This window comes from Homo sapiens, chromosome 12 (genome assembly GCF_000001405.40).
Source record: "Homo sapiens chromosome 12, GRCh38.p14 Primary Assembly".
Classification (NCBI taxonomy): Eukaryota; Metazoa; Chordata; class Mammalia; order Primates; family Hominidae; genus Homo; species Homo sapiens.
Genome location: NC_000012.12, coordinates 60,761,175 through 60,905,353, shown reverse-complemented (window position 1 = coordinate 60,905,353; position 144,179 = coordinate 60,761,175).

Below are 144,179 nucleotides of genomic sequence, written 5' to 3'. Positions count from 1 at the left end.
CACCAAGCTGACTTGAGAATACAAATATCTGCCTGTCAGTACGAAAGTAATTTCACAAAAATACAGGAACCAGTAAAAGAATTCAAGCCCTGAAGATTAAATATAGTTGGAAATGAAGATGCATACTCTTCATAGTAAAATGCAAGTTTCTATGTCATCTATCCCCATGGTATTAAAAAATCACAAGACTTGTTTGGGTTCCTTAAATTTTGAAGGTAACATATGTCTCAATTGGATGTTGCACTCCATTGATCCAAAAGATTTTGAGTTTTGAACTAAAACTAAAAAATTATCTTTAAGGTAATCCCAAACTGTAATTCAAGCTGTCTTGTCCCTTGACTTCTATACCAGTAAATTAAATTGTTGGATAATCTTAGGTACTTGCAGTCAACAGTATATTTGACTAATAAAAATATTGTTCAAGGATAAATTGATGGACCTCTTAGAATCGGTCCAGAATGTGATAGTATTGTGCCTCATGTGAGTATACACAAAAGTGCCTCCACTTTGAGGAGGCTCTCAATAATTGGGTGTTACTCGCTGTTACTATCAATTCATTTCTATTCTCTGAGTGTTGCTTCATGTACTAATGAATAATAATTGTCAACCATCACTCAAATGGAATTTATGCACAGGCTCAATATATTACTTCTCAAAAAAAGATCACATTCTGAGCCAGAAATTTTCTTCCAGATTACTACAGAGAAATAATTTTTCTTTTACCAAGTGGGGCAAGGAGTTACAGAAATGAAAACCACAGGATCTCCCAAGTTACTGCCTGATAATGTTGCCATATCCAATAACCAAAGTGAATGGAAAACTATTATCATTTCATAAAGTAAGGAAAAAAAAAACAAGAGAAGTCTACCTCTTAAGAATAAAGTTTCATTTATTCTCTTCATATGTAAAGTAATGATATCACTGATATATTGGCTGAAGAGAATTCTTTAAAAAGTAGTAGAAAAAGAAAGTTTCAAATACCTGTGAATGCCATAGAAAGAGCCTTAGAAACAAGAAATGTTCAACATATTTATCTTGTCATTTTTTATTCCTTGCTGTGCTAGAATCATATGATTTTATAATTAATATATCTTCTCCATTTGGTTTAAACTTTCTCCTCTACACCCATTTAATAGAGGGTGACTTGACTACACATAACATTTATTTAGTCAAGGGTGACTTGACTACACATAACTTTAACATTTAGTTTATAAACTGTTAATCTTTAATGTAATTGTAAGAGTTCCAGATGAGGCAATGATTTGACCCAGATTTCATGAACTCAAACCTGAATATGGTAACTAATAATATTTCAAACTGACCTTTTTGTGGAGAGGAATGAGCTTATTTAGTTGTAAGAGAGACAAGTCTTTATGATACAAAGCTTTTTGTTAGAAGTACAGGAGTATTTTGTCAAGAACTGTGAAGATGCTATGACGTCACCCAGACTTGCTGTTATGTACTCTCTCTCTCTCTCTCTCTCTCTCTCTCTCTCTCTCTATATATATATATATATATGAATACTACAGAAATATGAGTCACCTTGATTCTTTCTTTTTTTCTGATAAATTCAGATCAACAGCAAGAGTAACAAGAGTAGCATGGCAGCATTGATCTCCACTCCTAGATCCCCACGAGTGACAGGAGAAGGTAAATGGGAAATTTTTGTAAACAGGAAGTTTTGCCTTGCAGAGACAGGAGGAATAATAATGGATTTTCTCTGTTTTTACAAGAGAACTTGGAAAAAGTTTGTGGAAAATGGAATTAAAAGCTAAAAATTCAAATACAAACTATTTATCTACATGAGTTCCATTGAATTCAAGACATTTTTATAGGCAACGATATCAGCCATTTAGTCCACCCCTAAAGAACTGAGGATCCTGGAAGTTTAACCATGTCAATGTGCTCTTTTTTACATTATTAAGTGAAGAAAAATGTTTTTTTTTTTCAGAAGAGAAAACAAAAAGAGCCAGAGCAAGTCAAATCAGGATTGTAATTTAAATATATAATGATTTCCCATCAAAACTCTGGCAAAATTGCCCTCGTTTGATGACAGAATTGAGCAGGACTCTCTGGTAAAGGTTTCCTGAGTGCTTTTCTTCTAAGGCTTTGGCTGATTTTCTCAAAACACTTTCATAGTAAGCTCATGTTATTGCCTTTGACCCCCTAGAAAGCCAACAAGCAAAATGCCTTGAATATCCAGTAAAACTTTTGCCATGACCTTTGCTCATGACCTGTTTGTTTTTATTTAATTGGACCACATGTGTGTCCGGCTTGCCATTACTTTGATTATGCTTTTTCTTCAGGATTGTAGTGGTAAAGTCATGTTTCATCTCCTGTTCATTCCTTGAAGAAACGCTTCAGATCATTTTTTTGTAATTTTTATTTTTTGTGAGTACATAGTAAGTGTATATATTTATCAGGTACATGAGAGGCTTTGATACAGGCATTCAATGTAGAAGAATCACATCATGGAGAACAGCGTATCCATTCTCTCAAACATTTATCCTTTGTGTTACAAACAATCCAACTACACCCTTTACTTACTTTAAAATGTACAATTAAGCCATTATTAATTATAGTCACCCTGTGTGCTATTAAATAATGGGTCTTATTCATTATTTCCAGCTAATTTTTTGTACCCATTAACCACACCCACCTCCTTGTAGCTCCTGGTAACTATCCTTTACATTAGGCTCTGGTAACCATTCTTCTACACTGTCAATGAGTTCAACGGCTTTGATTTTTAGATCCCATAAATAAGTGAGAACACGTGATGTCTGTCTTTCTGTGCCTGGCTTATTTCACTTAACATAATAATCTCCAGTTCCATCCATGTGTTGCAAATGACAGGATTTCATCCTTTTTTATGGCTGAATAGTGCTTCATTGTGTATATGTACCATATTTTCTTTATTCTGTTGATAAACACTTAGGCTGCTTTCAAATCATCACTGTTGTGAACAGTAGTGCTGCAACAAACATAGGAGTGCAGGTATCTCTTTGATATACTGATTTCCTTTCTTTTGTGTATATACCCAGCAATAGGATTGCTGGATCATATGGTAGCTCTAATTTTATTTTTTTCAGGAACCACCAAACTTTTCTCCATAGTGATTGTATTAATTTACATCCTCACCAATGGTGTATAAGGATTTCCTTTTCTCCACATCCTTGCTAGCATTTGTTATTGCCTGTATTTTGGATAGAAGCTATATTAACTGGAGTAAGTTGATATCTCATTATAGTTTTGATTTGCACTTTACTGTTGATCAATAATGTTCAACACCTTTTCATATACCTGTTAGGTATTTGTATGTATTCTTTTGAGAAATGTCTAATTAAATCTTTTGTCCATTATTTAAAAACTTTTAGGTTCAGGGGTACATGCACAGATTTGCTATATATGTAAACCCACGTCACAGGGGTTTACTGTAGATTTTTTCATCACCTAGATACTAAGTCTAGTACCCTATAGTTATTTTGTTTTTCTGATTTTCTTCCTCTTTCCACCTTCTGCCCTCAAGTAGGCCCCAGTATCTGTTGTTGCCTGCTTTGTGGCCATGAGTTCTCATCATTTAGCTCCCACTTATAATTGAGAATATGCAGTAGTTTTCTGTTCCTGTGTTAATTTGCTAAGTATAATGTCCTCTAGCTTCAACCAAGTTTCTGCAAAAGATAGGATCTTGTTCTTTTTTATGGCTGTGTAGTGTTCCATTCATATATATGTACTACAATTTCTTTATTCAATCTGTCATTGATGAACATTTAGGTTGATTCCATGTCATTGCTAATGTGAACAGTGCAACAATGAACACTTATGTGCCTGTACCTTTATGGTAGAATGATTTATATTCCTCTGGGTATATAGCCCATAATGGGATTGCTGGATCAAATGGTAGTTCTGTTTTTAGCTCTTTGAGGAATGACCATACTGCTTTCCACAATGGTTGAACTAATTTATACTACAACCAATAGTGTATAAGCATTTTTTTTTACCCCGCAACCTTGCTAGCATCTACTTTGACTTTTCAATAATAGCCATTCTGACTGGCGTGAGATGATATCTCATTGTGAGTTTGATTTATATTACCCCAATAATCAGTGATATTGAGGTTTTCTTCATCTGTTTGTTGCCCACATGTATGTCTTCTGAAAATTACCTATTCATCATTTACCCACTTTTTAATAGGGTTGTTTTTCTCTTGTAAATTTGTTTAAGTTCCTTATAGAAGATAAATATGAGACCTTTGTCAGATGCATAGTTTGCAAATATTTTCCCCCATTCTCTAGGTTGTCTGTTTATTCTGTCGATAATTTCTTTTGCTGTGCAGAAGCTCTTAACTTTAATTATATCCCATCGTCATTTTTTGCTTTTGTTGCAATTGCTTTTGTCATTTTCATCACAAAATCTTTGCCTGTTTCTATGTCCAGAATGATATTGCCTTGGTTGCCTTCCAGAGTCTTTATTGTTTTAGGTTTTACATTTAAGTCTGTAATTTAACTTGAGTTGATTTTTGTATATGGTCTAAAGAAGGTGTTCAGTTTCAATCATCTGCATATGGCTAGCTAGTTATCCCAGCACTATTTATTGACTAAGGAGTTGCTATGGTTTGTCTTTGTGTCTCCACCCAATTCGCATCTAAAATTGTAATCCTCAAGTGTCAAGGGAGAGATCTGGTGGGAAGGGATTGGATCATGGGAGCAGTTTTCCCCATGGTGTTCTCAGGATAGTGAGTGAGTTCTCACGAGATCTGATGGTTTTATAAGGGGCTCTCCCCACTTCCATCACCACTCTCTTTCCTGCCTCCATGTAAGATATGCCCTTCCACAGCCCTGCAAAACTGTGTGTCAGTTAAACTCCTTTTCTTTATAAATTACCCAATCCCTGGTATGTCTTTATAGCTGTGTCAAAATGGACTGAAACAAGACTCCTCTTCGCATTGCTTGATTCTGTCAGCTTTGTCAAAGATCAGGTGATTGTAGGTATGCAGTATTATTTCTGGGCTTTCTATTCTGTTCTAATGGTCTACGTGTCTGTATTTGTTGCAGTACTATGATGTTTTGGTTACCATAGCCCTGTAATATGGTTTGGAATCAGATAACGTGATGTCTTCAGCTTTGTGTTTATTTGTTTGTTTTACTTAGGATTGCCTTGGGTATTTGGGATTGTTTTTGGTTTTATATGAATTTTAAAATAGCTTTTTCTAGCTCTGTGAAAAATGCTTTAGATAGTTTAATAGGAATACCACTGAATCTATAATTTGCTTTGAGCAGTATGGCCATTTTGATGATATTAATTCTTCCTATCCATGAGCACCTGATGCTTTTCCATTTGTTAGTGTCATCCATAATTTTTTTGAGCAGTGTTTTGTAATTCCCACTGTAGAGATATTTCACCTCCCTGGTTAGCTGCGTTCCTAAGCATTTTATTCTTTTTGTGGCAATTGTGAATGGAATTGTGTTCCTGATTCAGCTCTTCTTTGGCTGTTGGTGGTGTGTAGTAGTTGCTATGAAGAAATACCCAAGACTTGGTAATATAGAAAGGAAAGAGGATTAATCGACTCACAGTTCCACAGAGCTGGGATGGCCGCAGGAAACTTACAATCATGAAGGAAGGGGAAGCAAACATGTCCTTCTTCACATGAAGGCAGCAAAGAGAAGTGCCAAGCAAAATGGGGAAAAGCCTTATGAAAGCATCAGATCTTGTGAGAACTCACTATCACGAGAACAGCACAGAGGTAACTTCCCCCATGATTCAATTACTTCCCACCCAGTCTCTCCCACGACACATGGGGATGATGGGAACTACAATTCAAGATAAGTTTTGGGTGGGAACACAGCCAAACCATATCATGGTGTATAGGAATGCTAGTGATTTTTGTATGTTAATTTTGCATCTGAAACTTTAATAAAGTTGTTTATTAGCATATAATGCTTTGGGGCTGATACTATGGTGTTTTCCAGATATAGGATCATGTCATCTGCAAACAGGGATAGTTTGACTTCCTTTCCTCCTATGTGGATGCCCTTTATTTCTTTCTCTTTTCTGATTGCTGGGCCAAGGAGTCCAATACTGTGTTGAAAAGGAGTGGTGAAAGAAGCCATCCTTGTCTTGGACCAGGTTTCAAGGGAAATGCTTCCAGCTTTTACCCATTCAGTCTGATATTGCCTGTGCATTTGTCATAGGTGGCTCTTATTATTTTGAAGTATGTTCCTTCACTACTTAACTTATTGAGAATTTTTAACATGAAAGAATGTGGAATTTTAACAAAAGCCTTTTCTGCATCTATTGAAATGATCATGTGGTTTTTGTCTTTATTTCTGTATATGTGATGAATCACATTTATTGATTTGCATAAGTTGCACTAACCTTGCAACCTGGGGATGAAGCCTACTGGATCATGGTTGATTAGCTTTTTGTTGTGCTGCTGGATTGAGTCTGAAAGTATTTTGTTGATGATTTTTGAATCAATGTTCCTGAAGGATATTGGCCTGCAGTTTCCTTTTTTTATTGTCTCTGCCAGGTTTTAGTATCAGGACGACGGTGGTCTCATAGAGTGAGTTGGGGAGAAATCCCTCTCCTTAATTTTTGGAATAGTTTCAGTAGGAATGGCACCAGCTCTTCTTTGTGCATCTGGTAGAATTTAGCTATGAATCTATCTGATTCTGGGCTCTTTTTTGTTGGTAAGCTACTTATTACTAGTTTAATTTTGGAAATCATTATTGGTCATTATTGGTCTGTTCAGGATATCAATTTCTTCTTGGTTCAATCTTGGGAGGGTGTGTGTGTCCAAAGGAAATATAGCCATCCTACTTATTCATATATATCCAAAGGAAGTACAATCAGTGTCTAAAAGAAATACTTGCACTTACTTGTTCATTGCAGCATTTTTCATATTAGTCAAGATATGGAAACACCCCAAGTGTCCATTGATAGATGAATAAAGAAAATGCGGTATTCAAAATGGAAAACTATTCAGCCTTATAAAAGAAGGAATTCTGACATCTGTGACCACATGGATGAAACTGAAGAACATTATACTAATTGAAATGGAAAACTATTCAGCCTTACAAAAGAAGGAATTCTGACATCTGTGACCACATGGATGAAACTGAAGAACATTATACTAATTGAAATGGAAAACTATTCAGCCTTACAAAAGAAGGAATTCTGACATCTGTGACCACATGGATGAACTGAAGAACATTATGCTAATTGAAATAAATCAAGTACAGTAATACAGTAAAACAAATACTACATATTACTTATATAGAGAATATTTAAAAAGTCAAACTCATAGAAATAGAGAGTAGAGTTTGATTCCCATGGGACAAGGGGCAAAAAATAGAAGAGAAGTTGGGAAAATTTTCTCCCATTTTGTAGGTTGCCTGTTCACTCTGATGGTAGTTTCTTTTGCTGTGCAGAAGCTCTTCAGTTTAATGAAATCCCATTTGTCAATTTTGGCTTTTGTTGCCATTGCTTTTGGTGTGTTAGACATGAAGTCCTTGCCTATGCCTATGTCCTGAATGGTAATGCCTAGGTTTTCTTCTAGGGTTATTATGGTTTTAGGTCTAACGTTTAAGTCTTTAATCCATCTTGAATTAATTTTTGTATAAGGTATAAGGAAGGGATCCAGTTTCAGCTTTCTTCATATGGCTAGCCAGTTTTCCCAGCACCATTTATTAAATAGGGAATCCTTTCCCCATTGCTTGTTTTTCTCAGGTTTGTCAAAGATCAGATAGTTGTAGATATGTGGCGTTATTTCTGAGGGCTCTGTTCTGTTCTATTGATCTATATCTCTGTTTTGGTACCAGTACCATGCTGTTTTGGTTACTGTAGCCTTGTAGTATAGTTTGAAGTCAGGTAGTGTGATGCCTCCAGGTTTGTTCTTTTGGCTTAGGATTGACTTGGTGATGCGGGCTCTTTTTTGGTTCCGTATGAACTTTAAAGTAGTTTTTTCCAATTCTGTGAAGAAAGTCATTGGTAGCTTGATGGGGATAATATCCAGAATCTACAATGAACTCAAACACATTTACAAGAAAAAAACAAACAACCCCATCAAAAAGTGGGCGAAGGTCATGAATAGACACTTCTCAAAAGAAGACATTTATGCAGCCAAAAAACACATGAAAAAATGCTCACCATCACTGGCCATCAGAGAAATGCAAATCAAAACCACAATGAGATACCATCTCACACCAGTTAGAATGGCAATCATTAAAAAGTCAGGAAACAACAGGTGATGGAGAGGATGTGGAGAAACAGGAACACTTTTACACTATTGGTGGGACTGTAAACTAGTTCAACCATTGTGGAAGTCAGTGTGGCAATTCCTCAGGGATCTAGAACTAGAAATACCATTTGACCCAGCCATCCCATTACTGGGTATATACCCAAAGGACTATAAATCATGCTGCTCTAAAGACACATGCACAAGTATGTTTACTGCAGCACTATTCACAATAGCAAAGACTTGGAATCAACCCAAATGTCCAACAATGATAGACTGGATTAAGAAAATGTGGCACATACACACCATGGAATACTATGCAGCCACAAAAAATGATGAGTTTATGTCCTTTGTAGGGACATGGATGAAATTGGAAATCATCATTCTCAGTAAACTATCACAAGAACAAAAAACCAAACACCTCATATTCTCACTTAGGTGGAATTGAACAATGCGAACACATGGACACAGGAAGGGGAATATCACACTCTGGGGACTGTTGTGGGGTGGGAGGAAGGGGGAGGGATAGCATTAGGAGATATACCTAATGCTAAATGACGAGTTAATGGGTGCAGCACACCAACATGGAACATGTATACATATGTAACTAACCTGCACATTGTGCACATGTACCCTAAAACTTAAAGCATAATAATAAAAAAAAAGAGAAGTTGGTCAAAGGGTACAGATTTGCGTTTATAAGATGAATATGTTCTGAAGACCTAAGGTGCAGCATGGCGACTATAGTTAACAATAATTTATTTTACAATTGAAGTTTGCTAACACTGTAGATCTTACGTATTCTCACCTGTTCCCTCTCCAAAAAAGGTAACTATGTGAGTAACATACATGCTAATTAGCTCAATTGTGGTACACATTTCCACAATGTATACATATATAAAACATCACATTGTAGTTTTAAATATGTCATTATATATCTTAATTTTACTAAAATAAAGGAGTACCTAATACATTGTGGAAGGAAAAAAAGAAGAGCACACAATTATTTAAACAAATCATAAATCAGATAACACAAAAAACATATTGGCTAATTTTACTTAAGATAACACCATGCAGTTTCCCCCATGTCAATAGCAAGATTTTCTCATGTGTGTGTGTGTGTGTTTGTGTTTTAGGCTTAATAATATTCAATTGTATGAATATAGCAACTTTTATTTATCCATTCTTCCATGAATGGGCACTTGAGTTGTTTTCTTTTCTTGGCTATCGTGAATAATGCTGATATAAACATGGAATTTTGACTTCCATCCAATTAAACATACCAAGAAATGAGACCTACTGAATCACATGGTAGTTCTATTTTTAATTTTTTGAGAAATCTTTATACTGTTTTCCACAGCAGCTGCACCTTTTTCCATTCCTACCAACAGTACATAAGATTCCAGTTTGTACATAACCTTGCCAACACTTATCTATTTTTAAATTGATAATAGCTGTCTGAATAGGTTTGAGATTATGTCTCGTTTTATTATTGATCTGTATTTCCCTGTTACTAATGAAGTTGAGCATCTTTTCATATACCTGTGGGCCACTTGTACGTCTTGTTTGGAGAAATATCTGCTAAGTGAAGTTAGCCAGTTATAGAAGAACAAATACATATTATTCCATCTATATGAAGTATGAATAATTTTCAGACTAATAGAACCAGAGAGTACAATAGTGGTTGTCTGAGATGGAAGAGTGGATGAATTGGGAGGTTGCTGTTTAATAGGTATAAAGCTTCAGTAATCCATAATGAATAGGTTCTAGAGATCTGTACAACATAGTACCTATTTTAAAAATACAATATTGTGCACTTCAGAATTTTTTAAGAGGATATGTTTTGTGTTAACAGTTCTCAACACCAAAACAAAGAAATAAAAAACAGAAGAATACAAAGAAGCTTTTGGAGGTGTTGGATGTACTACATGTTTGATTGTAGTGATGGTATCATAGGTATTTGCATATATCCAAACATCAAATTGTACACATTAAAAATGTGAAGCTCTTCATACATTGATTATATCTCAATAGACCTGTTTAAAAAAAACACACGTTGAAATATGTTTCTAGCTTAGAGACATAAAACCCTGATTATGTAGCTGAATTAATGTAATGTCTTTCCTAATTACTTACTGTTCTCTTGAAAAGAAATAAATAAGAAGAAAATAAGTGACTAAAATTCCTTTCACTGAGGAGGATTATTAGATGAGCTTCTTTTTTTTTTTTTTTTTTTTTTTTTTTTTTTTTTTGAGGCAGAGTTTTGCTCTTTTTGCCCAGGCTGGAGTGCAATGGCACGATCTCAGCTCATTGCAACCTCTGCCTCCCAGGTTCAAGCAATTCTCCTGCCTCAGCCTCCCAAGTAGCTGGGATAACAGGCACCTGCCACCATATCCATATCCAGCTAATTTTTATATTTTTAGTAGAGATGGGGTCTGTCCACGTTGGCCAGGCTGGTCTTGAACTCCTGACCTCAGGTGATCTGCCCACCTTGGCCTCCCAAAGTGCTGGGATTACAGGCATGAGCCACCATGCCCAGCCTTTTATTTTGTGTTATAGTGTGAATGGAGTGAAAAGAGAAAAGGGGTTCTTCTTTCCTACCTTCAGATAGTGGAACTAAAAGTCACCCCCAAATACCAAGCAAATGTAACTATAGTGTGTTTGCATATATTTTATTTGTGTATTATCTTTAGTTTTCATAGAGTTTCTTCAGATACTGTGAAACAGAAGACAGTAATTCACCAAGACTATGAATATTCACAGATATATTTTATGTATTCTATATATTCCATTTTTAACTGGGTGTCACCAATAACTGTCTTTTAATTTAGGGAATCTCAAAATTATTTGGGTATTTTCCTAAGTGGCTTCTCTACTTATTCAACTGGTATTTGTGGACTATCATTTTTCTCTGAGGGAGAGGAGAATGGGAGGATGGCTTATGAACATTCCCAGTCATCATATAGGTAGTTCTCCAAATAAAACTACAACCAGAAAAGGTTTGCAGTATAGATAAGAGTTATTCTTCCCAGAAAACTGGAGGTGGTAGTTGATGAATGATGAATGTCCTTTTCATATACCACTGGGTGGCTGGATTGGTTTAGTCCTGGATACAGATCATGTAGTGTTTATATCCATGGCAGCTAGGCAGTCAGTGGCAATTTCATAGCTTTGTTCATAGTCAGTGATAATGTCTTCTGTTTTTCACAGAAACTTTAAGCTTCTGGTTTTTACATTTTTCTTACAGTGGTCTTTTGGCAAAACCATTTATCTAGCTAATCCTAGGTCACTAGCTGCCTCACTTCTCCCCAGAGTTGGCACAAAATTCCAATAATAGATAAATTTATTACGTACAACTGAAAAACTAGAGATTGTGGAAGCCTTAATTTTCCAAATCTCCTAGGAGTATGGAGAAAATTTTGCATTCGATTTTAACAATGCAAGGAGAAGAAAGAAATATACTTGTTAAATTTTCATATTAGGACATTCATATTCTGTTACACGTCCATATCATTAACTTTAAATCCTCCTAAAGTATCTCTTCTCAAAGTACAACATAACCATAGATGTTAATTTTTACATGTATGTATTACTTTCTCTAAGCCATAAGAAGCAAAGAAACAAAAGTTAATCTCCATGTTTTCAGCCAATATGAAGCAGTGAAACTTTTTAATTTTTCCTTGACAGTTTTGAAGCTCAGAGATTATTTCTGTGTAAAGAACAAAAAATGGAAATGCATGTTTATTCTATTACACTGTAAGGAATGACTCTGTTTAAAAACTTTTTCCTGTGATTAGACATACAAAAATGCATATCTACTACTAATGAATTAAAGTCTCCTAATTATAAAAATATTTTATGAGGTTATAATGGATATTAAAAATTATCATACATTGTTTCCACATGCAAATACAGAAAAACAAAACAAAATAACAAAGTTACCTAGTAAATCTAAATTGTTAAAACATATTATCATTTTTTCCTTTTTTATTTTTTTGAGACAGTCTCGGTCTGTCGCCCAGGCTGGAGTGCAGTGGCACCATCTCGCAATCTCAGCTCACTGCAACCTCTGCCTCCTGAGTTCAAGCGATTCTCCTGTCTCAGCCTCCTGAGTAGCTGAGATTACAGGCATGTGCCACCACACCCAGCTAATATATATATATGTATGTATTTTTTAATAGAGAAGGGGTTTCACCGTGTTAGCCAGGATGGTCTTGATCTCCTGACCTCGTGATCCGCCCACCTTGGCCTCCCAAAGTGCTGGGATTACAGGCGTGAGCCACTTTGCCCAGCCATTAAAACATATTTTAATGCCTATTTGTGAAATAAGGAAATACAATAAACTCAGTTATAAATTGTGCATAATTTAGTCTTACATAGGGAAAGTAGCTACCAGGTCAGTGGTTCTGACTTCATTAACCATTTTTATAGTCTTTTACATGAATGTTTACTTCTCCATTGAAAAGAATTAGTAGAGGCTAAAGGAGGTTATCAATAATTTAAAAGAGAATTTGCCTTGTTTATATGTTTGTGGATAGACTGAAGCTAATAAAGTCAATTTGAGTTCTTCTTTTCTGTTATGCCTTGCATATTGATTTTGAACAAGAACACCTATAGGAATTGAGAGCAGCCTTTCTAGTAAATATAAGTAAATTAGTTTCAGGCATAAAGTCAGTGAATTTTTATTTAGGCATGTCACATCATAACTGAAAGTCAGGCAGCTAGCAGTGGGATGCATATCAACAATTGAAGACCGTATTCTCACCCAAAATACAAAGAGAACGATCTTTATTTTTTTGAAAATCTGTTCTCCATTGTTTTAATTATTAAAGTTACAAGCAAAAATATCTAAAATATTTTTAGATTTGATTTTTTAGATTTTTTAGATAAAGTAAGTGTCTAATAATAACTGTGTCTTGCCTGAGGTCCATCAGACACAATTGCTTTTAAAGTATTTTGTAGAATGTATGTAAGTCATATAAGCCATACCTGAAATATGAAGTATTTATGTGTGTGTAAACTATTACATTCACAAAGCAAATCGACATATATGTGACATGTCATCATGTGATTAGTACTTTTCTGAACCTTCAATTTTTTTTTAAATGAAGGAGAAACCAAATAATGTTTATTATAGTAACTGATCTGACTTTTGTAAAGACAAATGCTTGAATACTGCTAAAGATAAAAATGGCAAAATGCTAAAAAAAAAGAGTAATAACAACGTACAATAAACACTGTAAAATATATTATTTAACTCATTATGGAGGCAATCCATATGCTATTATATATTACAACTGGCCAAAGGAAAATTAAAATATCACACGTATGTTGGCAGAAAAGAAATATTTACATGAACATGTACATAGGTACAAACATGTTCACAGGGCAATAAGTATTAGATTGGACACAACTAATTTGCTTTTCTGTAGACGTAACATTATTTTCAATTTTTCACAAAGTTACAGGGTTGTAAAGTAGATCAAAGACAATGAAAGGTGCACATAACCCAGACTGTTTCTAGGTACCCTTGAAAGCAGTTAGTTTTCAAACAAAATGCACCAAATACTTCTTTGAACGATTCCAAAATCTGTAAAAATTTTTTCTGACAGTAAACAAAAAATATGACTTCTTTACAAAAGTCCAAAATTTTATATACTTATTTTGCACTAAACAGCATCTTTTGTTTCCAAATAAATTTTTTTTCTTTTTAAAAAATGATTATTATGTGTACTTCATAGTTGTACATATAGCATATAATCTGGATTTGAATATCCACTCATTGGTCTTAGTTTTTGATATTTTTCAGTGTATTTTGAATTATCAGATCCTGTTGACAAATAAAACTATCATAAAGACAACTTCATAATAGATACCTAAAATTATAAGCACAAAACAACTTTCTCCTGAATACATCTCACTTGAAAATACTGCTTCAATAACCAGGCTTGCTGTCCAATGACAGTGTGAGATATTGGACATTGGAAACCAATGAGAACCAGAACAAATCATAGCTTTGCCTCAGAATGAAGATAAAATTTTGATTGGTAAACATCTGCAGAAAGATACAGTGGACCTTCTATGAGATTTCAGAACTTTGGCATTCATTAATCCTGAAGTTGCAGATTAACTCAATAGTAGTTCTGTAGTTCTGTTCTCTGCTGTCTCTGGATTCTTTTGTAATCCCTCTACCCAAGCAAGTCTTCTTCCAAACCCCTTGATTTCTGCTTCTGTATATCTCTTAAAGAAGCTGGTTTTAAAATTTAGCATGAGATTATTTTGTGGATTTCAAGATTATGCTGTCAAACTTATGGTACTCCTATACAGAATGCCTAGATTTAGACTTCACCAGAATAGCTTGAGGGGTTTGAGTCTCAAAAACATTTTACATATTATCTAAACCAATGACTTTATGTAACAGAACAAAAGCCAAGGCCAGTATAATATGAGTTGTTCCTCAAGTTTTATGTTTTACCTTAAGTCTTCTAAATTTCAGTTTAATTTCCACTATACAAATTCAAATTGGAAGAATTCTTATTTGATTAATCATAGAATATTCTACAAGCCATGTGTAAAAAGAATATCCAGATGCTGTACTAAGTTTGTCCAGTTTAAACATAATTTCAATCTTATACTTCTCTTCATGCAATTGAAAAATATTTATTTTGAGCTCAATAATTAAGATATGTAGTCTAGGATATAAAGTGAATCAGAGCATATGGGTGAAACAAAAATAATGTTATTGAATTAACGGAGAAGTCTGTATTTTCTGCTATAATTTTATAGAGTGATCAATCTCTTATTGAAATAGGGTTATAGAAAATGTATCTAAAGTGCAAGAACATCATTCGCTCTTATTAAATTTAAAGTGTGGATATCAATAATTGTATTGATTCCATGGGTCATGGTTTTCACCATTAATTTTTCTGTGTAACTTATTTATTTGAGCATGTTTGGTTAATAATTTTGAAGACTCAAAATAAAAGAATAATTAATTTTTTGGAGGAAAGTCAATAAACAGAGAACTCTAGAAATAATGAAATCAAATGAATTATTTATTTATTTTTTCTGTTCATTTAGAATCTACAATCCATTTAAGGTAGAGAATTTTGTCAAGGTATTTAACCATTTTTCCCACACTTAGAAAATTGCCTAGCACATAATAGGTGCTTGATAAAATTTTGTTGAGTTAATAACAGGATTTTAAAATAATTATTTAATAATAAAATAATTATTAAATAATTTAATTATTTAATTGTTTTTACTAATAGAGGACTCAATTAACTTATCTCAACTTAAGTTTCTTTACCTGTCTACTGTAGTATTTAAAAATCTCAAACAATTTTGAGAAATCTGAAAATATAAAACATCTTGATTTCCTCAAAATAAAAGCAATATTGGAATCTCAGGTATTATAAATAAAATCTTTATTATTGGGGAAAATGGCGGATAGGAGGCAGGGCTAACTTGCAGCTCCCACTCGGATACACAGAGCAGCCTGTGGAAACTCACATCGTGAACTTTTGCTGCAAGAACTACCACAGGAACATATCAGGAAAGCTGAGAGCATACGCAGACCCTTTGGAGGAGGTGGATTGCCACTGCGGGCTTCGTGGGATAGCCCAGGAACTGTGAGACAGCTTGCTTTCTCAGGTGGGAGGCTTGTAGTTTGAAGCAAGTTCTCAGCCCTGCTCACTGGCTGCCTGGAAATAAACTAGGTGTTGTTGGTGGAAGGCACAGTGGAAGTGAGACTGGCCTTGCCGGCTGCAGGCTGCATGGGAGCTGGGTGAGGCCTGTGGCTGCTGGCTTTCCCCTACTTCACTATTGACCTAAGTGATGCAGCAGAGGCAGCAATAATCCCCCTGGAAACAGCTCCATGTGTCTGAAAACCACACCTCCATCCCCCATGGCAGTTTCAGCAAGCCCTGCCCAAGAAGAGTCTGAACTCAGACATGCCTAACCCTCTCCCCACCTGATGATCTTTTTCTACCTGCCCTGGTAGCTAAAGACAAAGGACATAATCCCTTGGGAGCTCTATGGCCCCGCCCATTGCCTGAACCTAGGGCAAGCTTGAATCCTCTCCATACAACCGCAGCTATTACGCTCTTGAAAGAGCCACCTTTTGGCTGGAGGCCAACCAGCACACAACCAAATTACATCCAAGGACCCTCAAAGACTCCACTTCGCTCCCCTGCTACCTGCACTGGAGCAGGTGCTGGTATCCATGGCTGAAAGACCTGAAGATGAATTACATCACAGGACTCTTGGCAGACACTCCTCAGTACCAGCCTGGAGCCTAGTAGCTCTGCTGCATGGCTAGATCCAGAAAAGAAATAAACATCATTGCAGTTCAGCTTTTAGGAAGCCCCGTCCCTAGGGGAAAGGGGACATCAGCACATCAAGGGAGCACCCCATGGGACAAAAGAATCTGAACAGCAGCTGTTAAGTCCCAGGTCTTCCCTCTGACTTAGTCTACCCAAATGAGAAGTAACCAGAAAAACAATTCTGTTAATATGACAAAACAAGGTTCTTTAACAGCTCCCCAAAATCACACTAGCTTAGAAGCAATGGATCCAAACCAAGATGAAATCTCTGAATTGCCAGAAAAAGAATTCAGAAGGTCAACTATTAGCCAATCAAGGAGGCACCACAAAAGGTAAAGTCCAGCTTAAAGAAATAAAAATTTTAAAAAAAGAGAGATACAGGAAATGAATGGAAAAATCTCCAGTGAAATAAATAGCATAAATAAAAAACAACCACAACTTCTGGAAATGAAGGACACACTTAGGGAAATGCAAAGTGCATTGGAAAGTCTCAGCCATAGAACTGAACAAGTACAAGAAAGAACTTCAGAGGTCAAAGACAAGGCTTTAAGATTAACCAAATCCAACAAAGACAAAGAAAAGGAATTTTTTAAAAATTGACAAAGCCTCCAAGAAGTTTGGGATTATGTTAAACGATGAAACCTAAGAATAATTGGTGTCCCCAAGGAAGATGATAAATCTAAAAGTTTGGACAACATAATTGAGGGAATAATCAAATAATACCTCGCTGGCCTTGCTAGAGATCTATACATTCAAATACAAGATGCTCAAAGAACACATGGGAAATTCATAGCAAAAAGATCATCGCCTAGGAATGTAGTCATCAGGTTATCTAAGTCAAGATGAAGGAAAGAATCTTAAGAGCTGTGAGGCAAAAGCAACAGGTAACCTATAAAGAAAAATCTATCAGATTAACAGAATTTTTCTCAGCAGAAACCCTACAAGCTAGAAGGGATGGCAGTCCTATCTTCACGCTCTTCAAACAAAATAATAAAGAGCCAAGAATTTTGTATCTAGCAAAACTAAGCTTCATAAATGAAGAAAAGGTACAGTCTTTTTCAGACAAACAAATGCTGAGAGAATTTACCACTACCAAGCCACTACTACAAAAACTGCTAAAAGGACCTCTAAATCTTGAAACAAATTATTGAAATACACCAAAAGAGAATCTCCTTAAAGCACAAATCTCACAGGACCTAAAAAATCGCACAATGAAAAAAAAAAACACACACCAAAGTATTCAGAGAACAAATACCATGATGAATACTACCTCACATCTAAATACTAACATTTAATATAAATGGTCTAAATGCTCCACTTAAAAGATACAGAATAGCAACATGGATAATAATTCACCAACCAAGTATCAGCTGTCTTCAAGAGACTCACCTGACCCATAAGGTATCACATAAACTTAAGGTAAAGGGATGAAAAAAAAAAATACAATCCATGCTAATGGACATCAAAAGCAAGAAGGATTAGCTATTCTTATATTAGACAAAACAAACCTTAAAGCAACAGCTGTTAAAAAATACGAAGAGGGATATTATATAATAATAAAAGGACTAGTCAAACAGAAATATATCATAATCCTAAATACATATGCACCTAACACTGGAGCTCCCAAATTAATAAAACAATTACTACTAGACCTAATAAATGAGATAGATAGCAACAAAATAATGGTTGGGGACTTCAGTACTTCACTGACAGCACTACACAGGTAATCAAGACAGAAAGTCAACAAATAAACAATGGACTTAAACTATACCCCAGAACAAATGGACTTAACAGATATTTACATAACTTTCTACTCAACAGCTGCAGAATATACATTATATTCATCAACACGTAAAACAGTCTCCAAGATAGACCATATGACAGTCCACAAAACAAGTCTCAACAAATTTAAGAAAATTGAAATCATAGCAAGTACTCTCTCAGACCACAGTGAGATAAAATTGGAAATCAGTTTCAAAAGAAACCTTCTAAACTATGCAAATACATGGAAATTAAATAACCTGCTCCTGAATGATTATTGAGTCAACAATAAAATCAATAGGGAAATTTAAAAATTCTTTGAACTGTATGATAATAGTGACAAAACCTATCAACACCTCTGGGATACAGCCAGGGTTGTGCTAAGAGGAAAGTTAATAGCCTTAAACACCTGCATTAAAAAGTCTGAAAGAGCACAAATAGACAATCTAAGGTCTCACCTCAAGGAGTTATAGAAACAAGAATAAACCAAACCCAAACACAACAGAAGAAAGGAAACAACCAAGATCAGAGAAGAACTAAAGTTGAAACAAATAAAAATACAAAAGATAAATGAAACATAAAGCTGTTTCTTTGAAAAGATAAATAAAATGTATAGACCATTACCGAGATTAACCAAGAAAAGAAGAGAGAAGATCCAAAAAAGCTCAACTAGAAATGAAATGGGAGATATTACAACTGATATCACAGAAATACAAAAGAACTTTCAAGACAGCTATGAACACCTTTATGCGTATAAACTAGAAAACCTGAAGGAGATGGTTAAATTGATGTAAATACACAAACCTCATAGATTAAACCAGAAAGAAATAGAAACTCTGAACAGACCAATAACAAGCAGTGAGATTGAAATGGTAATTAAAAAGTTACCCCCAAAAAAGTCCAGGGCCAGAGGATTCACAGCTGAATTTTATGAGACATTGAAAGAAGAATTGGTATCAATCCTATTGAAACTATTCAAAAAGAGAAAGAAGAAGGAAGTCCTCCCTAAAACATTCTGTGAAGCTGGCATTACCCTAATACTAAAAACCATGAAAGGACATAACAAAAAAAGCAAACTAGGCCGGGTGTGGTGACTCAAGCCTGTAATCCCAGCACTTTGGGAGGCTGAAGCGGGTGGATCACCTGAGGTCAGGAGTTTGAGACCAGTCTGGTCAACATGGTGAAACGCTGTCTCTATTGAAAATACAAAATTTAGCTGGGCATGGTGGCAGGCATCTGTAATTCCAGTTACTCAGGAGGTTGACGCAGGAAAATCGCCTGAATCCAAGAGGCAGAGGTTGCAGTGAGCCGAGATCGCACCACTGCATTCCAGCCTGGGTGGCAAAGGCAAAACTCCATCTCAAAAAAAATAAAAAATAAAAAAAAAGAGCAAACTACAGAACAATAACCCTGATGAACATAATAAAAATAAAAATTAAAAATCCTCAACAAAATACTAGGTAACTGATCCCAACAGCATATCAAAAAAGTAATCCACCATGATCAAATGAGTTTCATACTAAAGATGCAGAGATGGCTTAACATCCACAAGTCAATAAATACGATACACCACATAAACAGAATTAAAAACAAAAATCACATGATCATCTCAATTGATGCAGAGAAAGCATTTGACAAAATCCACCATCCCTTTATGATTATAACTGTCAGCAAAATTGGCATAGAGGAGACATCACCTTAATGTAATAAAAGTCATCTATTACAAACCCACAGCCTACAATATACTGAACAGGGAAAAACTAAAAGCATTCCTTCTGAGAACTGGAACAAGACAAGGAAGCCCACTCCTACAACTTCTATTCAACATAGTACTGGAAGTCCAAGCCAGAGAAATCAGACAAGATAAAGAAGTAAAGGGCATCCAAATTTGCAGAGAGGAAGTCAAACTGTCTTTTTCTGCTGAGGACATTATTGTATACATAGAAAACCATAAAGAATTATTCAAATGTAGAACTGGTACATGTACTCAGTAAAGTTTCAGAATACAAAATTAATGTACACAAGTTAGTAGCCTGGCTCTACACTGACAGCAAGCAAACTGAGGATCAAATCAAGAACTCAACCCCTTTTACCACAGCTGCAAAAAATAAAATATTTAGGAATATACTTCACCAAGGGGGTGAAAGACCTCTACAAGGAAAACTACAAAACGCAGCTGAAATAAATCATAGATGATTTATTTCAAACAAACAAATGGAAATATATCCCATGCTCATGAATGGGTAGAATCAATATTGTGAAAATGACTGTACTGCCAAAAGCAATCTAAAAATTCAACCTAATTCCCATCAAAATACCACCATCATTCTCCACAAAACTGGAAAAAAAATCCTAAAATTCATACAAAACCAACAAAGAGCCCGCATAGCCAAACCCAGCCTAGCAAAAAGAACAAACCTGGAGGCATTACATTACCCACTTCAAACTATAATGTAAGACCATAGACACCAAAACATCATGGTACTGTTATAAAATCAGACATATAGACCAATGGAACAGAATAGATAATCCAGCAGTAAAGCCAAACACTTACAATCAACCGATCTTTGAAAAAGCAAACAAAAACATAAAGCGGGGAAAGGCCACCCTATTCAACAAATGGTGCTGGCATAATTGGCAAGCCACATGTAGAAGAATGAAACTGGATCCTCATCTCTCACTTTATACAACAATCAAATCAAGAGGGATTAAAGACTTAAATCTAAGACCTGAAACCATAAAATTTCTAGAAGATAACACTGGAAAAATCCTTCTAGACATTGGCTTAGGCAAGGACTTCATGACCAAGAACCCAAAAGCAAATGCAAAACAAACAAACAAACAAAACAGATAAATAGATGAGAATTAAACTAAAAAGCTTCTGCACAACAAAAGAAATAATCAGCAGAGTAAACAGACAACCCACAGAATGGGAGAAAATCTTCACAGTCTATACATCTGACAAATATCTAATATCCAGAATTTTCAAGAAACTCAAGCAAATCAGCAAGAAAAAATCAATCCCATTAAAAAAGTGGGCTAAGGACATGAATAGACAATTCTCAAAAGAAGATATACAAATGGTCAACAAATATATGAAAAATGCCCCAAATTTCTAATTATCAGGGAAATGCAAATCACAATGTGATACCACCTTACTCCTGTAAGAATGGCCATAATTTAAAAAAATGGATTTTGGTGTGAATATGGTAAAAAGGAAACACTTTGACACTGTTGTGGGACTGTTAACTAGTACAATCACTATGGAAAATAGTGTGGAGCTTCCTTAAAGAACTAAAAGTAGATCTACCATTTGACCCAGCAATCCCACTCCCGGGTGTCTACTCAGAGGAAAAGAAGTCATTATAAGAAAAAGATACCTGCACATTCATGTTTATAGCAGCACAATTCACAATTGCAAAAATATGGAACCAGCCCAAATGCCCATCAATCAATGAGTGGATAAAGAAATACACACACACACACACACACACCACGGAATACTATTCAGCCATAAAAATGAACAAAATAATAGCATTTGCAGCAATCTGGATGGTATTGGAGACCATTATTCTAAGTGAAGTAACTCAGAAATGGAAAATCAAACATCATATATTCTCACTCATAAGTGGGATCTATGCTATGAGGATCCAAAGGCATAAAAATAATATAATTGGCTTTGGGGACTCAGGGGAAAGGTTGGGAGGAGGGTGAGAGATAAAAGACTATATACTGGGCATAGTGTACATGTACACTGCTCACGTGATGGGCGCATCAAAATATCAGAAATCACCACTAAAGAACTTATTCTTGTAACCCAACACCACCTGTTCCCTTGAAAACCTACTGAAATCAAAATATTAATAAAATAAATGAAATTTTACAGTGTCAGTTACACTCTGCCAACTAAATTTATTTAAATTAATCTCAAATTGAGGTAACCAGATGCAGCGCACAAACTATGTCACAATAGCTCAACCTGTTTTCTTCAAATAAAATAGTGAATACCTTTTCATGCCAGTGTTTTTCCTGGAGACATAGTGAATATTTGTAAAACACACCAAACATTCAGTTCAAATGTGGCTAGCACCAGCCTCATAACACGATGTGTGATAAGAATGTTTCCCATTGTGCCCAAAGAAAGCAGCCTTATGAAAGAAAGCAGAATGCCTATGGCTATAGACTAAGGATTTTCTGGAAGAAGGCTAAACTACAAAGGGATTGTTGTGAAGTTTACTGGCCACTAATATACATGAATGTTTTGAACAAAGACACAAGAGAGAAAGAGCATCATCCAGTTTCAGGGTCATCTTTTATTTAAATGAAAACAATGAAATTATGAGATTTTGTTTAAAAGATATGGTATATAAAGTATATTCAGTAACTATTTGAAGGCTCATTTTCTATGAAAGAAAAAATATTCTTAGAATTAAAAGTATAACCAATTATTGTTCTATAACCAGAAAAAAAATAGATTAAATGAATAACTTTAATAGCTATTAGAGTCTGGTTTAGGTGATGTAAAATTACATACATGTATATTTTCCTTTAAAATTTTTAGGTTTAAATTTTCACCTTTTGTGGGTAGATAGTAAGTGTGTATATTTATGGGGTCCACGAGATATTTTGATATAGGTATGCAATGTGAAATAAGCACAATATGAAGAACGAGTTATCCATCCACTCAAGCAATTATCCATTAAGTTGCTAACAATCCAACTATATTCTTTAAGTTATTTTAAAATGTACAGTTATTATTGACTATAGTCACCCTGTTGTGCTATCAAATAGTAGGTCTTATTCATTCTTTCTAATGAATTTTTTGTATTCATTAACCATGCCCACCTTTCCCCAGCAATACACTACACTTCCCAGGCTCTGATAACCATTCTTCTACTCTCTATGTCAATGAGTTCAGTTGTTTTAATTTTTAGATGCCAGAAAAAAGTGAGAACATGTGACGTTAGTCTTTCTGTGCCTGGCTTATTTCACAAACATAATGATCTCTAGTTCCAACCGTGTTGTTGCAAACGACTGGATATCATTCTTATTTTTATGGCTGAGTAGTACTCCACTGTGTATATATACCACATTTTCTTTATCCATTCATCTAGTTATGGACACTTAAGTGACTTTCAAATCTTAGTTATTATGAACAGTGTTGCAACAAACATGAAAGTATAGATTTATCTTTGATACACTGATTTTCTTCCTTTTGGGTGTATTCCAAGCTATAGGATTGCTAGATCATATGGTAGCTCTATTTTTAGTATTTTCAGGTACCCCCAAACTGTTCTGAATAGTGATTGTACTAATTTACATTCCCACCAACAGTGTATGATGGTTCCCTTTTCTCCACATCTTCTCCAGCATTTTCTATTGCCTGTCTTTTGGATATAGGCCATTTTAAGGGTCAGTTAATATGTCAATTTAACATGTATTTGAATTTCTCTGTTCATCAATGATGTTAAGCACCTTTTCATATGCCTGTTTTCCATTTTTATGTCTTCTTTTAATGTCTATTCAAATCTTTTGCCTATCTTTTGATTGGATTATTAGACTTTTTTTCCCTATGGGGTTGTTTGAGCTTCTTATATATTCTGATTATTAATCCCTTGCCAAATGCATAGCTTGCAAGTATTTTCTTCCATTCTGTGAGTTGTCTCTTGGCTTTGTTGATTGTTTCCTTTGCCATGAAGAAGTTTTTTACCTGATGTGTTCTCATTTGTCCATTTTTGCCTTGGTTGCCTGTGCCTGTGAAGTATTGCTCAATAATTTTTGCCTTGATTAATGTCCTGGAGATTTTCCCCAAGGCTTTATTGAAGTAATTTAATGGATTGAGGTCTTAGACTTATGTCTTTAATCCATTTTGATTTGATTTTGGTATATGGCAAGAGATTAGGATCTAATTTCATTCTTCTGCATATGGATATTCAGTTTTCCCAGCACCATTTATTGAAGAGATTGTTTTCTTCCCAGTGTATGTTCTTGGCACCTTTGTCAACAATGAGTTCACTCTAGGTGTGTGGATTCATTTCTGGGTTCTTGATTTTGTTCTGTTGGTCTACGTTTCTGTTTTCATGCCAATACCATGTTGTTTTGGTTACCATGGCTCTATAGTATAAGTCAGGTCATGTGATTCCTCCAGTTTTGTTCTTTTTGCTCAGAATAGCTTTGGCTACTCTGGGTCTCTTGTGATTCCATATAAATTTTAGGATCTTTTTTTCTATTTCTGTAAAAACTATCATTGGCACTTTGATAAGGATTGCATCAAATCTATAGATTTCTTTGGGTAATATAAATATTTTAACAATATCGATTCTTCCAATACATGAACATAAAATATTTTTCCATTTTTGTGTCCTCTTCAATTTCTTTCCTCAGTGTTTCATAGTTTTCATTATAGAGATGTTTCACTTCTTTGGTTAGGTTGATTCCTAGTCATTTAATTTTATGTATTGCTATTGTAAATGAGGTTTTATTTTCACATTGTTCACATTTGCCATATAGAAACGCTATTGAGTTTTATATGTTGATTTTGTAATCTGCAACTCTACTGAATTTATCAGTTATAATAGTTTTCTTGTGGTGTCTTTAGGTTTCTCCAAATATAAGATCATATCATCTGCAAACAGGGATAATTTTACTTTTTCCTTTCTAATTTGGATGCCCTTTATATCTTCCTCTTGTCTGATTGCTCTAGCTATGACTTCCAGTACTATGTTGAATAACAGTGGTGACAGTGGACATCCTTGTCATTTTCCAGATTTTAATGTAAAGGCTTTCAGGTTTTCCCCATTCAGTATGATATGAGCTGTGGGTCTGTAATACATGGCTTTTATTATGTTGAGGTATGCTTCTTCTACCCTCAGTTTTTTTAGGGTTTTTATCATGAAGGGATGTTGAATATTATAGAATACTTTCACAGCATTAATGGAAATGGTCATGTGACTTATATTTTTCATTCCATTGATTTGATGTATTACATTGATTGATTTGCATATGTTGAGCCATCCTTGCATTTCAGGGATAAATCTCACTTGGTCATGATTAGTAATCTTTCTAATGTATTGTTGAATTTGGTTTGCTAGTATTTTGTTGAAGATTTTTGCATTAATATTCATCAGAGATATTGGCCTGTCATTTTATTTTATTTTATTTTTTGATATGTCTTTTTCTGGTTTGGGTATCAGGGTAATACCGGCCTTGTAGAATGAGTTTTGAAGTATTTCCTCCTCTGCTATTTTTTGTAATAGTTTGAGTGGGATTGGTGTTAGTTATTCTTCTAATGTTTGGTAGAATTAAGTAGTGAGGCCATCAGGCCCAGGGTTTATTTATTTTTTCTTTTTCCTTTTTTCCTGGGAGACTTTTTATTATGGCTTTTATCATTACATGTTATTGGTCCATTCAAGTAAGGATTTTTTTCTGGTTCAATCTTGCCAGGTTGTAGGTATCTAGGAATTTGTCCATTTCTTCTATATTTTCCAATTTATTGGCAGATAGTTTCTGATAGTAGCTACTAAAGGTCCTTAGAATTTCTGCTACATCAACTTTAGGGTTTCCTTTTTCATTTCTTATTTTATTTATGTGGATTATCTCTTTTTTCTTAGTGAGTCTGACTAAAGGTTTGTCAATTTAAATATTTTTTAAAGAAACACCTTTTGGTTTATTAATATTTTGCATTTTAAATTTCAATTTTATTTATTTTTGCTCTGAGGTTTATTATAACTTTTCTTCTACTAATTTTGGGTTTTGTTTGCTCTTGCTCTGTTAGTTTTTTTAAGATGCATTGTTAGATTGTACATTTGAAGTTTTTATTCTTTTCTGATGTAGACACTTATACCTGTAAACTTCCCTCTTAGAACTGCTTTTGCAATATCCCATAGGTTTGGGTATGTTGTGTTTTCATTATCATTTGTTTCAAGAAATCTTTTAATTTTATTCTAAATGTCTTCATTGACCAGCTGGTCATTCAGGAGCATATTGTTTACTTTCTATGCATTTGTAGTGTTTCCAAAATTTCTCTTGTTATTAATTTATAGTTTTATTCCATTGTGGTCAGAGAAGTTCAAATATACAGACATAGAGAATGAAACAGTAATTGTGGGTGGCAAAATGGGTGGCAAAATGGGAAGGAGAAAATGAGAAGATGAAGCTCAAAGGTTACAAAGTGGTACATATGCAGGATGAACAGGCCTAGAGATCTAATGTACAACATGAAAACTAAAGTTATTAATATGGTATGGTATGTTATTCAGGATTATTGCTAAATAAAATTTTAGCTGCTTCTGCCACATACACAAAAAACGAGTTAACTATGTAAGAGAATGGCTATATTAATTTGCTTTGATATAGTTAACATTTTACTATCTATACGTACTCCATAACATCATGTCGTATACTTAAAATATATACAACAACATTTATTTTTAAAAAGGAGGGCAAAAAGTTTCAGTTTTATTAAGTTTAATTAAACAAAGAGTTTCCATTAATAATAAAAATACATTTTTTCTTTATGTATTGATATTCTGAATTTCTGCCTTATGATGAATAAAGACAGAGATGACTATAAAACATAAAAGGAACAGAGAAATTATTATAAAGGACATGACAATTGAATGATAAAGGTAATCAACCAAGAAAATAAGAGAATTGAAAGAGGTAAATACAGTAGCTAAATTATTATACTAAACGCAAGTATTTAGCTAAAATATCATAAAAGTTACTCTCTGTTATATAACAATAGAGGAATGCAAAGTTAAAAAATGAAAAGAATCAAAGATATTTTATCACCCTATAATTCAAGTAAATGAAAATTCAAAACATTGGCTTTACATGCTATTCCACCACAAAATTACGTACATGAATTTGCCTATGCATAAAAGAATATGCAAGCACATAATAACTTATGTTATATTGTTTTAATTTAATTTTTTAACCTGTAGCTTTCCTCTCACTAAACAGGAAAGCTTTCTGCCATTATTAGAAACACTAACTATGCAGATGCAAACTTTGTCTTCATTATTTAAGAACATTATATTAAAACCCGTCTCACTTAAAGCAAAGAAAATAAGAGCAAGTTAGAATACTAGTGATAACCTGATATTTAAGAAAAGAGATGATGCACTTATGACTTCATAAATTAAAGAAAAAAAGTCAGAAGAAGGGTAATAAATGTCAAAAGGTGCTATTAAACAAAGGCTGCCCTTTATGGGTCTCATAAGATTAAAAAAAAATACCAAGTGGTGTGTCTACTATCATCCCTGGAATGATAATTGCAATGTAATATCTATCTACAGACTTCATTTTTTTTTGATACCTACATTTACTTCTAAAATGCAATTTTCAGTAAAATAATACAAGCATACCTCATAAATTTTGCAGGTTTAGTTCATAACCACTGCAATAAAGTGAGCCACACGAAGTTTTTGGTTTACCAATGTATATGAAAGTTGTTTGCACTATACTGTAGTGTGTGACAGCATTATGTTTAAAAAATAGTATACATATCTTAATTTTAAATAACACCTCATTGCTAAAAAATGCTAAAAATCATGTGAACCTTCAGTAAGTTATAATCTTTTCGCTGGCCATGCCTCGATGTGTGTGGCTCTAATTGATCAGGGTGGTGATTGCTGAAGCTTGGAGAGGCTGTGACAATTTCTTCAAGTAATAACAACAGTGATGTTTGCCACATCAACTGATTCTTCCTTTCACAAGAGATTTTTCTGTAGCATGCAATGCTGTTTGCATTTTACTTACAGTAGATGTTTCAAAATTGGAGTCAAATCTCTCAAACTGTCTTTGCTTCATCAATTAAATCCTTTGTTGTAATTTTGAAAACGTTCACAGTATCTTCATCAGGAGTAGATTCTACCTCAAGAAATGACTTCATTTGTTTATCTATTAGAAGCAACTCCTCATTTGCTGAAGTTTGATAGTGAGATGGCAGCAATTCAGTCACATCTTCAGGCTCTACTTATAATTCTAGTTTTGTTACTTTTTTCCACCACATTTACAGTTATTTCCTCAGCTAAAATCTTGAATCACACAAAGTCATCCATGAAAGTTAGAATCAACTTACTTCTAACTCCTATTAATGTTGATATTTTGATCACCCCCCATGATATCACAAATGTGCTAAATGGCATCTAAAATGGTAAACCCTTTCCAGAAGGTTTCCATTTGCCTTTGCCCGATCCATCCGAGGAATCATGATCTCTGGCAGCTATAGCCTTAATAAATGGATTTCTGAAATAAGGAAATTTAAAAGTAGAAATTACACCTTGATCCAAAAAACTGCAGAATAGATGTTGTGGTAGAAGAAATGAAAACATTAATCTCCTTGCACAGCTCCATCACAGCTCTTGGGTGACCAGATAAATTGTCAATGAACAGTACTATTTTGAAAGGAATCTTTTTTCTGAGCAATATGTCCCAATATACTTAGAATATTCTATAAAATATGATGTAAACAGATGTGTAGACACTCAGGTTTCATTTTTCTATGTATAGAGCACAGGAAGATAGAGTAAGCACAACTCTTAAGGGCCCAAGCCTTTTTGAAGTAAGTTAGCAACAGCTTTAACTTAAAGTCACCAGCTTTAAGAGTTTTCATTAATATTTAAAATACTTTTATTTTAAATGTTATCCCTAACAAGAGAGTCAGCTTGTCCTTTGAAGGTTTCTTAGGTTTTTTTTTTTTTTTTTTTTTTTTTGACAGAGTCTTGCTCTGTTGCCCAGGCTGGATGAAGTGCAGTTGTGCAATCTCAGCTCACTGCCACCTCCACTTCCTGGGTTCAAGCAATTCTCCTGACTCAGCCTCCTGAGTAGCTGGGACTACAGGTGTGTACCACCACGCCCACCGAATTTTTTTTTTTTTTTTTTTTTAGTAGTAACGGGGTTTATTTGAAAGAAAGTCACTGTGTACAGCCCACATTTAAGGAATAAAGAGTTATGCTCCTCCTCCTTGAGGGCAGAGTATTAACATAATTTATTTGGAGTCCTTCTGCAAGAAAGATTTGTCTATTCTCCACATTTACTTACTTATTCAATTTTACGTTGAATAAGTAACACATGGATTCGTTTATATCTATTTTAAACTTTGGGCTATAGTCCAATGCTACTTTATTTATTTTGTTTCTTAACTTGTTCCACCTTTGGCTTTTGGGAGCCCTTTCTTTGAATTCTTTTGATATATCACCACCAAGATTATGGATCATTTCTTTTTTTTTTTTTTTTTTTTTTTGACACTTCTTTATTTTATGGAGATAAAATGTGCTCCAAGCTCAATCTTGTATGTTTCTTATCCCAACCAGTCCAAGAATCAGCCATTTCTCCAAGGAGCCCTTGTTCCTTTTAACAGAAGTTTAGATCCAGCCCGAACTGCAAACCGTGTGACTAAGAATATTTTAAACATTTTATCTATCCTGACACTCCAGTAGATACCTAGTGAACTTGGTCACACCACAGTCTGAGAAGTGAAGAATTGGTGCTGTTTTGAGCCAGTAAATTTTTGATAATATATTATACAGCAGTAGAAAATTAAAATAGTATACTCCATTGAGATTTATTTTTATTCTCACTCCTATTATTAATATCTTTCATTATTTAGATAGTGTACGGTACAGAAAATATTAACAATATACCTAAGAAATGTCTCAATGTTTACTTCACTTTAGATTATACTTTAAAAAATACATATTGACTTTGAGGGCAAGCATTGCACAAATTGCTAAAAGCATTTTCTACAAACAAAAATACACTGACTCTAAGAATGAGCATTGTTCAATTTCCTATGCTATTAGAAATAGTTTACTTTTAAGCCTCTGGCAATAATAAATGTTCTTAAATTGGAAAAACTATTTGTTATGGATTAGTGTTTGGACTACGAAAAGATGCAAACATTTACTAGAGAAAGCTCCCTTGATGTTTAATGTCTTTTGAGACATCAAAAATAAACTCTAAAAACTCTCATGTTCTTTATTCATGTAACTTACGTAGAGCTGTATTATAGAATAGGGATTACATGCATATTGCCTTGAACTACAATTCTTGGTTTCAATCTTGGCTCTTCATGTCTTATTTGTCTCATCCATAAAGTGGTAATAAGAGTTGTGCCTATTACATAGGATTACTAGGAAGACAAAAGGTATTAACATGGGTAAACTGTTTACAACATTAAGCATATAATATGTGCAATATATTTGTTATTTTTGCACATATTAATATTATACATATTTCAAAGTTCTACTTGTAAAATATATGCACACATTTGATTATTATTATTTAGGATCATATGCTGAAAATCACTTAAAAATCCAGCTGTCCATTCAAAAATTGGAAAAGAAAACTTTCTCAAATACAGAAATATTAATTTAGGGCCTCTAATCAATAATATTAATTTCATATAGTTTTTAAATATAAACAATCTGATTAACCTTCAACCATTTAAATAACTTAATATCTCTTTTAATTATTCAGTAAAAGTTTTTGATTAAAAACATACTGTGGGCTTAGGGTCTATTGCTTAATGTGATTTTGGAGTGAATTATTTGTTTTTAACAAAATTTAATTGGTTAGTATATCCAAGTTACACATGTAATTTGAAATTTTATACCCTCAATGGATCTTGTCTGTGAGTTAATTTCTTTAGATTGTCCTTAACAGGTAATAAGGTATCATCCAAACCAACTGAAATAAAATTGATTACAACATATTGTAAAAATTATATATGATGTCATGTATACTGACAAATATTTCATAATAAAATTACAATTATAATCTGCATATTTCTATAATGATGGAAGAATAACTTGGTTGAGCATTGGGTCAAAGACCATTTATTTAAATCTATAAAACCTGTACACATGAAAGACTATTAAGCATACTTCCCTGTAGAAGAGTTCCTTGAACATTTGGCCTCTTAAGCTTAGAAGAATATTCCCTGAATTATTTCATGTACCTCTCAGGGTTTTGTCCTTTTTCATACATAGAGGAAAGATATTAGGAAACAGCTGAAAACGGTGGAAGCAGAGAAAAAGATAACAGAGATGGAAAAACCCATTAAAGCAAGTGCTTTGATCCCCAAGGGAATATAACTGATCAAGAACAAAACGCGGAAAGAGAAGTAGGATGGGGTAGAAATAATAAACATTTGCACAAAGCCCAGTCAGCTGGTAAAATGTTCAAGATGGCACATTCCAGAGCTAAAATCAATGTTCATACAGGTTGATAGGCATAACAGTTATGGATCTGAATCACCACTTGAGACAAAATCAGAGAACACTTTAGCTTTAGGTTTTAAGACATGTTGTTTTCACTTGCGGGCAGAAATAAGCTCTGTGTAACTGTACTGGAGGAAATGACCAGTGTGTTAATTCATTCGGATATGCTCATGCATTTATTTCTAAGCAACTGCCAAAAGAAGGCAGCTGAAAAAATTTAGTTGTTTAGATATGTTGTTGAAATTGATGAGAGCAGCTGGATTGATACCATCTGGAGTGGCCCCTGCCATGAGGCTGGCTGCAGTAGAGGTGAGGTCACGACTGTGCACTCCAGGAATCCGGTAGGAGCAGGGAACAGGCTGAAGCCCCGTCCCCTTCCACGTTGGAGGGGCGGGAACCCTGCCCTCCTGAGTACAGCTGCAGCTGCCAAGCCACAGCTCTAGACCCGGGCATCTCTGCATTCTCAGGGGCCCGGGAAGCTCCTTTGTCCCGGCAGGCTCAGAAGTTTCTGCTCCCACTGCCTGGCCTCTTCTCAATCCCAGTGCCTACTCCAGTTTTTGAGCAAAGTTGCGGGCGAGCCCGGGTGCTGTCACAACTGGGCTGGGTGTGCATGCCCTCAGGTGGCTTGGCATGGGCCTGCAGGCACCCCTTGGCACAAACAGCCTGGCTGGTTAATGACAACAGGTGGCAGACAGGGTCCTGGTCAGAAAGGGATGGATCTGCAGTGAAACTCCACCTTCAGGCCAGGGATGGCCTGAGGCCTGGGGGCCAGGCAGCCAGTCTGTGGATCAGAGTGAGAACTTCTGGTGCTTTTGCCAGGCAGCTTATGGCTGTCCATGGACCAATCAGCACACACTTCCTCCCCTCTGAAGCCCACAAAAACCTCAGGACTCAGCCAGACTCTGGCAGGATAACCTGCCTGTGGAGAAGAGCTAACCAATGTGGGTCTCCTCTGAGCTGTTTTGTCACTCAATAAATCAACTCTTCACCTTGCTCACTCTCCACTTTCTGTGTACCTCATTCTTCCTAGACGCAGGGCAAGAACTTGGGAACTGCCAAATGGTGGGGTTGAAGGAACTGTAACACAAACAGGGCTGAAACACACCCCTTGCTCGCCACGTTGTAGGTGATGAGAAGGAGAGAAGAGAGAAGGAGAGAAGAGCTGAGGCCCTTCAGGAAGCCCCGACTTAGGAGGTCCCCAAGCCAAGGCTGTGACACCCTCTTTGACCGTCTGCAGTTCCTGACATCTCCAAGCTTCTGGTTGCCACCACAATCCCTGGTGCCAGCTGTGAAAGCTGCTTGCAGTTCACCTGTTCCAGCTACAGCCTTGCAGGAAGCCAGCACCCGTGCCAGCACCTGGAGCTGCCCATCCCGCTGCAGCTGGCATGCCTAGGTATGCACAGTTGGCTGGACCCCACACTCACTCACTCACACACCCCTCCCTGCTCTGTGTCTGGCTCGCCCTTGGCGGGCATAGGATTCAGGCCAGTATCATGAGCAGAGTACAGCCTGCCAGGCCAAGGGGGCAGAACGAGCCCAGTGGGCCCAAGCAAAACCCAGGCAAAGGCCCACTGGCCACGGAAGTTTCTGGACATAAAAGCAACACCTCAAGTATCCTGTGACAAAATGAAAGCATTTTACTAGTTGTTTACATATTTTGTTGAAATCAAGGCATTTTACTAGTAATATACTTTTTCTATTCTTTAACATTATTCAAATTGCAAGCATTTAAAAGAGTAATCGCAGAATTCATTTATACCGTCTAATTATTTTTAACTCTAAGTTCTTCAAAATGTACTAATTTTCTCCCTGCTAACACAAATCTCTATTTGTTGTATAGCCCAATAAGTCCTTTTAAAATATGTATTATGAAGACAGTAATGTATTATGTGGTGTGAGTAAATGATGAATAGGAACTGCATCTACCCACACTGTATTTAAAATGTAGCGGTGAAGAAAATAAAACTAATTATAACAATAAAATTCCATTAATATAACAAAATATAGGTAGTGACAAGACTTTAACTAGAGGTTCCTTGCCTAGTCAAGAGTAGTTTCCATAACTGACTCATTAATCATTATTCAGGCTTATTTTTCATGTTAAATTTGATAATATAAGCAAAATACTTGAAGCATTTCCTGACACAAAGTAAAAGCTCAATATTTGTGAGAATTACCGTTAGCTAAGCTGTGAAGCATTGATAAAGATAGGGATTCGTCCAGAATGGTATTTGTCTTCCAGGGTTTCTATAATTTTGGGTGACATTGAATTACATAATCTCTTCATGTCTTAGTTTTCTCATCCATAAAGTGGTAATAAGTGTTGTACCATTCTGTACATAGGAATGGGCAAAGTTTAATGACTAAGATACAAAAAGCAATTGCAACAACAACAAAAAAATTGACAAATGGACTGTAATTAAACTAAAGAGCTTCAGCATACCAAAAGACATTAAGAACAAAGTAAACAGACAACCTACACAATCTGAGAAAATATTTGCAAACTATTTTTCTGATGAAAGTCTAATATCCAAAATAGATAAGGAACTTAGATTTACAAGCAGAAAACAAACATGAGAAATTGTGATATAAGTGTAGAAGAGGATAGGAGGAGGTTAATTCCTCATCTCCATATTAGGAAGCCTAGAGAAAATGTCTGTAATGGAAACAAATGAGGAAATAATAATATGAGCATGTTTTGTAGCAGTGAGGAGGTAAGTACCAGAAGACAGCTCAAGTGCTCAAAGCATTTCTTTTTGGAGAGTGAGACCCCAAGGTTGGGATGGTGGGATAGAGGACTGCAGTTTTTCATTATAAGCCTTGTGGAACTATTTGTCTCTTATGTACACATATTACTTTATAAAATTTAAATTTAGAAAAAAAAAAGAAAGCAAACAACTCCATTAAGAAGTAGGCAATGGATGTGAACAGACAGTTGTCAAAAGAAAACATACATGCAGCTGACAAGCATATGAAAATATGCCGAATGTCACTAATCATTAGAGAAATGCAAATCAAAACCACAATGAGATACCATGTCACACCAGTCAGAATGGTTATTAAAAAATAAAAATAATAACAGATTCTAGGGAGGTTGCAGAGAAAAGAGAATGCTTATACACTGCTGATGGGAGTGTAAAGTAGTTCAGCCATTGTGGAAAGCAGTGTGGCAATTCCTCAAAGAACTTAAAATAGAATTAACATTCAACCTAGCAAACCCATTACTGGGTGTACACCCACAAGAATATAAATTTTTCTACCGTAAAGACACATTAATGGATATGTTCATCGCAGCACTATTCATAATAGCAAAGGGATGCAGTCAACCTAAATGCCCATTAATGGTAGACTGAATAAAGGAAATATGGTTCATACACACCAAGGAATACTATACAGCAATAAAAAAAGTACATGCAGCAACGTCCTTTGCAGAAACAAGCATGGCGCTGGAGTGCATTATCTTTGACAGACTAACACAGGAACCAGTAAACCAAATACTGTATGTTCTCACTTACAAGTGGAAGCTAAATGATGAGAACACATGGACACATAGTGGGGAACAACAGACATGGGGCCTATTAGAGGGTGAAGGGTGGAAGGAGAGGAAGGATCATGATTAATACCTGGGTGATGAAATAATCTGTACAAAAACCCCATGACAAAATTTTACTCATATAACAAACCTGCACATGTACCTTTGAACTCAAAATACAAGATAAATTAAAAAAAAAAAAAAAAAAAGGGCCGGGCGCAGTGGCTCAAGCCTGTAATCCCAGCACTTTGGGAGGCCGAGGCAGGCCGATCACGAGGTCAGGAGATCCAGATCATCCTGGCTAACACGCTGAAACCCCGCCTCTACTAAAAATACAAAAAAATTAGCCGGGCTTGGTGGCCGGCGCCTGTAGTCCCAGCTACTCAGGAGGCTGAGGCAGGAGAATGGCGTGAACCCGGGAGGCGGAGCTTGCAGTGAGCTGAGATCGCGCCACTGGACTCCAGCCTGGGCTACAGAGCGAGACTCCGTCTCAAAACAAACAAACAAACAAAAAAGAAAGAAAGAAAGAAGGAAAGGAAGGAAGGAAGGAAGGAAGGAAGGAAGGAAGGAAGGAAGGAAGGAAGGAAGGAAGGAAAGAAAATCAATCACTCTATTTTCAGAACCATACCTAGTAGTAAATTTGTATGGTATTATGTTATTTTAAATAGAGTGAGACTTAAGTATCCTCCCTCCGGGGGCTTAGGGAGTGGCGAAAGAAAGAAATGTGGCAGCATTTTTGGCTATTACAGTAAATGTGATGCACTATGGGTATTTTATCCTTAGCCCAGGGTGCTAAAGATTCTGCAATGAACTGAGCAAATGTGCACAACTCATACTTTCAACCAAAAGACAATAAATCAATGTTATAGAATAGTAACTAAATAAAATATTGTAAATCTATAAAAAGATGAGGATTTGGGTGAGGCAAATGAGAATAAATTTAGGAAGGGGAAATGTCTGATATTTTCACTTTGCTTACAGAGGTAGCATTTATGAAAACTTATGATATCTTTATTTAGAAAGTAGGAATGACATATATATTATTTTTATTCCCAAATAGACCACTTTAATATATTCAGGTACACAATATATTCCTTAGCACAAATCTATTGCTGGAGTTCCTGAGTAAAACTTTTTAATGGGATGCTGTCATACATCTTTGATCACTTCTAGTTCTTTTTCAATGTTTACAGATGAAGCATTATCAGTAGGCCATTTCCTGAATCTTTTACTGCTCTTCTTGATGAGTTGACTCCACATTTCATATCAGAGAGCATCACTAAGATCCTCAGTGACACTGAATTTGGCCAGGCAGCTGCTAATAAGGATATTGTCTTAACTCCAGTAATCAGAATACCATACACACAAATCCTAAATTACCAGAGCTTTAGCAGAACCATTATGGCATTTTAGAAATTAAGTTTGGAAATGTCATATGTTTAGAAATCTATAACCTGATTTTATTATTTTAATGTCCATGTGAGGAGAAATTACTCCGCCTTTTTCTTTTTGTTTTTAAAGACTAAAACCCCAGAGACAGACAGAGCTGAATTATCTAGAAATGCCAGAGGCAAAACGTGTATTACATCCTGGATCAGTAATTAAAATTAAGGAGGAGGTCCATTGGGTTTAATCTCAGGGATAAATGGAGACCAGTGCTTAAGTTTCACTGAAATTCTACATCTCATATCTGATTCAAAAAGCTTATTCTGTGAAAATGAGACAACTTTGTTTTTAAAAGAGAAAAGTGATAAGTTAAATAGGCTAGCTCCAATTATGGAAATGAGACAATTAAATCTCATCTTACTAGGGCCCAATCATGTTGGTTATCTAAGACTAATTATAGTAATGAGGCTGTTAAAACATAATTAGAATTATCACAATATACTCTTTGATGATTTAATTGAATTATTATTATTTTATGATTTAATGAAATGCTCAGCAATGAACTATAAAATTACATTGCTCTATACTATAAAAAGAAATACCGTCAACTTGGTACCAAAACATCTGTGTGGAAGGAAATGGTTCAACCCAATCTGCTTGGAATGTTGCATATATTTCATTTAATCACCAAACTATGAAAACAAATTTTTCATATTCATATGCATGTATGATTAAGCATGGGGAATAGGAGGGGTTTTGTTCATTAGATTAAATTATAGATATAGAAAACATTTCAATGAATGAAGTTAGTTGTAAAGTCATAGCTTGCTAGTTATTTTCTCAAACATGTATTTAGATAATTACAAAGCTTAATATGCCTACAAATCCTGCCTTTTATTTATAGTGTTAAGATCATACTTATTTTGGATTTTCTGGATTACAGTTTTGATCAACCAAATGAACTCAACCAATGTCCTTTCTCAATCTCTTGCAAGAGATCCTAGTGACCACATGGTTTAATATAAATAGCTTTTTTTTTTTTTTTTTACTTTATATAGTTCAGCTTCTCAGAAACTTCACTGAAGTTGTTGATTGTTGTGCTTTGGTGGGCTTAATGACCATTGTCTACTATGTGTGCATATTAACTACATAAAAGCATGTTTCTCCTTGTTCCACAAGTTATGTTATCAGGTGATGTCAACAAGAGGTGGTGAATATTTTCTGGTGGTGGATATTCTGTTATGAAACTGTAAATTATTAAGTGGTTTCTAACGAGGGGAAGATTTGAGAAGTGGTAATTTTGTCTACAAGATAATGGTGTTTTTATTTTTGGATTTTGTTTTGTTTTGTTTTTTCAGGTAAAGCAGAGTAAGTAGGAAGTATTTCAAGGTTTTGAAAATCAGGATACTCAGAGTTGCCTAAAACCTCCTGAAGTATTCAAGACAGCATCGTGTTCTACTGATTATTGTTCCTCTTCTTTGACAACTAGCTTTCTTAAATAAAAATTTACATGCTTTTATCTTTATTTCCTCCAGCTGACTTCTTACAAGAGAACACTAGTCCCCTTAAAAAGCTACATTACTATAGGTTCCAGAAATGTATTCCACAATATTCATGTTGGATCTCCTCAAACACGCAGTCTGGAAAGCCTTGTGTGACTTGGTCCTTGCTTGTATGTCTGCTTTACTTCCTATAATTCCCCTTCTTACATTCTACAGTTTACAAATCCTACACAATTTATACCTCATAATTATCCTGGTCTTTCTCATTCATTCTTAACAAATCTTATAACCTATAAGTATAATGTCTTCTAATCCTTGCCCACGTGGCAAAATTCTGACTGATTGTTCAAGAAACTCCTCAATAACTGCCTTTTCTGTGAAGTTCCCTCTGAATTCCCTAGCATTACAAAGCAGTCTTTCTTCTGTGCTCTATGATAGATGCATTATTTAGTTTTCCAAATTTCATTTTTTCATTAGCTGTTCGTTTTCTTTCTTATAACATTCACTTTATTATATTTAAGTTCTTCAACATTAGGGTCAGGAAATAGATTATTATATTTTTATCCTTAGTCTGAGCAAATTATCTGCACTTCAGTACATACCAATAATATTTTCTTGAATAAAGAAATGGATATATAAGAGTAAAAACTTGCCAACATATTTCATCCAAAAAAAGAAGTATAGTTGTCTTTTGTAAGCACATAGCCTTAAGGTCAATCTTAATAATAAATTCATCTTTTTTATAGTTGCTTTATTACCATTACCATTATCATCATAACAACTCATCTCATCATATACTTGGGTATATTACTTTACATATACTCAATAAGGCAATATAAATTATTTCTGCCATTTTAAAATTTTGGGACATTATTAAAAAATTGTTCTATTTTTGAAATGCAAAGAGAAAATAAAAGGGAAAAAATAGTTGACAATATCCAAGAACTGTTGGACAATTTCAGTACATGCAATTGGAATACCATAACTAGAAAAAGGTCAGAATAGAATAAATATTGGAAATAGTAATGGTCAATAATTTTGCAAAATTAGTGACAGACACAAAACTATAGATCCAGGGAGCTCAGAGAACACCAAGCAAGATTTATATGCACACATTTGTATATATAAACTTTGTACTCAGGCATATCATATTCAAACTGTAGAAGACCAAAAACAATAAGGAAAACTTTAAAGCGGCCAGTGACTAGAAGAACAAGGATGAGAATTACATTGAACTCCTAATCAGAAACCTTGCAAGAAAGGAAAGACTAGGGCAAAATTTTGAAAGTATTTGCTTATTTATTATTCTATACCTAACAAAATTATCTATAAAAAGTAAACGATAAATAATTGCTCAGACAAACTAAAACTGAGGAATTCATCAACAGTGGATCTTCCTTGAAAAAAAAATATGAAAAGAAGTTTAAAACCTATATAAAGACAGAAAAAAAACTTTTCATACTAATGTAAATACATAGATGAACATTTTAATGAATGATGGAGAAGACACAAATTGTCAGTGTAGAAGAAGTACAAATAATTTCTGTGGATATTCCTCCCTATATGAGGTATAGCATAACTCCTGCTTCTTAAGTGTGGGCTGTGCTTACTGACTTCCATGTACAGTAGAGTATCACGGTTAGATACCACAACAATTAGTAACTTTTTTTTTTTTTTGAGACAGAGTCTTGCTTGGTCACCCAGGCTGGAGTGCAGTGGCACAATCTGGGCTCACTGAAACCTCCGCCTCACGGGTTCAAGCAATTTTCGTACCTCAGTCTCCACAGTAGCTGGGATTACAGGCATGTGCTACCAGGCCCAGCTAATTTTTTGTATTTTTAGTAGAGACAGGGTTTTGCTCTGTTGGCCAGACTGATCTCAAACTCCTGGCTTCAAGTGATCCACCCACCTTAGCCTCCCAAAGTGCTGGGATTACCGGCATGAGCCACCATGCCTTGCCAACCATCAGTCATTTTAAAAAATCTATTCATGCATAAGACTAGATTATGAGTTACGTATAGGAAGAGGCTATATTTATGGGTAACTTTAAAGTAGAGAAATCTGCAAAATATTACCTCAGCCAGGTGATCAAGGTCATCATCAATAGCCATAAATCATGTTAGTAGTATGTTATCTTGATACGGCATGATGGAAATGCCACTTTACCTTGTTATCCTCCTTCCTAAATTCCAGAAAACCAGTCTGGTAGTGAGAATAACATCCAAAAATTTCAATAAAGGGTGATCCTAAAAAATTCCTGAGCATTATTAATTGCCCAGACTGTCAAAGTCATGAAAAATAGGAAACATTGTTATGAAATGTCACAGTTTAAAGGAACACATAAGGAGACGTAAAAACTTAATGTAATATTGATTCCTGGAATGGAGTCCTGGAATGGAAAAAGGACATTAGGTAAAATACTAAGTATGTCTAAATAAGGTATGGGCTTTTGTTAACAATAATGTATTGGTATTGGTTAATTAATCATAAAAGATATACAGTGGTAATGGACAATGTTGATAATAGGGGAAACTAGGAGTGCGGTAGATGGAAACCATCTATACTACCATCACAATTTTTCTGCAAATATAAAACTATCCTAAAGATAAATTAGTCAAAATTAAAACCCAGTTTTTAATCATGCAATTATCTGTTTAAAAGATTTATTTAAAGTCAAGACTTAGAAGCTATCAAGTACTTGATAAAAATTAACACCAGTTATCACTAACCATGGTGTCATGTACTTCAGTCTGACTCCTATTATAAGGGTTCATTCAAATTTTGGCAGAGATGGTAAATGCCAGTTGATATCTGAAGCAACTTGAGGTCTGCAGATTATTACTGGCCTTTGATGAAATATTGCACTTCCCACTAGCCTAATAGCATGGTAAATGATCTCACTTCCACCCTAATGAAGAAGAATGCATTCATCGTTTTCGGTTTTAAAATCCATTCTCTATGAGCACTTAATTGACAATTAGTAGGCATTAATAAGGAAATTATGTTGTAAACTGGCAATTAGCACTAAACCATAATTTTATAGTGTCAAAAATCACAATATTTACTGCCCTTGTAATTTAAAATACTAAAACGTATACAAGCATTTTTGTGTCCTAACACCAAAACCCAATGTGGTGTTGATCTCATCACAAAAGAGAGATAGACATGTGGGAATGGGAGAAATACTGAGGACATACTGGAAATGAGAAGGTACTGTTATCTAAGTTTCACTCATAACTTCTCAGAGGCTTGGTGAACCATGTTCTTCATCTTAGAATAACTTTTATACAATATATCAGATCTTGAAAGCAGAACTGAATTTCTCATATTCTAAGAACACTTATGATTAGATAGACCAACAATCAGTAATTTTAAAGTTCCTTTTATGCATAAATCGTTTACCATGCTGGACTATAGGTTACATAAAGGAAGAGGTTATGTTTTGGTTCTCTTAGAATTTCTTAAAATGTCTAGGACTACCAAGTAATTAATTTTTTTAAATCATCATACTGCAAAAATTGCTTTTTAAATTTTCTGTCCCTTCATCCCTCATCTTATCCTGATGTTTTTAAGAGATCTTTCTACTTGAAGAATCTAATTATCTCAGTATCTAGGTCCTTCTGCCTATAAATACATTTTCTGAAAGATACATGATTTACCGACACACTCCTTAACTCATAACCTGCCTAGAATATCCATCACCCTACTCTTCCTGCCTGGGCTTGCTCCTATTTGAGTGCCATTTGACAACTACCTAAAAATGTGTGACTAAATATTCCATCATCCTTGCCTCAACCAATGTTTCTGGTTAAGTTGTTTCTCAAAGTTGGCTCAACTAAATACTGAGTTTATGAGGAGATACTATTGTGAAATGGACAAAACTCTATAGAGAAGAAATCTATTTTCCTCACCCATCACAAGGTTCACTGCTGACACCCTTATAGCAAACCACAGGTTAATGGAAGAAAGGCATATAACATTTATTTAGCCAAATTTTTACATGACCCAGGAGCTGTCAGAAATAAAGGTCCAATAACTCAGGGAAAACTATTTTAAGCTTATATTCAATGAAGACTGGAGAATTGTATAGAAATATGATTGGACAAAAGGAGTTATGATCTAATGGTAATAAACAGAGAAACTTAGCAAGGCCTGTCTATTCAAATTCTTCTTGGTATCTCTGTGCTTTCATTTCTTTCCTCTGGATATAGGGCAGGACATCTGTCACATGAGTGTCTTATGATGAACTTTCAGTGGAAGTAGGTCCGAGAATTCTCTATGGCCTGTCTTCACACAGACAGGTGGAAGAAAGTAACAGAATGATCTTTCTGCTTCTGTTGTTTCCTCAATTTCCTTCAGCTTAAAATACCAAATATGTAAAAATGCCATATTTTTGGGTATCATGTTCTGAGTCGTCTAATCTCTGGCTTCAAATTGCCTGCATTTAAATTCTAGTTCTACCTCTAGTGATATGACTAGAATAAGCTGCTTATGTATCTAACCCTCGGTTTTCTCATATGTACAATGGAGGTAATAATAGTTCCTATTTCATAGGATGATGTGATTTAATGGTATGATGCACGAAAAGCACTTAGAATAATTCCTGGAACACAGATCCTATGTTAGTTAAGAACATCATTCTCATTAAATGCCTCATTACTCTAAGAAGTGTGCCTAATTTGCATCCCAAAGTGGTAAATGTCTCTTCTCACCATACTTTTCTTCATACTACCTATAATGCTAAAGGTCTGTTTTTTGGATACTATTTCCCATGTTGCTTATTGCTGAACTAACATTATTCCAGATAATGGTATATGCCTTCATTTTTATTATTTGGTTAGCTTTTGGCTTCTGTCAGTGTTCTATAACACAATATTATCATGTACCAGAGTTGTGGCCTAACTCTGAAGAGAAATATTCTTACGGCATCTGATATGTTCTTTAATAATATCTTTCCTCATAGAAAACTTATGATCACGCATTTTGGCTAATGTTTCAGTTTTAGATGTTAACTCATTTGGGTACTCTAAAAGCGTCATGTTAAAAGCATATTTATTTTTTATTGCTTGCAGGTATGTATTCAGCTATTACTTTAGACTACCATCAGTCTAAAACCTACCTGTACTCATGGCATGTAGCACTGATTTGTTTTCAAATCCTGAGTGGGGGACATCAAAATATAACCCTTTCGGCTGGGCACAGTGGCACACACCTGTAATCCTAGCACTTTGGGATGCCGAGGCAGGTGGATCATGAGGTCAAGAGATCGAGACCATCCTGGCCAACATGGTGAAACCTTGTCTCTACTAAAAATACAAAAATTAGCTGGGAATGGTGGCATGCGCCTGTAATACCAGCTACTCTGGAGGCTGAGGCAGGAGAATTGCTTGAACCCGGGAGGCAGAGGTTGCAGTGAGCCAAGGTCGTGCCACTGGATTCCAGCCTGGCGACAGAGCGAGACGCCATCTCAAAAAAGAAAAAAAAAATATATAACCCTTTCCTTTGAAAATACTTTTATCAGGACATTGAATTATCCAACTGTATTAGTCCTCCAAAATGCACACAATTCAAAATTTGAGTCATCAGTAGTATAGTCATTATTTTTTTGTTTTCTATTCTTATATAGAGGGGTTTTGAATAGATTTTGAGCAATGACCACTATTTTCCTTATTATTATGCCTAAATTATACAATTCCATGAAGATAATATAATGGAAAGGAAGCTTAATGGCCAATTCAATCTTCCAATGAGGCATTAATAACCACTGAAACTTAAAGTCCAATTCTGCAATGAAAGTTTTCTAATATTCTTTTTTTATGTCATTTTGCTGATTTTAGGTAATTTTTAGAGCTTAAAGTGAAATATAGTGTGGAAATGAGAAAGATATAATTTATCCAACATTCAAAAAATAAAAACTAGGATATAAAATCTGTTTAGTATTTAATATGAGTTAGAAGAATAAAAGAAAATGGGGCATAATGAGTGGTAGTTTAAATATTCTCTTACTTTCCTCCGACTTGGTGCCAAAATAGTATCTTAAGGATAAACATAAGTTCTAAAGAAGTTTGTTATTTTACTAATTTCTTTATTGCATTTTTTCCAGCTGTGAAATTCCTCCAAGAAACAAAAACTCTCTTAGAAGGCTAATCAATATAAACCCTGAGTTCTAGAAATAATTCTAAAACCAATACTGCCGATGCATTTGTAACACGCAGGAAGCTAAGTTCATGGGTAGCAAAGACCAAATTGTAAATGAATATATTGCTGCTACAATGCATAATATTTTTGAATACTCAGAAAATTCTGAACAGCAACTTACTCATATCCTATTGGGACCTCAAAATATCTTATATCCAGCATCACATTAATCCCTATAATGAATAAGCTGGTGTAACGAGAAGAGAAAAAAATTAGTATTTCCTGGGAAATAAAGCTAAGTGTCAAGCTGCTTACCAAATAATATATTGTACTAGAAAAGTGGAAAAAGGCTCATGTTTTCATTGTTAATATTGTGCTTCTATGTATAAAACTACATTTCATTCCAGGATAGTTATTACTATGGCTTAGCAAATTTAAAATTATAACTTAAATGTAAATATTTTAGAATTTTGGAAATTGATTAGTCTTAGTGTGTTAGAATATTCTTTAGAATATTTAAAATACATATTTTATTGGTCTGAGTTGGATTACTTTTAAATTTCTCATTGGGAAAACAATCAATATCCATGTACATGTTATTAAATTTCTCTAACATGCATGTTAATTTTAATTAAAATATTTAATACATGATTCCAAAAATAGCTTAATGTTTTAAACATTATATTATGGCTGTGTTTCTGTAAATTAGCAAATAATATATATGCAGAATAATGTGATTAAATTTATATTACATAGCAATTCAATAGAAGATCAAAGAGAATAAGTTGTGCTTGTGATTGTAATCCTTTTTGGTAGCAGTTACTTTAACCTACATGTGAATTGTTTCTATTATTTAATTATTCCAAATTAATACCTAATATGTTAACTTTCAACAGTAATATGACAAGGATAATTATTAATTTCACAATAGTTATTCATATCATTAAAATTTTAGAGACTCTTCATTGGGATTTCCACTTTACAGTAATTTTCAAACTTAACTAAATAATGCAAGCAGGGATAAGTACACCATAGATACCATACCATAATTATTATTGTATTATATGTTATTATTATTTGTTAATTATTATAAACAATTTATTATTTGTTATTGTTATTTTGTTATTTATATATTAAGAAATTTACTGGGGAATTTTTAGCAGGGCCATTTGTTGGCTAACTTAAGTATTTTAATTATTTTGCTCTGAAAATACATTGGTATAATATTAAATACAGTAGCATGTGGATCAGTCCTTTTACGGTGGTTTAAGCGTCATTTTATGTAACAAAAGCTATGGACCAAATTGGAACCTTATTATACTGTGTTTTAACAAGATGGTAATTATCATTGTAATGTGTGTTTTTATTTTTCTTTTGGCACTTTTCAATGCCCTATTTGCTCTGCAAGCTGGTTTGGGAATAGCACAGAAAACTCTGGCTGTCCCATGGTTAGTGAAGAAAAAAGGAAAACGAAACCAGGGTTAAATAACTTCATTTATTTAGAACCTGTATCTTAATTCTTTTTTTTTTTTTTCTCTAAGTATGTCAGACCTGATACTTTATCATTTCATTTGTTACCCAGGTCATCAGTCATAATCTGAATGAGGCGATAGACTAAAAGAACATTAAATAAACAAATATATGCAAACTCATGGTTTCATCCAGTCAAACCTGGACTTTGAAATACAATTTTGGTTTTCAGATAAGGATTAATAAAGATTCATTGAGTTAAGGTTGTGAAACAGCTATTTGATTCTGGTGTAAAACTAATTTATATTGAAAATATAAGTTCACATACCTAGTTAATATTGGCAATGTGTATCAATCAAGAGGAAAATTACTTTTATCTTTACCCCAATTGTTCATGATCTTTTTTTTTATTATTTGGAATAGCATTTCCAAAATCTATGTAAGTAGTCTTATTTTATATTTCTCTAAGGCATAACTGTATTATAATTTTGTGGACTAGGCTAAATAAAGTTTTCTTAGCGTCCTTTTGTCCAGCTAAGTGCTTGTGACTTTAATGGCAACTATTACTTATTACCACTAATTTGCCATTTTTTAAAACTTTGCATTTGTGATACTTGATATGTTTTTCTGTGGCTTTTGATCTTAAAAACAAAAATTAAACAATCCATAAATAAACAGGAGGAAAAAGTATACATAGCTTATATAACCAAATTAAATGTAAATTGTTTATAGCCAGTGTCTGAAGTTTATAATTTCTTATGTATCATTAATGCTATTTATGCCAAAATCCAGAAATATGTATCTGTGTAAAAACTATTTTATTCTAGTTTTATTGTATGTACCCTGAAAATAAAATTGTGATATAAATGTGTCACCAGTTGAAAATGTATAGGTGAAGTTATTTTTTAATCATGTAATTAACTATATTGAGTTATATAAAATAAATTTTCATCATAAAGTTTGATATGTTTTGACAAACATATACTCCCAATGGCTACCATTCCGTTATCAAAAAGTAAAATATTTTCAGAATCCCCAAAATTTCCTTGGGCCACTTAGCAGCCAAGTGGCTTCAGGTCCATTCAGGCTGTTAATTTATCATTGGTTTGTTTCTTTTATTGCTGAGTAGTATTCTATTGCATAGCGGTACCATCACTTGTTAATTTATTCACCTATTGATGAACATTTAGATTGTTTCCAGTTTGGGATTATTATGAATAAAGCTGCTATGAGCAGTCATACAGGATAATTTCTTTCAGTATATGGTTAGTTTATCTTGACAAATACCAGGATGTGATATTGCTGCATTATACCACAATCATGTTGCGGTATGTACTTTGCGGTACCGTATTTTGCAAAACACTAGCAAACTATTTTCTGAGGTAATTGTACCATTTTACATTCACATCAGTGATATGAGTTTTAGTTGATCCATATCCTTTCCAATATTTAATATTGTCAGTCATTTAAATTTAGCTATTATAGTGCTTATGTATCTAGTTGTAGTTTTAATTTGCATTTCCCTAATGACAAATTATATTGAGCACAGCTTAATTTGCTTACTGGCTAGTTATATGTCTTCTCTTGTGAAGTACCTTTTCAAACATTTTGCACATTTGTGACTTGGTTTTTAAATTATGACTGAGTTATAGAAGGCTTTAATATACCCTAGATGCAAGTTCTTTCCCAGACATATGTATTTTGTGTATTTTATCTCATTTTCATATGTCTTTGAATCACAGAGGTATTTTATTTGATTGTTTATCATTTTTTTCCTAAAATTTGCTTGTAATTATATCATTTAAAAAGGCTTTTTCAACTCCAAGACTATGCGGATTTTTTTCTGTCTTATTTTTCCACATACTTTATAGATAGGTCTAAGAAAAATGTTAAGATTGTGTGTGTGTAGTAAGAGTTAAGGTCCATTATTTTTTCTTATAAATAGCTAATTGTTCCACCACTATTTGATGAAAATACTATTCTTTCCCCCATTGGAAAACGTTGGTGTATTTGTAAAAAAGTAAATAAACATATTTATGTGGGTCAGTTTCTCAACTCTCTATTCTGTTCCACTGATCTGTAAGCTATATCTTTATTCCAACATACTGTCTCGATTATGGTAGCATTATAGTATGCTTGGAAATCTGGCAAATATCCTCTAATTTTCTTCCTCTGTTTCAAAATAATATCAGTCATTCTATGTTCTTTGTAATTTCACGTAAATATTAGAATCAGTTGGTTAATTTCAGCAAAAAAATAAAACTCCTAGTATTTTCATTATGATTACATTGAGTTTATAGATCAATTTGAGTGGAACTACAAACCACTGCTCAATGAAATAAAAGAGGATACAAATGGAAGAACATTCCATGCTCATGGGTAGGAAGAATCAATATTGTGAAAATGGCCATACTGCCCAAGGTAATTTATAGATTCAATGCCATCCCCAACAAGCTACCAATGACTTTCTTCACAGAATTGGAAAAAACTACTTTAAAGTTCATATGGAACCAAAACAGAGCCTGCATTGCCAAGTCAATCCTAAGCCAAAAGAACAAAGCTGGGGGCATCATGCTACCTGATGTCAAACTATACTACAAGGCTACAGTAACTAAAACAGCATGGTACTGGTACCAAAACAGAGATATAGACCAATGGAACAGAACAGAGCCCTCAGAAATAATGCCGCATATCTACAACCATCTGATCTTTGACAAACCTGACAAAAACAAGAAATGGGAAAACGATTCCCTGTTTAATAAATGGTGCTGGGAAAACTGGCTAGCCATATGTAGAAAGCTGAAATTGGATCCCTTCCTTACACCTTATACAAAAATTAATTCAAGACGGATTAAAGACTTAAATGTTAGATCTAAAACCATAAAAACTGTAGAAGAAAACCTAGGCAATACCATTCAGGACATAGGCATGGGCAAGGACTTCATGTCTAAAACACCAAAAGCAATGGCAACAGAAGTCTGACAAATGGGATCTAATTAAACTAAGGAGCTTCTGCACAGCAAAAGAAACTACCATCAGAGTGAACAGGCAACCTACAGAATGAGAGAAAATTTTTGCAATCTACTCATCTGACAAAGGGCTAATATCCAGAATCTACAATGAACTCAAACAAGTTTACAAGAAAAAAACAAACAACCCCATTAAAAAGTGGGCAAAGGATATGAACAGACACTTCTCAAAACAAGACATTTATGTAGCCAACAGACACATGAAAAAATGCTCATCATCACTGGCCATCAGAGAAATGCAAATCAAAACCACAATGAGATACCATCTCACACCAGTTAGAATGGCAATCATTAAAAAGTCAGGAAACAACTGATGCTGGAGAGGATGTGGAGAAACAGGAACACTTTTACACTGTTGGTGGGACTGCAAACTAGTTCAACCATTGTGGAAGTCAGTGTGGCGATTCCTCAGGGATCTAGAACTAGAAATACCATTTGACCCAGCCATCCCATTACTGGGTATATACCCAAAGGACTGTAAATCATGCTGCTGTAAAGACACATACACACGTATGTTTATAGTGGCACTATTCACAATAGCAAAGACTTGGAACCAAGCCAAATGTCCATCAATGATAGACTGGATTAAGAAAATGTGGCACGTATACACCATGGAATACTATGCAGCCATAAAAAATGCTGAGTTCATGTCCTTTGTAGGGACATGGATGAAGCTGGAAACCATCATTCTCAGCAAACTGTCGCAAGGACAAAAAACCAAACACCGCATATTCTCACTCATAGGTGGGAATTGAACAATGAGAACACATGGACACAGGAAGGGGAACATCACACACCAGGGCCTGTTGTGGGGTGGGGGGGAGGGGGGAGGGATAGCATTAGGAGATATACCTAATATTAAATGACGAGTTAATGGGTGCAGCACATCAACATGGCACACGTATACATATGTAACTAACCTGCACATTGTGCACATGTACCCTAAAAGTTAAAGTATTAAAAAAATTAAAAAATAAATAAATAAATAAATAAATGTTCAATTTATGAACATAGAACATTTGTTCATATATATAGGTCTTCTTTATTCTGTCAGCAATGTTATAATTTTCAGTGTACATATCTCATACATATTTTTTCAAATGTCTTCCTAAGAATTTTTCCTACATTTCCAATGCTATCAAATTTGATTTTTTCTTACATTATTTTCTCATTATTTGTTGTTTTTTTATGAACATACAGTTAAATTCAGTCATTAACTCTAGGAGTTCTTTTTTAGTTTTCCTGGAATATTCTATGTATATAAATTATGAATAGGTACGGTTCCACTTTTTTCCTCCCAATTTGTTTATCTTATTTCCTTTTCTTGATTCATTGCCCTTTTTATGGACTCTAATACAGTGTTGATGATAATTAGTCAGAATAAATGTCTTGTTTCCAATCTTAGAAAGAAAGCATTTTGTCTTTCACCATTAAGTGTGATTTTCAGTGTACATTATTTTGTATATGCTCTTTGTTAGATTAAGGTAGTTTCTCAAGATAGATGGTAAATCCTATGATTTCTTTCATCTCTATTCCATTAATATAAGCAATTACACTGATTAATTTTGAATATGAAACAACCTTACATTCTCTCTGACTTGGATGATCAAAACTCAGAGGTCTCCTAGGACTTTGTGAGCTCTGGAAATTGTTCATCTTTTAACTCCATGCTACCTGCTCTTTTCCTAGTCTGCTGAAGCCTCAACAGAGCCACATTTGGTTCAGCATCTAATCAAAGACTCGAGGTGTCCCCTACGGAGAGCTCTATCTTATTGTTGCTTCATCCTCTCCTATACTCTACCTGTAAATTCCAGCTTCCTTAGGCCCTCCACGCTCTGATCTCTGGCTCTTCTATTCAGTGAGAGCACCGCACTCAGCGTGGGTTCCCTTTCTTGGAAAGAAAGAAAACCAAATTTGTTTTCTTTTTCTCAGAGATAACAATCCTGTGCCTCCTGTTGATCAATGCTGAAAAGTTTATTTATTTTGTTTATTTTTGAAAAATTAGGATATAATGGGAGGAAAAATCTAGGACTGTTTACTTCATCATGTCCAGGAGTCTAATTTTCATGGTAATACTTAAGGAAGCTATAACACTTAAATAAAAATAATGCATTTCTTTTGGGATACTTTTTCCTCATCCTGTGGAGAAAAGTCCAAACTAACAAATGAATTATTGTTGGAATTTCTTTCTTTTTAACAGTCCAGAAGTTTTTAATATATTTACATAGTTGTGCAACTGTCACCACTATCTAATCTTAGAACATTTTTGTCACCCTCATAAGCCACCCCATATCCATGAGCAGTCACTCTCAATTCCCCTTGAGCCCCCAACCCCTGTCAAATACTAATCTACTTTCTCTATATATGTATTTTCCCATTCTGGACATTTCACATAAATGCAATCATACAGTGTGATATTTTGTGCCTGGTGTCTTTCACGTAGCATGTTTTCAAGGTTCATCATATTATAGCCCATGTCAGTACTTCAGTTCTTTTTAGAGATGAATAATATTCGATTGTCTAGTTACAGACATGCTACATTTTGTTAATTACCATCAGTTGATGAATATTTTGACTAGAATTCAGGCACCATACTTTCATTTTTAACCTTTCATTTTGAATTACTTTCACACTGTTGGAAAATTAGTGCAATTATTTCTTATACACCCTTCTCCCAGATTTCCCAATTATTAACATCTTATATAATCACAGTACAATGATCAAACATTGATACAATACTGTTATCTCATCTAAAGACCTTATTCAAATTTCTCCCTTTGTTGTACTAACATTCTTTTTCTAGCACAGGATCCAACCCAGGATCACATAAGGGGGTAGGGATAACATTAGGAGATATACCTAATGTAAATAACGAGTTAATGGGTACGGCACACCAACATGGCACAAGTATACGTATGTAATAAACCTGCACGTTGTGCACATAAACCCTAGAACTTAAAGTATAATAATAATTAAAAAAAAAGACTATGGAATTTCTATTCTGACCCATCAAGTTGTATTCTGAATAGTGTAGGGAAGAAAATTTACATATGTGAAGTTGGTTTCCAAAATCTTAGATTTTTATTTGGAGAGTGTTCAAACTTTGGTTTTGGCTAAAGCAAGACCAAAATGCGTCATATCAAATGACTACATATCCTCCCCAAACGCTCATAATTACACTTTAACTATAATTTATGGAGTATTAATTGTGTATTTCTTTCACAATCTAAATATTTATGTCAAGATGTCATTAATGTAATACATGTTGAATCTGTCTCTTTTTTTAAGAGTTGCAGACATATCTTGGATTGTGTTTAGTAGTGAGAGATCAAAGTCAGGTTTGCTTTTCACAAAACTAGGCATGTCTATTTTTTGGTAGAAATAACTATAATTTTATTAGTATAAAATAAATTTCTATATATTTACTTTTCCTTTATGGGGAAATTAGACTTAATTTTACCATTTTAATAAACAATAGGATAAAATGAAACTAAATTATTCAAGCAATATCATTTTCAAAATAACGTCACCTAAAAATTAATATATTTTAGTAGAATTGGCCATGATTTAGTGAATAAAGCATTCATCTTTTAATGGAATTGGTAAATATACCAATTATTTGTGATTGCCATTCAGGAAGACTCAATCAGAACTAACATAAAAGCTTCCCTATCTAAATGTGTCCATTTCTAATCTTTAAGAAAAAAGAAAATAAATATTTCATGTTTTTATACAGGAATATAATTTTCTTTTGGGAGACAAAATTAATTTTATTTTAGATAAAATGTCATATAAGTTTATAAGTTAATATGCATAATTATGTTCATTTTGGCATGATTTGGACCTATGAAAAATTATAGACCACCTGAATACTTTGTAGTAGGGAATCATTAAATAAAAGATGGTCACTATATACCAATATACCAGTAAAAATAGATACATATCTGTTAACAAAATTTCAAAAATATTATTAAATGAAAAATAGGGTTTCATAAAGATATTTGTAGCATAATATAATTATATAATTTGTCAGAAATCACAGAAGCATGATATATATTTCATATGAACACATATCCAAGTATTTGTGTGTGTGTGTGTATATAGATATATATATAGATAGATAGATAGATAGATAGATATTCACATGCATACACATATATAGACCTAAGATGCTTATTCACCAAATTCATGATCATGGTTGCTTCTTAGGTAGAATAGAGGTATGTGAATGAAAATAAAAGTAACCACATAGTTATCAGTTACATTTCACTTTTCAAAAAAATTAAAATAAGTTATTAAACATGTATCTTACATTATGATAGTGAATATAAAAATGTTTACTATATAATTCTCTACTTTTCTGATTATGCAAATTGCTTCCATAACAACTAAATATATTTCAATATGCAGATAGTCGTTCAGTAAGTTAACATACTTTTTCAAAAGTGCTTCAAATTAAAATTCGAGATTGTCATTTCACTTTATTAAATATCTTTTAACACATTAATACTGTTGATAATTATTGTCACTATTAAATCTATTAGACTAGTATAAGACAAATTTTTATGATAACGTATGTGAAATTCAATATAATTCATACCAAAGACAGTTAAATTATACTGTTTATTAGTTGAGCTTCTATAATAAATTTTTTGATAGAAAAATACTCTGTGAGCGTACCAGAAGATGTGTAATTTTAGAAAGATTTTAAATTAAAACAGGGAAAAACATGCCATATAAGTTAAAATGTAGTCTCCAAAAGAGATACTTATAATACCTACAAAAATTACCAATAATATCAGCTTAACCTCAAAGAGTTATTTCTTTGTGCCATATTTTAATTATCTATCTATCTATCAATCATTTTATTCTCAAAATAATGTCATGAGTTATTCCCAATTGACAGCCAGGTGAGCAAACTGAGGCCCAAAGGGTTTAAGTAATTTGCTGAAAGCTACAAGCTAGTAAGTAGTGAAAGCAGTTTAAATTAAGTCTATTTAACTTAACCACGCCATGTTTTCAAACACCACACCCTACAGACTGTCAAAATATGTCCAAGCAAAAGCAAACAAAAGAACAACAAAAAACATGTACTTACTACGTGCCCAGCTTAAAGAGAGAAACTATCTGTTCATTTCAAGCCTTCCATATGTCCTCCTCCAATCACATTTCTCTCCTAAACTTCAAAAGAAAATACCTTCGTTACTTTGTGGAACTCATTCCCTTAGTTTGATTTATGGTATTAATCTCATTTGTATCATCTCATAATAGCATGTAAGACAACAACATATATGGCTTAGTTTTATTTGAAATTTTGAATTAATTAAATCATTTCTCATGTATTCCTCTGTGATTTGTTTATTTAGGTTTCAATTTTATGTTCATTGGTGATAATGATGAATCTACAATTCATTTTTACTACACAAATATTTATTTTTGCTTTAAACAGTGTTGATGTTAAAAACATTTTTGTACACATCTTCTGTTCACAACTACAATAGTTTCTGTAATGTATTTACCTAGGTATGAAATTGCTGGTCACAGGATATGGATTATTTCAACTTTTAATGAAAATACTGAACTAGTTTCTGTGGTTGTAGAATTATTTTCACTCACAATACTATTTTTACCCTACAACTGGTATTCATCAAAATCATGAATGTAAGTAAATTCATTTGTGTGTCTCATCTACGGGCCTATTATGTGCTCCTACTTTTCTTGATTCTAGATTCTTCTGTTTAGTTAAATCATACTTTATCATGGTCCTTATGATGTGTGCTTAATTTGCATTCAGATGTATCCTTTAATTACCCGTCTTTCCTGGCTGCCTGTTAACCTGTAATATTCATTCTTTATTTAACTTAATGCATGTATTGAGTAAGTAATTTCCTATATAGAATGAGTTCAGGGACACAAGAAACAGCCTGGCGTTCCTTGGATTCCTCTTATGGCTGAAGCCTAAAATTATACAATTATATAATCATAGTTAATATTTATACCTGAAAGCTTTAATATTATAACAAAAACACCAGGGATGTTGAATAATATATATATAATTAGCTTTAAGAGGACACAGCTGAATATGCATGTCTGGGGAGATGTAAGCAGTAGAAAGTTTGTGCCCATGGAATAGAAATTTACAGCAGTTTAAGGATAAACTTGAGAGCACAATATGGGCTTTATTTTTACGCTTAATATATATGCTGAGATTGAGGGTGCTAGTGATCAATATTTGCCCCTGTATTCTACTATATAACTTGTTTTATTACTAAAATTACTATATTTTTCTGTCTTCTCTCAACTGTTTCTCCAGAAAAAAACAACTGGATACATAATCTCTCAAAATGGCAAAAAATACTGAAAAATATTCTCTGCATTTAATTTTCATAAATTTAACTATTTGATTGAAATATATTTTACCTTAAAATACTTTTGTATTAGAGTTCTCCAGGTAGACAGAACCAATAGGCTATGCATACACATTGTATAGATAGATAGATAGATGATAGTTAGACAGACAGACAGACAGACAGACAGATAGATAGATAGATAGATATAATGGGGCTTTATAAAGGGAATTGGATTATGCAATTATGGAGGCTGAGAAGTCTGACCAAAAGCCATCCAAAAGCTGAAATACCAGTGAAACTTGTAACGTTGCTCAGTCCAACTCTTAAAGTATCAGAATCAGTGAAGCTAATGATGTAACTCGCAGGCTGAGGCCAAAGGCAGGAGAACCTTGGGGAAGAGCTGGTGCAAATTCCAGAGTCCAAAGGCCAGAGAACTTGGAGTTCTGTTGTACAAGATGTAGGAGAAGAAAGGTGTCCCCACTCTGGAAAAGAGAGACAGAGAGTCAATTTACCTTTCCTCTCCCTTTGTGTTCTATCCAGGCCCTCAGCCAACTAGATGGGGTGTGTCCACATTGGGTGAGGACAGATCTTAGTTCACTGATTCGAATGCCAGTCTCTTCCAGAAACACCCTAATAGACATATCCAGAAATAATGCTTTACCAGCTGTTTGAGTATCTCTTAACCCAGTCAAGTTGACACTTGAAAACAATGATCACAAATTTCAACCAAAATAATTTAAACATGAATAGTTTAGGAGCAGAAACTGACAAGGAAAGACATTCTTTTAGGGAGAAAGAGATCTTACATATTTTCTCAAATAATGTGAAGACATTTTAAAAATTGTGTATGCTCACAAAATAAACATAATTATATTTGAATATATTTTATAAATTATCACCATTTGGTTTCTTTTGATAATGCAGTGGTTATTCTTATCATTGTTTCCGGTAACAAATGCAGTATGTCCTTTTTTACACGTTGCCTTTAAGATTTTCTTCATATCATTGAGCATCAGCAATTTGATTGTAATGTGCTTTGGAGCTGTTTTATCTCTTTATTCTGCTTGGGGTTCATTGAACAGCTTGGATATTTTGGCCTATAGTTTTCATAAAAATGTGTAACAATTAATCCTTCCTATTTTTATGCTCCAATTTCCCTATTTTCATATGCTGACACTTCAATTACATGCACATTAGACTGCTTGATGTTGTGCCATGGACCATGTTGTTTATTTTTTCAACCCTTTTTCTCTTTATGTTCAATTTGTATAATTCCTATTGCCCTCTCTTCAAGTTTATTTATCTTTTTATTTGAAGTCTCTAGTCTGCTATTAGGTAGATTCAGTGAATTTGTCATTTTTAGGAGATTATATTTTTCATCTCTAGAATCCCCTGCTGATTCTCTATTATATCTTCTATTTCTCTATTTATATCCCTGTGAGTTTCCTCATTATGTTCAATTTTTCCTTCCAATATATTCCTTTGAATATATTGTTAGTGCCTGTTTTAAAGTCCTTTGATAATTCTAAAATCTCTGACATTTCTAGTTTGTTTCTATTTATTGATTTTTGTCCTGATTATGGATCACATTTTTTTCTTCTTCCATTGTCTATTAATTTTTAAAGACATTATGGATGCTATGGTTTTTATATTTCAAGATTTTGCTTCCTTGCTCAATTAGAATATTAAATTAATTCACTTTCAGATTAGCTTGATCCCGTAAGCTTTGTTTTTTAGCTTTGTTAGAATGAGTTTGAAGTAGTCTTATCTCTAGATCTAGATTAACTCTATTTCTAAAGTATTCCCTGTCTGGGGTATATATACAATACTTGGAATGCTCAAGAAATCTCTCCATGGTCATTATTTAAAACTCAAGTGTCTCACAACCCCAGGTTGTTCAGCTCAAAGTTTCCCAATAATTGCTCTTTTTATGGTAGATGTTGTTTTTATTTTAAATTGTTCTTTGGTCCCTTGGAGCCTTGCTCAATGAATGAGCGGCTTTGTGTATGTGAAACATTCAAGAGATTGCCTATGATATTTCTGGATCTTGTTTTCGAGGTATCTCTTCTCTCTATGGTGCTCTGTTCCACAAATCCCAGAGATCAAATAGCTCCAAACTCTAATACCTCTCTTTCATAATAAAACTACCATGCTCTGAGTTTGCCTTCCTTGTGGGAAGGCGGGACCCCTCCAAGTCTGGAGGGGACCTTGACAGAAAGCTGGAGCAACTGTGACTCATTGTCAAAATCTGTGATGAGTCTGAGATTTACCCTACTTACAAGTTAGCTAGTTAACCTGCCATAGTCTCATGGTTGCTGGTAGAAGACACTATACAGGGTCAGAGACCAAAAGACTTTATATTACTCATGGTACTGCAGCATAATAAACTTTATGTGAGTTTCCCTTGTCCCTGAAGTCCCACAGAAAGGCCAATGTGAATGCTACACATGCAGTGAGTTTGTGTTACAGCTAAAGAATCCAGAGCCTAGTGAATTCCCATCTTTTTTTTTTTTTTGAGACCGAGTCTTGCTCTGTTGCCAGACTGGAGTGCAGTGGCAAGATCTTGCCTCACTGAAATCTCTGACTCCCTGGTTCAAGCAATTCTCCTGCCTCAGCCTCCCAAGTAGCTGGGATTACAGGTGCGTGCCACCATGCCCAGCTCATTTTTGTGTTTTTAGTAGAGATGGGCTTTCACCATGTTGGCCAGGATGGTCTTGATCTCCTGACCTCGTGATCTGCCCACCTCGGCCTCCCAAGGTGCTGGGATTACAGGGAATTCCGATATTTTATACTGGGTTTGCAAGCAAACCTGCCCAACCTTTTCCCAGGAGGAAGGGACTCTCTCTTCCAAGCGTGTTTGTTATATAAGTGTACTTGAAAAGAAGGATTGGGTAAAACAATGTCAGTATTTCTGCTGACATGTACAGAAATGTGAAACACCTGTGGAGGACTGACTCTCAACATTTGCCTCATTTGTTTCCCTTCTATCATGGCTCACCATCCTGTGCAGCCTATCATTCAAAATGTGAAAACAGTTACTTCATAACTTATAATTGACCCACTTTTACAGTTGTTTGAACAGGGAAAATTAGTCAGATGACAGTGACATCAAAGAAGATATTCCAGTTGATATATCTTTGAGGTTATCAATTTAAAATAAAATGCAGCTCAGATAATTAGAAATCGTTTGAAAAATATGACAAGTTGCAAGATGTTTCCAGGTATAGCAAGTATTTCTTGCATGAGTTAAAGAATTTTAAATCTATTTTTAAAATTTATTCTTTTATATATACATATATATGTATGCATATGAATGTATGCATGCATATATTTATACACACATTATACTTTATTAGACATTTGTTAATTATGCTTTATGTATACCTTAGACCTTTAAAATAGAAAATATGTTATAGACTCACTAAAATTATTTTTCCAAATCTTTTTTCTTCTGCAAAATATAGTTTACACCTAGAATGTCCTCCCTTACTTTTTAACCCAGATCACACCTTTTTGTCTTTTAAGACCAAACTTAAAGGACAAATGTGACTTTGTTTATAGAACACATAGTTTTCAGTTCCTATTCTAAGCCAGACTACAAGGATTTTAGGTAAATCTTCTGGATACAAATATTTGAGAATCACTTTCTTTATGATGCGGACTCTCTCTCTGATGTTTGTGAACAATTTTGCAATTTTATTTTTTGGTAATTTTTTCAAATGCACTAACTCTAGAGGCAATATGGAGAATGATATGGAGAGAAAATTATAGGCAGAGAGATAAATTTGAAGGTAAGAGTTGATAGGGAACTGCAGCAATGAGAATTTGATCAGTAGTAGTGGGAATGTAGTTGGCAGTGAGTTGACAACATGAATGGACATTTAAGAAAAGAGAATCAGCTGGACTTTAGGATTGCTTAGCTGTGGGCAATAATAAGAGGAAGTGTTATAGGATTGCTATTTATGAGATTTTATTTAGTTCTCCAGGTAGAAGATTATCCAACACTTTCCCAATATCTTTTACAAAACAATTTTTTAATTTTTTTTTTGAGATGGAGTCTCGCTCTTTTCCCCCAGGCTGGAGTGCAATGGCGCAATTTCGGCTCACTGCCACCTCCGCCTCCCGGGTTCAAGTAACTCTCATGCCTCAGCCTCCCGAGTAGCTAGGATTACAGGTCTCTGCCACCATGCCCGGCTAATTTTTGTATTTTTAGTAGAGAGGGGATTTCACCATGTTGGCTAAGCTAGTCTCAAACTCCTGGCCTCAGATGATCCACCCACCTCAGCTTCCCAAAGTTCTGGAATTACAGGCATGAGCCTCCGCACCCTGCTACAGAACAGTATTTTAATATAATGTATTTTATATTTCCCTTTTTCAATAAAATTTTAGGATGGTGGTAATCCTAGGTACATGCTGATGCAATCTCCAAACGTTGCTGAATGGAATTAAGTAAGCCAGACACAATTTAGTAACACATTAACTCCTTTTTTTTCCCCACTGGGTAATCATGCCAGGTGAAGAAATTTGATATGGACAGGCACCACTGAGTTACTCACAGATATAATGGAACTACGAGCTGTCACATCAAGCCCTCACTTATAACTTTCTAAAACCCAGGTCTATATCCTTTCTTTTTTTCCGTTTGTCTCTCAATGTTCACTTCTCAGCAGTGTCCCCTATTAATATCCACAGAATAATAGACTCAATTAAGTTGCATTAATTCTGCTCTCAACAAATCACGCAACTTATATGCATTCCTTGCACTAGCAGTAGAGACTCTGAATTAATGCTGACCATTGGAAATTTCTACAAACCTTATTTAGTGCATTTGAAATCATGAAAGGCAGGCTGTCAAGCAAACACATAATGCTGGATTGCTGAACATAGCTCCCAGCATATTATTTTCCTACCCATTATATCACTTCTACTCTCCTTAAATTTCCATACTCTTTTGATCTTAAAAAAATTTTGAAAAGCAAAAAAAAAAAAGTTTCTAATTATTGCCCACGCTTCGTTTCAGTGATCAGTTTTGCTTTAAACTTGTATAGAAGGTAAAGACTAAAACAAATACGTTTGTTATTTTCAAACTATTTTAAACCAAAACTACCTATTTGAATCAAGTTAAATATGAAAGTCCGAAATGCAAAATATGAACTAAGTAAAATAGAACAATATTTGGCATGGTATGAAAAATGATATTCTTAATTGTTACTCAGCTCATGCCAACTATGCAAGTTTCATTGTAAAGTAGAATATTCAGGCAGTTGTAGGAAAAGTATTTCCTAAATACACAGAAAAAAGGCTAGAGTACATGTCTCCTGTTGTTTACCTCTAGAATGTGTGTTTTTAAAAAGGCAGCACAAAATCAATACTTGGACAGAGAGGCTTTTCCAAAACCTACAATCAGCAGATGCTTTTGTCACAGGGTCCCAACTTCACTTTTCTAGCAGTCAGATATTCTCTGTGCTTGCTTCTAGTAAAAGTAAGAAATAACTGTAGGATATATTACTAGTAAATAATTACAAAGGTAACGGTATTAGAAATTGCATTATAATTTAAAGTAAACAAAATTGCATGCACACATTATATCTTGCCTTAGGACTAAAACCCTCATTTCCTTAACATTATTATAGCATTAAGAAAGAAAAAAAATGGGTAACTAATAAATTTTAAAACCTCAAAGAAACAAACCACAAAAGCAATACTAAATTTAAGAAAGCTTGAAAGTGTCAACAGTTGTATGACACAAATGGCTCACTTTACTTTTCTAAACTACACTTTTCAATGCTTCAAAGAAGAATTTATTCATATGATCTCTTAGTTTTCTCCCAAAGCTCTAGAATGCTTTGACACTGTATGACTAGATCATTTTCAGCCAGCATATTAATTCAGATTAAGAAACAATTTTAGCTACAACTTTATTTTAACTTCACTTAATAAAATTTTGACAATCTTTTTGAGTTGTTCTAATTGGCACACTTACTCTGAGTTGAAGTACTTTAAGGAAAGTTTGACAGAAAGGACTGAAACAATTAATCAATTTAATTTGGCATATGTTCTTATGTTTGAGCTACAATCTTCTGTTTCTAACAAGAACTCCTTAACTGTCATCTACTTTCTTCTATTGCCACTTTCCTTCATTTTCTAATAATAGAAACTATGCCATGTAACCATATCCATTATTAAAAAAAATTAACTTGGCTTTCAAAATATATTGCTTTGATTCAAACATAAAGCTTGCTTTATATTGTTTGCATATATTGTTTGCATATATTGTTTTGTTTTATGATGAAGTGTTAAATTTAAGGGTTCCCTGGAGAAATGTAAATAAATATTGTTAACGAAGTGATAATTATTATGAATGCATAACATTATCCTTCCTTTTATGTTTACATAGATAACAAAAGTATTTCAAGCAGTTATCATTTTTAACTTGAATAAGCATGTAGTTATAGAAGTCAAGGAATGAAAAGAAAGTCCTATATACCTAAAGCAAGCTATTCAAAAATATACATGAATCACAAAAATATACAAAGTAATTTTATTATTTTCTTTATTAATGACTAGATCGGCTTCTACCTTGGTTTATGTAAAATTCTCTAGAAAAAATTATAATATGGCATAACTTATTCTCAAATAAGAAACATTATTTTGAACATATCAATAATTTTGTATCTTTCCAAATATATTACTGTTAGATAACAGCACAAGCATTATTTAAAAAAACAGAAACAGGTGGCTAATTTTAGAAAATAAGTTACATGTAGAGAATATAACAAAATTAGGGGGTAGAATGCATGGAGCACAGGAAAAAAGGAAACTTCTCAGAAAGAAAGGAAACTCTCACCAAAAAAGTCATTGTAAATAGTAAAGACAAGTGGGATTCAGAGTCTGTATGTTCTAGATGTCCAGACTGTTCATGGTAAAGTTATCCATATGACAGTATGGATAGTACAGTGACTCTATTGAAAAGCTAATCATTTTAGAAATAGTTTATAAGATGTAGCTCTGGACCCACAATGTATATTTACAACCTAATAGGAAGCTAAAACTTTTTACATACAACATAGCAATGACTCTTTTCCCTATCTGTCATTAAAAAGCAAACAAAAAATTCAAACCACCAAATAAATTTATAATAATGTTGAATAAAGGTGCTAACTTCTTAATGATTGTCATAGGACTAGTTTTAGAAAATAGAAGATAGGGAACAAAAGAGAAATAGACATGCACATAGAGTATTTGGATTTTCATGGACAAAATAGAATAACCTGTAATGGTCAACTGCAGAGACACTATTTGTATTGCTGGTTATTAAATGCTGTAAACATTGGTTATTAATTGATAAATGGTACTAATATATGCAAATACATATATATGCAAATACACATGTGTCTACATGTGTATTAGTTTAGACTAGGTAATACCACAGTAACGAATTATCTCCCAAATCCCAGTGGCTTAATCCAACAAAGACTATATCTTACTCACATAACATGTTCATCATGGGTCAATGTGGTCTCTGCTATACACAGTGACTCAAATATCTTGGATAGGAAAGCTCTGTTACCTTGAAATTGCACCATCAGAGGTATATGACTTCTGTGGCTGCTGGAGGCTCTTGTATTAGCCAGTTAAACACTTTGCCTTAGAAAGACACACATTTGCATGCACACATTATATCTTTATTTTTTACACAGATTTCATTGGCTGGAACCAGTCATTTGGTCCTGAATAACTAAAAACAAACAAGAATAATCCTCTCATGTGGCCAGGAGAGACTAATGGATATAGATGGATGTATATTATAGTCTCTACCATGATGCTCACACTGACATTAGTTAACAATGGGGTAAAATAATGTTCAATTCCAACAGCTGTTCTTAGGCTGGTAAATCATGTAGCTAGAAATTCAATTTGTTTTGGATTATAGTTTTTAAGGCAGTGACTTTTAAAATGCAATCAGAAACATATGGAACATATTATTTTTTAAACACATGAGTTTCATCTGCTCTAAGTATAAACCTCAGTATTTTGAGAAACACTGACTCCATCAGGCGTTTGCATGTGGAAACTTTGTAATGCAAGTGTTTCTACAAATGACTAGTGCTTTCTGCTTACATAAAGTTACTCTTATTCTAATAATTTCTAGTATCGCTTTGAATGGAAATAATTTATGATGCTTGGTTGAAACAAAATAAAATTTTCCCATGGTGAATATTTAAGTTAGACATAATATATTAGAAACAACTACTTCAAAAACAAAAAGTGACTTTAATTAAACCAGGCACTTTTGGCAATGGCTCTCAGAACTTAGAAAAAAACTGACTCAGAACATCCAAGAAAATGCTTTTAAGCAAATTAGAGAGTCAGACTTTTAAAATATATCAGATTGTAATACTATTGTCTCTCAATATAACTCAGTATAATCTGGATATTAAAAACATTTTTCAATGTCATAATAACGAAGGAAATAAACCAAATACTTTAATTTTCCATAGGCAAAAACTAATTTAATATATAATAACTTAATTTAATAGGCAAAGTAACATATTTTAAATCTTTTTCTTTCCAACTCACAAACACAAATTTGATGATAAAATACTTAAATGAAGTATGCTATGCCCTGTTGCATTTTATGCAAAAAAGTCTCTGTAAATAAAAAGACAAATAATATTAATGTTTCTGGAAATCATATATTTTTAGATTCAAATTTTATATTTGATAGGTTTATAGGAAATTTGTCTTAATGTGTTTTCTTTCATTTTAACTTCAAGATTAACTTTACTGTCATAAACTCTGCTTCTCAATGTTAAGGGATTTTCTTGGATAAATGCACTTGTTTGAACATATAAATTCTACTATTCTGATCTGATATTTTTGGTATAAGATGAGTTGTGTTCACTTTTTTTTCCCTCCATTTGTCCGTAAGTATCTAAGCAGGAAAAGAGTTGTTGCCATTTGTGGATGGTTGGGGTTTTACAGGGATCTTGCTGTCTATATTCTAATTGGCTAGACAATTTGGAACTCCTGCTGGATGTGAGTCCAAGAGGTTATCATGGTAGGAGGTAGTGATTTAAGTAAGTGTGTGTGTGTGTGTATGTGTGTGTGTATATATATATATATATATATATATATATATATTTCAGGTTGATCCTTGAACAATGCAAAGGTTGGGAATGCTGACTTCAGTGCAGTAGAAAATTTGCATACAATTTTTGACTCCTCCTTCTCCAATAAACTAATGGTTTACTGTTGATTAGAAATACATATTTGTATGTTATATGTATTATATACTGATATAGTTTGGATGTTATTCCCTCCTCATCTCATGTTGAAATGTGATCCCCAATATTGGAGGTGGGGCCTAATGAGAGGTGTTTAGGCCATGAGGGAAGATGCCTCAGGAATGTTTTGGTGCCCTCCCCAGTGGTAATGGTTGGCAGTGAGTTTATGTGGGATATGGTTGTTAAAGGAGCCTGTCCCCTCCTCTTTTCTTTCCTCCCTTCTCTTCTCTCACCTCTTAGCTTTCTTAAAGTGTGACACTCCTGCTATCCCTTCACCTTCTGCCATGAGTAAAAACTTCCTCAGGTCTCTTCAGGAGCCAAGCAGATGCAGGTACCATCCTTGTACATCTTGCAGAATCATGAGCCAAATAGAACTTTTTTCTTTATAAATTATCCAGCCTCAGATATTCTTCACAGCAATGCAAAATGAACATATATATGTGTGTATGTATATATAATATATATATACTGTATTCTTATAACAAAGTAAGCTAGAGAAAAATGTTATTAAAAATCATAAGGAAGTGAAAATATATTTATTATTCATGAAGTAAAAGTGGATCATCATAAAGTTCTTCATACTCATCATCTTCATGTTAAGCAGGCTGAGGAGGAGTAAGAAGGATTGATCTTGTCTCAGGAGTGGCAAAGGCAGAAAAATGTTCATGTGTAAGTGGTTCTGCACAGCTCAATCACATGTTGCTTAAGGGTCAACTGTATGTCTATATTTATTTATAGATATAAAAATATATATTATAAAGTTTGGGATTTTTGGCAGGTGTTTAGGTCATGAGGGTTCTGCCCTCATGAACACATTAATGCTTCTGGAACTGTGAGAAATATCTATATCCATATAGATATATTTAGTAGGATATATCCAATCCTATATCCCATTGGATATATCTAATCTATATATATAGAGAGAGAACCCTGACAAATACAGACTTTGGCATCATGATCAGTTCTAGAGAAACGGAATTTTAAGGAGACATTTTCTCAATTGATTCTAGGGGTTTGAGAATTGGGTACATATCTGATTACATTTAAATATGCCAATGACTCTCTTTCCAGTAGTAAAGAGAGCACTGATAGTTTATGTCATGATCTAGCAGCAGAGATTTACAAAATATTGCAAATATGCTTATATTGGTTGATAATGAGATTGAGTGTTCCCAACGTTACTAGACAAAGTAGGAGAAGAGATTAGTGAGCTCTCTGGGCCTCTTTTGTAAGAGCACTAATCTCATTTATGGGGGAGCTATCCTAAGTACCTAACTACCTCCCATAGGCTCCCACCTCCCAATACCATTATATTGGGGGTTAGGATTTCAACATATAAATTTTGAAGGGACACTCATATTCAATCCTACCAGGTGCTGTTTCTCCCATAGCCAGGTATTGAGGGGTAGAAATGGGAGTGCCATTACACATTGTCACTGCTAGTGACCCACTAGTGAAATTTTTGCTTCTTCTTCCCCAACCTTATCTCATGTTTCCCTTCAGGTTTTGGTTCCAAAGGAAGGAATGCTTCCACCTGGAGACACAACAATGACTACAAGAAACCGGAAGTTAAGACTAAGACAACTTTGGGCACCTCTTGCTTCTGAATTAACAGGTAAAGAGGGAGTTACTGTGCTGGCTGGGGCACATTAATCCTGACTACCAAGAGGAAATCAAACTACTGTTACATGATGGAAGTAAAGAACAATATGTCTGGAATACAGGAGATCCCTTAGGGTGACTTTTAGTATTACCATGCCCTGTGAATGATGTCAATAAGAAACTACAACAATCCAACCTAGGCAAGACTACTGCTTTGGTTGAAATGTGTCCCCCAAAATTCGTGGGCTGGAAACTTAATTCTCAATGCCAGTGTTGAAAGGTGGGACTTTTTGAAGGTGTTTCTATCATGAGGGCTCTGCCCTTATTAGTAGATTAATGTCCTTATAAAAAGGGTTTGTGAAAATAGCTTTGCTATCTCTAGCCCTTCTGCCTTCTGCCATGCAGACACAGTAAGGGAGCCCTTGCAAGATGCTGCTGGCACCTCGATCTTGTACTTTCCTGATTCCAGAATTTTGAGAAATAAGTTTCTGTTCTTTATAAATTACTCAGTCTGTGGTATTCTGCTACAGCAGCCCAAAATGAACTAACACAACTACTAATGACCCAAACCCTTTCAGAATAAAGATTTGGGTCACAACACCAGGTAAAGAACCATGACCAAGTGAGGGGATTGCTGTAGGTAAAAAGAATAAAAAATGGATAGTGGAAGAAGATAGTTATATATACCAGCTGGAACCATATAACCAGTTATGTAAGTTAGAACTGTAATTGTCATGAGTATTTTCTCCTTATTTTGTTATGAATATAGGTGCACATACATATATATATGTACATATATATAGATAGATAAAATATTTTTGTTTTCTCCCTTCTTATTACCTTATATAAAATTATTACTGTCTTTATTTGATGATTAATTATGGTTTAAGGGGATATGTATGGGTGCCAATTTGACAAGTGGTAGACTTGTGATGGTTAAGTATTTTTATTATTATTATACTTTAAGTTCTAGGGTACATGTGCACAACGTGCAGGTTTGTTACATATGTATACACATGTGACTTACATGTTAGATCTAAAACCATAAAAACCCTAGAAGAAAACCTAGGCAATACCATTCAGGACATAGGCATGGGCAAGGACTTCAGGACTAAAACACCAAAAGCAATGGCAACAAAAGCCAAAATTGACAAATGGGATCTAATTAAAGAGCTTCTGCACAGCAAAAGAAACTATCATCAGACTGAACAGGCAACCTACAGAATGGGAGAAAATTTTCACAATCTACCTATCTGACAAAGGGCTAATATCCAGAATCTACAAAGAACTGAAACAAATTTACAAGAAAAAATCAAACAACCCCATCAAAAAGTAGGTGAAGGATATGAACAGACACTTCTCAAAAGAAGAATTTATGCAGCAAACAGACACAGAAAAAAATGCTCATCATCACTGGCCATCAGAGAAATGCGAATCAAAACCACAATGAGATACCATCTCACACCAGTTAGAATGACGATCATTAAAAAGTCAGGAAACAGCAGGTGCTGGAGAGGATGTGGAGAAATAGGAACACTTTAACACTGTTGGTGGGACTGTAAACTAGTTCAACCATTGTGGATGGTTAAGTTTTGTGTCAACTAGACTGAGCCACAGGGTGCCCAGATATTTTAACAAACATTACTATGTGTGTGTCTGTGAGGATGCTACTGGATAAGATTAACATTCAAATTAGTAAACTAAGTAAGGCAGATTGCCCCCCCATAATGTGGTAGGGCCTCATTTAATCAATTAAAGACCTGAATAGAACAAAATGGCTAAGTAAGAAGGAACATCTTCTCCCTGTGACTGAGCTATTTTTATTTTTCTGCCTTTGGATTCAATCTGAAAAATAAGAATTGAGTCTATAGCCTGCTGCTTTTCAGTCTAGCATTTATACCATCAATCCTCCTGGCATCTTAGTCTGTTAAGGATTCTATCAAATACTACCTAAACTGGTTGGATAATAAGTTGTTTTTCATTTGTTTTTCACAGTTATGGAGGCTGGAACATAGAAAATAAAGGCTACAGCAAATTTGGTGTTTGGTGAGATCCTCCATCTTGGTTCATAGATGGCTATCTTCTCTTTGTGTTCTCACATGGTGGAAGGGCAAAGGAGCTCTCTGTGGCCTCTTTTATAAGGACATTAATCCCATTTATAAGGACTCCACACTCATGACCTCATCTAATCCTAATTACCTCCCAAAGGCCACACCTTCTAATACCATCACATTATGGGGTAGAATTTCAATATATAAATTTGACTTGGGCAGGGGGAACATTGTTGAAGTCAAAATAAAATGTAGAGATGAATCTCCAAATTAAATGCTTTATTCAAGAATCACAGAATTTCAATTCACAGCGTAGGGACAGACTGGAGTGGTCTTTGATATGTCCGAAGAACAAAGAGAAAGTTGGAGGTTTTATTAGAAAGAGAAATGTTATGTATAGTTTTAAAATAAAGCTCATTGGCACTAGGAAAGCTTTTAGGAGCAGGCAAGCTCTAATTGGTGATGTCAGTGGGTAAAACTAGTCTTAGAGTCATGGCAGGTTGTTTCAACAGCTACAAGGGAAAATTGGTCCTAGAGCTACAGCAAAACATTTCAGCAGGTGGCCTGGTAGAAAATTCAGTTGTGGAGTTGGTGTTATGTGCCCTGAATGTTTTTTTCTACCTGACCCCTTGACTCTGATTTAGTTGGATATGACAAGAGTGGCCCAATATATATAATCAAGTTTCACAATACAAAGATTTAATCTGCAGCACCTGGGGCTCCAGTTTGCTGATGGCAGGTCCTGTGACTTCGCAGCCTCCCTTACTGCATAAGCCAATTCCTTATAATAAATCTCTCTCTCTCTCTTTCTGTGATACATATATAAAATAATCAAAGATGTGGATAGAATAAAATGGCTAAGACATATAAATATATATAATATATACATATATATGTAATATATATACAAGAAAAAAATGTCTCCTATAAAGTGTAGAGACAAATTCAGCCCCTTTTGATTTTTGACAGTAGGAACATAAACCTGTTATGATAATCTCCAAATCTTAGTTTTTACGCATGGTGTTCTGTTTTTAAAATATTGCTTAAATATTTTTAATAACCTTATGCAAAAATATATTTTACATATTAATGATAGGTTTATGGTCTCCATAATTATTTGTTTCTAACTTTTTTACTCACATTTTTTCTTATGATTCAATATGTATGGGTCCTTGCTGGAAGATCTTCCTAATTGCTTATCCTAAGCGTCAAGCAAAACTTGAAAGATATGCTGTGCTGTAATTATTGGCCACTCCGGCAACATAGAAAGGTCTGATGTAGCAGAGGACCACAGGAATGAAGTGTTAGTACTGATTATAATTTATCACCCATAGGGAACCAGGCACAGCCCTGGATGTGATCATGTATACTGTAGCTAGTATACTGGGGACTTCTTTTTGTACTTGTTCTATATTTATGGTCAGGTTATCAAAGCCAGTCTCCCTAAGGCACAAGTTTCTTCTTTACTCAGTGTCCAAAGTTTCATAAATCAGAATTTTGAAAAATGGTTGGATAAGAGGCTAGTTTTTCAGTGGGTATGTTATAGAAAAATAAAACTAGGATGTCATTTGTGATTAACAAGGAGGGAAGCGTAGTAATATTGAAACACTTTAAAACTTATCTGAGATACTACAGTAAAAGAGAAAAGAAGGGTAGTAGAGAGGAGTAAATCACAGGAAGGAATTTAGTTCATTATTATTCAGATTAAAAAGGTACACTGTCATTCACTTCAATGTGTTTTCCTTTGACCATCTGATCTGACTCAGTGTTGTTAGGCACTGAGGGAGAGAACACTGTTGTGATTTCCGCCTCTTTTTATCTCTCAATAGTTGCAGTTTCTAGCTCCTTTATTGTTGGGCAAAGGAAAAATAGAAAATTAAAGGAAAAGGGCATGGTACATTAATGGAAAGTGCTGTCATCAGAGCTTCCTGTTTGCCACATGCCTAGATATTAGTTCTTTTGTAGGTAATTTAATGATGAAGTTTCATCATTAAAACCTGTCATTTCTTTGCTTCTCCGGCGGGCTATTTATAACTCCTCACTAGGACCTGACATCTTATAGTGCAACTTTCATAGTCTCTTTTAATAGGATCATTCTCAACTTATTGTAAGTTCCCAAACAAGACTAAAGGTCTTGAAGAGTCACCCAATGATATTGCAAGTTTATATATTAGCATGTAATGAATTGCCAAGTGAATGATGAAAATAAGTGTAAATGAAAGGTAATTGATAGATTTTAAAATACAAATGTTATGAATACCTGGCAGATGATATGCCAGCTACATTTTATATTACATATTGACATTTTGTTTGAGGTTCTGTATTGTATACACTTGTTTTTCGGTATAGTATGTTTACACATCTTAAACAACATTTCTAGCTGGGGAAAGACTGCCTCTACTGAGGTTAGTTTACCTGTAGAGATTGGCCCAGCCAGGAGCATGCCTTTGTTATGCAAAGTAGTAGAAGGAGCCATACCTCTTCTATTTGGCCCTTACCCCGGAAAGCAGTATTCCCCTGCTTTAACCATCCCAGGGCCAGGCACCAGGCAAAGAGGAACCATCCTTAGTTTAGAGCCCCGCTGAAATTATTCAAATTAGCCAGTCCTTAACTCATCACTGTACTCTGCCTTGCCTTTCCTACAAAAAACCCAATGAAAGTTTCTTTAACTATCTGAATTAAAACCTATGTGTTAAATAAAATTATGATAAACTCTTGTTATTAGAGGCCTATATGAAATGCTCATAGATCATTTAAAGATCTTCAAATGAAACCTACTTATTTGGATGTGTTCTGTCTGTATACTATCAATCATTTTATGAACAGTCATGTGATATAATACAATATGACTGGTGAAATCTCTCAGGAGCAGATGTAACTGACAGAGCTTAAACTGATGTTTTATGAAAATGTACTGTGGATATGTCTTAAAAGATGCCTTTAAATGGCATCTAGCATTAACATGCTATCTTTATGGCTTATGACTTAAAAGGTTAAAAGGTTCAAATATATCTCTAGAGAAGGCAAGATCTCAAAACAAGAGTGGTTTAATTCTTTTCTGATCCCATCTTGATTCTTCTTTCTCTACATTTTCCTCTCTGATGCCAGTCATCATTTGAATTCATTTATTTCTTGTTAGCAACTATCGCTCCTTTTTCTGCTTCTATTACTTAAATGAAAAGCTAGATACTCTATACCTCACACTTATAAAAGTGAATGTGTCTTAACTGAGCTTTTGCTTTTAGCATACTTCCTCTCTTACATATTCCACATAATAAATATATACATTTACATACTACCTTGATCATAACTTCCAACCCAAAACTACAGAAAGATTTTTCATAAGTTTCCATGAACATGTTAGTTTAATAACAAAATAAAGAATCCTTTTGAGAATACAGGCACATACCCCAGCAGATGGCAGGGCTGGGTGGGATATATCTATGTATAATATATTTAGAAACTGAATTAAGCCATGGTTATACAACATCTAAGCAACTGCTTTTTCAGAAAAGTGGATATTATTGAACAAAGGGATTTTTTTTTCTCTTGAGAATATCCATGGATTTTTGCTAAGACAGTGTGGGCCTGGATATGAGTTTGAGAATTAAAAGCACTGAATTGTTCTATACAATTTAGTGGAAGAAGTCAAAATTCTAGAAACACCTCAGGAAGGGAGGCATAAGAATGAGTCCGAGTACTATGAGAAGAGACCATAATCTGCAGTGCAGAAAAAAGAGATGGGGCTGTGAAATTTAAGAATAGATATATCTCATATTTTATCTGAATTTATTCAATTATTTATGTAAAATGTTTTACTGAGCCCTAATATTGGTGAGGTACTGTTTTAGATTCCGGGAATGCTTTGAAAAAATAATAACAATAAAAATTCTAGACTTTATAGAGCCATACAAAATTAGCCAGGCATGGTGGTGCATGCCTGTAATCTCAGCTGCTTGGGAGGTTGAGGCAGGAGAATCACTTGAACCCCGGAGGTGGAGGTTGTTGTGAGCCGAGATCACACCATTGCACTTCAGCCTGGACAACAAGAGGGAAACTCCGTCTCAAACAAGCAAACAAACAACATCAACAAAAAACCTTTATAGAACTTGCATTCTAGTACAATAGGAAACTGATAAATAAGTAAAATACATAGCATATTAGATGATGACGTGTAAAAAGAGAAAAACAAAGCTTTGAAGAGGGATAGTAAGTGTTTATATACACTAAAAGTTTAAAATTGTAAGTTTGGTGGTAAGCGAAAGCCATGCTGAAAAGCTGATCTGAAGAAAGGCAGGAGTGTGCTGTGTGGATATGGTCAGAGGAAAGGCCGTTCTAGTAGAAGAAAGAGTAATTGTGAATGCTGTGAGTTGGTTAAGTGCATAGAGTAAAAACAATCATGAGGACAGTGTGGCTGTTCCAGAAGGAACAAGAGGAAGAGCGGTAATATGATATACCAAAGAGTTAATGAGTAGAGGGGATTACACGGGGCTGCTAAATTATGAGGACTTGCCTTTTACTCCACATGGAAATTTGAGATAGAAATTTATTGAGACGTTTTGAGCAGAGGAGTGTAGCAATCTTAGTCATATTTTAATAGGAACTCTCTCAGTGTTATGTTGAGAATGCACTGTGATTTTTTAAGAAGTAGAAATAGAAAGACCAGTTAGAAGTATTTTGCAACAATCCAGGCAAAATATAATACTAACTTGAACCATGGTGGTGAGAAAAGAGGTCGTAACAAGCAGTCATATACTATCTATTTTTGAAAGATAATCATCTTGCTTCAGATGCAGAAAATGAAAGAAAAGGGCCAAAAATGATTTCAGAAATTTTGGCTTGAACTACTGGAATGACGAATTTTATATCAACTGAGAGGAAGAATACTAAGAAAGAAGCGGATTGGAGATCAGTTCAGTTCGGGAGGTATAAAATCTCATCTGATGTCTAAAAAATGTTGATTATGCAATTGGACATATGAGCCTAGATTTCAACAGAGAGGTCAGAGCTGTAGATATAAAATCAGCAGTCATCAAGCCATAAGATCTGATGACCAACTGGGAAGTTATTTTAGTGAGAAAATAGTGCAGCACCTAAGCCCTGGGGTACTCATCCATTACATCGGGGAGTGAAATATTGGTAAAAAAAAAAAAAAAGAAAAGAAAAAGACAGAGGAGGAGTAGTCATCAGTAAGATAGGAAGAAACACAAACAAAGCCAAGAAGGTAACAGCCTTCATTTGGTGAGAGTGATAAACTATATGAAATGCTGCTAAAATATTAAGATTGAGAATTGATACTGAATTTTGTAATGTGAAGATCATTGCTAAGCCTGATAAGAAAGTTTGCTTAAGCAGTGGACATGACAGCCTGATTGTGATAGATTTAATAGAAAATTGGAAGAGAAATTAAATTAAAGACAAATATCAGCAAGTATTTTATGGAATTTTGCTATGAAAAGGAAAGACTGAGGCATAAGCTACAGAAGCAGTGGTATCAATAAATTAATTAATTGAGAAGATATACAATATACATAAGGCCACAAGTCTTAAGTATGTAGATTGTTTCATTTTTACCTGTGTACATTTATGTGGTCACGTACCCAGACATCATCAATTAGCCTTGCTTATTTTTGAGTTACACAAAAATAAAGTGCTGTATGATATACATTCTTTAGATTCTTATTTTTTTCCACTCAAAAATATGTCTAAAAATTTAGACATGGTATCATAAAATGGCTCATTTTCACTGGGTAGCATTACAATGTGTAACAGCACATTTTAAGATTATACCACAAATTATTCACCCATTCTACTACTGTTGAATGTTTGGGTGGTTTACAACTTAGAAATTACTGTTAGTGAAACTGTTATGAACATTATTGTACATATCTTTTCATAGATATCATCATGGGTAATTCTATGGATCACCTCACTGGGTTAAAGTGGTGGCTAACACCTATAATCTCGGCACTTTGGGAATTTAAGTTGGGATAATCACTTGAGCTCAGGAGTTTGAGACCAGCCTGGGCAACACAGCAAGATCCCATCACTACAAAAATAAATTATAAATAAATAAATAAATAAATAAGCCAGGTGTGGTGATGCATACCTATAATCCCAGCTACTCAGGAGGCTGAGGAGAGAGGATTGCTTGAGCCCAGGAGGTGGAGGCTGCAGTGAGATATGATCGTGCCACTGCACTCCAGCCTGGGTGACAGAGCAAGACCCTGTCTACAATAATAATAATAGTAATAATTAATAATCATAAAATACCCAGATATCTGGTAAAACATTATTTCTCTGTGTTTGTGAGGGTACTTCTGGAAGAGATTAATGTTGGAATCAGCATGCTGAGTAATGATTCCTCCTCACTAATGTGGCCCGACATCGTTCAATCTGTTGAGAGTCTGGATAGACCAAAAAGGCAGAGGAAGGACTTATTCACTTTCTCTTCTTCTCCTACATTTTGTACATCAGGGCTCCTGGCATGGACTGTTCATATCTTTTCCTAGACTGTAGTTTGCTTTTAATTTAACTCCCTTAATCATGCCTTTTGGACACTTGTTCTTAATTTTCTTAAAGGCTAATATGTTAATTTTAATAAGCTTTTGAGAGAATATACTTTGTTTTATTGGTTTCTCTGTTTTGCTATTTTTGAATTTATTTATTCTTCTATTTATCATTGTTGTTACTGTTACTTCCTGCCTTTAATTTCTTTGGGTTAATTCCTTTTATTTTTATAGATCTTTCGATTAGAAGTTTATTAAATCATTAATTTAAAACGAGTCTTATTTTCTTACATATTCATTTAAAGCTATAAATGTCCTTTAGCACCACTTCAACTGCATGCCATGTGTCTTGACCTGTTGTATTTTCATTATGATTCAGTATTTGTAATCTTCATTTTTGCTTCTTCTTCAAAATATGAGTCATATAGGTTTCTTAATTTTCAAATATTTTCTAGCAAATTTTCTGTTATTGAGCTCCAATTATACTTCACAGTGGTCAGAGAATATCCTCTGTATAAAATCAGTTCTTTGAAAACTGTTAAAGCTAGCCTTATGGCTAGGATATGACCTAGTTTCATAAACATACCATGTGCACGTGAAGAGGTTATCTCTACTATAGATGCACATGAACTTTAATATTTCTTCTGTTTTGTACAACCTCTGAAATCTCTGGTAGGTAATCCAGTCTTATAGTGGCTGTTCTCTGATAAGCCTCTTAGAATTTTGCCCTGTGCATACATGGAATAGGGGCCAGCCAAGGAACTGATGAGAATTCTTACACAGATTTATCAGGCTGTGTTTCTGCAAATCCTTACTCTGTGGATCTTCACCTAAGAGAAAGTTCAAAACTTTAAGGCAGCTCTGATCTTCAGTCTCTCTTTCCTCCACTCAGAAAGACAATTATGATTTGAAAAGCCTACCCTTGCTTTTATTTTCTGTTCCATGATTGTTTAGAAAATGCTCTCCTGAAGAAAGCCTGGATTAATACTTCCTTTTAAACCCTTTCCTGGTTAAAAATCACTTCCTTTATCTTCTTCATTTCCCTAATTTTATGTAATTATTTCCAATTTCTGTAAGAAGTGTTTCTATAGGATGCTAAGATGTATAATTATTAACAATAAGAAAATAAGTATGATTTTATCTACTCGTTAATGGTCATATTGGAAGGGCTTACCATGTTTTTATGTATATAGGAATACTCCAGTGATGCCATAAATAATAATAATGCAGGAGAAAGTGAAACTTTTTCAGAGCAAACTCTTTGAATAAGTGAGAAATATTGAGATGTACTTTATAGGCAAGGGGGTTGTTTCCCCCACAAAAAAAGTAAAAGGACCCAAATTAGAAAAATGTAATCATGGGAGATTTCTTCAGTAAAATAAGAAGTAATGTCATTAGTTTGATGTGATAATGGGAAAAGAAGTGCTGGATTTTGATGAAATTAAGAAATTAGGAAATAACCAACTGGGAACTTGAAAATGGGAAAGCCCCAATTCAGTGCAATCCAACTGTCAACAACGTAAAGCCCCAATTGAAGTTACTGATCATGAATTTCATACGAAAGAAGGCCACTTATTTTTCTCATTTGTGTTCAGCTGTATAAGTACATAGGAGGCGAGGGTAGATTTTTAGGTTTAACAAGGATTGCAATTTAACCCAGTGAGTACTATGAAGCCAGAAAGGATTTGAGGGCTTTATGTGAGGGAGTGACTATGATGATTTTCCTTGTGATGTTAGAAGGGCGAGGGATGTATGAAGTAGGTCATGGACAGTGAAAACCAGATAGGACCTAGGGACTAAGACACTTGCAGATTTGTTTTGAGGGTTGTATTGGGTTGTTAGAGGAAACGAGCCAGAAGACGGGAGGTAATGATCAGCAGGTACAATATTTCAAATGGAGGTAATGTAAACCTCTGCATTTTTCATTGTACTTTCACTAGAGTACACTGTACACACAATTGACTTAAAAATGGTGGTGTGAATATGTTTGTGTGTATGTGTGTGTGTGTGTGTGTGTGTGTAAAAATTAAAACAAAGGGCAAAGTTTTACAATTGGGCAAATGTGGTAGAGAATGAGAATAGCCCAAAAGTAATGGCATATGATTGCTAAATTGAACGAGTTTAGCAGAAGCAGAATTTATGAGCCATATATGATTATAAGAACATATGCCTCTTGCGAATATTCAGAAATCCTGTGGAGGGCAATGCATGTTTCAATATCACTGTAATGAAAGTTTAAGGACATTTTATTTCTAGCTAAAAGAGAATCAATCTAGCTGGTGTCTGGGATATATTTGGAATTTCCCGCTGATCTATCTCAGTGAGTCACAGTATTTTTGAACAATAAAGCCCAAGTGACAAAACACAGCTTTCATTAAAATAGTACCTTACAATAGTACTTGTATCATCTGTCAAATGGTATTTTCTAAAAATTCAAAAAGAAGTTAACTTAGCTTTGTCTACTAGTCTATACCTTTACTTATCTAAAACATAAGTCAGCATTGAATAATATTAGTGGAAGTTGTTATTCTGGACATTGTTGCCAGACGTTGTTGAATATGTTTTCCAAATTTACCATTTAATAAGATACATTCATGGTGGCTTTTAATTAATTTTCTTTATTATAATGAATAATTTAGGTTATTATTTGCATAGCATTGGATGACGGCAAACTATAGACATCTTGGCTACATGAAATATAAAAAAGCTCAATCACATTGGACACCTCAATTGGAAGATTTAAATATAAAATTAAAATATTCCTATGGGCCAGGCAGAGTGGCTCATGTCTGTAATCCCAGTACTTTGGGAGGCCAAAGCAGGAGGATTGCTTGAGTCCAGGGTTCAAGACCAGCCTCAAAACTCAAGACTCTGTCAATAAAGAAAAAAAAAAAAACTTAAAAAATTATGTGGCCATGGTGGCATATACTTGTAGTCTCAGATACTTTGGAGGCTGAGGTGAGAGGATTGCTTGAGGCAAGGAGATAGAGGCTGCAGTGAGCAGTGTTCACACCATTGCACTCCAGCCTGGGCAACAGAGGAGACGCTCGCTCAAAAAGTGAAAAAGGCCAGGCATGGTGGTTCACAAAGTACTGTAATCTCAGCACTTTGGAAGGCTGAGTTGGGTGGATTACCTGAGGCCAGGAGTTTGAGACCAGCCTGGCCAACGTGATGAAACCCTATCTCTACTAAAAGTACAAAAATTAGCTTGGTGTGGTGGTGCACGCCTATAATCCCAGCTATTCGGGAGGCGGAGGCACGAGAATTGCTTGAGCCTGTGTTGCAGAGGTTGCAGTGAACAGAGATTAGCCACTGCACTCCAGCCTGGGCGACTGAGCAAGATGCTGCTCAAAAAAATAAATAAATAAAAAATAAAATAAAATATTTATATGGAATAAGATACAATACAAAGACTAAGACAAATAATACAATGGAAATTATGTATAACACATATAGCAGGCAAAAACAGCATCACTAATAAATAGTTTCTACAAATTGATTGGATACATACCATATTACAAAATGAGCATGTTAATGATTGTAGAATTTGTGTATGTGTGTTACTTTGTTATTTTGATTCAATTTTCGTGAGTCACATGATGCTTAGCATTGCTTCATTTGTTTTTCCCTTTTGGAAAAATGCATAATCATGCTCGTGTCCAGGGACTTCTGAGTTGTTTGTGCTCTTCTTTCTAACTTTGAGGAATGTATTTTTGTATACGTTGATAATAATATGTTTTCAACTGTGTATCATGAGAATCTACTTCCAGTTATAACTCGACTTTCATTTTCATTAATACATTTTCCTTAAAGTGAAAAGTAGAAACGAACATCATTTTTCTTCATATGAAATATAATTTCTTCTACTTCCAATTATTGAAAAGTCCTTATATTTCCAATTTACCCAGCATGTCATTAATGTACGACACATGCATGGGCTTTATATTTTATTCCGTGGATCAGTTGATCTATCTCTGTGCTTACCAAACTGTCTTAATCAGATTAGCTTCATAACAGGTCTTGACATGTTGTAGGACAAGGCCTAACTTCCTAGTCTTCATTTTTCCTTTTGTTTATTTTCAATTTGTATTTTGTTTTTAATTTTTATGGGTACACAAGTATATATACTTATGGGGTATATGTGATGTTTTGATACAGGCATACAATGTATAATTATCACATCAGGCCCCGTCTTTATTTTTAGAAGTGTGCTAGTTAGCCAAGAAAACTTAACACTTATTGTCAACCAAGTTATCTATAATTCAAGGGTTCAGGGCCTAACTGGCAATACACACACACACACACACACACACACACAAACACACTATATATATATATATATTTTTATATATTTATATATATTTATGCATATTTATATCTATGTATATATATATTTATGTATATATATATATGGTGATGGTTAATTTAATGTTTCAAGTTGGTTAGGCTATGATGCTTTGATCAAACACTATTCTAGATGTTAGTATGATGGTGTCTTGCAGATATGATTAACACTTATAATCAGTTTACTATAATTAAAGCAGATGACCCTACATAATGTAGGTGTGCCTAATTTAATCAGATAAAGTCCTTAAGAGCAAAAACTAAGGTTTCTCTGGGAAGAAGGAATTCTGCCCTAATACTGTAATATCAAAAACCTGCCTGAGTTTCCAGCCAGCTGGCCTGCCCTGCAGATTTTAGACTAAAGACAGCAACATGAACTCTTATTTCAATTTTCATTCTTCTGGCCTCCCTAAACTTACAGATTCAGATTTGCCTGCCCCCACCAATCACATGAACAAATCCCTTAAAATAAATTTCTCTTTCTCCAGTATCTCCTATGTTTCTTTCTCTTGAGAACCCTGAATATAATGAATGTTAGAAATATAGATAAGAGGAAAAGGAATCTGAGGATTTACAAAGGAAGAAATGCAAATTATCAATAAATTTGGTGATAGATATCTAACTAGTGAATAAAAAAGGGAAAATAAATCCACCAAAAAGGAATATAATTTTTATGCATTCAGTGGACAAAACCAAAACCAAATCAAACTAAAACATGATGATCAATCCTAGCTAATACTGTTAGGATATGAGAAAAATTGGAAAAATAAACATTTTCCCATATTACTAGGAAAAGTGTAAATTCTTATAGTTTTATTATACATGAGCTATTGTGCCTATTTACATTTTACTTTGGCAGGGTCTATCATATCAAAAGATAAGTTGGATAGTTGGCTACTCAACTCCTGAAAAATATGTGAAGTTACAAAGTCAATAATAGTTGAATAAAGTACATCTATATATGCTATATTATGCAGATAGTGAACCTATTTAAAAAGTGTTGGTTAGGGTTTTAAGGAACATGGTAGTGAGAGTATTTATGTTTGTACTAATACATTTGCATATTTTGGACAAGTAACATTAATAATTAATTTGAAATTTAAAAGTAATAAGAATTACATACAGAATTATAAACATATAAATTCAGTATTTAAAGAGAATTAGTTTAGTTATTAATTTATTATTTAAAAAGTTGTTAAAAACATTCTGGTTACATTTTCTGTCAATAAAACCACTAAAAAATATTGTCATCTTGTGTCTGTATTTATCTTTCCTATTTCTTTCTTCTTACACTATCTTTGAAAATTCCATTTTTTGGTGGGGAGCAGTGGCTCATGCCTGTAATCCCAGCACTTTGGGAGGCTGATGTGGGAGGATTACCCTGGAGTTCGAGCTTTACCAACATGGCAAAACACTGTCTCTACTAAAAACACAAAAATTAGCCAGGCATGGTGGTGAGTTCCAGTATTCCCATCTACCTGGGAGGCTGAGGGGAAGGAGAATCACTTGAAACCATGAGGTGGAGGTTGCAGTGAGCTGAGATTGTGCCACTGCACTCCAGCCTAGGCAACAGAGTGAGACTCTGTATCAAGAGAAAAAAAAAAAAAACACACCAGAAAATTTCATTTTTTATTGCCATTTTTAGAATATAAAAATCTGTGAACTAAGGAATAAGAAGCAGAAATAAGATAACAAAAAATATGGGTTTCTCACACTGGGTAACATAGCTGCAAATAGGAACCTTATGATTTACATGTGTTTTATCTTCTCTAAGTCAAGATGGAGTATTTTAAGCTTTACGGACATGGCGAGTCCAGTGTCCATCCATCTAAAAATGTAGAGTCCTTTGGCTAAAGCTATGTAAATAACATTTCAAGAAATATTTGTTTATAAATCTTTAGGCAGAATCTTGACCAGAAAATACATACTTCATTTTTTAAAAAGTTATTCTAATTTTCTTTTACAAACCTCCCTTGTTGGATTTCTTATGTTTCAATTTACAAATCCAGTCATGTGCTACATAAAGATGATTTAGGCCACATATACAGCAGTGATCCCATAAGGGTATAATGAAGCTGTCCTATACAATATACCATTTTTATCTTTTATGCTATTATTTTGCTATACCTTTTCTGTTTAGATTTGTATAGATACACAAATACTGTGTTACAATTGCCTACAGCCTACAGTATTCAGTATCGTAACATTCTGAATAGGTTTGTAGTCTAGGTAGCCTAGGTGTGCAGGAGTCTGAATGATCTAGGTTTGTGTAAGAACTCTCTATGATGCTTGCACAATGGTGAAATCACTTAATATATTTCTCTCATCATTAAGAGACACATGATTGTATTTAATTTAATTTCCGTTATTGGGAAAATAATTTTCTTGTTTATGTTGAAACCATGTTAGCATTTGTCTTCATTTCTAATGACTAAAAGAATGTCAAAAACATAATTTTTTAAATAGAAAAGCCTGTTTGAAAATGGAAAACATGGCCGGGCCTGGTGGCTCACGCCTGTAACCACAGCACTTTGGAGGCTGAGGCAAGCAGATCACTTAAGGTCAGGAGATCCAGACCAGCCTGTCAAACATGGTGAAACCCCGTCTCTACTAAAAATACAAAAATTAGCCAGGCATGGTGGCACATACCTGTAATCCCAGCTGCTCAGGAGGCTGAGGCAGGAGAATCCCTTGAACCTGGGAGACAGAGGTTGCAGAGAGCCGAGATCGTGCCACTACACTCCAGCCTGGGCAACAGAGTGAGACTCTTTCTCAAAAAAGGAAAAAAAAAAAAAAAAGGAAAATATGAACGAGATTATTACAGTTGTTTAAGCCCTGAAAGTTACAAAAACATATTGTCTATGGTAAGATAGGCAAGGTTATACATACATACTTCAATCTTAAACAGCTTTAGCAAAACTGTGACATAATATTGTAAAACAAAATGCCCCAGTAACTAATTGTAACACATTAAATATTTTTAATATCTACCTATACTACTGTTTTGTATAAACGCGTTCTTCAGTATAAAAAGTTTTATCACTCACAGTAATATTGGTAAGTAAATATTTCAAATAAAGATATACAAATTTTAATATTTTGATGAGAAAACCATTTAGCTTTCAACAATATAAATGACCAAACTTCTAAAAGGTTACAAATGAGAAACACATAATAGGAATCTTTTGTATAAAGCTGAAACATTGCTGCTTCTGATTGATAGAGATAAGATTGATCTAGTAATAGGTATGTCCCTACACTAGAATTTATGGGAATTGTCTCTTTTTTCTTTTTCTTTCAATTATCTTATGGACAGTGTGCTACAGATAATTCTGCTACACTACCCCCAGATCTTTAGATTGTTCTTTACCACTGCAGAATCACGCTTACATGGATCTGTGTGTGCACATGCACAAAATGAGAAGACTTTTGAGGTAAGGACTATAAAAATGCAAAGCAATATGAACAATTGCACACCTGATGTTCTTTTCATCTCATGTTTTTTTTTTCCTCTGGAGATAGTCAATTTTAGAAGATCAAACAATTATTTTTATATTGACAAATAGATGGCTAATTTTGCTTTACAGAATAAACAAAAAGCTGATGTCTGCTGAGGGTTTAAGAACCTGTGCTTTGTTTCAATTTGATAATCCAGAGTCAGACATGAAATACTATGAAATTTTATCCTGAAGGTCACAGACCACCCTTTTATGAAATTAAACAAACCTTTTACATGGTGAAAAGCGGGTTTGCTAACAAATAGCTTTGTCTTCCTGCAAACCTCATGAGAATTTATTCACGCTGACTCCTTATCTTAACATGTAACACAATCGCCAATTAGTGTCAAAGTTACTGGAGCCATCACACTCCCAACTGCATTAACCTTATGTACTGGTTCAAGGAAAATGCAATTATTCTTCTTCTGAACTAATCACTAATTTCGAAGTTATTATTAACTAATTTAATCTTTAAATTGGCATAACCTATCACACTACATATCAAATTTATTGCTCAAAGGAAAGGAAGAGTATTCGGATGTATATTAAAACCAAAGCAAGTGGAAAATAGGATTTTCTTAAATTCAGTTGCAGAGAAACCATGCTTTTAACCTTGTCCAGGTCAGAACCATTGGAAAAAAAAAAAAAAAAAGACATTATTCATGTCACTGAAGACTAAGAGTGATTTTTCTAATTCCCTGGCATATTAATGACCAACAATGAGTGGACCCCTTAAGTACCTCATTTATTGTCTTAAATATGAAAATGTTTTAGAGATTAGAGAGGAAATTGTTTGAATTAATTAACTGAGCTGGTGCTCAAGGGATCTAGTACAAGATTTTTAGACAAAAGCTGGGAATTTACAATAATGACATTTATTTCATGGTTAGAAAATATAGCACCAGTGGGATTTGGAGGCACTCTTAACATTTTAGCTGATGTCTGTTGAGGACTTAAGAACCCTCTGAAACCATTTATTTTATTCATTGGAGACTTCTCTCAATTACAGTATAAAAGGCATTACATTAAAATAGCCATGAGGCCCACAAATTTCATCATATAAGTGGAATTGGATAACTGGCACAATGAAAATTTAGAATGCAGATGGAAGCTATTAAAGTAATAGCATCATTTTAAAATATTCTTTTTGCAGGAAAGGTAATGTGAAGAAAGATAAAAACAGAAGTGTTGTACATGGTTAGCTTAATCACATTTTCATTTCTCTTGTGGGTTATCAGTTGCAAATGAGACGCCTCTGTGCTTAAGAATCCATCCATATGGTTGTTCTTCCTATAAGCATGGCAGAACAATTTGAAAAACATTTTGGTTTAAGCTGGATTATGTAAATACTCAAAAATATCAACCTCAAGGTTGGCCTAACACATTTGTTTATTGATTTATTTATCTAGGTATTTATAATTTATTTCCCCATTTCTACATCATCAATAATCAGTCAATCAATTATCTATCTACCTACTATACTTTCGATGTGCCTTGTCCTTTGGTTTGTGGAGGTGGATTCCTCAAGAACAGATTAATGTCCTCTCACCATGGGTAAGTGAGTTCTCATTCTTAAGACACTGGATTAGTTCAATGGAGAACTGCCTATTAAAAAGAGCCTGGCTTCTTCAGTTCCTCTCTTTTGTTTCCTTGCTTGCCATGTCACCTCTGCAAATGCCTGCTCTCCTTCTGCTTTCCACCATTAGTTGAAGCAGCATGAGACTCTCACCAGATGCAGCTACCCAATCTTGAATTTTCCAGCCAACAGAATTGTGAGCCAATTAAATCTCTATTCTTTATAATTTCCCAACCTGAAGTATTCTGTTATAGTAACATTAAATTGACTAACACACTCTCCATCTATCATCCATCCATTCATCTGTCCATTCATCAAAATTTATTCCTATCTAGATTGATCAATCTATGTTATACAAAGCTAGACCTGATTTACTACAGATAGATTATTTGGAAGTGCTAGGTGTTAACACAGAATTTGCCTCATTGGACCAACTTTCATAGCAACACTCAAGCGTGTTACATGTGTCATTATCCTTCCCATAAAAATAACTGTATTATATTTCTTTACATATAAAAATGTAAAGTTCAAAGCCTTTTATGCCCCAAACATCAATTTTATTTCAGTTTTAACAGTTTTACTGAGGTATAATCAACATAAATTACACATATTAAAAGTATAAAATTTGGTAAGTATTGACCTATTTACATACCCATGAAAATATCACCACAAGATAATGAAGATATGTCATCCAAAAGATTTCTCATAAACCTTTGCGACCTCTCTGTGTTTCCTTTCCCATAATCTTACACCACAGGCAACTTCTGATTTGTTTTCTGTCAATATGGATTATTTTACATTTCCTAGAAATCTATTTTATTTAAATAGAATCATACAGTATGTACCCTCTTGCCTAATTTCTTTCAATCAGCATAATCACCCTGTGATTGATCCATTTTGTAGGTTGTATCAATAGTTTATTATTTTTATTACTGACTACCATTATTTTGTGTACTTATACAAGAGTCTATCCATTCATCTGTTGATTGATAGATGGGTATCGGGTTAAGAGTTTTGGGCTATGAAGATGCATATAACACCTTTATATAAATGAATGTTTATACTTTTTCTTATAAACTGAGGTTTCTATTTAGGTTAAAAAATGAATTTGAGTTATATTTGATATATGTTGTCAGGCATAGATCAAATGTCTTTCTTTTCTTCATATCTAATTACATAAACCTATTATTTTAGCAATATTTTTAAAAAGACTATTTATTATGTAACTAATTGCCTCTGTACTTTAAAAGTAGCTGACAACACACATATGGTCTGATTCTGTTCATTCATTCATTTCTCTTAGTATCAATATCACATCATTCTTAAATATTGTAGCTTTATAATAAATCTTGAATAAAGGTAATCCTAATCTACTTTGTTGTTTCTTTTCAAAGTTGTTTTCACTATTCTGTATTCTTTACCATATTAATTTTAGAATCTGTTTAAGAAATTTTATAAAAACTTTTGTGAAATGTCATTGTATCCACAGATCAACCTCAGGAGAATTTAGATAATCAAATTAGAGTCCTCCAATTCATGAATATGTATACGTCAGCATTTATTTAGGTCTTTATTACTTATAGCAGTGTTTTGTAATTTTTATTATTTAGATATTTCACATCTTTTGTAAAAATGGAGTCCTCCTAGGTGAGCAGATCACTTGAGTTCAGGAGTTCAAGACTAGCCTGGCCAACATGGGGAAAACCCTGTCTCTACTTAAAAATACAAACAAAAAATAAAATTAAAAAAATAAAAGAAAATTTAGCCAGGCATGGTGGTTCATGCCTGTAGTTCTAGGTACTTGGAGGGCTGAGGCAGAAGAATTACTTGAACCTCAGAGGGAGAGGTTGCAGTGAGCTGAGATCGCACCACTGCACTCCACCCTGGGTGACAGAGTGAGACTCTATTAAAAAAAAAAAAAATAGAGTCTTAAATATTTTACATTTTGTGTTACTCTTGTAAATGTAATTACTTTTAATATGAGTTATTGTCTGTTGCTATTACTATATAGAAACAGAATTGATTTTATATTGTGCTCTTGCAGCTCTGCTAAATTCTCCAATTCTAGTAACATTTTGTAGAGTCCACAGATTTTTTTTTAATATAATGGTCATGTCTGTACATGAAAACAGGCTCATTTCTTTTTTTTCAAATGTATATACTTAAAAAATTTTTCTTGTGTGATAGCACTGACAAGATTAGCCAGCACAATGCTGAATATAAGTGGTACAAAAGGAATCCTTGGCTTATTTATGACATTAGAGAAGAAACATTCATTGTTTCACCATTAAGTATGATGTTAGCTTCGGTGTTTTTCAAAGAAGCTCTCTGGCAGGTTGATAAAGTAACCCTCTGCTCTTACTTTGCTGATGGTTTTTATCAGGAATGGATGTTAAATGTTTTCACAAGCTTTTTCTGGATAAATTGGCATGACCGTATGATTTTCCTTTTGTAATTGTGTCAATATGTTGAATTACATAATTGTTTTATTATTAAGTTAAATTTGAATTTCTAAGATAAACAACACTTGATCATGTTATATTATCTTTTTTACATGATGTTGAGTTTGATTTTCTAAAGTTTTTTTAGGATTTTATTATCAATATTTTCTTGTAGTGTATTTATTTATTTATTTTTTGGCATCGTAGTAATGCTGGCCTTAAACGTTAGCTGGAGACTGTTCTCTTTTATTCAATTTTCTTAAACATTTTTTGTATAATTTCTTTATTTTTTCTTTAATGTTTAATACAAGTCAAAATTGAAGCCATCTGTACCTATTTTTTTGTGAAAATAAACTATTTAATATTTGGAGTTTTTAAAGTGTAAATAAATTCTTTCATAGATATCAACCTAAGCAGATTTTCTATTTCTTTTTGAGTGACTATTGGTAGTTTGTGTCTTTTGGAGGATTTGTTCATTTCATGTAAGTTGTTATATTTATAAGCATAAAGTTGTTCTATTTCCTTACTACCATTTTAATGTCTGTAGAATCTGTAGTGATATCATCTCACTCATTACTGATATTAGTAACTTGTGTTTCTCTATTTTTTTCTGATTTATCTGGCTAGATGTAATACATTTTGTTGACATTCTCAAAACATCATCTTTTTGTTTTATTGGTTTCTCATACTCATTTAAGCAGTGAGTCCCCTTCCACATGACCCCAGGCCTGGGCAACTGCCAGTCTGTTTTTGTCTCTATGAAGGTTGGTGTTCTACATATTTCATATAAATGCAGTCATACAATATGTGGTCTTTTGTGTCTGGCTTCTTTCATTTTCCATAATGTTTTCTTTTTCTTCAGATATCAGTGTTACTTACCAATGCATAACGTTTTCAAGGTTCACACTTACTATATAACGTGTCAGTACTTCATGTCTCATTATAGCTATATAATATTTCGTTATATAGATATACCACATTTTGTTTATCCAGTTTTTTCATGATGGAGATTTGGGTTGTTTTCACTTTACGGCTAATATAAATAGTGCTACTATTGTCATTTGTTTGTATTTGTTTGAATACCTGGTTTTAATTTTTTTTTAGGAGTATACCTAGGAGTGGAATTTCTGTGTCATATGTTAATTCTATGTTTATCTTTCTGAGTAACCATCAAACTGTTTCTACAGTGGTTACACCATTATAAATTCCCAAAAACAATGTGCAAGGGTTCCAAGTTCTTCACCTTTATGCTTATTATCATTTTTTTGTAAAATATTGTTATTAATGCTATCCTAGTGAGTGTAAAGTGACATCTCATTGTGTGTTTTAATTTGTATTTCCTAATAACTAATGATGTTGGGAGTCTTTTCATGTGATTGTTGGTGTTGGAGAAATGTTTATTCAAATCTTCTGCCTATTTTTAAATTAGGTTGTTTCTTTTTGTTACTGAGTTTCGAGTTTCTGTATGTATTCTGGACACTGTACTCTCATCAAATATATCATTTGCCAACATTTTTCCCACTTTTTTAGGTTGTCACTTTACTTTTGTGATTGTGTCCTTTGATGTATGGAGTTTTTTTCGTATAAAGTCAAATAATTTATCTCTGTCTTCTTTTGTTGATCAGGCTTTGGTGTCATACCTATGAATCCATTAACAAATACAAAGATTTCTAAATCTCTGGTCCACTTAAAATTACTGGAGTGGATTTCTCTCCTACCTTTTGTTGTTGTTGTTCTTTTTTTCTTTTTTTTCTTTAAAAATGTTTTCTTTTTTTTCTTTTTTTATTATACTTTAAGTTCTAGGGTACATGTGCACAACGTGCAGGTTTGTTACATATATATACATGTGCCATGTTGGTGTGCTGCACCCATTAACTCGTCATTTCCAAAACAGCATGATTAATTCAGCAAGCTATGTTATCCACAGTATATTTTTCCATTTCTGTGTCTATGAATGTATTGATACACTCTTTCTGGAAGGAAGAGGCTATGATATAAACTCATAAGACTGAAATCAAGAGAAGACAAATATAATAATATACATTTAATTATTTAGTGTTTAAATCATATCTATTTCCCATAATTCGGGAATCCCACTTTAAAGATTCTTATAAGGAAATAAAAATTTCAGTTCATAAAGATATATAAATGGGGTTCATTGCAATATTTGAAGTAAGAAAATAAAAATGTAGACTGCATGAGTGATAGAAGTAGTACAGTAAAGTATACTAAAAACGAAAAACAATGTAATTTTCAAAAAAATTAATCAAACTACATGTATTGAAGTGAAAACAGATGAAGAATTACCGATGTGTTGTGAAAAAACAATCTCAGAAGTTATAAAAGACTATCTGAATGAAAAAAATTCCCACTAAAACATGAAAATATTTTGGATATTGTATTAATATAAAACTTCATTTTTAATAAATTTAGTTTAGCTAACAATAAAGTTATCTGGGAAACAAAACTAAGTACAAAGTGAAAATCAATGCATTTAAGAAAGAGCTGGTGCCCAAAGAGATATGATAGTTACACAAAACAAGAAACTAGAAATTTACCTATTATAGACATTGTGAGCAGCACCAGACACTAAAAATTGAAAGGTTAGATTTCCAAGAACTTCAGATAATGTAATTATTAAAATAGAGTCTATAAAATAACAGTTTTAAAGTATTTATAGTATTGAAGGAATTTTTAAAAAATAGAACATGTAAGACTTATCATAAAATACAATTAGGTATCTGCTTCCAGATATGAAAATGAAGAGAAAATAAGTGAGCTGGAAAAAACAAACAAACAAACAAACATAAGCATATTATCCATAACAGAAGACAGTATTTAAATTATTGAAAATCTGAAGGTAAAAATAAGAGAACTGGGGATATTAAAAACAAACAAATTAAAAACAGTCTAGAGAAAGAGAGAAAAGAAGAAAAGATGAGAAAAGAGAAAGAAAAGAAGAAAGAAAAGAAAAGAAAAAAGAAAAGAAGATGTGTTTATAGGGGAAATGTTAGACTAATAGCTGACTGCCCAACTAAAATAATGGCAGCCATAAGACAATGGAATTATATTGTTAAAGTGATGAAAGAAAAAACCGCCAAATTATAATTTTCTAGAAAGGACCCTGGAAAAAGCCACAAGAAATAGTGTTAATATAACATTAGAGTCGAATGAATGAGAAAAAAATGATAGCCTACACCAAAAGAATTAATAATTCCAGAAATACTGTATTTCAGTAGCAAAAAAAAAAAAAAAGGAAAAAAAAAAAAGAAAAAGTCAGAAGGTTAAATTAAATAGAGTGGTAAACTAGAAAGGCCAGAAAATCAACCAGCCAACTATGTTCTACAAAAATTTCTGAAAGATAATCTGTTTACCAAAGCAATAAGGAATGCTCTGTCGAGATGGCACCCACATCATTCACAAGCTCAGTAGTGGCTCTGGTTTATATGCCAGGACTAATAGTAGGAGATATTGTTACATTGGAATCACTTACTGTGAAGGTAGAGTCTCAGAGTTACAGAATCTGGGTTGTATTGTTTAAATATCACAATCAAGGTAAGTGCAGTTACTTTAGCGGGTAGCAAGAATCAGAGTGGCAGCCATGAATGTGAGACCTGCAGTTAATAAAAGGGATAGTTAATTGTACAAGGTGTTCCTACAAGAAAGACAGATGTACAGCAACTAAAGTATTGCTAAATTTATGTCATTAAGAGAAATTAATGATTTCGGATCAGGTAGCTGACACAGTTATAAGACTATTAACTCTTTCACTAAATGAGAAAACACATCCTAATAAGGTAGGGATGAGAATTCTGCCAGAAGATAGATAGCCTTAGTATTCAAATGGCAATGTTGGCTCTTTCCTGGGTCAGCAACATGTCAACTCACTTTTCAGATTTTGGACTTGCCAACCTCCATAATCAAATGAGCTGATTTCTTTAAACAAATGTCTCTGTATATACACACATCCTATTGCTAATGTTTTTCTGGAGAACTCTAGCTAGTATATGAGAAAACTGTTAATTGGGAGAAAAGAGTAACCAGACCATTAATTAATTATTGGATATGATACTTGAATTGATACTCAGTATTCAAAATGCCACCATGGCTTCTCATTAGGGAAAGAAAAATATGTGGATAAGGTAACAAATAAAATCCTTGTCAGGGTCTGGCTCAGAGTTGGTCTACTAGGCCAATAAACTTAACCAGTGGTCATTTCACCAAGCCTGCAATTTATAATAAGGATGAATATACTTGGTAGTAACAGAGCCTTCACATTGATTTCATGAGCATGGATTTAAGTGGCAATGTAGTGTGAAAGGACAAGCAAAAGCCTCTGAAACTACCCCTCCTACTCTGTGTCTCTTGGCAAAACAATGCTGCTATTCTTGGGATGGTAATACTGGTAATATTCTTTATATTGCTCTACAATAGAGAAAGGAGATGCTTATTTATGAAAAGTACACAGCCAGATACTTATTATTTTGCTGTACTGTTTTATCTAAATAAAAATGTGTTTACTGTTTTATAAGAGGTATGAAGGATAAACTGTTTAGCCTAGCAATACATTTAATTATATATATGTATATCTAATAGATCATATAAAAAGTAAAAAGATAGAAGTAATATTACAAAGTTAAAGAAGCAATATTACGAAAATTTTAAAAGACATAAATGTTTAGATTGAAGATACAAATCAACCACTGGGTAGCACACATCAAAAGCAGTCTACACAAACATTTGAAGTGAAGCTTTAGGAAAACAAACAACAAAAAACATGATTTTTTTTTAATGCTGAATCTGAAAGAATATACAGATTGACAATAAAAACTACACTGGATTGGCAGAATCATTACCTTATCAATGGAACATTAAATTCAATAAAAATATATCAGCAAAAATATTTTATAAAAAGCACTTTCATCATATAATTCTATGCTCAAATCATAAGAGAGAGGGAAAAAATTCAAATGAACAAAAAACAAGTTTGCCAAAAATGATAAATAATTGAAGATTTACTTCAAGAAAAATATTGAACTCTGGATAAAATATGATTAAAGTATTAGAATAAAGATAAGTAAGAAAGTAAGTGAAATATATAATACATTCCATGATGATAAGTACTGTGGATGAAAATACAATAGGACAGGAAGATGTTGAGGATTATTTTGCAATTTAAAAATATAAACATATAGGTTTATTTGAAGGTAATGTTTCAGAAAATAGCAAATAATAATAATTAATAATAAGAAGAAGACAAAGAAACCATGTGGATAATTGAGGAAAGAGCATTCTAAGAAGAGGGACTTGAGCAGACAAGCAAGAAGGCTGTAAAGCCTAGGTGTCTCCAGTGTGTCATTGGAACTTCCAGAAAGCCAGTGTTTCTGAGTAAACCAGGGGAAGTGCTAGGACATGAGGTCAGATAATGGAAAGTGCATCAGATGTCGCAGCTTATAGACCAAACTAAAGATTCTGTTTTTACTAAGACAAGGATGTGAAGAGTTTATTTTACAGTGAATGACATTATTTCATTTTGCAAATACACTATAAAGGGAAAGGACTGAAGAAGGAGACCAATAAGGAGATAACTGTCACATTCCAGGCAGGAAGTTATGCTGTCTAAAATCAGATGATAGCAGTGATAGAAGTTTAGTGATGATGGCATTTGCTGAGGGAGTATGCAAGAGATGTAAAAAGTGATTCCAAAAGTTTGGCCCTGGGGAACAGAAAAGAAAAGATGGAGCTGACAGTTTGGGAATAAATATCAGAAGTTCTTGTTTGGACATTTAGTAGTACAATTTCCATTCGATACTACACACATACACACACATACACACACACACACACACACACACACACAAGATACTAAAGAAAGTAAAAAGATAGAAGTAATATTCACAAAGTCAATAAAGTAGATATTTTTAGCAGGTAAAATGATGAGTCAACAAGTCACCAAAGCGGAGGTCCAATTAAAATATCAATGGGGATTCAGGAAATACAGAGAATGCCACAAAGTTACTCCTCGAGAAGAGCAACTCCAAGACACATAATTGTCAGAATCACCAAAGTTGAAATGAACGAAAAAATGTTAAGGGCAGCCAGAGAGAAAGGTCGGGTTACCCACAAAGGGAAGCCCATCAGCCTAACAGCGGATGTCTCGGCAGAAACTCTACAAGCCAGAAGAGAGTGGGGGCCAATATTCAACATTCTTAAAGAAAAGAATTTTCAACCCTGAATTTCATATCCAGCCAAACTAAGCTTCATAAGTGAAGGAGAAATAAAATGCTTTACAGACAAGCAAATGCTGAGAGATTTTGTCAACGCCAGACCTGCCCTAAAAAAGCTCCTGAAGGAAGCGCTAAACATGGAAAGGAAAAACTGGAACCACCCACTGCAAAATCATGCCAAATTGTAAAGACCATCAAAGCTAGGAAGAAAATGCATCAACTAATGAGCAAAATAACCAGCTAACATCATAATGACAGGAACAAATTCACACATAACCATATTAACTTTAAATGTAAATGGACTAAATTCTCCAATTAAAGGACACAGACTGGCAAATTGGATAAAGAGTCAAGACCCATCAGTGTGCTGTATTCAAGAAACCCATCTCACGTGCAGAGACACACATAGGCTCAAAACAAAAGGATGGAGGAAGATCTACAAAGCCAATGGAAAACAAAAAAAAGGCAGGGGTTGCAATCCTAGTCTCTGATAAAACAGACTTTAAACCAACAAAGATCAAAAGAGACAAAGAAGGCCATTACATAATCGTAAAGGGATCAATTCAACAAGAAGAGCTAACTATCCTAAATATATATGCACCCAATACAGGAGCATCCACATTCATAAAACAAGTCCTGAGTGACCTACAAAGAGACCTAGACTCCCACACAATAATAATGGGAGATTTTGACACCCCACTGTCAACATTAGACAGATCAACGAGACAGAAAGTTAACAAGGATATCCAGGAATTGAACTCAGTTCTGCACCAAGCGGACCTAATAGACATCTACAGATCTCTCCACCACAAATCAACAGAATATACATTTTTTTCAGCACCACACCACACCTATTCCAAAATTGACGACATAGTTGGAAGTAAAGCTCTCCTCAGCAAGGTAAAAGATCAGAAATTATAACAAACTGCCTCTCAGAACACGGTGCAATCAAACTAGAACTCAGGATTAAGAAACTCACTCAAAACTGCTCAACTACATGGAAACTGAACAACCTGCTCCTGAATGACTACTGGGTACATAATGAAATGAAGGCAGAAATAAAGATGTTCTTTGAAACCAACGAGAACAAAGACACAACACACCAGAATCTCTGGGACACATTCAAAGCAGTGTGTAGAGGGCAATTTATAGCACTAAATGCGACAAGAGAAGGCAGGAAAGATCCAAAATTGACACCCTAACATCACAATTAAAAGAACTAAAAAAGCAAGAGGAAACACATTCAAAAGCTAGCAGAAGGCAAGAAATAACTAAAATCAGAGCAGAACTGAAGGAAATAGAGACACAAAAAATCCTTCAAAAAATTAATGAATCCAGGAGCTGGTTTTTTGAAAGGATCAACAAAATTGATAGACCACTAGCAAGGCTAATAAAGAAGAAAAGAGAGAAGAATCAAATAGATGCACTAAAAAATGATAAAGGGGATATCACCACTGATCCCACAGAAATACAAACTACCATCAGAGAATTCTATAAACACCTCTACGCAAATAAACTAGAAAATCTAGAAGAAATGGATAAATTCCTCAACACACACACTCTCCCAAGACTAAACCAAGAAGAAGTTGACTCTCTGAATAGACCAATAACAGGCTCTGAAATTGTGTCAATAATCAATAGCTTACCAACCAAAAAGAGTCCACGACCAGATGGACTCACAGCCGAATTGTTCCAGAGGTACAAGGAGGAACTGGTACCATTCCTTCTGAAACTATTCCAATCAATAGAAAAAGAGGGAATCCTCCCTAACTCATTTTAGGAGGCCAGCATCATCCTGATACCAAAGCCTGGCAGAGACACAACAAAAAAAGAGAATTTTAGACCAATATCCTTGATGAACATTGATGCAAAAATCCTCAATAAACTCCTGGCAAACCGAATCCAGCAGCACATCAAAAAGCTTATCCACCATGATCAAGTGGGCTTCATCTCTGGGATGCAAGTCTGGTTCAACATACGCAAATCAATAAACGTAATCCAGCATATAAACAGAACGAAAGACAAAAACCACACGATTATCTCAACAGATGCAGAAAAAGCCTTTTGACAAAATTCAACAACCCTTCATGCTAAAAAGTCTCAATAAATTAGGTATTGATGGGACGTATCTCAAAATAATAAGAGCTATCTATGACAAACCCACAGCCAATATCATACTGAATGGGCAAAAACTGGAAGCATTCCCTTTGAAAACGGGCACAAGACAGGGATGCCCTCTCTCACCACTCCTATTCAACATAGTGTTGGAAGTTCTGGCCAGGGCAATTAGGCAGGAGAAGGAAATAAAGGGTATTCGATTAGGAAAAGAGGAAGTCAAATTGTCCCTGTTTGCAAATGACATGATTGTATATCTAGAAAACCCCATTGTCTCAGCCCAAAATCTCCTTAAGCTGATAAGCAACTTCAGCAAAGTCTCAGGACACAAAATCAATGTACAAAAATCACAAGCATTCTTATACACCAATAACAGACACACAGAGAGCCAAATCATGAGTGAACTCCCATTCACAATTGCTTCAAAGAGAATAAAATACCTAGGAATCCAACTTACAAGGGACGTGAAGGACCTCTTCAAGGAGAATTACAAACCACTGCTCAATGAAATAAAAGAGAATACAAACAAATGGAAGAACATTCCATGCTCATGGGTAGGAGGAATCAATATCATGAAAATGGCCATACTGCCCAAGATAATTTATAGATTCAATGCCATCCCCATCAAGCTACCAATGACTTTCTGCACAGAATTGGAAAAAACTACTTTAAAGTTCATATGGAACCAAAAAAGAGCCCACATTGCCAAGTCAATCCTAAGCCAAAAGAACAAAGCTGGTGGTATCACGCTACCTGACTTCAAACTATACTACAAGGCTACAGTCACCAAAACAGCATGGTACTGGTACCAAAACAGAGATATAGATCAATGGAACAGAACAGAGCCCTCAGAAATAACACCGCATAGCTACAACTATCTGATCTTTGACAAACCTGAGAAAAACAAGCAATGGGGAAAGGATTCCTTATTTAATAAATGGTGCTGGGAAAACTGGCTAGCCATATGTAGAAAGCTGAAACTGGATCCCTTCCTTACACCTTATACAAAAATTAATTCAAGATGGATTAAAGACTTAAACATTAGACCTAAAACCATAAAAACCCTAGAAGAAAACCTAGGCATTACCATTCAGTACATAGGCATGGGCAAGGACTTCATGTCTAAAACACCAAAAGCAATGGCAACAAAAACCACAATTGACAAATGGGATTTCATTAAACTAAAGAGCTTCTGCACAGCAAAGAAACTACCATCAGAGTGAACAGGCAACCTAAAAAATGGGAGAAAATTTTTGCAATCTACTCATCTGACAAAGGGCTAATATCGAGAATCTACAATGAACTCAAACAAGTTTACAAGAAAAAAACAAACAACCCCATCAAAAAGTGAGCAAAGGACATGAACAGACACTTCTCAAAAGAAGACATTTATGCAGCCAAAAAACACGTGAAAAATGTTCATCATCACTGGCCATCAGAGAAATGCAAATCAAAACCACAATGAGATACCATCTCACACCTGTTAGAATGGCAATCATTAAAAAGTCAGGAATCAACAGGTGCTGGAGAGGATGTGGAGAAATAAGACCACTTTTACACTGTTGGTGGGACTGTAAACTAGTTCAACCATTGTGGAAGTCAGTGTGGCGATTCCTCAGGGATCTAGAACTAGAAACACCATTTGACCCAGCCATCCCATTACTGAGTATATACCAAAAGAACTATAAATCATGCTGCTAGAAAGACACATGCACACGTATGTTTATTGCACCACTATTCACAGTAGCAAAGACTTGGAACCAAGCCAAATGTCCAACAATGATAGACCGGATTAAGAAAATGTGGCACCTATACACCATGGAATACTATGCAGCCATAAAAATTATGAGTTCATGTCCTTTGTAGGGACATGGATGAAATTGGAAATCATCATTCTCAGTAAACTATTGCAAGAACAAAAAACCAAACACCGCATGTTCTCACTCATAGGTGGGAATTGAACAATGAGGACACATTGACACAGGAAGGGGAACATCACACTCTGGGGACTGTTGGAGGTGGTGGGAGGGGGGAGGGATAGCATTAGGAGATATACCTAACGCTAAATGACGAGTTAATGGGTGCAGCACAGCAGCATGGCACATGTATACATATGTAACTAACCTGCACATTGTGCACATGTACCCTAAAACTTAAAGTATAATAATAATAATAATAATAATAATAATAAAAATATATCAATGGGATAACATTTTCACTCTAAAGATCTGGAAAAAAAATATGACAGTATCATGAATTATCAAAAACATGAGGCAGTCATAATAAGAAATAAGTTTTCCTACTTATTTAGAATATACATTTTCATACTCTTTCAGCAGAAATTTAATAGACTCCAGAAAGTTGCAGATTTGATACAATCCAGAAAGTTTCTAGCGAACAAAATTCCATTTTTATGGTTGAAATATCTTGTAGTAATATAAATAATTAAATCCAGGACAACTTGGAAAGGAACAAGGTTTACAATATGAATAAAATTCTACCTCTCTTAATTATATAGTATAGAGTGATACATATTGCTCAAAGCAATCTACAGATTCAATGCAATCCCTATCAAAGTGCCAACATCATTCTTCACAGATTGAGAAAAACCAATTCTAAAATGCACATGGAACCAAAAAAGCACCCAAGTGGCTAAAGAAATTCTAAGCAAAAAGACAAAAATCTGGAGGCATTACATTATCTGACTTCAAATTATACTACAAGGGTATGGTAACCAAAAGAGCATGGTACTGTTATAAAAGTAGATACATAGACCAATGGAATGGAATACAGAACCCAGTAATAAAGTCAAATGCTTACAACCAATTGATCTTCGACAAAACATACAGAAACATAAACTGAGGAAATAACACCCTATTCGGTATATGATGCTTCGAAAACTGGATAGCCACATATAGAAGAATGAACTTGGATCCCTATTTCTCATCAGGTACAAAAATCAACTCAAGATGGATTAAAGAATTAAATCTAAGACCCGAAAACATAAAAATTATAGAAGAAAACCTAGGAAAAACTCTTCTCAATATTGCTGAGGCAAAGCATTTTGACTAATACCCCAAAAACAAATGCAACAAAAACAAAAATAAATAAATGAGACCTAATTAAACTAAAAGCTTCTGCACAGCAAAAGAAACAATCATCAAAGTGAACAGAAAACCCACAGAATGGGAGAAAATATTTACAAACTATGAATCCAACAAAGGACTAATATTCAGAATCTATAAGGAACCCACAATCTATAATAGACCCTAAATGGTATAACGAACATTGGAGACTCAGAAAGGAGGAGAGTGGGAGATGAGGGGAGGAATAAAAAAATACACATTGTGCAAAAGGCATATTACTCAGGTGACATCAGCAAGAAAACATAATCCCACCAAATAGTGGGCAAATGATATGAATAGACACTTTTCAAAATAAGATATACAATTGGCCAACAAACAAATCATCAGATAAATGCAAATTAAAACCACAATGAGATGTCACCTTACTTCAGCCAAAATGGCCATTATTAAAAAGTCAAAAAACAATAGACGTTTGTGTGGATGGGGTGAAAAGGAAATATTTATACACTGCTGGTAGGAATATAAATTACTACAACCTTTGTGGAAAGCAGTATGGAGATTTCTCAAAGAACTAGAAGTAGATCTACTATTTGATATAGGAATCACACTAATGGGTATCTACCCAAAGGAAAAAAGCCATATCAAAAAGACATCTGCACACATATGTTTATTGCAGCACAATTCACAATTGCAAAGATACAGAACCAACCTAAGTGCCTATCAACTGATGAGTGGATAAAGAAAATGTAGTATGTATACACTATGAAATACTACTCAGTTATAAAAAAGAATGAAGTAATGGAATAGAAAAACTAATATCATATGTTCTCACTTATAAGTGGGAACTAAGTTAAAGATACACAAAGGCAAACGGTATGGTGTAATGGACATTGGAGACTCAGATAGAAGGGGAACAAGTTGGGGAAGAGTGGTGAGAGATAAAAAGAAAAAAGTACATATTGGGTACAATGTATGCTACTTAGATGATGGGTGCGCTGAAATCTCAGACTTCACCACTATACAATTCTTCCATGTAACCAAAAACCACTTGTACTCCAAAAGCTACTGAAATTTAAAAAAACAAAGACAAACAAACAAAAAATCACATTTGACAACACGAAAAAAAAAGTAAAATAAAAGACATATGACTGTTTAAAACAAAAAAAGCAAAGAAAAATAACATATTAAAAATATTTTTTAAGTACGTTTTTGAACAAAGAAAAATATCTGAGAGAATATATCTGTAATGTTCATTATTGGCCACTATAATATGATAGAATTGCAGAATTGGAGATAAAAGAATGTTGAATTTTTATCTGTCACTGTGTTAATGAAAAAGTTGTAAATCATTTTGTAATATTTTGTATTAAAATAGATTTTAAAATACTGTATTTGCAATATAATCACTTTTAAATATTTTATTTGTATATTTGTTGTTCTAACTTTAATAATTGGTGCAAGCATTGAAACATATTAAAGATAAAATAATATGAAATATTTTTGTAGATCTACCAAACCTCATTTCCAAAAGTATGTTAACTATTAGAAACAGGATGGATTATTATTTATTTGTTTAGTTGCAAAAAGTATGATTATAGTCTTTAAAATTTATCAACATTTTTTTTTACTATGAAATCAAAGTCAAATTTAATTGAAAAATACTAATTGAGCACCTAGGCCCTAGGCCATGCTCTTGTAAAGAACCTTTTCTATTCGATGTGTTAGAACTAAATTAGTTATAAAAAGACAAATTCAACAATGTTGGATATTATATTTTTAAGGAGGAAACACATTTTTCTCTCTTTATTCTTAGATATCGGTAAACTATTCCACAGCTAGAGTTGATCAAGATTCACTATCTTGTTACAAGGCAAATTTTTGCTCTATAGCACTTAGAATTAAATAAAACTTCATAGTCTGAATCATATCTGCACATGAAAGGATAGGCCAAGAAAACTCCACTATCTACTTTGGGGGAGTTGGCCAGTTAGCAACAAATGCACACCAGGTAAGACTGCGTGACTGCAGCTCAATGAAATGATGGCCTATTTTTAGCTTAGCTCTTTTTCTCCACTCTAAAAGGCATGACTGAGCTTTGTGTTCACGTTTTCATAAAATGATGGCTAAATAGCACCAGCTAGAGCCAAGAACAGTGAAAGTAAGCATCGCTGTATGTTTCTGCCAGAAATGCCTCTCGAACCTTTTTGAATAAATCCTGCCAAATGTTCAGAACCATGCCAGGACAGACACAGGCTCTTTTATAAACCATTGACCCTTCAGACTCAGGTGTATATCCATGAATGACTAGATTTTTAAGTCAATATTATTCTGGTACTATGGTGAGTGAAAAGAAATACTGTCATGTCTAGCAATCACCTAACTGGAAGAAACTCAAAAAGTTATTCAGTCCAAGTACACTCTAATTTATATAGATATACTTTAAAGACAAAGTGGAGAAAAATATTACACTGGTGTCAAATTTACTTAACTACATTCCTTTCCCCTGTAAATAGGTATTCTGATTTCTTATAAATATGTGAAGCTTTCTAATTCTTGGCCAGGAAATTACTGAGTTATCTTCTTAATTTTGATCTATTTTTTCCCAATCCTGTTGCAGATTCAATTATTTGATGATACCTAGCTTCTAAATGAGTCCCCTAAAGGCATAGACCAATTAATAAATATGTTTGTAATTTATTTAAAAATAAAACACCAATAACATTCTTCACATTTAAATTTTATATAGTACTTCTTTAAAGAGGTAACATTTTATTTAAAACACATTGAAATATTTAATTTTTCCTCAACCTTATTAGTAAAATGTGTCATTAAATTGATAGTGAGTTTTGTTTCTGTTACACATGTACATAAACATTTTCTTTTACAGTATTTTTATTTCTTTTTAAATTTTTAAGTGTGAGTATTGTAGAGTAGATTAACCTAGGAGATACTGCTCCAATAGCATTCTATCATGCTCTGAATTACACAACAAGATGGCAATAAATAATAAATTACAGTAATTATATTTCAGAAAATAATAATCTGATTTGAGATAAGTGATCAAAACCTCAAGTCTTTCAATGATCAATGAGAGACAATAAAATAAGATGGGGCAAGGTAGAACATACCACTTGTTTTATCTGCCTGAGAAACTTATTTGCGGTCATAAATGCATTTCTGTTTTCTTCATTTAGAATGAAAGATAATAAGTGCATTTCCTTTTCTTCCTTTGGAATGGCATGATGCAACTTGCATTTTATGATGAAGAGGTCAAATAAAATTTGTTGATATTATTGAAATTAAAGTAATTTAAATAAGCCTCTGCACCATAGTCTAATTTATCCATATATGGTTGAAAATATTTTTACATATTTAATTTAAAATCTGCAAAGTTGATTAATAATCAGTCTCCTTATCTGTCTTCTCAACCTTCTCTTTCTTAACTTTTTCTTCTGTGCCTTCTTCCCTCTCTGCTTTATATCTGATTTGCAAATTGTTTCTAACAATCTTCACCAACTAGTAACCTGACATTTATATAATTTAAAACATAATTAAATAAAACTAATCTAAATAAGTAGGAACATGTTATGAGGTTTCTATTAACCTGGACATTTTTCTTCTGTCCTTATAATCTTGAATGTAATTTTGATTCTTTTGTATTTTGTATGCATATTTACACATATGTTATACATGTATTAGAGTCAGTATAATAAATATTTCCACATATTCTGGAATAAATGCATAAACTATGGAGAAATTTATAATTTATACAATGTAATATTTTTATATGAATTTCATTTGTCCCCTCTATGCATTCTTACCTCATACTCTTTTCTACTGGGATTGTGTATGTTCATTTTTAGGCCTTTTTTACTTTGTTTTTAATAATTATGCTTGCAAATACTCAGTTAACTTTTAGTATAGGTTTAAACAATTGGATGTCCTGAAAAGTTTCTTTCTACAACCCTATATCCTAAAATATTTGCAGCTACTCCTTGAATTAGTCACTTATCCTTTCTAAACATTAGTTCCCTTATCTAAGTTAAGTATACAAATAGCATACTTAACTAGGGGCAAAGATTGGAGACAATGCATAGTTAGCTCCAGTATACTGTCTCCAATAAAGTAGGCATTTAACAGTCATTATCTCAATTATTTTTTAAAAAGCAAAATATGTGGAAAATGGTAGTCAAGTTTTACGTAAGTGACTTTGAGGCAAGATAAATTGCATTATAAGTTAAAAGGGTTTGCAGGATGTGGATTCTGTTATAAACATCTGTAGCTTGTTAGGCTGAACCAGAACCAAACTATTTCAGGATGAAGAATTCCTGCCATTTACAGATGACTTTTAAAACATGTAAATATTGACATTAGCTCAGGAGCACTGGATGGAAGCATCCCTCCAGAGACATCCACGGTGCTTTCATTTCCTCTGAAGAGTCTAAGCTTTAAATATTTAAATGCAGTTAAAGGGTTTAAAATATGAAGAAGAAAATATTTTTATTTTTTAATGATGCATACCACTTAGTTTACTCTCTGTATGCATTAGGGCTTATTGCAAATTCCCCAAACACTTAGTTATTATTTCACAATCTTTTCTCTGGTGATTTATAAAAGTAACTTATAAGACACCTCCAGAGCTAACTTCATGCACTTGGGGAGTATACAGTATATGCATCAGAGTAAATAATTTTGTTTTATAAGGGTGACTCTCAGTAAAAAATCTGATGAAAGCAATATTTTAGGTTTACCATTTCTTATGTAGTCCAAAGAACACTCATTGTGGTGTCTGTTTGATGTCTGTTCATCATGAGAGGTCCCCTGGATCTGTGGTAATTTAATCATCTATCTACTTGTTTGTTGAGCACCTATTATGTGCTGCCACTGTCTTTATGGCTCAATATATCAAGGTCACTTGGCAATGCCTCTACCTTTCATTTTATTGGGAGAAATATATATATAATCTGAACATTAACAAGACAAATATAAAGAGATAAATTTGTAGTATATTATGGGAGCTCATAGGAAACTCACCTAATCAAGCCTGAGGAAAAGTTTGAGGGAAGACAAGCATGAAAGACTTCACAGAAGTAAGCCCTCACTTACGTATTGAATAATGAGTAGAGTTTAGTTAACTGACAGAGGATGTCTTGAGACAATGGAAATAATAAAAATTTGATGTGGCTAAAATGATATATAAATGGAAAACAGGTGATAAAAAGAATGCCCAGGTTAGCAAGGCCTAGATTAGGGATGATTTTATATTCCATGCCAAGGATAACTACTTTATTTTGTTTTGGGTAATGAGAAATCACATAGTAAAATTTAAAGAAGAGAGTTGAAATAAATTTGTTTCTTTCTCATTACTATCCCCAAATGCATGGCTGCTCCTCTTAAAACCCTGACAAATCTTTTGAGAAGCAATTGCTTAATCTATTTTATTAGAAGTTGACAATGGAATAGTACATTTTCTCTTTTAGAGATATTTGTAATTTAACAGGAGGTTCTTAGACATTGTTTACAATATAAACAATCTCTGTTGGTAGAAGTTAAAGGTACTGTAAAAGAAGTGTAGGATTGTTATTTGGGTCAGGGCAATCTTCATTTATCTCTCAAATAAAACCGGTTTCCACCCATGCTGCATCTTCTGTCCTTCTGATCTACATGAAAAGTTTGTTCTACTCTGTCAATGACTGTGAGTCTTTGCCTGTTGCAGAAGATGTTATTTTCTCTGTGCAAGAATCCCTGACTTCCTTCCAGGTTAAGCTATATCACAACAGATGTTTGGTTCATGGTATGTCAGTGCTGGGTGGTGTGAAATACAAACCATAACATTGACCTACTACATTAAGCACATCTGACTAACTAGATTAGGCAACCAAGAGACGGTTAATGTACTGGAAGCTTTAGTAAGATGAATGTATTTCAGCAGGTGAGAGATTAACCCTATGAAGTTTTGAGTACCTACCAATTCAGAAAATGGTTGTCTATTCAGTGCTGAAAAGCATTCCAGGATATTCCCCACCAAACTAAAAGACATATCACTTCATCTCATATTATAATATCATTCACAAAGAAGCAATAAGCAGTATCCTTGTATTAGTCTGTTCTCATGCTGCTAATAAAGACATACCTGAGACTGGGTAATTTTTAAAAGAAAGAGGTTTAATTGATTCACAGTTCCACATGGCTGAGGAGGCCTCACAATCACGGTGGAAGGCAAAGGAGGAGCAAAGTTATGTCTTGCATGGCAGCAGGCAAGAGAGAGCATGTCCAGGGGAACTCCCCTTTATAAAATCATCAGATCATGTGAGGCTTATTCACTGTCATGAGAAGAGCACAGGAAAGACCTGCTCTCATGATTCAGTTACCTCCCACCTGGTGCCTCCCATGACATGTGGAAATTATGGGAGCTACAATTTGAGATTTGGGTGGGGACACAGCCAAACCATATCAGTCCTGTAGACTTCTTTGGATTCTGGAAACATCAGAGTCCACACCTAGGAATATATCAGATGGCAAAAGTGGCTATATGTAAAAAGAACCTAGGCTAGGAAAACTCTACAACAAATTGAGGCTGCCACGCAACCAGTCCCACCACTTGGTACATACTATTCGTAGACCTTATCGTGTCAGAATTGACAAAAGATGAAAGGATTCAATGGCAAGTCCATAGCACGAACCACATTCTCTGCTGTAGAGGAATTACACTTTAATTATTTGGTGTTTGGGGACAACATCATTTCATCTGCAGTAAATAATGATATGCTTACCCTAAGCCATTAAGAATTATCTTAACCAGAGGAAACCAAATGGCCTGTATTCAGATCTTTTTCTTTTTAGCATGATTCTGTTAGATCTACCAAGTTGGGACCTACTTACTTGGAAGGGCTTAGAAACAGTCTATAAATATAGGTTTGAGGACAAACCAAACCAGAAGTTATGAGTGAGCTACAGACATAGGTTATTGGTAGCCCAGAAACCCATGGCACCCACCATGGTTTTACTTTCTTCTGTTTGTACCTTTGTATGTGGAGTAACATATGACCAGCAGAAAAAAGAGGATAATTCTGAGATTGCTTTGTTATTGTATTTAATTTAATTTTATTTTATTATTTTTATTTTTATTTTTTTGGAGACTGAGTTTTGTTCTTGTTGCCCAGGCTGGAGTGTGGTGGCACAATCTCGGCTCACTGCAACCTCTGCCTTCCAGGTTCAAGTGATTCTCCTGCCTCAGCATCCCAAGTAGCTGGGATTACAGTCACATGCCACCATGCCCAGCTAATTTTTTGTATTTTTAGTAGAAACGTCGTTTCACCACGTTGGCCAGGCCGGTCTCAAACTCCTGACCTCAGGCGATCCACCCACCTCAGCCTCCCAAAGTGCTGAGATTACAGGTGTGAGCCACCATACCTGTCCTGCTTTGTTGTTGAGTCAGCTTACATACAAGACAAAAAAATAAAGGCAGCTACATTACTGTTACATTTATGGGTGGCATTATAAGATAATTAAGATGGAGAAGTTTCTTAGTGGATAAAGCGGCAAGTGGTGTACCTAGTAATCTACTCTGTATGGAAGAAGTGGTCAGAGGTAACAATAGGTATAGATTCTGGAAAGTGGTTAATGGCAGGAGACTGGGAAGGAAAACGACTGGAGGATCAGAGACAAGGAAGAGTACAGGCATGTGAACAGACATTTGGAGTAGGCATAAATTATGAAGATATTGTATTTATATGTTAATGCTCACCAGAAAGTATGCATCTGAAAACACACTCAAACTTCAGGTCTACAAAATGACTTGGTCAGTTAGCATTAGCTTTTCTTCATTGGTTATATAAGATCAGGCATAATGGCACATGTATGAAGTAGCCACAGTGGCAGATACGGAAGGTATTTGTGGGCTCCGTAACACTGACTCCCATTTACTGAGATCATATAGCTAATATTATCTCTGAATAGTCAACTGCCAGGTACAGAAACCAACAGTAAGCCCAAAACATAACATCATTCCTCAAGAAGCAACTGGTCAATTGTTAACTAGACAACAATTTTAAACTCTTCCTGTCCTATAAAGTTCAGTAGTTTAGATACTTCTCTTGGGCATGATTTTGCCTTTCCTGCCGAAAGAGCCTAAGTCAGTGTCTGTAAGAGCTTCTTAAAATGTTTACTTCATGGCACCACATAATACAACATTTCACCAGGGGCCCCACTACACAGAGAAGAAGATACAGGAATAGACCCTTAATCATATGATCTACCGATTGTATTATATAACACACCATCTGGAAGCTGCTAGCCTAGTAAAGTGCTAAACACCTTAGTAGAGGCACAGGTAAAGCACCTCCTTAGAGGCAATATTCTGAAAGGATGAGATGCTTTCAGAATATAGTAGATACATTAAACTCAAGATGTGTATATTATGCCATATATCAGTAGAAAGAATCCAAGTACCAATTAGCAAGAAGAGTGCTGGCCTCACTTAACAAGATTCTCAATGATCAACTGGGAAACTGTGTTATTTGACCCTGAAACTCAGATCTCCTCAAAGGGAACACAGAAACATTGCCATTGATGTACATGGTGTAGCTATTGCCAATGTCCTTCAGATATATTTTTGGTCTAGGGACCAACAGGCAAGAAACAGTGTTATCATCTAAGCAAGAGTAAGTGACCCAGTTCAGCAGGAGAAGTTATGCCTGCTTTTATACAGGGAAAACAAAAAGGATTATTGGTGAAATCTCACTGTTCACTGGGTGTCTCTCAGTGCTACCTTGCCCCATTGTAAGAAGGAATGGATACTTGATTCCCTTGAGCCTCCCTTTCCTGAGATACTTCCTAATGAAAAGCACATTTGTGGGGATAAGTGGTGGCAGCAATTGAAATGTGCTGCTCAATCTTCAACAAGAGAACTGGCTGCAGGGAGCATAGTTAACAGCCCAGTGGCCACTCTTATGAAATCACCATAATGTTCACAACCAGACCACATATTCCCCAGGCTGTTGTTAGCCAATGACTGAGCATGGCAAGGTATCAATGCTGGCTCATTTCTGTAGGACATGGAGCTCCTTTACTGAGAAATTTTGACTTGGGGACTCCCCACTATTCTGATCAAAACTCTCTTAAAACTGTGCAGTAATCTGGATTCTTCTTGCCCAATTCTTCCTTAAACTGTTGTCAGACCTGCAATGTAGCATGAAGACTTCCCCCTACTTTCAATCTCTTCAGTGGATTCTTAACAGGGTTGCCCCTAGGAAATCTCTTGTACTTTTAATCCCCTGCTGGTGTTTGCTTCTCAGAAGACCTGAATTGAAACAATGATCAACGACTGGAATGGTCTATTACGTGTCAAATGAAGCTTACCAAGTATGCCTCATCCTACAATTTAATATATGAGTATAAATATGTTCACTGAGATTAAAATTGGCTTTCTCAGAGGCATTTTTACTTGCTGGAAAGCAATTTGTTATTTTAAAAATAGTTGCTTCAAGGTTATAGAAAATTGTAATACACATGTTTTGGAAGGTACCAGAAGTTTCTGAAATATATTTTTGAAAAGTTTCATAGCTAGTATGTTATGCAAACCACTCATGTAATAGTTATGCAAGGGATGTATAACACATTGAGCATAATCAATCAGAATATGGTTGATGCAACATAAACTAATAAAATGATAGGTCCACTTGAAGTATCTAGTACACTTTCAAATGGCATATAAATTAACCCTACTAATTAACACCAAACACCTACTCCCTGAGTCAAAAAGTGTGGAGTTGGCTGTGGACTGCCAAACATTGATAAGATGACCTCTTTTGTTTACATCCACAAGCAGTGGTCATTTGGTGCAGTGACCAGGGCTGAGCAGTAATTCAGGCAGAAACAGAGGTGAGAAAGAGAAGAAGAAGAAGAAGAAGGAGAAGGAGAAGGAGAAAGAGGGGGAAGGGGAGGGGGAGGGGGAGCACGAGAGAGAGAGGAAAATTCAATCATTCAACACTTGTACCAAGTAATCTATGCTATCTAATTTTTTTTTCACAGTTGCTTATACTTAGTCATTAGCATATTGAAGGAAAATCAATGAAATGTATAGCAGGGGAGTGTGTTACCCCCTTGGTGCTGCTTACTACTTGACATCCATGGAAACTCTGACCTTTCCATTGACCTTGAAGTGTTGTTACTGAGAATAATGCAAGTAGATGCATACATAGTGGCATATTTATATAACAGGATACTAATTTGTATATAAAAATTACCAAATATAGTTATGTGAATTAAACTAGGTAAATCTCACAAATGGATATATCAAGAAAAAACAAGGTAAAAAGTCACAAAAGAAAACATAATTTTATATTTATATAATGTTTAAAATGGGCAAAAACCAAACTATTTTTTATTATTTAGAAAAACTATTAAAAATCAAGGCAAAGTTCATAACAAACGTAAATACACTGGTTAACCCTAGAGACAGTGAGAGAGATGTAATCAGGCAGGGTGATCATGTGATGTGATTGTGCTTACCTACCATTTCATTTCATAATTATCCTTTGACTACACACACATACATATTATGTTCTCTTGTATTTTTCAATACAAATTACATTAAATGAACACAAACTTTATATTCACTATGCTCTCTACCATATTAAAGATGTTTGAAATATTGAAGGAAATATATAATTAATAAAAATCAAGTTTTAAACAGCAATGTATTCCAGAAGTTATACTATGAAAATAATTTCCCTTAACCACTTTTCATGTGGAAAGTATCCAAACTATATATTATATACAGAATGATACATTTGAAAAACAAACCAAGAGGAGAAAATGAAAGCATAGTCTCAAGGACAGCAAAAAAGACAACAAAAAATCCAAAGCGGGAATAGCCCAAAATGTTAATAGAGCAGCTGGGTTTTTTTGCCTTCTTCAACAAAATAATCTCTTTTGTACATTGTTTGTTCTTTCAATTTAAATAATGAGCATGCTCTATTTACTTGGTAGAAAACTAACTCCATACTCATTCATTGTAATAGTTATCAGAAACAGAATTTACGTAACAATGGTATTAGCCATGGTCTCAGTATGGTTCATCTGATAATTTCCTGGAGCAGGTAACTGAAATCTGGGTCCTCAGGGCATTGGATCAGTGGTTGTAACAATTGTGCAATTTTGAGGTAATCCCCTCTGAGAACAGTACAGGGAGAATTTTCACTGTGGATAAAATGAGTTGATCAGCTCCCTGGAGATAACAGGAGATAGGAAGGGAAGATTCAGGTTTTTTAAAAAGTGTAATAACATCAAACTTTACCCATTGCCCAGTTTTGCAAGAAACTTTTCTATTAACCATTGCACCTGACTTCTAAGCCAAGTAAAGGAATGAAAGTTTATTCTGTCTTAGTTGTTTTCAATGCATCTATGCCCATTAACTGGAACAGAAACTTCAAACACGCTGGCTTTAAAAAATTAGCAATATATCCAGCCAAACTAAGCTTCATAAGTGAAGGAGAAATAAAATCCTCTACAGACAAGCAAATGCTGAGAGATTTTGTCACCACCAGGCCTGCCCTAAAAGAGCTCCTGAAGGAAGCACTAACCATGGAAAGGAACAACCGGTTCCAGCCACTGCAAAACCATGCCAAATTGTAAAGACCATCCAGGCCAGGAAGAAACTGCATTAACTAACGAGCAAAATAACCAGCTAACATCATAATGAAAGGATCAAATTCACACATAACAATATTAACCTTAAATGTAAATGGGCTAAATGTTCCAATTAAAAGACAAAGACTGGCAAATTGGATAAAGACTCAAGACCCATCAGTGTGCTGTATTCAGGAAACCCATCTCACATGCAGAGACACACATAGGCTCAAACTAAAGGGATGGAAGAAGATCTACCAAACAAATGGAAAACAAAAAAGGCAGGGGTTGCAATCCTAGTCTCTGATAAAACAGACTTTAAACCAACAAAGATCAAAAGAGACAAAGAAGGCCATTACATAATGGTAAAGGGATCAATTCAACAAGAAGAGCTAACTATCCTAAACATATATGCACCCAACACAGGAGCAACCAGATTCATAAAGCAAGTCCTTAGAGATCTACAAAGAGACTTAGACTCGCACACAATAATAAAGGGAGACTTTAACACCCCACTGTCAATGTTAGATAGATCATCGAGATGGAAAGTTACAAGGATATCCAGGAATTCAACTCAGCTCTGCACCAGGTGGACATAATAGATATCTACAGAACACTCCAGCCCAAATCAACAGAATGTACATTCTTCTCAGCACCACACCACACTAATTCCAAAATTGACCACATAGTTGGAAGTAAAGCTCTCCTTAGCAAATGTAAAAGAACAGAAATTATAACAAACTGTCTCTCAGATCACAGTGCAATCAAACTAGAACTGAGGATTAAGAAACTCACTCAAAACTGCTCAACTACATGGAAACTGAACAATCTGCTCCTGAATGACTACTGGGTACATAACGAAATGAAGGCAGAAATAAAGATGTTCTTTGAAACCAATGAGAACAAAGACACAACATATCAGAATCTCTGGGACACATTCAAAGCAGTGTGTAGAGGGCAATTTATAGCACTAAATGCCCACAAGAGAAAGCAGGAAAGATCCAAAATTGACACCCTAACATCACAATTAAAAGAACTAGAGAAGCAAGTGCAAACACATTGAAAAGCTAGCAGAAGGCAAGAAATACCTAAGATCAGAGCAGAACTAAAGGAAATAGAGACACAAAAAACCGTTTAAAAAATCAATGAATCCAGGAGCTGCTTTTTTGAAAAGATCAACAAAATTGATAGACCACTAGCAAGACTAATAAAGAAGAAAAGAGAGAAGAATCGAATAGACGCCATAAAAAATGATAAAGGGGATATCACCACCGATCCCACAGAAATACAAACTACCATCAGAGAATACAATAAACAACTCTACGCAAATAAACTGGAAAATCTAGAAGAAATGGATACATTCCTTAACACAGGCACCCTCCCAAGACTAAACCAGGAAGAAGTTGAATCTCTGAATAGACCAATAACAGGCTCTGAAATTGAGACAATAATTAATAGCTTACCAACCAAAAAAAGTCTAGGACCAGATGGATTCACAGCCGAATTCTACCAGAGGTACAAGGAGAAACTGGTACCATTCCTTCTGAAACTATTCCAATCAACAGAAAAACAAGGAATCCTCCCTAACTCATTTTATGAGGCCAGCATCATCCTGATACCAAAGCCTGACAGAGACACAACAAAAAAAGAAAATTGTAGACCAATATCCCTGATGAACATCAATGCAAAAATCTGCAATAAAATACTGGCAAACCGAATCCAGCAGCACATCAAAAAGCTTATCCACCATGATCAACTGGGCTTCATCCCTGGGATGCAAGGCTGGCTCAACATATGCAAATCAATAAACATAATCCAGCATATACAAAGAACCAATGACAAAAACCACATGATTATCTCAATAGATGCAGAAAAGGCCTTTGACAAAATTCAACAACGCTTCATGCTAAAAACTCTCAATAAATTAGGTATTGATGGGACGTATGTCAAAATAATAAAAGCTATCTCTGACAAACCCACAGCCAGTATCATACTGAATGGGCAAAAACTGGAAGCATTCCCTTTGAAAACTGGCACAAGACAGAGATGCCCTCTCTCACCACTCCTATTCAACATAGTGTTGGAAGTTTTGGCCACAGCAATCAGGCAGGAGAAGGAAATAAAGAGTATTCAATTAGGAAAAGAGGAAGTCAAATTGTCCCTGTTTGCAGATGACATGACTGTATATCTAGAAAATCCCATCATCTCAGCCCCAAACGTCCTTAAGCTGATAGGCAACTTCAGCAAATCTCAGGATACAAAATCAATGTGCAAAAATCACAAGCATTCTCATACACCAGTAGCAGACAAACAGCCAAATCATGAGTGAACTCCCATTCACAATTGCTTCAAAGAGAATAAAATACCTAGGAATCCAACTGACAAGGGATGTGAAGGACCTCTTCAAGGAGAACTACAAACCACTGTTCAATGAAATAAAAGAGGATACAAACAAATGGAAGAAATGGAAGAACATTCCATGCTCATGGGTAGGAAGAATCAATATCGTGAAAATGGCCATTCTGCCCAAAGTAATTTGTAGATTCAATGCCATCCCCATCAAGCTACCAATGACTTTCTGCACAGAATTGGAAAAAACTAATTTCAAGTTCATATGGAACCAAAAAAGAGCCTGCATTGCCAAGTCAATCCTAAGCCAAAAGAACAAAGCTGGAGGCATCACACTACCTGACTTCAAACTATACTACAAGGCTACAGTAACCAAAACAGCATGGTACTGGTACCAAAACAGAGATCTAGACCAAAGGAACAGAACAGAGCCCTCAGAAATAATGCCGCATATCTACAACCATCTGACCTTTGACAAACCTGACAAAAACAAAAAATGGGGAAATGATTCCTTATTTAATAAATGGTGCTGGGAAAACTGGCTAGCCATATGTAGAAAGCTGAAACTGGGTCCCTTCCTTACACATTATATGAAAATTAATTCAAGATGGATTAAAGACTTACATGTTAGACCTAAAACCATAAAAACCCTAGAAGAAAACCTAGGCATTACCTTTCAGGACATAGGCATGGGCAAGGACTTCTTGTCTAAAACACCAAAAGCAATGGCAACAAAAGCCAAAATTGACAAATGGGATCTCATTAAACTAAAGAACTTCTGCACAGCAAAGGAAACTACTATCAGAGTGAACAGGCAACCTACAGAATGGGAGAAAATTTTTGCAACCTACTCATCTGACAAAGGGCTAATATCCAGAATCCACAATGAACTCAATCACATTTACAAGAAAAAAACAAACAACCCCATCAAAAAGTGGGCGAAGGATATGAACAGACACTTCTCAAAAGAAGACATTTATGCAGCCAATGGACACATGAAAAAATGCTCATCATCACTGGCCATCAAAGAAATGCAAATCAAAACCACAATGAGATACCATCTCACACCTGTTAGAATGGTGATCATTAAAAAGTCAGGAAACAACCGGTGCTGGAGAGGATATGGGGAAATAGGAACACTTTTACACTGTTGGTGGGACTGTAAACTAGTTCAACCATTGGGGAAGTCAGTGTGGCGATTCCTCAGGGATCTAGAACTAGAAATACCATTTGACCCAGCCATCCCATTACTGGGTATATACCCAAATGACTATAAATCATGCTACTATAAATACACATGCACACGTATGTTTATTGTGGCACTATTCACAATAGCAAAGACTTGGAACCAACCCAAATGTGCAACAATGATAGACTGGATTAAGAAAATGTGGCACATATACACTATGGAATACTATGCTGCCATAAAAAATGCTGAGTTCATGTCCTTTGTAGGGACATGGATGAAGCTGGATACCATCATTCTCAGCAAACTATCGCAAGGACGAAAAACCAAACACTGCATGTTCTCACTCATAGGTGGGAATTGAACAATGAGAACACATGGACACCAGAAGGGGAACATTACACACCATGGCCTGCTGTGGCGTGGGGAGAGGGGTGAGGGATAGCATTAGGACATCTACCTAATGTTAAATGATGAGTTAATGGGTGCAGCACACCAACATGGCACATGTATACATATGCAACTAACTTCAACATTGTGCACATGTAGCCTAAAAGTCAAAGTATAATAAAAAAATTAGCAATAATAAAAATGCATATGTATTGTGACACTGGACAAATAAGGAAACAAAGTAAATGACATGAACTGTTAGACCCTCATGTTTTTTCTTTTTTTTAATTATTATTATTATACTTTAAGTTTTAGGGTACATGTGCACATTGTGCAGGTTAGTTACATATGTATACATGTGCCATGCTGGTGCGCTGCACCCACTAACTGGTCATCTAGCATTAGATATATCTCCCAATGCTATCCCTCCCCCCTCCCCCCACCCCACAACAGTCCCCAGAGTGTGATATTCCCCTTCCTGTGTCCATGTGATCTCATTCTTCAATTCCCACCTATGAGTGAGAATATGCGGTGTTTGGTTTTTTGTTCTTGCGATAGTTTACTGACAATGATGATTTCCAATTTCATCCATGTCCCTCAAAAGGACATGAACTCATCATTTTTTATGGCTGCATAGTATTCTATGGTGTATATGTGCCATATTTTCTTAATCCAGTCTATCAGTGTTGGACATTTGGGTTGGTTTCAAGTCTTTGTTATCGTGAATAATGCCGCAATAAACATACGTGTGCATGTGTTTTTATCTTACTCATGTTTTTTCTTATGTTTGTGCCTAAAGGAGGTTGATTCAGACATTCTCCATTGGGTAGGATATAGGGGTGACAATTACAAAGTTAGAAATCTATTTTTCACCAAGACCATTACTTGACTTCTGCTTGCTGCTTCTGTTCATTTCTCAGGAAATCTGTAAAGTTCAATTTATGATCATCAGAGGAGGATGTGCATGGTAGTAGCCATAACCTCATTCAATATTCAGCCAGCTTATTATGCTTCTACATCTATCCTTCCCCTGAAAATTCCCATTTGTAAGAGTATAGTCACAGCCTTAGCAACTCATCTCTTTAAGATAAATTCAGAAATAATTCCATATCTTATGTTAGCATATTTTATCTAAAACCTTCTTAAAAACATAAATAGTAATAATAAAAAATTATTCTCCCATTAATAAAACTTGCTATGCATGAGTTACAATTATATGTATAATAGATACCATAACATAATCCTCTCATTAGTTCTGCCAGGGGCTTTATTCCAGGAATTTCTGATTGATTTGGTGATGTGTATTAGATCTAGGGCTGTACATCATAGGCACGTTTAGCAATTAGATTATTTCTTCTCAGATTTTGACTTTTGGGGGCCCTGCAGTTGAGTTGCTCTAGGTCTAGCTCTTAAAAGTGCCATTACCTGATGCTGACATTCCATAAATGTTTTGATACTGCTTTCTCAAGTTTTCATTGATTCTGAGTTCTGAGAATGTCTCAAAAAAGCCATTGGTGAATCTCAAAAGAAAGTTTCCTATTAATGGGCTCCCTAATCCCTTAGGGCTGGGTCAAGTTTAGAGTGGCCGTGGCATAAACCACATGGTGAATTAGAGAAGTTGCACCTGGTAACTGTTAGTTGATGGTGCTAGTCTTTATCAATTAAAATCTTAATCGTTTACTGATGAATCAAAGTTAAAACGTGATTACCTGCCTTCCCAATGGATCTTAACTTCCAACTTCAACCTCATCAAGATATTTTGTTTCTGTTTTTGCTATTATTGCCTTGTCTTGTGTGTTTATTGTATGCATCTAGGAAAATACATTGAAATCTATTTCTATAACATATGTTAAAGTTTACATTTCATCAGCATTTTAATATGAACATTTTTTACAATATACTGCTATTTCTTTCATATTGTTTATAGACTTTATTTTTTACCATTTCTAGAATCTCCTTTTTCAAAATGATTTTTTAAAACATTTTATTGAAATTATTCTCAGAAATATTACACGTATGCTTTTTTCTGTAAATATGTATGTCTAAATATGTATTTTACCCTCTTTGAATGATGTCAGTTAAATAATGTACTCTTAAAATTATTTTTAATTGACAAATAATAATTATGTATATTTATGGGGTACAGTATGATGTTTCATCTATCTCCTCAATGACTTAGCCCTTTGGGAGTCAAGATGTTGAAAATCTATTATTTCAGCAATTTTGAAATTTATATTATTATTAACTGTGGTCACCATGCAATGCAATGGATCAGTAAAAAATATTCCTTCAATCTAACTAAAATATTGTACCCTTTGATCAACATCTCCTCTTACCCCATACTGCCCCATCCCCCTAGCCTCTGGTTACTACTTTTTGACTCTCTGTTTCTATGAGATAAACTTTTTTAGATTTCACATATAGGTGAGATTATATACTATTTATTTTTCTGTGCCTGGGCTTATTTCATGAAGCATAACTTTCTACAGTTCCATCCATGTTGTAAATGTCTGAATTTCCTATTTCCTTCTCTATTAAGTCAGAGTAGTATATCTACCACAATTTCTTTAGCTATTTATCTTTTGACAGATAATTAGGTGGCTTCCATAATGGAAGTGGCTAATGAGAATAATGCTGAAATAAACATGGGAGTGCAGATATTGCTGGGATATACTGATTTAAATTTCTTTGGATATATAGCCAGAAGTGGAATTGCTGGGTCATATGGTAATTCTATTTTTAGTTTTCTGAGGATCCCTCATACTGTTTTCCATAGCAGCTGCACCAAATGGCTTTACTAATTTATCAGACCAAAAACACACATAGGTTTCCTTTTCTCCACATTCTTGCTAACATTTGTTTTCCCTGTTTTGTTTGTTTGTTTGTTTTGTTTTGATAATGGCCATTCTAACAAGTGTGAAGTGCTCTCATGTTGTGGTTTTAATTTGCATTTTCTGAAAATTACAGATGAACTTTTTTTCATATATCTGCTAGCCATTTATATCTTTTCTTTTGAGTAATGTCTTTTCAGATCTTTGGCCCATTTTTCAATCAGGTTATTTGTTTTCTTGCTATTGAGTTGTTTGAGTTATTTATATATTTTTGATATTAGACCCTCTTCAGATATATGGGTTCTAATGTAAGGGGTTTGCAAATATTTTCTCCTGTTTCATAGGTTGTCTTTTTGTTTTATTGATTGCTTCCTTAGCTATGCAGAAGCTTTTAAGTTTGATGTAATCCCACTTTATTTTTGCTTCTGTTGCTAGTGCTTTTAGAGTCCCATCCAAAAAATAATTGCCCAGATCAATGACATGGAACTTTTCTCCTATGTTTCTCCTAGTAGCTTACAGTTTCAAGTCTCACATTGAAGGTTTTTACTTATTTTGAGTTGATTTTTGTGTATGGTGTGAGATAAGGGTTCAATTTCATTCTTCTGATATGGATATCCAATTTTCTTAACATTATGTACTGAATAAACTTTCGTCATCATGTGTTGACACATTTGTCAAAAATCAATTAACCATAAATACTAGGGTTTATTTCTGAGGGTTTTATCTTTTTTCTTTGGTTGATGTATCTACTCTTATGCAAGTACCATGAGAGTTTGATGTCTATAGCTTCATAATACATTTTGTAATCAGGAATTATGATGCCTCCAGCTTTGTTCTTTTTGCTCAAGATTGCTTTGGCTATTTGGATTGGCTTCTAGTTCCACACAAATTTTAGAATTGTTTCCTCTATCTGTAAAAAGTGACATTAGCATACTGACAGATATTGAATTGAATCTATAGATCTGTTTGTAGTATGGACATTTTAACAATATTATTTTGGTCCATGAAATATGGCATGTCTGTCATTTATTCGTGTCTTCTTTTATTTCTTTTATGAATATTTTATAGTTTTCACTGGACAGATCTTTCACTTTCTTGGCTAATTTTACTATAATATTAAATATGTTTGAAGCTATGAAAATGAGGTTGTTTTATTAATTTCTTTTCTGAATAGTATATTCTTACTGTATAAAAATTCTACTGACTTTTGTAAGTTGATTTAGTCACCTGAAACTTTACTGATTTTAAAAATCATTTATAGCAGTATTTTGGGGAGTCTTCCAGCTTTTCTGTGTATAAGATCATGTTATCACTCAGCAAAGAAAATATTACTTCTTCCTTTCCTGTATAATTATTTTTAATTTATTTTTCTTGCCTAATTGTTCTGGTTAGCACTTCTAGTACTATGTTGAATTAAAGTGGGGAAAGTGGGCATCCTTTTCTTGTTTCTAATCTTACAGGAAAAGTTTTCCACTTTTCACTGTTCAGTATGATGTTAGCTTCAGGCTTGTCTTATATGGCCTTTATTGTGTTGAAATCCAGTCTATGTATGTACCTTTTCTATATCTAGTTCATTGAAAGGTTTTTTTATCATGAAGGATTGTTGAATTTCTTCAAATACTTTTTTGCATCTATATAATCACATGACTTTCACCCTTCATATTAATATAGTGAATCCCATTTATAGATTTATGTGTGTTGAACTATCTTCACATCCCTGGGATAAATACCACTTGATTGTGGCGAATGATCTTTTTAATGTGCTGTTGAAATCAGTTAACCAGCATTTTACTGAGGATTTTTAAATCTATATTCTTTAGGAATATTGGCATGTAGTTTTATTCTCTTGTAGTGTCCTTGTCTGGCTTTGATCTCAAGATAAGTCTGGCTTCATAAAAAGAGTGGAAGTATTTCCTCCTCTTTATTATTTTAGAAGGGTTTGAGAAGAATGGGTATTAGTTATTTAAATGTTTGGCAGAATTCAGCAGTGAAGTTATCAGATCTTGGGCTTTTCTTTGATCAGAGACTTTCTACTACTGATTCGATCTCATTACTGTTCATAGGTCTGTTCGGATTTTCTGTTTATTACTGATTTAATCTTGGTGAGTTGCATGTTTCTAGGAATTTATGAATTTCTTTTCTATTACCCAATTTGTTACTGTACAGTCGCTTATAATATTCTTTTATGATCCTTTGTATTTTTGTGGTATCAGTTGTAATGTCCCCTCTTTTGTTTCTTGTTTTTATTGCACCTTGTCTCTTTTTTACTTTGTTAGTCCAACAAATGTTGTTGATTTTGCTTCTGTTTTTTTAAAAACCATGTTATAGATTTACTGCTTTTCTAATCTCTATTTTGTTTATTTATAACCCTATCATTGTAATTTTCTTTTTTCTGCTAAATGTAGGCCTATGTTATTTTATTTGTTAATTCTGTGAGGTATAACATTAGGTTGTTTATATGAGATCTTTCTTATTGTTTAATCTAAATATTCACTGATATAACCTCAGAATCGCTTTTGCCGCATTTCATAAGTTTTGGTATATTATTGTTTTATCATTGTTTGTGGTCAGAATATTTTTAAAATTCTCCTCATAATTTTTGCTTTGATCCATTAGTTATACCTGTTTAATTTCCGTATATTTGTGAGCTTTTCAAAATTCCTTCTATTATTGATTTCTAGTTTCATGGCCTCACAATCAGAAAAGACACTTGATATAATTTTAAACTGCTTAAATATTTTAAGACTTGTCTTGTAGTCTAACGTATTATCTATCCTGGAGAATGCTGTGCATGCCCTTGAGAATAATTGCATTGTCCAAGCAATTCTATCATTATTGGGTGGATTGCTCTTTAAATGCCTGTTAGATTCATTTGGTGTAACGTGCAGATGAAATTTAATGTTTTCTTGTGAGCTTTCTATCTAGGTGATCTTTTCAGTGTTGAAAATGGAGTGTTGAAGTTCCCAACTATAATGTATTGCAGTCTAGCTCTCCTTTAGATCTATTAATGTTTGCTTTATATATTTGGATTCTCCTATGTTAGGTTCATACATGCTTGCTATTTTTTAAAACTACTTGATTAATCTCTTTATTATTAAATAATGACGTTTTGTCTCTTTTCACAGTTTTTGAAATAAAGTTTATTTGCCTTATATAAGTATAGCTACCCCCATTCTCTTTGGTTTCAACTTGTACAGTGTGATGATTAATATTAAGTGTCAACTTGATTGGATTGCAGGATGCCTAGATAGCTGGTAAAGCATTGTCACTGGGTGTGTCTGTGAGGGTGTTGCCAGAGGAGACTGATAATTGAGTCAGTGGACTAGTAGAGGAAGACCCACCATCGATGTGGTGGGTACTATCCAATCAGCTGCCAGTGTGGCTAGCACAAAACAGACAGTAGAAGGTGGAATGGCTGTATGTTTCCCTACATTCCTCCTACCCTTGGACATTATATCAGGTTACTTAGCCTTTGGACTCTTGGACTTGCACCAGTGGTTTTCTGGGGGCTCTTGAGCCTTCAGCCACAGACTGAAGGCTGCGCTGTCAGCTTCGCTGCTTTTGAGGCTTTTGGACTCAGGCTGAGCCACTACTGGCTTCTTTCTTCTCCAGCTTGCAGAACGTCTATCCTGGGACTTCACCTTGTGATTATGTGAGCCAGTTCTCACTAATAAACTCCCTTTCATATGTACATATATTCTGTTAGTTCTGTCCCTCCGGAGAACCCTGAATGATACACATAGAATATATTTTTCCATCCCATTATTTTAGTCTATGTGTGTCCTTAGAGGTAAAGTGCATCTCTTGTAGACATCATAGGGTTGAGTCTTTCTTTTTTATTCATTTAGTCATTCAAAGTTTTCTGATTGAATAATTTAATCTGTTTACATTTAAAGTAAGTATTGATAGGTAAAGACCTACTATGATCATTTTGTTAATTGTTTTCTGGTTAATTTATAGATCCTTTGTTCCTTTCTTTCTCTCTTCCTGTTTTCCTTTGCGGTTTGATGATTTTCTGTACTGGTATGCTTTGATTTTTTTCTTTCTATCTTTTACGTACCTTCTAAGGGTTTTTGCTCTATGATTACCATGAGAGTTACATATAACATCTTATACTAATAATAGTGATTTAAGTTGATAACTACTTAACTTTAATCACTTGCAAAAACTGCACTTTTACTCCCCACACAACAATTTGTTTTTGATGACATATTTATTTATTTTCTATAGTTTCTGGCCCTTAGCAAATTATTGTAGCTATAGTTGTTTTTAATAGTTTTATTTTTAATTGTATGCTGAAGATATAATTTTCACACACCATTACAAGTGTTTTGAGTTTTACTATATACTTCTTTTACCAGTGAGTTTTACATTTTTGTACATTTTCCTGTTGCTCTTTAGTGATATTTTTCTTCACTTTGAAGACTCTTCCAGCACTCTTGTAAGATAAGTATGGTTATAAGTTCTCTCAACTTTTTTTTTGTCTGGGAAAGTTTTTATCTGTCTTTCACTGTTGGAGGATGTGATTGCCGGGTATAGTATTCTAGATTTACAGTTTTTTTTTTTCATCTTTTTGAATATATTATGCCACTACCTCTGGCCTGTTAAGTTTCTGTTGCAAAATCTGCAGATAGATTTATGGTTCCCTTGTTTGTAACGTGTTTCCCTCCCCTTGAAGTTTTTAATATTCCTTTTTTTGTCTTAAATTTTTGACAATTTGATAATAATGTGTCTTGGTGTAGATCTCTTTAGATTCATCCTATTAGGTGTATGTTCAGCTTTCTGGATATGCATTTCTAATTCTTTCTCCAAATTTGGGAAGTTTTCTTCTATTATTTCTTTGAATATATTTTCTGTTTCTTTCTCTTTCTATCTGCTTCTGGTACTCTGATAATGTGTACATTATTCCATTTGATGGTGTCCCATAAGTTTCTTAGCCTGTCTTCACTTTTTTTTATGATCCTCATAAAAAAAAGCCAGAAAGTTTTTTTTTTATGCACAATAATTAAAGAGCCAAACTTTCTGGAAAGGACTGTAAAACTTGTACACTATCAGTGAAATATAAGCCCCTTACCCCTCAGGAAGAAGTCTCAAAGTGGAGTTTTCTTTCTGAGTGGAGTATAAAGCTCTGTGCTCAGGGTGACGTTAGTGCATAGGTGTATCTCCACCTTTTCTATCCTTCTTATGTGGATATTTTTTTAGTCATCCAGTGTGTAGGAGGCTGGGTGACTAAAAAAATTTCAACTGGATTTTGGCTTTCTCTAGAGAGTACTGATCCATTTGTAGGTGTTTATTGATGTGATTGCAGCAGGAGGGGTAGTCAAGAGCCCCTTATTCTGCCATGTTACTCAAATGATTAAATAATGTATCTTATTTATATTTCCAATCTTTTTTCAATAGTCTAATCTTATTTTTAATATATATTCAATATTGCTTATGATAAGTCTGATGATATCCTACTCCCCTTTCCTGAATGTATTTTATCATTTCCATTTAGAGGCCTTGGCTTAAAAAAATTATAATTCAAATGTCTTGCTAGGATATCACCATAGCTAACACATATATTTTTTATGTACTTATTTCTCTAAGGGCTTAATACATAAACTATTTCATTGAATTTTCAAAGTATGATCCATCAAGTATATATTGCAATTTATATTTTACATGTTAAAAAATAAAATACTAACATATTAAGTAATTTTCCAAAGCTCATAGGTTAATTAATTGTATAGAATGAAATAAAACCTGTATATCAGGCTGTAGAGTCTGTGTTTCTTGACATAAGCAAAAGTTTCTTGCCCCACTTTGTAAATGGATTGTATTGTTCTTTACCTATTGAAGTCTCATGTGGCATCTCAGATCTCAGATGGGTATGCCTGTTGAAATCTCATGGGTAGTTTTGTATTGACAAGTAGTAGTAGATGATGAGTTCTCAAGTTCTCATTGTTCTCCAGTTTTATAAAATTCAGCTCGAGAAAGTCTGACCTTGGGGTTGTGGTTTATAGGGAACAACATTATATTCAGAAATAAGAAGAAAGGAAGGCTTCTCAGCACAAACTACTACACTTTCCAATACTGCCAGTATTAACAGGAATAGTGTAGAATTACATGAATAATATAGTAGTGGCAGCCCAGTCCAATTCATGGACATTAACATATAGTAAGTAAATAATTATTATAATGTCTAAATAATATCCAAAATTATCTGGATAATTTCTCCAAGCCCCATTTCTAATTGCAAGATCAGTGATTTACTCACATAGTTTCATTCTAAGTCTTCATCCATCTTAAGAATGGTTTGTTACTTCCTTCTGCACCCCAACATCTCTTACACATAGTTGCTCCCACACCAATGTTTATTATTTAAAAGGTCCCAATTGTGGCACTATCATGAGTTTCTTCCAGTTTTTCCCAGTGGCTTACCACAGTTCCTATGGCTCCAGTAGAATATAGGAAGTGCAGGGAGGGGATTTAGGTTTATGCACTTCCACAAGAATTTTCTATTATTCATCTGTCTTCCCATAATTTGGATGTAACAGCTCTGAATTATTTAAATTTGCATAATTCTTTATAACTTAAATTATTTTTCAGGAACATTTTATTTTTACACCAGCTATAAAGACTAAGCCCCAAGCATTGTATTTCATTTTTAGGAAGTAATATAATTTTCTCATTAAAATAAAGTCATTCATTTTGTAAAAAAATACTGCAAATAGTGTCTGCATAAATCTTAGGCAATAGAAAATGTACAATTTCAAAATATTCTCTTCTTCTTGGTACATAATATTTTCATTTGTTTATAAAAACCCTAGAAGAAAACCTAGGCAATAAAGTCCAATGTATCATTATTATGCCTTTGTGTCCTCATAGCTTAGTTCCCACATATGAGTGAGAACATACGATGTTTTGTTTTCCATTACTGAGTTACTTCACTTAGAATAATAGTGGCTGGATAATTTATAAAGAAAATAAATATATTTATTATATAGTTGTGAAGCTTTAGAAGTCCAAGGTCAAAGGGCTGCATCTGGTAAGAGCCTTTTTCATGGTAGGGGCTTTGCAGAGTCCTGAGATTGTACAGGGCACCACATAGTGGGGGTTTCAGCATGCTAGCTCAGGTCTCTTCTTCTTCTTATAAAGACATCTGTCCTATTCCATTAATCCATTAACCTAGGTATTACCATTCAGGACACAGGCATGGGCAAGGACTTCATGTCTAAAACACCAAAAGTAATGGCAACAAAAGCCAAAATTGACAAATGGGATCTAATTAAACTAAAGAGCTTCTGTACAGCAAAAGAAACTACCATCAGAGTGAACAGGCAACCTACAGAATGGGAGAAAATTTTTGCAATCTATCCATCTGACAAAGGGCTAATATCCAGAATCTACAAAGAACTTAAACAAATTTACAAGAAAAAAACAAACATCCCCATTAAAAATTGGGCAAAGGATATGAACAGACACTTCTCAAAAGAAGACATTTATGCAGCCAACAAACATATGAAAAAAATCTCATCATCACTGGTCATTAGAGAAATGCAAATCAAAACCACAATGAGATAACCATCTGACACCAGTGAGAATGGCGATCTTTAAAAAGTCAGGAAACAACAGATGCTGGAGAGGAGGTGGAGAAATAGGAATGCTTTTACACTCTTGGTGGGAGTGTAAATTAGTTCAACCACTGTGGAATACAGTGGAGCTTCCTCAAAAAATTAAGAATAGAAGTAACTTAGGATCCAGCAATGCTACTTCTGGGTGTATATCCAAAATAATTGAAGTCAGGATCTCAAAGAAATATCTTCTCTCCTATGTTCATTGCAGAATTATTCACAATAATAAGATATGAAAACAACTTAAATTTCTACTGATGATCAATGGAAAAAGAAAATATGGTATATACATATGATGGAATATCTCATAGCCTTAAAAAATAAAGAAGGCCTGGGAATGGGGTGAAGATGGCTGAATAGAAGCAGCAGTGATCAGAGGTTCCCATCGAAAAATTCCAAAACAGTGTGCAAATCCTGCACTGGTAACCAAAGTATCCAGGTTCTGTCATTAGGATGACTAGGCAGCTAGTGTGAACCACGGAGAGGAAGGAAGAACAGTGTAGTGCTGTGGCTTACCTGAGAGCTACACAGGGCAGGGGAGCCCCCACCCCCAGCCAAGAGAGGCAGTGAGTGAGCATGCTACTCAGCCTGGAAAACCATGCTTTTTTCATGGAACTGTGCAACCCATGGATTGGAAGCTCCCACTCATGAGCCCACACCACTGGGGCCTTGAGTCCTAACCACAGAGCCGCACAGATTTTCGCTTGGGTAGAATTGGCCTAAGCCTGCCGAGTTCCCAGGGGAAGGGATGAGAGCCAACATTGGAACTGCAGGGCCTCCCTGAAGGAACCCCAACTCCAGCCAGGAGCTCAGGGACAGAACTCAGATTTCCCTGGGCCTGAGCCCCTTGGGAGAAGGAAGGCCATAGTCTCCATGGACCAGCAGACTTAGTCTTTCCTCCTGCTAGCTCTGAGGAATCTGGGGAGCCCAAAAGAGTGGATTTTCCCCACAGCACAGCACACCCCCTCCACCAATGAACAGCCAAAGTGCTTTATTGAATGGGTCCTGCTTCCCATGCCACCCAACTGTGTGAGATCCCCCCAACAGGGGTTGTCAGACATCCTATGCAGTAGTGTCACTACTGACATCAGGTCAATGCCCCTCGAGGTCAGAGATCATAGAGGAAGAAGCAGGCACCCATCTTTGCTGTTCTCCAGCCTCCTCAAGAGACATCTACAGGCACGGGAGTGAACCAGATGAATAGGGCCTGAAGTGAACCCCCAGCAAACTGCAGCAGCCCTACAGAAGAGGGATCTGACTACTGAAATAAAAACAAACAAACAGAAAGCAACAACAGCAGCATCAAAAAAAAAGTCCCCACAAAAACCTCATCAAAGAGTCATCAGCCTCAAAGATTGAAACTAGACAAACTCATAAACACAAGAAAGAATCAATAATAAAAAAATGTTGAAAACACAAAAGGCCAGAGTGCCTCTTCTCCTCCAAATGATGATAACACCTCTCCAGCAAGGGCGCAAAACAGGACAGAGGATGAGACAGACAAATTGACAGAAGTAGGCTTCACAAGGTGGGTAATAAAAAACTTTGCTGAGGTAAAGGAACATGTTCTAACCCAGAACAAAGAACCTAAGAACTTTGATAAAAGGTTAGAGGTGCTGCTAAGTAGAACAACCAGTTTAGAGAGGAACGCAAATGACCTGGTGGAGCTGAAAAACACAGCATGAAAACTTAGTGAAGCATGTATAACTATCAATAGCTGAATCAATCAAGCAGAAGAATGGATATTAGAGTTTGAAGATCATCTTTCTGAAATAAGTCAGGCAGAAAAGACTAGAGGAAGAAGAATGAAAAGGAACAAACAAAACCTCTGAGCAATATGGAACTCTGTAAAAAGACTGAACCTATGCTATGACTCATTGTAGTACCTGAAGGAAATGGAGAGAATAGAACCAAGTTGAGAAACACATTTCATGATATTATCCAGAAGAACTTACCTAACCTAGCAAGGCAGGCCAATATTCAAATTAAAAAAATACAGAAAACACCACTAAGATACTCCACGAGAATATCAATTCCAAGACACATAATCATCAGATTCACTAAGGTTAAAATGAAGGAAAAAAAATGTTAAGGGCAGCCAGAGAGAAAGACCAGGTCACCTACAAAAAGAAGCTCATCAGACTAACAGCACATCTCTCAGCAGAAACCCTACAAGCCAGAAGAGAGTGAGGGCCAATATTTAACACTCTTAAAGAAGAAATTTTCAACCCAGAATTTCATATCCAGCCAAACTAAGCTTCATAAATGAAGGAGAAATAAAATCCTTTTCAAAAAAGCAAATGCTGAAGGAATTCATCATAAACAGGTCTACCTTGTAGAGCTCCTGAAGGAAGCACTAAATATGGAGAGGAATAAACAGTACCAGCCACTGAAAAACACATGAAAATATAAAGGCAAATGACACTATGGAAAAAACGGCATGAACAAGTGTGCAAAATAACAAGCTAGCCTCAAGATGACAGGATCAGATTCACACATAACAATATTAACCATAAACGTAAATGGGCTAAATGCCCCAATTAAAAGACACAGACTGGCAAAGTGGATAGAGTCAAGACCTATTGGTATACTGTATTCAAGAGATCCATCCCACGCACAAAGACACACACAGGCTCAAAGTAAAGACATGGAAGAATATTTACCAAGGAAATGGTAGCTTGATGGGGATGGCATTGAATCTATAAATTACCTTGGGCAGTATGGCCATTTTCACGATATGGATTCTTCCTGTGCATGAGTAGGGAATGTTCTTCCATTCATTTGTATCCTCTATTAATTCATTGAGTAGTGGTTTGTAGTTCTCCTTGAAGAGGTCCTTCACGTCCCTTGTAAGTTGGATTCCTAGGTATTTTATTCTCTTTGAAGCAATTGTGAATGGGAGTTCACTCATGATTTGGCTCTCTGTTTGTCTGTTGTTGGTGTATAAGAATGCTTGTGATTTTTGTACGTTGTTTTGTATCCTGAGACTTTGCTGAAGTTGCTTATCAGATTAAGGAGATTTTGGGCTGAGACAATGGGGTTTTCTAGATATACAATCATGTCATCTGCAAACAGGGACAATTTGACTTCCTCTTTTCCTAATCGAATACCCTTTATTTCCTTCTCCTGCCTAATTGCCCTGGCCAGAACTTCCAATAATATGTTGAATAGGAGTGGTGAGAGAGGGTATCCCTGTCTTGTGCCAGTTTTCAAAGGGAATGCTTCCAGTTTTTGCCCATTCAGTATGATACTGGCTGTGGGTTTGTCATACATAGCTCTTATTATTTTGAGATACGTTCCATCAATACCTAATTTATTGAGAGTTTTTAGCATGAAGGGTTGTTGAATTTTGTCAAAACCAATGACTTTCTTCACAGAGTTGGAAAAAACTACCTTAAAGTTCGTATGGAACCAAAAAAGAGCCCACATCACGAAGTCAATCCTAAGGCAAAAGAACAAAGCTGGAGGCATCACGCTACCTTACTTCAAACTATACTACAAGGCTACAGTAACCAAAACAGGATGGTACTGGTACCAAAACAGAGATATAGATCAATGGAACAGAACAGAGACCTCAGAAATAACGCCACATATCTACAACTATCTGATCTTTGACAAATCTGAGAAAAACAAGTAATGGGGAAAGGATTCCCTATTTAATAAATGGTACTGGGAAAACTGGCTAGCCATAAGTAGAAAGCTGAAAATGGATCCCTTCCTTACACCTTATACAAAAATTCATTCAAGATAGATTAAAGACTTAAACGTTAGACCTAAAACCATAAAAACCCTAGAAGAAAACCTAGGCATTACCATTCAGGACATAGGCATGGGCAAGGACTTCATGTCTAAAACACCAAAAGCAATGGCAACAAAAGCCAAAATTGACAAATGGGATCTCATTAAATTAAAGAGCTTCTGCACAGCAAAAGAAACTACCATCAGAGTGAACAGGCAACCTAAAAAATGGGAGAAAATTTTTGCAACCTACTCATCTGACAAAGGGCTAATATCCAGAATCTACAATGAACTCAAACAATTACAAGAAAAAAACAAACAACCCCATCAAAAAGTGGGCAAAGGATATGAACAGACACTTCTCAAAAGAAGACATTTATGCAGCCAAAAAACACAAGAAAAAATGCTCACCATCACTGGCTATCAGAGAAATGCAAATCAAAATCACAATGAGATACCATCTCACACCAGTTAGAATGGCAATCATTAAAAAGTCAGGAAACAACAGGTGCTGGAGAGGATGTGGAGCAACAGGAACATTTTTACACTGTTGGTGGGACTGTAAACCAGTTCAACCATTGTGGAAGTCAGTATGGCGATTCCTCAGGGATCTAGAACTAGAAATACCATTTGACCCAGCCATCCCATTACTAGGTATATGCCCAAAGGACTATAAATCATGCTGCTATAAAGACACATGCACACGTATGTTTATTGCACCACTATTCACAATAGCAAAGACTTGGAACCAACCCAAATGGCCAACAATGATAGACTGGATTAAGAAAATGTGGCACATATACACCATGGAATACTATGCAGCCATAAAAAATGATGAGTTCATGTCCTTTGTAGGGACATGGATGAAATTGGAAATCATCATTGTCAGTAAACTATCGCAAGAACAAAAAACCAAACACCGCATATTCTCACTCATAGGTGGGAATTGAACAATGAGAACACATGGACACAGGAAGGGGAACATCACACTCTGGAGCCTGTTGTGGGGTGGGGGGAGGGGGGAGGGATAGCTTTAGGAGATATACCTAATGCTAAATGACGAGTTAATGGGTGCAGCACACCAGCATGGCACATGTATACATATGTAACTAACCTGCACATTGTGCACATGTACCCTAAAACTTAAAGTATAATAATAATAAATTTTTAAAAAAAAGGAAAAAGAAAAAGAGGTGCCTTGATGTGGTGGATATAAAAAAAATAATAAAGGAAGAGTCACTTCTGTGGCCTTCACTTGTACATAAAAATTAAAATCCCAAAGGCACTTATTTCCATTATTTCTAGATTATAATTTGATATGCTCGAAAGTACATTAAAATACAATTATTTTATTAGATTTTAACAATTTTTACTGATTCAGCAAATGCCTAACATCTCTCTTCCTAGGATTATCTTTTCTCAGATGGAAATATTTAAGTAGATTATAATCTTTTATTTTACCTATAAAATCATTACTTTTTCTTTTACCTATTAAAAAAAAAAGAATATTTACCAAGGAAATGGAAAGCAGAAAAAAGCAGGGGTTGCAATCCTACTCTCTGACAAAACAAACTTTAAACCAACAAAGATAAAAAAGACAAAGAATCACATTACATAATGGTAAAGGGATCAATGCAACAAGAAGAGCTAACTATCATAAATATATATGCATACAATCCAGGAGCACTCAGATCTATAGAACAAGTTCTTAGAGACCTACACAGAGAGTTATACTCCCACGCAATTAAAGGTGGGAGACTTTAACACCCCACTGTCAATATTAGACAAATCAACAAGACAGAAAATTTACAAGGATATCCAAAACTTGAACTCAGCTCTGGATCAAGTGGACCTAAAAGATATCTACAGAACTCTCCACCTTCAAACAACAGAATATACATTTGTTCAGTGCCACATGGCACCTACTCTAACATTGACCACATAATTGGAAGTGAAACACTCCTCAGCAAATGCAAAAGAACTGAAATTACAACAAACAGTCTCTCAGACCACAGTGCAATTAAATTAGAACTCAGGATTAAGAAACTCACTAAAAACCACAAAACTACATGAAAATTGAACAACCTGCTCTTGAATGAGTCCTGGGTAAATAATGAAATCAAGGCAGAAATCGAGAAATTATTTGAAACAAATGAAACAGACAATGCACCAGGATCTCTGGGGATGCAGCTAAAGCAGTATTACGAGAGAAATTTATAACATTAAATGTCCACATCAGAAAGCTAGAAAGATCTCAAATTAACACCCTGACATTACAATTTAAAAAACTAAAGAAGCAAGAACAAACAAATCCAAAAGCTAGCAGAAGAGAAGAAATAATTAAGATCAGAAGTGAACTGAAGGAGATAGAGACACAAAAAACTTTTCAAAAAATAATGAATCCAGGAGCTAGTTTTTTGAAAAAAATATAAAATAGACTGCTAGCTAGAATAGTAAAGAAGAAAAGAGAGAAGAATCAAATAGACACAAAAACTGATAAAGGGGATATCACCACTGACCACACAGAAATACCAACTACCATCAGAGAATACTATAAACAACTCTACACAAATAAACTAGAAAAATCTAGAAGAAATGGATAAATTCCTGCAAACATACATCCTTATAGCCCAGAAAAAAAGTTGAAGACTAGACCAGAAAAAAAGTTGAATCCCTGAATAGACAAATAACAAGTTCTGAAATTTAGGAAATGATAAATAGCCTACCAACAAAAAAAGCCCAGGACCAGATGGATTCACAGCCAATTCTACCAGAGGTACAAAGAGGAGCTAGTACCATTCCTTCAGAAACTATTTCAAACAATCGAAAAGGATGGACTCTTCCCTAATTCATTTTATGAGGCCAACATCATCCTGGTACCTAAACCTGGCAAAGACACAACAAAAAACAATAACCTCAAGCTAATATCCCTGATCAACATCAATGTGAAAATCCTCTATAAAATACTGGCAAACCAAATCCAGCAGCACATCAAAAAGCTTATTCACCACAATCAAATCAGCTTTCTCCATGGGAGGCAAGGCTGGTTCAACATATGCAAATTGCTAATCGTAATTCATCTCATAAACAGAACCAATGATAAAAAACACATGACTATCTCAATAGATGTAGAAAAGGTCTTTGATAAAATTCAACATCCCTTCATGGTAAAAACTCTCAGTAAACTAGGTATTGACGAAACATCTCAAAATAGTAAGAGATATTTATGACAGCCAATACCATACTGCATGTGCAAAAGGTGGAACCATTCCCTGTGAAAACCAACACAAGATGAGGATGCCCTCTTTCGTCTTAAACTAAAGAGCTTCAGCACAGCAAAGAAACTATCATCAGAGAAAACAGGCAAACTACAGAATGGGAGAAAATTTTTGAAATCTACCCATCTGATGAAGGTCTAACATCCAGAATCTACAAGGAACTTAAACAAATTTACAAGAAAAAACAAACAACCCCACCAAAAATTGGGCAAAATACATGAACAGACACTTCTTAAAAAAAAGACATCCATGTGGATAACAAACATATGAAAAAATGCTCAACATCATTGATGGCTAGAGAAATGCAAATCAAAACCACAATGTGATACCATCTCACGCCAGTCAGAATGGCAATTATTAAAAAGTCAAGAAACAACAGATGCTGGCAAGGCTGTGGAGAAACAGAAAAGCTTTTATACTGTTGGAGGGAATGTAAATTACTTCAACCATCACGGAAGACAGTGTGGTGATTCCTCAAGGACCTAGAACCAGAAATACCATTTGACAATGGCAATTTGACAATTGGCAATCTCATTACTGTGGATATGCGCAAAGGAATATAAAGCATTCTACTATAAAGATACATGCACATGTCTATTTATTGCAGCACTATTTACAATAGCAAAGACATGGAACCAACCCAAATGCTCATCAATGATAGACTGGATAAAGAACATGTGATACATATACATCATGGAATACTAGGCAGCCATAAAAAGGAATGAGATCATGTCCTTCGCACACCATGGATAAAACTGGGAGCCATCATCCTCAGCAAACTAACACAGGAACAGAAAACCAAATACTGCATGTTCTCACTTATAAGTGGGAGTTCAACAGTGAGAACACATGGACGCAGGGAGGGGATCAACACACACTGGGTCCTGGGTGGGGGGAGTAGGGAAGGGAGAGCATCAGGACAAATAGCTAATGCATGTGGGGAATGTGGGGCTTAAAACCTAGATGACAGGTTGATAGGTGCAGCAAACCACCATAACATGCATATACCTATGTAAAAAACCTGCATGTTCTGCACATGTATTCTGGAGGTTAAAAAAATAAGAATAAATTAAAAAATAAATAAATAAATAAATCCTGTTATATCTAGCAACATAGATAAACCACATGAGAAAAAATGAAATTTGTCCCTTAAACCATACTCAAAAATGAACCTAAAGTAGATTAAAGACTTAAACAAACGACCTGAAGCAAAAAATTTTCTAGAAGAAAACATAGAGGAAAAGTTCATGGCATTGGTCTTAGCAGGTTTATCGGGTATAAAACAAAAAGCACAAGCAACCAAAATAAAAATATACAAGTGGGACTACGTCAAACTAAAAAGCTTCTGCACAGCAAAGGAAGCAATCAACCAAAAATATAAAAAGGCAACCTATACAGCAAGATAAAATATTTGCAAACTATATATCTGGTAAGGGGCTAATATTTAAAATATATTGGAATACCTACAACTCAGAAAAATAAAGATAATCTGATTAAAAAATTGGAAATTAACTTGAATAGATTTGTTTAAAAAAACATATAATTAGATAACAGCTAAGGGAATAGATAAGGTTTTTTTTAATTTTTATTTTACTTTGAGTACCAGCATACATGTGCAAAGCATGCAGGTTTATTACATAGGTATGCATGTGCCATAGTAGTTTGCTGAATCAATCAATTCGTCACCTAGGTTTTAAGCCCCACATGCATTAACTATTTGTCCTGATGCTCTCCCTTCCCTCCTCAACCCCCACAGGCCCCGGTGTGTGTTGGTCCCCTCCCTGTGTCCATGTATTCTCACTGTTGAACTCCCACTTATAAGTGAGAACATGTGGTATTTGGTTTTCTGTTCCTGCGTTAGTATGCTGAGGATGATGGTTTTCAGCTTCATCCATGTTTCTGAAAAGGACGTGATCTCATTTCTTTTTATAGCTGCCTAGCATTCCATGGTGTATATATGGCACATGTTCTTTACCCAGTCTATCACTGATGGCCATTTGGGTCGGTTCCATGTCTTTGCTATTGTGAATGGTGCTGCAATAAATATATATGTGCATATGTCTCTATAGTAGAATGATTTATATTCCTTTGGGTATACACCCAGAAATGGGATTGCTGGGTCGAATGGTATTTCTGGTTCTAGGTCCTTGAGGAATCACCACACTTTTATCCACAATGGTTGAACTAAATTACATTCCCTCCAACAGTGTAAAAGCTTTTCTATTTCTCCACAGCCTTGCCAGCATCTCTCATTTGTTGACTTTTTAATAATTGCCGTTCTGCCTGGCATGAGATGGTATCTCATTGTGGTATTGATTTGCGTTTCTCTAGTGATCAGTGATGTTGATCTTTTTTCCATGTTTGTTAGCTGTATGATTTTTTTAGAAGTGTCCATATATTATGCCCACTTTTTTAAAAATTATACTTTAAGTTCTGGGATGCATGTGCAGAACATGCAGGTTTGTTAAATAGGTATACCAGTGCCGTGGTGGTTTGCTGCACCCATAAACCCATCATCCACACTTAGCTGTTTCTCCTAATGCTACCCCTTCCCTAGCCCCCCAATCCCACAACAGGCACCAGTGTGTGATGTTCCCCTCCCTGTGTCCATGTGTTCTCATTGTTCAACTCCCACTTATGAGTGAGAACATGTGGTGTTTGGTTTTCTGTTCCTGTGTTAGTTTGCTGAGAATGATGGTTTCCAGCTTCATCCATGTCCTTGCAAAGGAAATGAACTCATACTTTTTTATGGCTTCATAGTATTCTGTGTTGTATATGTGCCACATTTTCTTTATCCAGTCTATCATTGATGAGCGTCTGGGTTGGTTCCAAGTCTTTGCTATTGTGAATAGTGCTACAATAAACATACGTGTGCATATGTCTTTATAGTAGAATGAGAAAATTTCAGGCCAATATCCCTGATGAACATCGATGCAAAAAGCCTCAATAAAATACTGGCAAACCAAATCCAGCAGCACATCCAAAAGCTTATTCACCACACTCAAGTCAGCTTCATCCTTCTGATGCAAAGCTGGTTCAACATATGCACATCAATCAATGTATTCCATCACATAAACAGAACCAATGACAAAAATGACATGATTATTCCAATATATGCAGGAAAGGCCTTCGATAAAATTCAACACCGATTCATGCTAAAAACTCTCAATAAACTAGGTATTGATGCAATGTATCTCAAAATAGTAAGAGCTATTTATGACAAACTCATAGTCAATATCATACTGAATGGGCAAAAGCTCCAAGAATTGCCTTTCAAAACTGGCGCAAGACAAAGATGCCCTCTCTCACCACTCCTATTCGACATAGTATTGGAAGTTCTGGCCAAGGCAATCAGACAAGAGAAATAAATAAACAGTATTCAAATAGGAAGAGAGGAAGTCAAATTGTCTCTGTTTGCAGATGACATGATTGTATATTTAGAAAACCCCATCATCTCAGCCTAAAATCTCCTTAAGCTGATAAGCAACTTCAGCAAAGTGTCAGGATACAAAATTAGTGTGTAAAAATCACAAGTATTCCTGTACACCAATAATAGAAAAACAGAGAGCCAAATCATGAGTGAACTCCCATTCACAATTGCTATGAAGAGAATAAAATACCTTAGAATACAACTTACAAGGGATGTGAAAGACCTCTTCAAGGAGAATTTTGCCCATTTTTGGTGGCGTTGTTGGGTTTTTTTTTTTGTGGAAATTCATTTAAGTTCCTTGTAGATTCTGGATATTAGACCTTTGTCAGATGGGTAGATTGCAAAAATTTTCTCCCATTCTGAAGGCTGCCTGTTTTCTCTAATGACTTTTTGTTGTTGTTGTTGTTTTGCTGTGCAGAAGCTCTTCAGTTTAATTAGACCCTATTTGTCAATTTTAGCTTTTGTTGCAATTGCTTTTGGCGTTTTCATCATAAAATCTTAGCTCATGCTTATGTTCTAAATGGTATTGCCCTGGTTTTCTTCTTAGGTTTTTTTTTTATTTATATATATATTTATTTCTTTAATCCATCTTGAGATAATTTTTGCATAAGGTGTAAGGCAGGAGTTCATTTTCAGTTTTCTGCATATGGCTAGCCAGTTTTCTCAGTACAATTTATTAAATAGGAAATATTTTTTCCCATTACTTGTTTTTTTCAGGTTTGTCGAGGATCAGATGGTTGTAGATGTGTGGTGTTATTTCTGAGATCTCTGTTCTGTTCCATTGGTCTATAAGTCTGTTTTGGTACCAGTACCATACCCTTTTGGTTATTGTAGCCTTTTAGTATAGTTTGAAGTCAGGTAGTGTGATGTCTCCAGCTTTGTTCTTTTTGCTTAGGATTGTCTTGGCTGTATGGGCTCTTTTTTACTTCCATATAAATTTTAAAGTAGTTTTTTTTTTTAATTCTGTGAAGAATTTCAGTGGTAGTTTGATGGGAATTGCATTGAATCTATATATTACTTTGGGCAGTATGGCCATTTTCACGATACTGATTCTTCCTATCCAGGAGGATGGAATGTTTTTCTTTTTTTTTTTTTTTGTGCCCTCTCTTATTTCCTTGAGCAGTGGTTTATAGTTCTCCCTGAAGAGGTCCTTCATGTCTCTTAGACAAGGTATTTTTAGTGAGAATTACCCTTCAAACTTTTGCAATGAATGTAATTTGTTGAATAGATTTTCATTTGGCTACTTAAAATTTACTTTAAATATAAAGACCTATGCATCTGTTTTTAATATTAGGTATTGAAATATTGTTACAAATTCTACTTTCTCTCATTGAATGATTGGTGAAATAAATTACCTTACCTGGAGTCCAAATAGGTAACTGTCTCCAAGTTATTTGATATTATAAATGGCTAAGATAATTATTGTATGTTTGATTGAGATTCTTCTATTTTAATATTTTATACTTTTATGTTTCCTTCTTTTCAGAGTTCTCATTTTTAATTTATCTCAGTTCCTTTGTCCAAAGTTAAACTTACACACATTCTATTGTTACCTTGTTAAGCACTACTGCTTCCTCTAAAATGTTAAAATTTTGATTGCCCCTTGTATTAATTACTCTAAGAATTACTTCGTCACCTTTGTGTGATCATGTGGTATGTGAGCCTCAAAGAGTATCTTAAGAATGATCCAATGGGCACATCATTTCCATTTATACCTCTTCCCTCACCAAGCTTTTCCAAATAAGCACACAACCTAACCAAATACCACTGTGATTTCATTGGTATTCCTTCATCTTCTATGACCAGTTTGCTTTTTTTAAATATAAACAAAGTAGCTGCCACAGGCTGAAGCTCTGTGTATCCCATATAAACTCTGTCTATATAGGCTTAAACGTCTGTCTATTTTATTAGAGGATCATGTTTTGTCCACTGGCTTGGTATTATCCTGCTTCTATTTAGGATAAAAAGGTTATATTTTCATTGGGATCTAAGTCAAAAGGATTCATTGGGCAGAAACATAGAAGTATTGATACTGTGTATATGATGGCACTATTAAATATCCAATTTATCCGCAGACTCAGATGTTTTCCCGTTTATTCATTTCAGTTCATTATTATTTATTCAATATCAACACTGTCTTGGAAATATATTTTAAATTAAATTAATATCACTTTCTTCTTCTCACTGAATGCACAAAATGATACTTCAATGAATGCTTATTAGCTGACAATATTGATGCATGACAGTGAAGTAGTAACATCCAAATTCCAAAGTGATTACACTTATTAGAACACATTTTTAACTATTGAAATTTTAAAACATCAAGGCCAGGTGCAGCGGCTCACACCTGTAATCCCATTACTGTGGAGGCCAAGGCAGGTGGATCGATTGAGATCAGGAGTTCAAGACAAGCTGGCTAACATGGCAAAACCCTGTCTCTACTAAAAATACAAAAATTAGCTGGGAGTTTTAGTGCACACATGTAATTTTAGCTACTCAGAAGGCTGAGGCAGGAGAATCGCTTGAACCCAGGAGGCAGAGGTTGCAGTTAGCCAAGATTGCATCACTGCACTCCAGCCTGGGCCACAGAGTGAGACTCTGTCTCAAAAAAATAAAATAAAATAAAATAAAATAAAATAAAATAAAATAGAAATTTTAAAATATCAATGACTTGAATCTTAAAAGCAATGCAATTACTAATATTCACACTATTATAGTAGTTTAAAAATAGATTAGATATAAACTTATCAGGAGAAAAGACAATGAATAAATCAACAGGTTATTCCTGAAAATACAGAGAAGTAACTGAACTATTTGAGGAGCATCATGGCATAGAGAGGGACAATAACCAACAGGTCCAGTAACACGTGATTTACCTAAAAAGTAAGATAAGCATTTTTACTCATACATATTTATCAAATAGTTACTTTGTCTATAGTGTGACAGATGTTCTTTAAAAGATAGAGTGTGTAATTTTTGTCTGTGTGAAGCGTGTGGCTGAATAAGCCTTGTCACCATATTCCTTATTCTAAAGTTGAGGAAACACTAGGCATTCTAGTAGCTTCAATGGATTGTGTGTCACATGATAGCTTTCTTTGAAGTTCATTTTTTACTACATTTCCTGCCATTGTGTTTCAGATTGTTTCCTTAACTCATTATTATTTTGTCCTTTATGATAAAATTGCTGAGTTTATCCAAGTGCTTGCTATTTGTACATACCTGCCAGCTTTATATTTCTCTAAAACTCTTTCATGTCAAAGGTTCATAGAAAATACGTTATTGTTGCACACTAAAGTCTCACATTTCAGAATTACACCTCTAGTTCAGAGTTAGAGAGCTTTTTTTTCCCTGTTCTGACAGGGTAGCCGATTCAGGGTGTCCAGTGGAAAATTATAGCCATTTATCAATAAAGGCGAGGGAGTCATCTTTTATTGTAAAACGTTAGGCTTCTGGATGATTCTAAACTGCCACAGACAGAATTACTCCCACTGTACTCCTTGGGGGCTTCTTGCTTTTCTGAAAAGAAAAACAGAGGTAGTAAAGTTTGTTTATTTCTTAACCACTGTCTACCTGGAGACTCCAAATACGTCCTTGCTTCAGACCTCATCTAGATTTTAGGCACTTTTTTCTCAGAAAGTATTAAATTGCAGTATTCAAATCAGTATGACTTATAATGTAGTTTAGAATGCTATTGAATTTTCTGTCTAGTTTATGCACAAGAAAGGCATTTGTTTATGAATGGATGTGGCAGTTTGCTACTAGGAGACTAAAGGAAAATATTTTATTTTTGCTTTTGGTTTAATATTCTTTTTATTTCTTTTCTCAGTAACAAATTCACGGAGGGCAACTCATCTGGGTACCTATCTGAGAACCTTAATGAAGCACAGTTTCCTTCGCAGCAGCATAGAAGATGCTTTTCATTTTCTATGGGAGTTCTTATATGACAAACCTACCCTCTCTTTGTATTTAATTTGGCTAGTAAAATAGAAAGAAACGTTAATACTTTAAGAAAAAATGATATGTTGTAGGCTAATGTTCGACCTTTCTCACCATGTTTATGTTCCTAACCGCATCTATTTTTATTCCCAAATATTTGCAAGTCTGGACTTTTAGGACTTGTAGAAACCAAAACCTTGCATCATCATATTTCAAGGCCAAGTTAACTTAATAATAATTAAGTTGTCACTGATAATTTATTTTTTAAAAGTTAAGCATGGAAACAGTGCCTCCTCTTTTAAACTAATTTTAAAATTTTTGGAGGGGAGGAGCCAAGATGGCCGAATAGGAACAGCTCTGGTCTACAGCTCCCAGCATGAGCGATGCAGAAGACGGGTGATTTCTGCATTTCCATCTGAGCTTTGAAGAGAGCAGTGGTTCTCCCAGCATGCAGCTGGAGATCTGAGAACGGGCAGACTGCCTCCTCAAGTGGGTCCCTGACCCCTGACCCCCAAGCAGCCTAACTGGGAGGAACCCCCCAGCAGGGGCAGACTGACACCTCACAGGGCCGGGTACTCCAACAGACCAGCAGCTGAGGGTCCTGTCTGTTAGAAGGAAAACTAACAAACAGAAAGGACATCCACACCAAAAACCCATCTGTACATCACCATCATCAAAGACCAAAAGTAGATAAAACCACAAAGATGGGGAAAAAACAGAGCAGAAAAACTGGAAACTCTAAAAAGCAGGGTGCCTCTCCTCCTCCAAAGGAATGCAGTTCCTCACCAGCAATGGAACAAAGCTGGACGGAGAATGACTTTGACGAGCTGAGAGAAGAAGGCTTCAGACAATCAAATTGCTCCGAGCTATGGGAGGAAATTCAAACCAAAGTCAAAGAAGTTGAAAACTTTGAAAAAAGTTTAGAAGAATGTATAACTCGAATAACCAATACAGAGAAGTGCTTAAAGGAGCTGATGGAGCTGAAAACCAAGGCTTGAGAACTACGTGAAGAATGCAGAAGCCTCAGGAGCCGATGTGATCAACTGGAAGAAAGGGTATCAGCGATGGATGATGAAATGAATGAAATGAAGCGAGAAGGGAAGTTTAGAGAAAAAAGAATAAAAAGAAAGGAGCAAAGCCTCCAAAAATATGGGACTATGTGAAAAGACCGAATCTACGTCTGATTGGTGTACCTGAAAGTGACGGGGAGAATGGAACCAAGTTGGAAAACACTCTGCAGGATATCATCCAGGAGAACTTCCCCAATCTAGCAAGGCAGGCCAACATTCAGATTCAGAAATACAGAGAACGCCACAAAGATACTCCTCGAGAAGAGCAACTCCAAGACACATAATTGTCAGATTCACTAAAGTTGAAATGAAGGAAAAAATGTTAAGGGCAGCCAGAGAGAAAGGTCGGGTTACTCACAAAGGGAAGCCCATCAGACTAACAGTGGATCTCTCGGCAGAAACTCTACAAGCCAGAAGAGAGTGGGGACCAATATTCAACATTCTTAAAGAAAAGAATTTTCAACCCAGAATTTCATATCCAGCCAAACTAGGCTTCATAAGTGAAGGAGAAATAAAATACTTTACAAACAAGCAAATGCTGAGAGATTTTGTCACCACCAGGCCTGCCCTAAAAGAGCTCCTGAAGGAAGCACTAAACATGGAAAGGAACAACCGATACCAGCCGCTGCAAAATCATGCCAAAATGTAAAGACCATCGAGACTAGGAAGAAACTGCAGGAACTAACAAGCAAAATAACCAGCTAACATCATGACAGGATCAAATTCACACATAACAATATTAACTTAAAATGTAAATGGACTAAATGCTCCAATTAAAAGACACAGACTGGCAAATTGGATAAAGAGTCAAGACCCATCAGTGTGCTGTATTCAGGAAACCCATCTCATGTGCAGAGACACACATAGGCTCAAAATAAAGGAAGGAGGAAGATCTACCAAGCAAATGGAAAACAAAAAAAGGCAGGGGTTGCAATCCTAGTCTCTGATAAAACAGACTTTAAACCAACAAAGATCAAAAGAGACAAAGAAGGCCATTACATAATGGCGAAGGGATCAATTCAACAAGAAGAGCTAACTATTCTAAATATATATGCACCCAATACAGGAGCACCCAGATTCATAAAGCAAGTCCTGAGTGACCTACAAAGAGACTTAGACTCCCACACATTAATAATGAGAGACTTTAACACCCCACTGTCAACATTAGACAGATCAACGAGACAGAAAGTCAACAAGGATACCCAGGATTGAACTCAGCTCTGCACCAAGCAGACCTAATAGACATCTACAGAACTCTCCACCCCTAATCAACAGAATATACATTTTTTTTTCAGTGCAACACCACACCTATTCCAAAATTGACCACATAGTTGGAAGTAAAGCACTCCTCAGCAAATGTAAAAGAACAAAAATTATAACAAACTGTCTTTCAGACCACAGTGCAATCAAACTAGAACTCAGGATTAAGAATCTCACTCAAAACCGCTCAACTACATGGAAACTGAGCAACCTGCTCCTGAACGACTACTGGGTACATAAAGAAATGAAGGCAGAAATAAAGATGTTCTTTGAAACCAACGAGAACAAAGAGACAACATACCCGAATCTCTGGGACGCATTCAAAGCAGTGTGTAGAGGGAAATTTATAGCACTAAATGCCCACAAGAGAAAGCAGGAAAGATCCAAAATTGACACCCTAACATCACAATTAAAAGAACTAGAAAAGCAAGAGCAAACACATTCAAAAGCTAGCAGAAGGCAAGAAATAACTAAAATCAGAGCAGAACTGAAGGAAATAGAGACACAAAAAACCCTTCAAAAAATTAATGAATCCAGGAGCTGGTTTTTTGAAAGGATCAACAAAATTGATAGACTGCTAGCAAGACTAATAAAGAAAAAAAAGAGAGAAGAATCAAGTAGATGCAATAAAAAACAATAAAGGGGATATCACCACTGATCCCACAGAAATACAAACTACCATCAGAGAATACTGCAAACACCTCTACACAAATAAACTAGAAAATCTAGAAGAAATGGATACATTCCTCGACACATACACTCTCCCAAAACTAAACCAGGAAGAAGTTGAATCTCTGAATAGACCAATAACAGGAGCTGAAATTGTGGCAATAATCAGTAGCTTACCATCCAAAAAGAGTCCAGGACCAGATGGATTCACAGCCGAATTGTTCCAGAGGTACAAGGAGGAACTGGTACCATTCCTTCTGAAACTATTCCAATCAATAGAAAAAGAGGGAATCCTCCCTAACTCATTTTATGAAGCCAGCATCATCCTGATACCAAAGCCGGGCAGAGACACAACCAAAAAAGAGAATTTTAGACCAATATCCTTGATGAACATTGATACAAAAATCCTCAATAAAATACTGGCAAACTGAATCCAACAGCACATCAAAAAGCTTATCCACCATGATCAAGTGGGCTTCATCCCTGGGATGCAAGTCTGGTTCAGTATATGCAAATCAATAAATGTAATCCACCATATAAACAGAACCAATGACAAAAACCACATGATTATCTCAATAGATGCAGAAAAGGCCTTTGACAAAATTCAACAACGCTTCATGCTAAAAAGTCTCAATAAATTAGGTATTGATGGGATGTATCTCAAAATAATAAGAGCTATCTATGAGAAACCCACAGCCAATATCATACTGAATGGGCAAAAACTGGAAGCATTCCCTTTGAAAACGGGCACAAGACAGGGATGCCCTCTCTCACCACTCCTATTCAACATAGTGTTGGAAGTTCTGGCCAGGGCAATTAGGCAGGAGAAGGAAATAAAGGGTATTCAATTAGGAAAAGAGGAAGTCAAATTGTCCCTGTTTGCAGATGACATGATTGTATATCTAGAAAACCCCACTGTCTCAGCCCAAAATCTCCTTAAGCTGATAAGAAACTTCAGCAAAGTCTCAGGATACAAAATCAATGTACAAAAATCACAAGCATTCCTATACACCAAAAACAGACAAACAGAGAGCCAAATCATGAGTGAACTCCCATTCACAATTGCTTCAAAGAGAATAAAATACCTAGGAATCCAACTGACAAGGGATGTGAAGGACCTCTTCAAGGAGAACTACAAACCACTGCTCAAGGAAATAAAAGAGGATACAAACAAGTGGAAGAACATTCCATGCTCATGGGTAGGAAGAATCCATATCGTGAAAATGGCCATACTGTCCAAGGTAATTTACAGATTAAATGCCATCCCCATCAAGCTACCAATGACTTTCTTCACAGAATTGGAAAAAACTACTTTAAAGTTCATATGGAAACCAAAAAAGAACCCACATCACCAAATCAATCCTAAGCCAAAAGAACAAAGCTGGAGGCATCACACTACCTGACTTCAAATTATACTACAAGGCTACAGTAACCAAAACAGCATGGTACTGGTACCAAAACAGAGATATAGATCAATGGAACAGAACAGAGACCTCAGAAATAACGCCACATATCTACAACTATCTGATCTTTGACAAACCTGAGAAAAACAAGTAATGGGGAAAGGATTCCCTATTTAATAAATGGTGCTGGGAAAACTGGCTAGCCATATGTAGAAAGCTGAAAATGGATCCCTTCCTTACACCTTATACAAAAATCAATTCAAGATGGATTAAAGACTTAAACATTAGACCTAAAACCATAAAAACCCTAGAAGAAAACCTAGGCATTACCTTTCAGGACATAGGCATGGGCAAGGACTTCATGTCTAAAACACCAAAAGCAATGGCAACAAAAGACAAAATTGACAAATGGGATCTAATTAAACTAAAGAGCTTCTGCACAGCAAAAGAAACTACCATCAGAGTGAACAGGCAACCTACAAAATGGGAGAAAATTTTTGCAACCTACTCATCTGACAAAGGGCTAATATCCAGAATCTACAATGAACTCAAACACATTTACGAGAAAAAAACAACCCCATCAAAAGTGGGTAAAGGACATGAACAGACACGTCTCAAAAGAAGACATTTATGCAGCCAAAAAACACACGAAAAAATGCTCACCATCACTGGCCATCAGAGAAATGCAAATCAAAACCACAATGAGACACCATCTCACACCAGTTAGAATGGCAATCATTAAAAAGTCAGGAAACAACAGGTACTGGAGAGGATGTGGAGAAATAGGAACACTTTTATACCGTTGGTGGGACAGTAAACTAGTTCAGCCATTGTGGAAGTCAGTGTGGCGATTTCTCAGGCATCTAGAACTGGAAATACCATTTGACCCAGCCATCCCATTACTGGGTATATACCCAAAGGACTATAAATCATGCATCTATAAAGACACATGCACACATATGTTTATTGCGGCATTATTCACAATAGCAAAGACTTGGAACCAAAGCAAATGTCCAACAAAGATAGACTGGATTAAGAAAATGTGGCACATATACACCATGGAATACTATGCAGCCATAAAAAATGATGAGTTCACGTCCTTTGTAGCGACATGGATGAAATTGGAAATCATCATTCTCAGTAAAGTATCGCAAGAACAAAAATCCAAACACCGTATATTCTCACTCATAGGTGGGATTTGAACAATGAGAACACATGGACACAGGAAGGGGAACATCACACTCTGGGGACTGTCGTGGGAGGCGGGAGGGATAGCATTAGGAGATATACCTAATGCTAGATGATGAGTTAGTGGGTGCAGCACACCAGCATGGCACATGTATACACATGTAACTAACCTGCACATTGTGCACATGTAACCTAAAACTTAAAGTATAATAATAATAAATTTAAAAAAAGAAAAAAAAAAGAATAAGAAATAACAAAAATACAAAATAAAAAATAAATTTTTTTATATAAAAACTAATTTCAGGTTACAAAATTCTTAAAGTCAGGAGCCAATTATTAAAGTAAAGGAATATAATTCAACTGCTAATAATATTATCATGTGTAATAGATGCTATCTTAAATGTTAATAGCCAATATAGTTTTCCTCTCCTTTACACTGAAACCATCTGGAAATAAAATTCAGTAAAACCAGTGTGGGAGTGAAAGACAGCTAAAGAGTAACTGCTTTATATGTATCT